Here is a 142,692-nt window from a genome sequence, read left to right as displayed (position 1 = left end):
ATGGGAATGATTTTTCTCTGCCCAGCAGCAAAGGCCAGCAGGAACACGCTCTGGGAAGCTGCAAATGCCTTTTGGGGTTTTGGAGGAACCAAGGGCACACATCTCTGCAGGAGATGGGAGGGCTGCAGCTTTTCCTCAAAGTGGGACCACACAGAGCTGCTGAGACACCCAGTGGAGCCCCTTCCTGCCACCATCACTGCATGGAGACCCCTCATATTCCTGTCCCACCTAGGTCAGGTTAGGACTGCAATTAGTGTTAATTATAGAAAGGTAGAATCACAGAGTATCCTGAGCTGGAAGAGACCCACAAGGAGCATCCAGTGCACCCCTTGGACCTGCACAGACACCCCAACAATCCCACCCTCTGCCTGTCCCATTGTCCAAACCCTCCTGGAGCTCTGGCAGCCTTGGGGCTGTGCCCACTGCCCTGGGGAGCCTCGTCAGTGCCCACCACCCTCTGGGGGAAGGACCTTGCCCTGAGATCCAACCTGACCCTGCCCTGACACAGCTCCAGCTGTTCCCTCAGCTCCTGTCACTGTCACCAGAGGGACAAGAGCTTGCCCCCTGCTCCTCTGCTTCCCCTCAGGAGGAATGTGGGAATAGAGGAAAGAGAAGACCTGGGCTGATAAAAAGGTTAAGAAGGGGATTAAGAGAAGCTTATGGGAGGTGATTGTGATGATCTTTGTGCTGTCCATGCACTTTGCCAGGCTCAGGCTCACTTTAACAACCCACATTGTGCTGAAGAAGCACAAAAATCCCTCTAAATGACCCAAAGGAGACCTGTGGCACAGGGTTGGTGGCCCCTGGTGTTCTGTGCCTTGCCCCTGTCTCAGCCACACAACTCACAAGAATAACAACTGTGACAGCAATTTGTGTCCTTCCATGTGTTTCCCTCTGCAGAGGATACAGCACCTGGGAAAAAAGCATTATTTTAATGTCCTTTAAATTATTATGAGGTAATTTTCTGGAATTCAGCAGTCTGGTATGTTTTAATAAATCACAAACTGTATTCTCATAGCAATGGCTGATTTTTAGCCATCTTATGTTTGGGACAGCAATATCACACTTAAAATAGGAAAATATTAGGTGTTTTTACCCTAAAAAAGCCATTTATTATATTTACAAATATTTACATTTCATGCCATGTAGTGACAAGTGCTGAGTGGTCAAAGGGAGACTCTACAGGTGATGTAGGTCCATTCCAGCAGCTGAAATCAGCTTTTTCCACATTTGAGGCACCTGAATGTATCAAAACTGCACCTCCTCCAACCTACAGAACCACCTGGAAATATCCCCTGCTCCTCAAAGGCTGATATCCCACAGAACTTCCATGGGGAGGCATCTCAGGAGTGCTCCCAGATGGGGGAAGGTGGACTGGTGGAGAGGGGATGCTTCACTGGTTAGTCCCTGAACTGTGGCCTGATCTGTGTGACAGCTGACAATGATTTACAGGCCAGGAGTGGTCTGAGTGCCCACACACTGAAATGCCCTTGGATGCTGGAGCTGCCACTGCCCTCCAGCCCCTGATGTGCCCAGGCAGGGCACAGGCTCTGCCTCTCTGCTCCAGTGCCATCAGCTGTGCAAGGTGAGAGGGAAGAGCAGATTGAGTCCCTCTTGCTCTGCATTGAGTTTTAGGAACAACCCAAACAGGGGAAAGGAGGGGAGGGCAGATGGGTGGTGGTGATTGGGCTTGGGGTTGAACTCTGCCCATCACATGTGAATTTTAGAACCAATTTTAGAATATCAGACTGAATTCTGAGCTCAGTTGTGCCAGGCTGGCCACACCACTGGCCATATTTGCCCAAAAACTCAATATCTGAGCCAGGACCTTGTGGCACTATCTGTGTCACTACATAAAACAAGGTGGGGTCTCTCTGTGCATGTGAGGGCACAGCATGGCACAAGGTACATCCAGATACCTGCTAGTGTCCTCCCTCCAAACTGGATCCTGGAAAAATTATATTTTATTTAGAAATAGTCTGGGAAATAAGAGAGCCCAGCCAAAAATTAGGTAGTCATACATACATACATATATATATACATATATATATATATTTATATATATATATATTTACAGACAGACTGATTGTTTTGCTCCAGGTAAAATAAAAAGCTTGGATAAAAGTTCTCAAGCAAAATGCCCAACCTGTGACTCGTGCTCATGGTCCAGTGTTGTGGTGGGACTGTTTTGAAGTGCCACAAGCAGGTCTGAGCACCCAGCACCTCCAGTACACTCAGCAGAACATTTTCCTGCTACCTCATCCTGAGAAATTCATCCAGAAAAACCAGAAGATGAAAGGCAGCAAAAGTAACGTGGAGATAAACTGGAAATTAGTGCTCAGGGCTCCCAAAACCTTCCTGGTGGGTGGGGAAGGAAGGGAGCAAATGCAGAACCACAGTTGGTCTGGTTTGTGGCTCTTTCCAAGGTCAAATTCTGCTTCTTGTTCCAGGTCAAAGCTGAGGGCATCAGGAAATGATGTGCAAGTTATCCATGGACCTCTGGGCCCCAGAAACCTCCCAGAAAAAGGCTTTGCTGAATCCAGAAAATGCAGACAGCATTTCCTTATATTTAAATCATTCCATGTGGCTCGAGGGGGTCCAAACACAGGGGTAGGAGAAAAGCCAAGATCAGCCCATGTGTTTGGTGGTGGGGACTCGCCATGGCAGCTGAGCCCCCTCAGTGACACAATCCTGTTCTCTCCCATGCTGGGATGAGCAAGAGACTCAGAGAAACCAGAGTGTGGCTGCCTGAACCTCTCCACAGTCCCCACTGAGCAGATCTCCAGAGATTATAACACAACCTCAGATATCCACTCACTTGGAGACCCCAAAGTAGGTGTGTAATATTATTTGAGATACCATGGGGCATCTCAGGCTTCCACATGAGCCTGCCCTGCAGAGAATAGAACTTTGGGGTGGCTGCATCCAGGTGGGATGGCAGCTGGAGGCTGGTGGGGCATCCCATGGGACATTTCAGGTGGCAGAAGTTCCTGTGCTTAAAGCCACGTTGTGTCTCTGGGTACAGACACCAAGTTTGGGTGTTTCAATGGGCACCCAAATCCCAAATTTGGCCCAGTGGCTCCCCTTGACACTGACAAGCTCTGACTCCTCATCTGGATGAGTCCAGGAGATCTTTGCCATGGGGACATAGATGTGGTGCTTGGGGACATGGTTTAGTGGTGGCTTTGGCTGTGCTTGTGAGGTCATTGAGTCCAACCATTAACCCAGCACGGCTGATATTTCCTCCTCTAGATTCACAGACACCTGTTGGAGGGACCTCGAGGTGGAGGTTAATCCAAAGGCTTCTTATGGTCAGCAGAGTTTAAAGGCAGAGGGAAATGAGAGGAAAACAGCCATACTGGGGAATATCTGGCAACTGGAGGTGGTTTTCCACCCTCTGTGTCATTGTCTTGGCCAGCAGTGTCCTGGTTAACCCTGAGGGAGCTGCTTTGGGCTGCTGCCAGTTTTGCCCTTGGCCACAGACCCAAGAGCCCCAGAGCTCGTGTAGAGCACTTAGGGAGGGATAAAAAAAGCCCATTTGCTGCAGGAACATTCAGAAGGGGAAGCCCCGAGACTCAAAGGCAGCAGCTTTATGTCGAGGTGTTTCTGCAGCAGTCACGTTGTCAAGAGCAATGGCATCGTAAAGGAAGGGAAGTTTAAATCCTGCAGCTTTTCATTTAGCTGAAAATTAGAGTGACAAACCCCCTAGATCTGCTGGAGAGAGAAACTTGGGTGGGGAGAGACCTATTGACACCTTGAACTGCATTCCAGTGACCAGCACTGGGCATTTCTGGGGGATTATCAGCCTTTCTTTTCCCTGGCATAACCATGAATTTCAGTTTCCACTTTTTAGGACTGTGCAAAGGAGAGGAAATGCTCTACAACAGTGAGATGGGGAAACTGGAGAGTGGCCACATGAAGCAGCAGAGTGTTCTGCAGGGTGGAAGGATGGTGGAAATGACTGAGGAGTGGCTTGGTCATATGTATTTTCTGTACCTTGCTGATGTAAAGAGCAGAAAATGAGTTGGGATTTGAACTGAAATTGCATTTTCTGGGTGAGGGCTCTTGGAAAGCAAAGGGTGGCTCTCCCAAAGATGTAACTGCTCAGACTGGAAAGAGTTCCTGGGCATTTCTTCTACTGCCACATCCCTGGAAGTGTCCAAGGCCAGGTTGGATGGGGCTTGGAGCAACCTGGGCTAATGGAAGGTGTCCCTGCCCATGGCAGGGGTGGGAATTAGAGGATCTCCCAAGTCCCTTCCAACCCAAACCATTGTGGGATTCTGTGCTCTGCCACCCTGCCCCAGGACAGCACAGCATCTGCCCAGACCACCATGGGCAGGATTGTGCCCTCAAGGACCTCCACAGGCAGGCTGCTGCCAGGCTTTTATTGGATTCCCAGAGGAAAAGCATCAGCCTGGAAACCAAGGCTTGAAATCAGAGCAATCCAAGCACAGGTGTCCTCCAGGGGGACAAAATCCCAAAGGCTGGGGAGTGTGGCATTCATAGAATCACAGAATCATAGAATCGATTGGGTTGGAAAAGACCTCTGAGATCATCAAGTCCAACCCTTGGTCCAAGGGTGGAGAGAACTGGGGTAAAACAGAGGGTACAAACAGGCAGGTGTGAACAGTGTTTAATGTATTTTCTGTGCTTTGGTGTTTCTTTGCATTCCTCTCTTGCCAGCTTTGCCTTTTTTCCTTTCAGTAAAACTCTCTTTGTTGTGCTAAACTCTTTTAGCCACGGGTGAGTTTTCTGGGTGTCCTCAGGTCCTGGGGCTGGGCCAGGCTGGTGATTTCAGAGTGACCCCTTCCCCCTGGAGCCTGGTCCCTGCTGCTGCCAGCCAGGCCTGAGACAGGTCACACTAATGTTTAACTCCAGCCTGTGGCACTGCATTCAGAGCCTGTTGTTCCCTTCCCTCTGGAAAAGGAGTTTATTCCCTCTGCTCCCAGCAGGGTGAGTGGACACTCTGACCCCATCACCTCTTGGTCCCCCCCACACCAAACAAGGCTGTTCCCTCGTTGTCCTTCCCAGGTCACCTTCTGAGAGCTCTTGGCATTTTGGTTCCTGTGTTGTGACCTCCCTGGAGGGGACACAACTTTCCTTGGAGGAGCAGAAAGCCTGGGACAGGTCAAGGCTTGTTTTTTTCTGGGAAGGATGAGGATTCCTGTGCTGGGATGAGGATGGGGTCCTGGAATAGGCCAAATTCAGGACTACAGAGTGACAGGGCTCTGTTTTAGTGTCCCCTGAGCAAAGGAAAGGCCATCCCTTTGTTACCCTTTGATATTGGGCTTGGTTTGTTACCCTTTGCTTGTAGGGTTGGATATTTTGGCCAAGGCAGGGGGATTATCTTTATGATTGATGAGTATGACATGATTTTGATGATTATATCTTATATATTATAATAATTATCATTGTGATTATAATTGATGATTATTGATGATGACAATACCAGATGATTGTTGGGATCTGGAGTACCTGGGCTGTGGCCACTGTCCCACAGGTTACTCCAGGAGTGCAGAAACCTCTGGCCCAAGGGCAACTGGAGCAGCTCATGCCTGGAACCAGGGCAGAAAGATCCATGTTGTGTTCATCTCAGCCTGCTTCCTTGAGGAGAAATGCCAGACTGAGCCCTTCTCCCTGTTTTTAGGCTGAGTTAAACCCATTTTCTCCTGCTGATTCCCTTCTCCAGCCTGGTGGCCGTGACCTCTCCCCTTCATCCAGTGCCACATCCTCTGCTGAGCGACAAAAAATCCGGAGAGTCTGAGGTGTTTTGTGCCTCTCCAGGTGGGAAGGGGTCCTGTACTTCAAAGGTTCCTCATCCATGCCCTGGAAGGCTGGAAGTACTTCCTAAGTGTCAAATATCCTCTGGGGAGGAACAAACACTCCAAGTGTTTGTAGACCCTTCTCCTTCTGCCTCTTTCCACCCTGGATGATGACACCAAGTCAAGGTCACGTTTCCTGGAGTGGACTTGAAGTGTATTGACCATGTTGAGTCACAAGCATTTCGAGGCTGCTGTGGGGAGTTCTGTGTCTGATCTGTCAGCTCTGAGTGTCTGAGATGTGTCTTTTCTTCCTCTAGTGGCTTTCCTGGTGTTGGGTTGCCAGGCTGTGTGTTTGAGAGGATAGGAGAGTCCTTGCATCCTGCTCAGGGTGATGAGAATGCACCAAGGATAGTTATAAAGGTCATCTCTGCAGCATACTGGGGGCTGATATTTCCTCCTATTGATTCACAGACAGATGTTCTGGAAGTGACCATCTCAAGAGTGGAGTTGGATGCTTAGACTTTATGTAGAATTAAACTACTTGCAAGTTAGGGTGAATCACAGAATATCCCAAGTTGGAAGGGGCCCATAAGGAGCATAAAGTCCAACACTTGGATCAGCACAGACACCCCAACAATCCCACCCTGTCCCTGTCCCATTGTCCAAACCCTCCTGGAGCTCTGGCAGCCTTGGGGCTATGCCCACTGCCCTGGGGAGCCTCGTCAGTGCCCACCACCCTCTGGGGGAAGGACCTTCTCCTGAGATCCAACCTGACCCTGCCCTGGCACAGCTCCAGCCATTCCCTTGGTGCTGTCATGGTCACCAGAGGGAAAAGATCAGTGCCTGCCACCCCACTTGGAGTGAGGTGACCATTCCCCTCAGCCAGCTGAAGTGCCTGTTTGTCACTGTCAGACAGAGACACAGATTTTTGGGTCAGGGTGTAATGATGCAGTTTCATACAGAATTGAGCAAATTTGGCCCAGTGGCTCCTGCCTTGACACTGACAAGCTCTGACTCCTCATCTGGATGAGTCCAGGGGATCTTTGCCATGGGGACATAGATGTGGTGCTTGGGGACATGGTTTAGTGGTGGCTTTGGCCGTGCTGGGTTAATGGTTGGACTCAATGACCTCACAAGTCTTTTCCAACCTTAACCATTTGATGACTCTCAATTCTTTCAAGAATTACAGTAGTGGTGCATTCCCTGTATTAGACATGTCCAAGCAAGAGACACCTCCAAAATCACAGCAGGAGGTAGAATTGGGCCACCTGACTCCTCCACAACCTCTCTGATGGATCTATTCTGACAACACAGGGCCCAGGGTGGGATGAGGAGTTTGGGATCCAGAAGGCAAGAGCTGTATTATGCTCAAGCAATCAGGGCAAAAGGAGACACTGCTGAGACTCTGAAATCCTGAATGGTGGTGGCCCTCAATCTGCCTTGCTGCTTAAAAGGCTTTGGAGTGAGTTTTCCTTGTCAGTTTGCATTTGTGTGCAATCATTCCACCTGCTCGAGGGGAGGGTGTCCCTCCCTGTGACAGGGGGATTGGAACAAGATGATTTTTAGGGTTCCTTCCCACCCAAACCATTCTATGCTACTATGATAGCTGATAATTAGCTAATTTAACTGTTCATCTGGGGTTGAAATAATAATTTTATGAGGTTCTCTGTCTGTTTGTGTGCTCATACACACACCTGTGCATGTGCCTGCACCCACAGTTGTGTGCAGACACATCTCTGCATGTTGGTGTGTTCTTGCTCATGTTGTAAGCACCAATTTGAATCACAGAATCATAGAATCAGTTGGGTTGGAAGAGACCTCTGAGATCATCATCCAACCTTTAATCCAAGCCCACTTTGATTACCAGATCATGGCACTCAGTGCCACATCCAGTTTCACCTTACAAACCTCCAGGGATGGGGAATCCACCCCCTCTCTGGGCAGCCCATTCCAATTCCTGAGCACTCTCTCTGTAAAGAATTTCTTCCTGATCTCCAATTTAAATCTCCCCTGGCAGAGCTTGAGCCCTTGCCCTCTTGTCCTACTGTTGGTTGTCTGAGAGAAGAGACCAATCCCCACCTGGGTACAACATCCTTTCAGAGCCTCCCAGCCTGGCATTTTCCCTCTTTCCCTCCTTCTCCCAGCATTTCCTACTTTTTTCCCTGCTCCCAGCTGGGACTCAGCCCGTCACATGAACCGCCTGCAAGGAGCATTATCTGCCTGGCTTTGCTCCTCGAACAATGCAAGTAGATGATTAACCATTAAAGCAACAGAGTTTGCTGAGCCATTAACCGAGGAGGAAGGCCCTGTGGGTTGCTGAACAATGAGGCCCATAGAGAACCCCCCCTGCCTTGGCCATCCCAGCGGTGCTGCCCTGACAGCCCCGGGCGGATATTGCGATATAATGACTCGCTCTGGGCTCTCACGCAGCCAACCCCGTGCCCGGGGCTGCTGCTGCTCCCTGCGCCTCCAGCTGCACTCTGGTGACCTTGGAAACTAATCTTGCCCAAATCCAGGCTTTGTGACAAACCCCAAGAGGCTTGAAGAGCTGCCACTCATTTCTCACCCTCTTTTTTGCAGAAATGCTGTGTCTGAATTCAGGAGCTCCTAAACGACCCAAAGTTTTGGCATTGGCCAAACATCCATCAGGCCTTGCATGAGGAGAATGAATCATTCCTTTCTCTCTGATTGTTACTAATTAAACCCCTTTTTGGGATACCCATACCATCCTTGTTTTGTCAGATGCCTTCTCAACCAAACCATCACAGAACTGTAGAAAGGTTTGGGTTGGAAGGGACTTTAAAGATCATCCTGTTCCATAATTCTTGTGTTCTAAAGACCATCTAGTTCCACCTCTCTTGTGGTTTTGGTCTGTGCTTGCTCAGCTCTCTGGTTCTTATTACCTGTAATTCTCCTTGGTGGGAGCCACTGGAAACTCAGGGAGCTGAAATTCCCAACTCTGATTTCAAAAGAGAAGGAAAACTGGTGATGTGATGGTAGGAAATAAGAAACTCTTCCATCTGGATGTCACTGTCATGATGTGACACAAAGGCTTGACAATGTGATGGAAAGATTCCCTTATTTTTGCTCTTCCCAGTCTAGTACATGGATGTAGAATGGGGAGATGTTCTGCAAGATGTACCTTTGGTATATGGAATATTCTTGGTGAACCTCAGGCTTCCCAGGAATAATGAAATAGGAAGTTTCCCAAAGGCAGAGTCAAGTCTGGGATCCTTGAAGTTACCTGTGGGTCAGATTTCCAAAGCTCTTTAGAAGATGAAGACAGAGCTCAAAACATTTGTTTTGGGAAAAAAAAGATGGAAGTTCAGCATTTGATTTTGGCACTTGGAGTTGTGGTTTAGGGGTGGTTATGTTGGTGGTGGGTTGATGGTTGGAGTGGATGGTCTTGAAGGTCCAGCCTTGATGATTCTGTGATTCTATGAACTGAAACAAAACATCAAATTGAAATAAGGACAAACTTTTCTACCTATTAAGCTTCATCTCCACTTCCCTCCACAAATTCTTTGAAAATTCCTTGGTGGATTAACCAAATACATGATAGCTGTTGGACTTTGGGCCAGATCTGGAGCTGGTAGGATGAGTATTTTGCCTGTACATCACAGTTGAACAGTGTGGCTGGACCCTGCTCTCCAGGGCTCAGCTTCCCAACCACCCACACAGTGATGTCACATCCCAAACATCAACCAGACAACACAACCTTGGGCTCTGGGCACGTTCAGCCCATCTGTGGAAGCCTTGTGGGCTCATAAACCTGGATTGGTCTCTTCTCCCAGGCACTCAGCAATAGGACAAGGGGGCACGATGGGCTCAAGCTCTACCAGGGGAAATTGAAGGGCTTTGCCAAAACTCCTTTTGGCTCGTGGGTGGTTTGGGGCCCGTAGGCAGCAGTTCTCCATCACACATCGCCTCGAGGAGCTGCATCGTGACTGACAGCAGCAGGGGAGGCTGCCTGGCCAGGACTTTGCCTTGGATTTTCACCCTTGCTGCCTCGTAACATTCTTGAGTCATTCCCGGCCCTTGGAGGAGGAGGTTTATGGGGCGCTTGGGCACTCGGCGGTGGCCACATGAAAACCCACACGCTGCAGTTCACGAGCTGGTGTGTTCACAAGGATGAGGACAATGGAAACCTTTTATGCTTTGGTCCATCAGGGCATGATACCCAAGCTATCCCAGCCACTGGCTTAAAAGGAGCTAGAAATGAGTCAGGAAAAAACCAGACGGATTTGTCAGGGGCTTTGCCCAAGCCCGCATGAGGAATGGGTTCATCTACCCAAATACCCACATTGCTCCCCTCTCAGAGACCTCTGTGCTCTTGGAGGGGCAGCTGGTGGTGAAGGACAATGTTTTTCAGCATCCATCATTATTTGAGGTACCATTGTTTAGATACCTGAATATTGAAGGGCTGGAGCAGGTCCAGAGAAGAGCAACGAGGCTGGAGAAGGGACTGGAGCACAAGTGCTGTGGGGAGAGGCTGAGGGAGCTGGGGGTGTTCAGCCTGGAGAAGAGGAGGCTCAGAGGTGACCTCAGCACTGTCTGGAACTGCCTGAAGGGAAGTTGTGGCCAGGTGGGGGTTGGTCTCTTCTCCCAGGCACTCAGCAATAGGACAAGGGGGCACGATGGGCTCAAGCTCTGCCAGGGGAAATTGAAGTTGGAGAGCAGAAAAGAATTCTTTGCAGAGAGAGTGCTCAGGCATTGGAATGGGCTGCCCAGAGAGGGGGTGGATTCCCCATCCCTGGAGGTTTTTCAGCTGAGCTTGGCCGTGGCACTGAGTGCCATGATCTGGTAAAGGGACTGGAGTTGGACCAAGGGTTGGACTTGCTGATCTCAGAGGTCTTTTCCAACCCAATCCATTCTATGATTCTGTAATTCTCCGAGGGTACAGGACTCTTGGTTACCTCCCAAACTGTGTTTGGGGTTGAGCTTGTGATCCAAGGCAGAAGGCAATGGGCTCCAGGGAGGGGAGAAAGCAGAAGTCACAGTGATCTCCACATTTCCCCCAGCTGGGAGTTACCTGCCCAGATTTGGCATTTTTGCTCCATTACTTGGATGGAAAGAAGAGGTAAAGGATTTCAGAGGTGTTGCAGGCTGGGAGAAGGTTTGCAAGAGCCTGAGCAGCAACTGGCACTTTGTTAAATGATTATTTCATTGCTCTGGCTGTGCAGAGAGACATGAAACATTGAGCAAGCAGAGGGCAGGACTGGCAGAGGGCAGATGGCACAGCAAGAATGATTCTCTGTGCTCAGATACTCCAGAATCATAGAATCATAGAACAGTTTGGGATGGAAGGGACTTAATGATCATCTCATTCCACCCCCTGCCATGGGCAAGGACACCTTTTCCACTAGTCCAGGTTGTGCCAACCTGGCCCTGGACACTCCCAGGGATGGGGAAGCCACAGCTGCTCTGGGCAACCTGTGCCAGTGCCTGCCCACCCTCAGAGGGAAGAATTTCTTCCCAATATCCAGTTTAATCCAACCTAAACCTGCCCTCTGTCACTCTGGAGCCATTCCCCCTTCTCCCATCACTCCATGCCTTTGTAAAAGGACTTTTGAACTTGAGTTTTCTTTCAAAAGGCTCATTTTACTCCCAGGACTCCCTCCCAGGACCCTTCTTTCAGCTCAGGACTCAGGAGCCAACTCTGGCAGTGTGTTCATGCTCCAACAGGTGGAAACACCCAGCTCCCAGACACTCTGGCTGGAGCCCAGACAGATGACAACCCTCAAGACAATGACATTTCAGTTAGAGCAGTAAATCATAAGCCCAATTTTAAAAGCAAGCAAAACACTGCGAAATAAAACCCTTTTATTAGCACGAAACGGCCTAAAAAAAGTGAAATAACACGACCAAGATCGCCCTTCATCTAAAAATAAAAGCAAAGGGAGAGTTTTCAGCGGGGCTGGAAAATCCCTGATGGGTGGGCTTGATGTTGTGACTACAAAAATATTTTTGCTCCGTTTGTTTCTGGCTGTTTCACAGCTGAAGGGTTGCCAGATCTCCCGCTGGATCCCTTCTCCACTGGAATTCCATGGGATGGGTTTGCTCCTCCCCCCCCGCAGCTCAAAGGGATGGTGGAGCCACTGGATTTGGGGAATAACCCCCCTGGTGAATCCTTTGGAAAGCTCTCACTGGTTTGAGGCTCAACAGCTTTGGAGAAAGCGCCCAGAGTTGCTTCAAAAACAACTTTGTGAGTCCCTCCCAAGTCGGAATATTCCGGGATTCTGCGAAGCAACTTTGTCTTGCCGTGAATTTTGGATGGGATGGAAGTCCAGGACTTTTTCCTTTTGTTTGATTAAGTGTGGCTGCTCTCAGGGTGGAGGAGCAAAGCAGGACAGGTCCCTGGGGAGATTCCTGCCATCCAAGAGCTGTTGGTGAGTGGGTTTGGACAACATTTTTGGCTCCTCTCTGTCAACACTCATGGCCCCAGCGTGGAGGAAAGAGAGGTGGATCTCCCAAGGGATAAGCTGATCCCTAAAAAGAGGGGCTGGAAAGGTGTGACAGAGTTAACTTCAGGTAGATTGGAAATACCAGCTGAGTTTGGTCTTTTTTTCCAAAGCTTTTCAGCAAAAAATGAAACTGGAGAGCAGCAAATGTCCTTTTGGCTCAGATTGTAACAGTCCATTTGAGCTCCATTGCTGGTTTTGTTCCTTTCTGAGGGCATTTCACTCCACCCTTTGCTGCCTTTCCTTTGCACACGGGGATTTTTTGAAAAGCCAGCACGTAATTTTCAAACAAAAAGGTCATATTTTGAAATAGCCAAGGAAATCTGTTGACATTTTGGTCCTGCCTTTGAGAATGAGGCGAGGAAGTGTTTCATTTTTTCCCCCCTAGAAATTTTCTCCCACCTTTTTTCTCCAGCCCACAGAATTCCAGCCTGAGTTTTTGAATGTCTTTTCTTCCTTCCCAACCTCCATTTGCAGAAAATTCACTATTCAAAAACAAACAAAAGATCCCAAACTAAAACAAACAAAAGATCCCAAACTAAAACAAACGCCCCACAAAACCCAAAACAAAACCCTCACAAAATCCCAAACAAAAACCAAAAACAAACAAATCCAAAAATAAAAAAAGAGAAAAGACACTGCCCAGACCTGCTTTTCATCCACTATTATTATGATTTTTTTTGCTCTTTGCAATGTTACAAACTGGTCAAACATCCTCTTCCCCTCCCAGTGGAGTCAACAGAGGGAAATGGATCCAGGAGGATCATCCCCAGTCCCATCCACCAACTCCAGACCCTTCTCTTTCTCTCACTTCCCATGACCACACATTGACATTCAACTCATACCAGCCCATTTCAGCCACGTCTGGCCCTTTGTTGTTGCACCCCATGGGCATAAATTCAGTCCAGGAAAAGCAGGTGCTGTGCCCTGGCATTTCCCACCAAGGAGAGACCCAAAATGAAACGGTGGCAAAAGACTAAGAATAAATAAAAGAATTTTTAAAAATTATAATAATTTCATCAGAGCAGTAATCAATTAGAGAAACTTAAAAAAAACCCCCATGGTGGAATGCAGAATCCCCAGGGATGGTTAGAATCTGTTGCAAAACCCCAACCCCCTGCAGCGCTCCAGGCTGGGCACAGAGTGGCTGGAGAGCAGCCAGGCAGAGGGACCTGGGGGGACTGAGGGACAGGAAGCTCAACAGGAGCCACCAGTGTGCCCAGGTGGCCAAGAAGGCCAAGGGGATCCTGGCCTGGATCCAAACTAGCGTGGCCAGCAGGCCCAGGGCAGTGACCCTTCCCCTGGACTCTGCCTTGGGGAGGCCACACCTTGAGTGTTGTGTTCAGTTCTGGGCCCCTCAGTTGAGGAAAGATCTTGAGGGGCTGGAGCGGGGCCAGAGACAGAGAATCCACCTCCAGGGACAGAGAATCCATCATGTCTTGATCCAACCCCACTGTGATCACCAGCCCAGGGCACAGAGACCTTGGATCAAGGGTTGGATTTGATGATCTCAGAGGTCTCTTCCAACCCAACTGAGAAGAGCAACGAGGCTGGAGAAGGGACTGGAGCACAAGTGCTGTGGGGAGAGGCTGAGGGAGCTGGGGGTGTTTAGCCTGGAGAAGAGGAGGCTCAGAGGTGACCTCAGCACTGTCTGGAACTCCCTGAAGGGAAGTTCTGGCCAGGTGGGGGTTGGTCTCTTCTCCCAGGCACTCAGCAATAGGACAAGGGGGCACGATGGGCTCAAGCTCTGCCAGGGGAAATTGAAGTTGGAGATCAGAAAGAAATTCTTTTCAGAGAGAGTGCTCAGGCATTGGAATGGGCTGCCCAGAGAGGGGGTGGATTCCCCATCCCTGGAGGTTTTTAAGGTGAGCTTGGCCGTGGCACTGAGTGCCATGATCTGGTAAAGGGACTGGAGTTGGACCAAGGGTTGGACTTGATGATCTCAGAGGTCTTTTCCAACCCAATCCATTCTATGATTCTGTGATTCACTTGCAGGATCTAAAGGGATTTCTGTGTCCCCCTCTCCAAGGCAGCAGCAGTGACTGCAGGCAGGGACAGCTGAAGTAAAACAGCCTCAACACCCCCCACTTGCTACTATTTTTCACCTTTCCCTTTTTTCCCACATTATCATATCTCTCCTTCCCCCCTCTCAGGGACTGTGTGTGTCCTTCAGTGAATGGGTTTAATGTATGTTCAAGGTCAAAGACCCTTGACTTGGGCATGTCCCTGGTCATTGCCACCAGTCCCTGAGATACAGAGGTGGGTGACCTTAAAGATAGAGGGACAGATCACCCCAGGGCACCTGTCACCCTCAGGGTGAGGTAAACAAGAGGTCCTGGAGAAGCAGAGCTAATGAGTCTCCTGTAGAGCTGCAGACATCTCCAGTAACCCTCGTCTCACCCTCTGCTCCCCACCAACCTCCATTTCCTAATTTCTCTCCTCCTGTCACTCTCCTCCCACTCCAGTGTGTCCACAAGAAATCCCAGGAGCAGCCCAGGCAGAGAATACTTCAGGGCTGGCACCACATCAGCAGAATTGCTCAGCTCAGAGAAGGTGCTGAGCTCACACAGGGGCTTCTGCCTCCACCGTGCACAAATTCAGGCCTCTCTCTACCATCTGATTTTCATAAGGAACCCAATTGTCATCAGAATCTGTCAAATAAGCTGATTAATTGATATGTTTGACAGTGTGAACTGAGGCAGAGGGTGAAATGAGACCCTGGCACTGTTCCTTCAGACCTAAAACATCCCTCCTGCAGCTCTGCCTGACTAAAACGCCTTCATTCCTGACGTGCCTGGTGGTCATAAAGACACTAAGGACAGGATTTTACCCTGGGATTAAATTGAACCAAAAATCTTTCTAGTCCAAACTATGAAGTCCCAGATTCTCCATGAAATTATCAGGAGTAATGTGGTTTCCATGTGAAGAACTTGTCCTGATTTACTCAGAGGGGATGTTTTGATAGTATTTGTGTATTGAAGAGCAACTCAGGAAAGATTGAATGGAAGCAGGAGGAAAAAAATCCAGTTTTAGGTACTTCAGAAAAAAATTGGAAACAACAGTGAAAAGAGATGTCCTTTTTGGCTAGAGAGAAATTATTGGACCTTAAGAGAAGCAAGAAGAGAGAAAAAGAGGGCTGTGGAGATGCTCCAAGGGGATGGAGCCCCTGTCCTATGGAGACAGGCTGGGACAGCTGGAGATGTTCACCTGGAGAAGAGAAGGCTCCAGAGAGACCTGAGAGCCCCTTCCAGTGCCTAAAAGGGCTCCAGGAGAGTTGGAGAGGGACCTGGGATAAGGTTTATGGAACAAAAGGACAAGGGGAATGGCTTCCCACTGCCAGAGGGCAGGGCTGGATGGGATATTGGGAGGGAATTCTTGGCTGTCAGGTGGGCAGGCCCTGGCCCAGGTTGCCCAGAGAAGCTGTGGCTGCCCCATCCCTGGAAGTGTCCAAGGCCAGGTTGAACAGGGCTTGGAGCAACCTGGGCTAGTGGAACATGTCCCTGTCCATGGCATGGAGGTGGCACTGGATGATCTTTGAGATCACTGGATGATCTTTAAGATCCCTTGCAACCCAAAGCTTTCTATGATTCCATGATCCTAAGAAGGTCTGTGCAGCCACCTCGAGCTCACTTTATACAAGAAGGTGATGAATTGGTTCTTTCTTCAGCTTCCCTTGCAAGCAACAGCCACTTAAATCAGGGGGAAAGGTCTGAGTGCTCCTGAAGATCTCCCTTTCCTCTTTTTTGAATGAGATACTTCCAAAATATTTTACTATGTGTCCTGCAATGAGTTAAGAGAGAGCATCTCTGAGGAGAGTGAGGTTTAGGAGGTGTATTGCTCATTGAAATGTGGTGTGTGAGGCCCTGCTTGGGGTCACTTTGATGACCTTTGTGCCCTGGATGATTCTGTTTCCATCAGATGCAGTTTCCATTTGCCCCATTTCAGGGTAGACTTACCAAGGAACCAGCTAAAATTGAACATGTGCAGCCCAGCGAGCCGGGGTTTGAGTCCAGGATGGTCCCCACATGGATCTCAGTTGGATTTCTGAGGGCAAAGCTGGTGGCCCCCAACCTCCTGCAGCTGGGGACACACACAGCCTTACAGTATCCCCATATCCCTGCATCCAGCCCTGCATGGCAAGAGGGGGATTCCATGATGGAAAACTGCTCTCATTTGCTTTTTGCTTTCCATAACACTCAGAATATTCTCTGTGACCAAGATGCCTCTGGAAGTAGCAACTGCAACTGGCTCCAGTGCCTTTTCTTCATTTGGAAAAGTGGGAAGGGGCAGGAGTGGGGGTCAGGGCCACTCTGCTGCTTATTCCAGTGATCTGCAGGATCCAGAGCCCTGGGGAAGAGCAGGAATGTTTTGACCACATCTCTGCCCCTCGGAATCGTTGGCACAGAGCAGAGGATGGAGGGAAGGGATGGAGGCACAACACACCACGGAGCTGTCCCCAGGGTGGCTTTAACTGCATCCAAGACTGATGGAAGAGAAGCAGAAATCTGGCTCCCAGCCCACGTGTGGTCACTGGAAGGGAGGAAACACCCTGGAATTCCACGTGACGGCGAGAAAGGCGTCACTGGAAATGAAGTGGTGGTGGCAGGAGAGACTGGCACGGTGTGACCCCTGGCACAGCAGAATGACCCGTGCCCCGTGGGCAGGCAGTGTTCCTGGGCATTGTCTGTTATTTCAGGCTGTGTCCAGAGGGCAGAGAATGCCAGGCCCACTTCTAATTAAGGCAACTGAGGAAGGGAAATGCGAGAGGCTCATCTGGGAGGCAACGTGAGGGGAGGAAACGCTGCTGAAGGATTCCCAGCTCTCCCAGGCACAGCCTCGGATACCCAGCCTGGTGAGATGCCCCCCTCCTGCTGCCTTGCTTGAGTTACTCCAGCGTGGGAGTCAGTGCCAGATATCTGATGGGGAACCCATGCAGGACTGGCAAGGAGGGATGAAGGAGATGAGCTCATGGGTATTTTCCTTCCCTCTCGCACTCCTGTGAGTCAATCGCCCCGTTGAGCTGGAGCTGCTGCCCTGGAGAGGTTTGGGTCATGCAGGGAGACCTCGATGAGCTGGTCACAACCCTCCTCTCTCTGATGGAAGCTGCTTGGAAGGAGAGAAGCACCCTCAGAAGAGCCACAGGGATGGAAGGGCAACCCCAAGCAAAAGAGGTGCTGGGTTTCCTGCAAAAACCCCATGTGGATGGCAGTGAGGGCTGCTCGGGGTGGGGAAGCCTTTGGAGTGAGACAGGCAGGCTGAGCCCCACTCCAGAGCTGAGTCATGGAGAAGGAAAACTTGAAGTCACCCTCCAGATCTCCCTGTGGTCCAACGTGCCCAGGAAGAGCCTGATGGAGCAGCCACAGCAGCCTGTGCTGGCTGAGGATCCCGCTGGCTGTGCCCGCCAGGTGTCACAGGACGGGGTCACCCACGGGGCTGGGAGGCAGAGCTCACCCTGGCATTGGGAGAAGGATCTCAGGACTCCTTGCAGGATGCCAGACCCTCTGCTGGGTTCCTCAGAGGTCACTCCCACAACTGCTTTGGTGTATATTACATATTATGTATTACATATTACAGAAGCACAACAGTAGAGTTGGGATTAGGAGGAGGACACATGATTTCTGCTGATGCCAAACCAGAGGTGACAACCACTCTGGGGCTCTTTTCCCAGCATTATCCTTGTATCCTGGCATCTTCTTTTGGTCCTAGAGAAGATAAAGAGGACAATATGATGCTGGCAGTGGCACTATTCCCTGGTGTGGTTATGACCCTTTGAAATTGCCACTTAAAACATGGAACTCCTCAGGTGCTTGGCTGCTTCTCTCTGGCTCTGATGTGTCCCCTCCATCCTGAACAGAAAACACCCCACTGAAAAATTCCCACTTCAAAAGCCAAGACATTCCAATGTGTCCACGCTCCCTGTGCCTATGTGGCACTGCCCTCTGCTGTCAGTGGCTGTGGGGACACTGGGCTGAGTAGAAACACCGAGATTTATGTCACCTGAGACACTTGAGAAGAACCTGGGAGCCACGGAGCCATCCCAGGAGGATGGTGTGCCCAGGACTGGGGGCTGATCCCCAGGCATGACAGGCAGCAAAGCCCTGGAGGGGTCAGTGCCTGCTCAGGCTTCCCTTTTCCCTGGGCTGAAAGCAGAAGTGGTGGCTATTTTTGGTGCTGCCTCACCTCGGAAAGAGTCACACACGCCCCAGAGCATCACCCAGGACATGGCACCTTCTGTGGGCAGAGGAAATGAGTAACAGGGTCGCTGCCTTTCCATGACCCTCTGCCCTGGGGCTGCCTGCAGGAGTTTCCTTCCACGTGCTGGGATCACCAGCTTCTTGGGGACATGCATGAAAAATGACTCTTAAACTGTCTTTTCCAGCAGAGAAACACTCAGGCAAAGCCTCCCAATGAAAATACATAACACTGTTTGTCCTCCCTTCCATCAACAACCTTTTATTGCCTTTTCCTAAACTGGAAGAACTCGAGTGGGAGGAGAAGGACACCCAACACGACCCCAGCTGGTCCTATCTCCCAAATTCTCCTCAATGAAAGGCCTCTAGATGGGGCTTTAATGCCATTTTGCTGCTGGTCTTTGCCAGGCTGTGTCGGCCCATGGAGTCACTCACCATCCAGCACCCATGGCGGCACACGGGGTGAGGGCACAGTGCCACCTGCCCCCAATCACTGGGATAAAGAAGCAGAGATATTCCTAGATCCTGGTGAATCCCATGGATTTGAGGAAGCTGGTTTGGATTTGACATCCCCCCATCATATTCCAGCCCCCACCCCAAGGTGTGGTGGTGCAGAGACACAGAGGGAACCCCAAATCCAATGCACAGGTGGATGAGTGAAGTTTGAACAGTGCTTTTCCACAAGTTTTTTTGGCTTTGTTTTTTTTTCAAGGTTTAGTCAGGAACTGCACTGAGATGTTTTACACAGTAAAAGATAAAATGTCTTCCCCCTCCTTCAAAAAATAAGCAGAATCCATGAAGTTTGCACAGTGCTGGGAAAACTGCAAATGTCTGAGTGCACGGCCAGTGGTGTGAATAAATTCACTGAGCTCCGTGTAGATCCAGGAGCTATTCCAGGACAAAAGGTTCATCCCCATTATCCCACCCCCTACGTGGCTCCTGAATTGGTTTGTCCCCAGACTCAGGGGCTCAGAAACACAGTCAGCACTACCAAGGTCACCCAAGTCTTGCTGGCTTGTCATGCACCCTATTGTCACCTGCTGGGCACAGCTTAAAGCTGAGCTTAAACCCCTGGGGACGGTGGCTTTTGAGATGAGAGTGCAGTGCCAAGGATCTCTGTGTCCTCCTGTCCCTGTGGAAACACGGGGTGGCTCAGCTGTGTGACACACACACACTCAGGAGGGAAACCTTTTTGTTCTTGGGTGGCAGCAGAGCTGAAATTACCTCCAGCATGACGATGCCAGTGACGTCACCCACCTGGAAAAAAGCTGCCATAAAGGGTGACATTTAGGGCATTAATTGCTTCCCAGCCTTTGCACCACTGCTCTTGCACGCTGGATCAGCCCTTGCCCATCTCCTTTCCATGCCCCTCGAGTCCCTGAAATACTGAGTGCACATTTAACCCTTGGACAACTGTCCAGCCCTTCACAACTGTCCAGTTATAGCCCGATGGATCAGCACTTGGAGCTGCAGCCCTTGTGTGACTACACAAACATGGAACATTCGGTGTTCCCGTGACTGACTGACCCTTGCACAGCTGCCCATTCCTGGCACAGCCAGTCCTTTTATGATTGCTCTGCCCTGGCACACCAAGCCCTTGCACACCAAACCCTTAGTTGCCAAGGCCTGGTACATTCAGTCCTTGTACATGGAACCCTTGCCCACCTGACCCTTGCACAACTGCCTTGCTCTGGCACATCCACCTCTTGCACACCTGGAGTCCTTGCATGGCTCCCCATCCCTTGCCCAGCTGCCAATCCCTGGCACATCCAGTCCTTGCACACCCAACCCTTGGACAACCACCTGATCCTTACACAGCTCCCAATCCTGGCACACCCACCCCTTGCACACCCATCTCTTGCACTACTGACCATCCCTTGCCCAGCTGCCAATCCCTGGCACATCCACTCCTTGAACACCCAGTCCTTGCACACCCAGTCCTTACAGAACTGCCTGATCCTTGCACAGCTACCCATCCCTGGCATGTCCAGGCCTTGCACAACTGCCCTGTACTTTCATGACTGACCAGCCCTTGCTCAGCTGCCCAGATGTGGCATATCCATCCCTTTCATATCTGGCCCTTGCACAACCACCCATCCCTGGCACATCCACCCCTTGCATGACTGCCCATCCCTGGCACATCCACCCTTTGCACGACTGCCCATCCCTGGCACATCCACCCCTTGTACAACTGCCCTGTCCTTGCACGACTGCCCATCCCTGGCACATCCACCCCTTGTACAACTGTCCTGTTCTTGCATGACTGCCCATACCTGGCACATCCACCCCTTATACAACTGTCCTGATCCTTGCCCGACCTCCCATCCCTTGCCCAGCTGCAAACCCCTGGCACACCCATCCCTTGCACCACTGCCCTGATCCTTGCACAGCTACTCATCCTTGGCACATCCACCCCTTGTACAACTGTCCTGATCCTTGCCCGACCTCCCATCCCTTGCCCAGCTGCAAACCCCTGGCACACCCCTCCCTTGCACACCTGGCTCTTCCTTGCACTGCTGCCCACCCCTCGTCCCGTGGCACATCCACCCCTGTCCCGCTCATCCCTTTCTCCCCGAACCCCTTCCCTCCCAGCCGCCTCCCACCCACCCCGGGGCGCCCCTTTTCCCGGCTCCCCCTCCCGCTCTCGCTCGCTCTCCCCGCCCCGCCACTCCGTCCCTCCCCCGGGGGGGTGTCCCCGCATCCCGGCCCTCCCCTCTGCCGCGTCCCGCCCCCGGCCCGCCCCGCCGCCGGCCGGGCGCTCTCGGCCGGCCGCGCTATAAGAAGCGGGGCGGGCGGCGGGGCCGCAGCGGGCGCGGCGGGGGAACGAGATGAGCAGCGCCGGCGCCGCTGCAAGATGCTGGATGGACACGTCCTGCTGGGATGGCTCTCCTCCTGCGCGCTCCTAGGGCTGCTCGCCTGCGCCCCGCGGCCCTCCGCCGCCTACTTCGGGTAGGTGCCCCGTGCTCTCAGCTCCTGCTTTGCTAACTTTTACTTTAGTTTTTTTCTTTTTCTTTTTTTTTTCTTTTTTTTAATGCGAAAGGGGGTTTTCCGCCTTGCCCGTCCCGCCCGAGGTGGGGATGCTGCGTTGCCGCTTCCCTCGCTGGGTGCGGGCATCCCGTGCCGCCGGCGCTGGCAGCACCCCTGGCAAAGGGGCACCGGCGGCGACAGCACCGTCCCCGCGGCTGTCCCGCGTCCCAGCGCTGCGAACCGAGCGACCCGAATCCCTTTAGAGCTGCCTGTCCCGGCCGTGGCCCGGACAGGAGCTGCAGAGGTCGGGAGAACGCTCCGTCTGCCCCTTCCCCGCCGGAGTGACCCACATGGAGGGCACCTGTAGCGCGCCAGGTGCGGGCTGCAACCCTCACCCGCATGGCACAGTCTCGAAAAAACTCTTTTTTTCCTCTCAGTTGAAGCGCGTGTCTCCACACCGGGTACTGGCATCACAGCGGCGTCGATGCTGGTTTTTTGGAGGGGTGCGTGCCGCTGCCACCGCCCCGGTGCGGTGCCATCCCGGGGTATCCGGGGGGTGCCCCCGGTGCGGAGCCGCATCCCGGCGCTCACCTGTGCGCGGGGCAGGGGTGTGGCCGGCAGGGGGCGCTCCCGGCCCGGCCGCGCAGGTGGATCCCGACCCCTCATCCCACTTATCCCGCTTATCCCGCTTTTCCCCGCTCCGGGAGCGCGGGGTTGAGCTGGAGGAGCCAAATACAACCCGCTCCCCGCCCACCACTCTCAAGTGTGCCGCAGCCACATCGCGGGGCTTCACCTCGCAGAGTCCTCCTCGCTGCTTTTTGGGGTGTCGCTGCCTTTTATCCTTTATCTGAAAACTATTTATCCCAGAATGTTGTGGGTTTGTGAGGAGACTGGGATGTGAGCAGCGAAATAAGAGGTTTCGGTGCAAGTTTACTCAAGAGTGATGATTCTTGCCTTGGTTTTTTTGTTTTTGGGATGTTGAGTTGTGACCGCTGGTAGGAGCCACTGGACCAGCCCTGGAGAATGTTTCAGCAGAGTTGAGGTTTTCCCCCTTCTTTCCAGTAAAACAAATCCTGGTGTTGAGGCTTGTCCATTGCTTGTGGTCTGGCAAAGTTTTCCAAACAGTGCTACTTACATCTTGTGTTTCCAGCTCGAGAACCGTTTAACTTCCTGCTGCTGGGGCTGGTTTGCTGAGGAAACAGCCTGTCCTGTGTGTGCAGGTTTTTAGGAAAAGCCCTCTCTTCTCCCTCAGCAGCACACAGAGGGCTGTACTCAGCCTGTTAGCTCATGTGTCTGCTGAAGACCACCGGCACTGAGCAGCTGAATTGTGCCTTGGGGACTGACAGGGTTTGGAAGGAGCTTGGCTGTAACTCTCCTATTAATCTGTGCAGTGCTGGTATCTGCTCCAGTGCAGCAGGTAACTCATTCCAGTTCCTGCTGGGATTTCTCTCCTGGCTGCTGGAGATTTTAACTTAAGAGGGAACATGTTGAGGCACTGCTGGGTCTGTCCTGACCACTTTGGATTATTCTGTCTCGGTAGAGCTGCTGTTTCTGATTTGAGACTCCCTGTCTGGCAATAAGGAGGGGAATAGGAGATTCCAGATGTGCACCCAGCCAGATGTGCACTCCAAGTGCTCTGTGGCGTGCAGTGGAGTTTGCTTATGCAAAGCATCCTGAGCTCTGCTTAAAGCCACAGCGAAGGAGCAGCATCTGCTGCTAATCTGCTCTTTGTTCTTCGCAGAGGCTGCACTTGCTGAGCTGCTGGGGACGCTGGGAGCAGTCAGAGCTCAGATCCCAGGTCCTGATAATCCCTGTAGGGATATGACAAGTGTGTGTGGAAGAGCTGAGCTCTCCTCACTGTGAGTTCTGTGTATTGATAAGGAAGGAAATCTTACACGGTGAAAAGCCGGTTGTTCCTGCAGAACTGTCTCTGCAAGTGCCCTCTGAAGGCTGATATTGATGCTTCTTCCTATGGAGAAGCTGCTCCAGGAGAGGAAGCACATCTGTTTATTCTAATGAATCTTTCCTAAACACCTGAATGCATCATTTGAGCTAAAATATTGAATTGTGCTCAGTTAATGCATCAACCCTTCTGGGCAGGGGAAGGGATGCACCTTCCCAGTTTGAGGCATCACCAAAGTCTCCATGACACCTTTTGGTGGCCTGCTGGACCCTCTGCTGTGGGTTTTGACATCCCTGTGAGGAGAGATGGTGGGGCACAGACTGTGCTAAACAGATGTCATGGTGTAGCTGCAGCTTGGCTGCTTCACTCCACAGTCTGGAGTGGGACAGGGACAGCTGTGGATGATCCCTTCCCTCCCATCCCCAATGTCTAATTTCAGGGAAAGAATTCAGTGTCTCCAAATGTGTGGCCTGGTGGGGAATTAGTGGGGACAGAAATGGGGCATGGTTACACGATAACAAGATTGTGTCAGCATGTAGTTATGTCTGGGGCTGTCCCGAGGGGCAGCCAGAGAGCGGGAGGGGATGCTGGGCTGGGAATACCACGGCTGGAGGCTGCTGCTGCTGCCCTGGAAGTCTGGCTGAGGCGTTTTTGGAGGGATGCACAAGCAGCCAAGAGTGATAAATGCCCTCTGGAAGCAGAGCTTGGTGTGTGTGAGGTAATGTTGGTGCAGATGGGGCTCTGGCTGCTGCCTTGCTCCATCCCCAGGCTGCCTGGTGAGGAGATCTGCTGAAGGAAATGGTTCACTGGCCAGGGTAAAGGGAGGGGCAGGTTTTTCCCTTGCCTTAGAATGATCTGGCAGTCTGGGTGTTGCTGATCTCCTCCCTGGAGCAGGAGGAAGCAGGTGCCAGGTTGATGTGGAGCTGATGCGCGGCAACGGCAGGACCAGAGGTGATGCTGGTGCGTGAGAACCTGCTGGCACCTGCTCAGGAGGGGGTTTGGGAGGTTATAGTCAGCCCTAACTACTGGAAAACAGCTGGAAGAGACTGGCTGCAGGGATGTGGTGATGCTACAGCTCCCACGGTTTGTCTGACGAGAGACTTATTGATGCTAAACAGGAGAAACCATGTCTGCAAAACTGAGCACAGCCCTCATGGCTGGCTGTGTGTCCAGAGCTGCACATCAGGGTGCCTGATGGGTGCACTTTGGGGTAGGAGAACATGTAGGAAACTGTTCCAGGCTGAGTCTGCACCAGAGGGGGAAGCATTGCCTTGAGAGAAGTGTCAGCTGAGAGCGGCGTGTTGAGATGCACTGGCTGTTCCACAAGTTCCCAAAGCTTTTCTGCTCAGCCACGGCCTCTGCAGCTGGGCTGTCTGAAAACTAATTTGCACCATATTCCAACTGGCTGGTGAGGGTAGTTTGGAGCAGCCCCAGCCCACTGGGATCCCTGAGAAAGCATTGCATTTCACTTTTCCTCCCCGCTCTGCTTTCCCTGCGCTTTACACGCTCAGGGTGTGGGTACCTTCCCTCCTCCCTTTCCTCTCTCCAGTGTGGCTGGGGGTGGTGGAAATGCCAGAATGGCATTTGGGAATTGTGTTGGGTCTTGCTCTGCCGGGTTCTGGAAGTGGCAGATGACAAGATTAGCCGTGCTGGGGTGACAGGCAGGCTGAGGAACTTCAATCCTGCCGTGCCCTGGTGCTGGTGGGAAGGGCGACCAGCCTTTAGGACCTGCTGCTTTCCTGAGCTGCCTGATCTGTGGATCTGTCCAGGCCATAAATCAACCCCCCTCTCTTTCTTTCTGGGTGTTCTGATTTAGAGTCTGACTCAGTTTTGCTGCACCCCTTCCTTGTTTTTTTTTCTTGCTGAAGGAGCCTTTTCAGCGTGCTGGGATTTGCTCTGCTGTCCCCTGAGCAGCAGAAGGAGCCTGAGCAGCTCTGCCCCCTCTGCAAACACTTGTCAAGACAGTAGTAATGTTACAAGTGGCTCCTGCTCGCATAGTGTTTATATTGACAGATTGCAATGTTCTTCATAAATGTAACTGATCTGAGCACTGCACGCAGGCAACAGGAACCCTCAAATGCTCGCGGGGGGGGACGGGGAGGGAGGGAGGGGAAGCATAACTTGCCCTAATTTACCAACACACCCCTGGTAAGAGCAGGTCCTTTGCTGCACAGTGGGAGTTTTTAGTGTGGGAAGTGCAATGTGGTTTTATTCCCTTTGGCAGGTGCAGAAGAGGTGCCCGCAGACCTAAGGATATGCTGTAGGTGCTGCTGGGTAGAAATCTTGTAGTTCAGGGTGTAGTTTTGCTAAAAGTACTTGGAAAAGAGCTGGGTATTGGATTTGAAGGGGTATTCAGGAGTTGTGATCGCTCTGAGTGTGGGTGGTTGGGCAGTGAACAGGCTCCCCAGGGTGGTGGGCACAGTCCCAAGGCTGCCACAGCTCCAGGAGCGTTTGGATGATCCTCTGGGGCACAGGGTGTGACTCTTGGGGGATGATCCTGTGCAGGACCAAGAGTTGGACTCTTCTCCTTGTGGATCCCTTCCAACTGGGCATCTTCTGTGATTCTGCCTTCCTGACAAGGGCGATCTTCCAGACTGCCCCTACGAGTGCCAGCTTGAATGTCACTTCCAATAAAATCGAGCCCACAAATAAATGTCACTTCCAATAAAATCGAGCCCACAAATAAATGTCACCTCCAACAAAAGTGAGCTGCAAAAAGCTGCCTGTGGCACTTGGTGGGTGCTGCCATGACTGGTGCCACCTCCAGGCTGGCTGTCCCTGTCACTGGATGGTGGTGTGGGGCCACCCCAAGGCGTGCGGAGCTGCCGCTCCGGAGCCCGGGGGGCGTTTGGCTTTTCCCGGGGGGCGTCGCTCTCTCCTCCCTGGCGTGTGTGAGATGGAGCAACTGGGTCTCAGAGCAACCCAAAAAAACAAAACCTGGGCTCGGCTGGCGAGGCAGGAATGCGGAGCTCGGGCAAACACAGCTGGAGGCAGCTCCTGGCATTGCTGGCAGTGCCACTTGGCCATCCTGCCCCGTCGTGTTCTGTCTCTTCTCTCCATGGGTTTTTGGGGTGCTGCGTTTTCAGGGTTTCCAGGAGGGCTGTGCCTGTGGGTTTGGTTTGTGTGTGTTATTTTCACCCCCCTCTCCCTGCCTTTTTTTTTTTTTGAGCTGGGTGAGTTGATGCAAAGGGACTGCACCGAGTCCTGCCTGGCATCTCTCCCAAAAGTGGCCTCTCTGGGTCAATTCAAAGCAGTGTTTAACCTCCATTCCTGTGCCCTGTGGAACCCCGTGCCCAGAAGTAGCATTTGCTTTGGAGATGCTTGGAAGTGGCACTGGATTTGATGATGTGCCATAAGGGTGGTGGCAAACCCAGGAACACTTGGAAAAATAACTGTGTGCAGGGAAGGTCTGCCAGACCTGCATCTCCATCCCTGGGGACCAGGATCTGTCCCAGACCAGGCTGGGAAGTACCTGGAAGCTCCTCTTCCCTGCTGTGTGCTTAGAGGATGAAGTAACATTTAATCTAGATAGAAATTAGTAGTTTTTGGTTTATATGCACTGGATTTACCTTGTTGCTTGAGATTTGGGAACCACTACCTTGTGCTTCAGTTTCCCTCCCTTGAGAAGACACTTGAGGGTCAACTTAATGCTGAGAATTGTCATGGCCTGTGTGTCCAAATACTGCAAAGTTTTATGTTTATGCTGTAAATGACACCCTGGGGTAGAAGATGTCTTGTTAGGAGAATATTGAATGTGTAATTGGCAAAGCAGGAGTCCAGTTCTTCAGCCTGGTGATGCAGGACTAGAGAGCAGGAACCCCCAGGACTCTGGTCTCCTGGTGAAAGGCCTGGTCAATGATTAACTTGCTTTCTGGAAACTGCTCACAGCAATTAAAAGGGAGTCCAGCCCCACAACCCCAACACAAAAAGCCCAAGAGTGTTTAATAATTAAAGACCTTGTGCTTTATGTGGAGTAATGAGAAGCGCCTCGAGGCTTATTCTGTGCCAGGTAATTGAATTAGGTTTGGGGTTGGGAAGGGGAAGGAAGTTAAATGGAAGGTCTGGGGACTTGATGGAGAAGCCACTGTGATGCTTCTTAGTTTGAATCTTTCTGACCATTGAGTTTTGTCAGGTTTTGCTGCTCTCTTGGTTTTTCTGTTTAACCCACTGTGCTGGCAGACTGGGTGTAATTGTCACCTGGAGAAACATGGGATGGTGTGGGTTGGAAAGGATCTTAAAGACCCTCTAGTTCCATCCCCCTGCCATGGGCAGGGACACCTTTCACCAGCCCAAGTTGTTCCAGCCTGGCCTTGGACACTCCCAGGGATGGGGCAGCCACAGCTTCTCTGGGCAAACTGTGCCAGGGCCTGCCCACCCTTACAGGGAAGAATTTCTTCCTAATAACTCACCTAAACCTGCTCTCTCTCAGTTCAAAGCTGTTCCCCCTTGTCCTGTCACTCTCTGCTTGTGTAAAAAGTCCTCTCCAGCCCTCTTAGATGTTCCTGGCTGAGAGATGCTCCATTCCATTCCTTTCATTTAAGGATGTGCTGACAGTGCCTTTAATCCTAATAAATGTTACTTAATGACTCCTTAAGATTTTTCCCTTTTTTTTATGCTGAACTAAGATACCACAACGGTGACTGAGCATCACTGGTGTTCCCACTGCAGGAGGAAATTCCTGGTGCAGAGCTGGTCAGAGCTGCACAGGGGTGGTGGGACCACCAAATCTTGGCTCAGGGGAGCTGAAGGCTGGACTTGACCTGCCCTGTCTCTCTTGCTTCCCTGTGCATTGATACTTTCTAGGAGGGACTTGGGTTGGAAGGAGGATTTTGGAGGTCTTACACTAGGATATAAGCACAAGTGCTGTGGGGAGAGGCTGAGGGAGCTGGGGGTGTTCAGCCTGGAGAAGAGGAGGCTCAGAGGTGACCTCAGCACTGTCTGGAACTGCCTGAAGGGAAGTTCTGGCCAGGTGGGGTTTGGTCTCTTCTCCCAGGCACTCAGCAATAGGACAAGGGGGCACGATGGGCTCAAGCTCTGCCAGGGGAAATGGAAGTTGGAGATCAGAAAGAAACTCTTTGCAGAGAGAGTGCTCAGGCATTGGAATGGGCTGCCCAGAGAGGGGGTGGATTCCCCATCCCTGGAGGTTTTCAAGGTGAGCTTGGCCATGGCACTGAGTGCCATGATCTGGTAAAGGGACTGGAGTTGGACCAAGGGTTGAACTTGATGATCTGAGAGGTCTTTTCAACTCAATCAATTCTATGATATCCCCACTCAGGAGACAGTCTTGAACAGGGACTTGGGTCACCAGAGGTGGAAGGACTTGTGCTGCCAGAAGCTCCATATCTCTGCTCCAGTTACCCAGTGTGATGTGGCACCTTCAGGGCTTGGAATGGATCAACTCTCAGCATAATTGTTGCTGTCTGAGGTGTTTGAGGAGAGGACTCAATGCATTAGAACTGCCTTGACCTGCCCTCTCCCACAGGGGTGGGGTGGCCCTTGCTTTAGTTCATGCTAAAACCTTTTGTTTGACACAAACTTCTTTACCCCAAGTTCTCGAACTGTCCAGGTAGCAACCTGCCAGCTTCCCTCAGGGTGTGTTGTAGCAATCCAAGAGGTCTCCCACACCTGGCTTTGCAGCCTGCAAACATGCTGAGCCTCTGGCTGCCCTCCACGCTGAAGCAGCCCTTGCTCTTTGCAGCCAAAAAACCTCTCTGGTGGCTTGTAGTGTGTTAATACAATTGGTTTCTCCATCTGAGGAGAAGTCCTCGAGCAGAGGGCCTGTTGTTTGTGCTCTTAAATGGTCATGGGGGGGCCACTGCTCTGGCTTCAGGTCCTGGTCCAAGATGTGATCCAGCTGCAGGCTGGACTGGTGGGATAGATTTTCCTGACTCTTGGCCCCAGAGCTCAGGAGGCAGCTCAGGTGAAGTTGAGTAGGAGCCAGACATTGCTGTGGTGCTGGGTGGAAAGGGTTAACCCTTTCAAAGCCCGATTTTTTTTTACCATCCAATTCCAAATTCTCCCCTCTTCTGTTTTTAAACTGTGCCTTTTAGGGTTCTCTCAGATCGTGGCTGTGAGTGCTAATGAGCCTTATCTCTGGAGATACTGTCATAAAATACACTTATGAAGTTTATCAGCTCAGTAAGCTTTACGTTTCATTGTAATGCATGTTTGCACTGCCCAGAGTGGAACAGGGAGTATTTTGACTGCGTGGATAAACACAGCAGTTACAGGATTTGCTGGAGCTGATAGAAAAAAAAAAAATCTATCCTTTCTTCCCTCTCAGCTGTTGCAGAGAACTCTTGTTTCAAATGGATCCAGCAGCTCCTGCATGTGCTCTGTAGTCCTTCCAGGCTGTTTGTGACCTTAAATCATTCTTCTCTGACGTGTGGGGAGTGTTTTGTTAATTCAGTTGCTGAGGGGGTTTCTTTTGGGGGGAAGGGGAAATGACAGGTTAAAACAACTTGAACTCTTTCTTTGGAAAGAACACAGAGGAAAACTGCTCTTCTTAGACATCCAGTGCAGAACATGCAAACTCAACAGTCTGTGACATTAATGCTGAGTCTGTGCTGGCTTGGAGGGTGCAGTTCCTCCTGGTGGGATTTTGGGCTCTGTGGGAGCTGACATGAATTTTGTGAGTGGATTTGATTAAAATAGGATTAATTAGACTGCCAGATGCTCGTGGAGTTTGGGGCAAAGCTTGCTCTGAGTTCTGCATCTGCTGTGCACTGGGTGGATGAGTTTCAGAACTGGAGCAGAAGTTTCTGTCTTGTAAAAACTGCTCTGAGTCTTCCAGAGGTTCAAACAGCAGGACTGGCCATTGACTGTGTGTGGCAGGAGGTGGTTCCTTGTGCTGTGGAGCAACATGTGATTTCCCCTGGGTGTGAATGGAACACCGAGAGGCCCATACAATATCTGAGCTGAGCTTAAAAACCTGTCTAATGGTCCTGTCTGGCTGAGGCAATCCTGGGAGGAATGGGCAGAAGTTCAGCCAGAACCTTGGTCTGCTTTAAACTTCTCTAAAGGCACATCTTAGCAGCCTCCCAGCAGGGTCAGGCAAATGTTTTCAAACCCAAGTGCTGTTGGAAGAGGTCAGATGATGAACAAAAGAATTAGAAATCCATCTACTTTTGGTCTACTTATTTTTTTCTTCTGTTGTTAGTAATGGAAAGTGAACAGTGCCATGATCTGGTAAAGGGACTGGAGTTGGACCAAGGGTTGGACTTGATGATCTCGGAGATCTTTTCCAACCCAATCCATTCTATGATTTGGAAGTACACAAGGGTGAGTCTTGAGTGTGACCTCTGGGTCTTGTGTGATGTGCAGGTGGGTGAGACAGGTGACAAAGATAAATACCTTTGGTGCACAGAGCCCACAGCTTGACCCTACTGCTGCTGGATCTTAAGCATCTCTTAACTCTGGCCCTGGAGAGACCTTGGAACTCTTTCCAGTGCCTAAAGGGGCTCCAGGAGAGCTGGAGAGGGACTTGGGACAAGGGCATGGAGTGATAGGACAAGAGGGAATGACTTGAAACTCAAAGAGTAAGTTTAGATGGGATGTTGGGAAGGAGTTCTTGGCTGGGAGGGTGGACAGGCCCTGGCACAGGTGCCCAGAGAAGCTGTGGCTGCCCCATCCCTGGGAGTGTCCAGGACCAGGCTGGATGGGACTAGGAGCAACCTGGGCTAGTGGGAGGTGTCCCTGCCCATGGCAGGGGGTGGAATGGGATGATCTTTATGGTCCCATCTGTCCCAAACCATTCAGTGATTCTTCTCCAAAAAGCTGGTCATGACTCTGCTTCAAAAACACCAGTGGGGCCAGATGAACATCTCTGGGGGGGCTCACCCATATCTTCAAGAATACCTGTTCTAACTTCCAGTCAGAGCAAGTTACTACCCTTGAATTCCACCTCCACTGAGTGCCTCCTGCTCCCTGCTGTCATCCATCAGCTGGATGTGACAGCTTGCCCAGCCCTGCCCGTGGGAGCGAGCTCTGAGCTCCTCCAGTGTGTGGGAGTGCCCTGCTGCTCACTGACCCCCTGGGCTTGGCTGGAGGGGCTGCAGGATCACCCCAGGGCTGTCCATCTGCTGAGCCCTGGCATGCACAGCCTGGCAGGTTCCTCTCAAGACCTGTGGGGATGCTTGTAGACCTCCCCCACCTGATTCCTTAAGAGGAACAGCACAAAGGCATTGCTGTCTCCTCATGGTTTGCTTTCAGCAAATTCCCAGTGTAAACCTCAGCCCCTGCTGAGTTGGGTGCATTGTTTTCAACTGTTACAGTGAGCTCAGACCTCTAAATATCCTCATTTTAATGTCATCTCTGAAGATTGATTATTTTTTTTTTATTATTTAAGATTGGTGCTCTGATGTTTGGCATTGCAACAAAACAAAGCCAGGCAGCCCTGGGGGGTGTAACTGCACTTTTGGTAGAGATTGCAGCTGGAGATTGTAGGGGAAGGTGCTCCAGAGGACCTTGTGGGGCTTCCCAGCTCCATTTTAGGATTAGTGGCAGCAAACACTTTGCTCTCTGAAGTGGATTCAGGGGGCAGCGTGGCTGAGGGCACAGCAAAGGCAAGCAAAGAAAATGTGCTTCTACTTGAGCTTAACAGAGAAAGGCTGCTGTGTTTTGGTGTTTCTCAGCCTCAGGTTCAAGTATCCCAATCCTCCCAGGTCTGAGGAGACCAGGATAACTCTTTCAGTGGTCTCAAAGAAGATTTCTGGTGTCCTCCCTCGTGTTTGGGGGCATCCACCCACCTGGGGCACATCATGGCACTCCTGCAGAGGGGCTGCCTGTAGAGCTGAGCTTCCCCCTCGTAGAGACCCAGCTTTGGGCCAGCTCAGGGGTGAGAGATCATGTGATTCAATGAGCTGTGACATGTGCTGTGACATCAGAGTGCCTGGGAGCCAAGTTCAGCCCAGGGCTGAGGAGTTCACCTGGAGTCAGGGCAGCTGGTGGGGTTGGGTACCTGGGAAACAGCTGAGTGGTTGCACTTGGGAGGAGGGTCCACTTTGAACTGGACCCACTGGTGTTGGCTACAGGGACCTCCCCCAGTGCAGTCAGAGCCTTCAGGGAACCTTTCCCAGCTCAGGGATGCAGAGTTCAGCTTACAGCTCTCCAGTGCTGCCCATCTCCTGTGATGAGAAACCCAATCCTGGAGCCCAAAGCCCTCTGGGGACAGTTCAGCAGAACTGAGACTTGATTTAAAAGAACTGACTTGTTTGGCTTAATCTTGACAAAATTCTTTTCTAGCCCTAATCCTCTTCCAGTGTAAGGTGAGATCTTGAAATACCTGACAAACTTAGAGCACAACTCTTTCTGCATCTCTGGGCCTCCCTGTAATCAAAGGTGAGGGGGGGTAGGGATGTTTTCAGCCCCTGCCAGACATAAATCTCCTGATGGGAGCAGGCAGGGAGCTGTTTCTCAGTCTGTGGTTAACAAGCTGATCTGACAGGCCAGAGGTGAAACAGCCACTTGAGCTGAATTACAGGGGCTGACCAAAGATCCAGCACTCCCTTTGGCTCATTAGCACAGCTGTGTTGCATCCCTGGGGACTGTTTCTATCTTCTGGCTTGTCCTGTGTTGACTCTGGAAATCCAGAGGCTTAGCTTGAGTTTTAAGAGAGGACTGAAGCTGAAGAGCTGCTCCTGGGAGGGTGTGAGCTGGACCAGAGAAGGCTTTGAGCAGTGCCTGTGGTCAGTGTTAAGGCTGCCATGTCCCTTTTGATTTCTGTAGCTGATGGAAATGTATCTGTAGGAAGAGTCCTGTGTCTCTGCAAGGTGCAGGACAGATAGTGTTTGAAAGGGAGTAGGACCAGGGATGGTCCTGCATTTGTCTTCTGAGCTTGCAGAGGGATCAACAACCATCCAGCAACAAACCTCACTTGATGCAGTGGAGATGCCTTAAAAGTAACTGCAGTCTGTCTGTGGGGATTTGGTGTTCCCAGTTTTCCCCAGTGCACGGACTGGGTTCACCAGAGCTGTCCCAGACAGTGCCTTGTGGGAGGTACCAGGGGAAGGGAAGGGCATCCTCCCTCATCCCTGCATCCTTTGAGGCCCTGGTGCTGCTGCAGAGCTCATGGAAAATGTGAGGGCGGGAGCTGGCGCTGGGAGGGGCGAGGTGAGCTCCACAGCTTGGCCTCCTCTGACTCACTGGGACAAAAATGCCTCAGTTTGGGACTGCACCAGGCTGGGTGCCCCTGGGACGTGGTGCCACTGGGTGTGTTTCTCAACTGGCTGGGGTTGGGTGCTCTCCCTGTCACCAGGGGGGCACCTCGGGGTGTGGAGGTGGGGGGTGATGCCATCTGCCCCCAGAGGCTGATGGCTCCAGCACGGAGTGAGGGATGGGGCTGGGAGCTGCTCCAGGGGATGCTGATGGACACATCAGCAGGGCAGTTGGATGGCCTTGTCCAAACAGATGGTCCTGCCTGCGTGTGTGGGTGTTTACTCTGTTACCAGAGCTCTTGGGAGGGCTCCTTTCAAGTGCTTCTGGTTGAAGTGGCTCTAAAGCTGGGTCTGGTCTGTCTGGGTGTGTTCAGGGGCCTGGGGGAAGTTGTAACCAATTGCACCAGGGGGCTGAAGGGAGTGCAGAGGTTGGATCTGCATGGCTTTGGGCACATCATAGAATCATGGAATTGATTGGGTTGAAAAGACCTCAGAGATCATCAAGTCCAACCCTTGGACCAACTCCAGTCCCTTTACCAGATCATGGCACTCAGTGCCACGGCCAAGCTCACTTGAAAACCCTCCAGGGATGGGGAATCCACCCCCTCTCTGGGCAGCCCATTCCAATGCCTGAGCACTCTCTCTGCAAAGAATTTTTTTCTCATCTCCAACTTCAATTTGCCCTGGCAGAGCTTGAGCCCATTGTGCCCCCTTGTCCTATTGCTGAGTGCCTGGGAGAAGAGACCAAGCCCCACCTGGCCAGAACTTCCCTTCAGGCAGTTCCAGACAGTGCTGAGGTCACCTCTGAGCCTCCTCTTCTCCAGGCTAAACACCCCCAGCTCCCTCAGCCTCTCCCCACAGCACTTGTGCTCCAGTCCCTTCTCCAGCCTCATTGCTCTTCTCTGGACCTGCTCCAGCCCCTCAGTATCTTTTCATCAAGGCACTTCAGCTGTGAACCAGGACTGTTCTCCCAGTGAGCAGGCTGTGTGCTGAGTCAGGGGCTTGGGGCACATCCCTTGGTTCTTCTCAGGGCCCCAGAGGGCTGTTGGACTATGGACCATATCTGAAAGTGCCTTCAGTGTGACACTGATGAAGCAGAGCCCTTTGTGCTGGTCACTGGTCCTGTTGCAGCAATAAAAGAGGTTCAGAGACACATATGGGGGTCCTACTGATGGCTTAGTGAGCTCTGAAGGTTTTATAAGCAGAAGACATCAAGCTTCAGCCCAAAAGGTCTGACTGCAAAACAAGATGAGTAGTGGAGGCTTCTGCCAAACAAGAGTTGTGGAGCCTTCACTTCAGGCTCCACTACTCAGGCAGTGTTGCACCTGCTCTCCTTTCCAGGGAGATGCGTGGCTGCATTTCCAGGGCAGCTGCTGCCCTTGCTTTAAAGCACCAGCCACACATTTCTCTTGCTGCTGTCACCTGCCCCAGAGCCTCTGTTTGTGTATCTAAAACCTGAAGGCTGGAGAAGGAAGAAACCTGACCAGTGCAATGGAAACCTTCAATTCCCTGCGGTCCCAGGAGGAGGAGAAGAGGAGCTTCAGGCTGGAGCTCGGAATGAACTTCATTTGTACGCTGCCTCGCCTCTCCAGGAGGAGCAGCAGCCAGGAAAAATATCAACAGTTCCATTAAAAAGTCTGCTGGTTTGCTAAAGTAGTGGAACAAACATACCTGTAGGTAAAAGGGCCCGAACCGCACAGGAAACATTAAGTGGAGCGAACACACGCAGCCTCTCTCTGCCTCTGCCCTGGGTGTCTCCCAGCCCAAAAACGCTGCCTCCATGGCAATGTGGACATCAAACAGCAGCTGGGGGGATTATTCTTAGCTGGGGAAGAACTGGCTGGGATGGAGTAGGGGCTCGGTGCTTTCCTAGAAAGGCAAAACCTGTGCTCAGCCTGCTCGGTGCTGCTGCCCGGTCTGGGGGTGGCTGGAGTGAAAACAGGGGCAGGGAGTGCTTTGGGGTGGGTTTTAACCCTCTCTTTGATTTCTCTCGCCCCTCTTAACTTCCCATTCCCTGTTTCTGTTGGAACTGTGAACTGTTTTTGCTCTAACTCAACCCAGTTGAAAAGCTGGGGTGGAAACCAGTGGGAAGTGGGCAACAAATTGGGGAAAGGGGGTGGGTGGGATGGCACTAAATGAGGAAACCAACCACCCTCAGCATTTTAGTGGGTGTTGAGTTTGATCCCTTCAGTCCTTCACTGAGCCCAAATGCATCCTCTGACCACTTCAGGACAGAGGGAACAGAGACCTGCATTTCATATTTTAGTGAGGGATGTGAGCCTCAAGTGGTGGCTTGGGTGAGAGATGCTGCCAGCACTTCTTGGACCAGTACCCTGGTCCCTGAGCTGCCCAGAAAAACCACCCTCCCCTTGGCCATGCCCGGGGAACTCGGTATGTACAGAAAATACACGTGGAAAATGCCTTTGGTTGCAACCAGATGGCACCTGTCAAGCACAAGTAGACGTTTCTATTAGTGCTCTGATTTGAGTGTTTTGGATCCCTCCCAGCCTCTCTCCCTGTCCTCCCAGAGCAGCCCCAGAGGCAGATTGATGGGATTATTGCAGCCTAGAGACAGTCCCTGTGCTCCCAGGCCTCATCTGCACAGCCACTTAGCACAACTAATCTGAACTGACTTTTAAAGTGGATTAGTTCAATTACTCTTAACTAGCCCTGGTGGAAACACTCTCCTTGGGGATTAAAGGCCCTTAATTCACTTTAACAGACTTGATTTCAATGCAAATCAGGCTAAACTGAATTAAGGGCACTTTAGAGCCTTGTTTGGAGGAGGCACTCCAAAAGTGATGTGGTTTAACCACCCCACTTTGCATTCCTGGGCTCGATTCATTCCACTTAGCGTTGCTGCAGTGTCCCCTTACAGATGACTAATATAGGCAGCCTCTCACTTAGGGAGCTGCAAACATTTTACCTCTGCTAATGTGTGAACCAGCTCCTCTGAAAAGCTGCTGCATCTGCTGACCCGGTGCTTTCAATTGCCCAACCAGGGTGTTGGAGAGGTGTTTGCACTCCCTTATTTTTTTTAAGTCTTATTTTCTTTGCCTAATCTTGCCTTTTTTTTTTTCTGTGATTCTTCCAACCAAGTTCTTTTTCACTTAAAAATGCAGGGCAGTGAGTCACCCACCAGTTTTTCTCTGCTGTCCTGTAGGCACTGGCTGAACTGGGAATACTTGACCAACAGCACACTCATCCTCTTAGCTCAGTAATTTAACCCCCCACTTGAGGACGAGCTGTGGTTGTGAAAGGCTTTGGTCTCTATTTTCCTTGAAGTTTGAGTGAAAAACAGTCATTACATGTGGTGCCCTGGGCAAATGTGCAGGATAATTCCTGCTTTGGAGACACTTTGGTGGGATAGGGTTTTCTGGTTTTCTTCTGTGTTTTGCAGTCAGCTGATGAGTGTGTTGGGGTGAAGAGGGAAATCCTGCCAGTGCCAGGGAAGATTCCTGAGCACGTTTTTTTCCTTCATATTGACCCTAAATACCAACTCTGCTTTGTGAAGGGGAGAGGGGGGTAACCCTGACCCTCTGCACATGGGGCTCTCCATCCCCTTGCCCCTATCCCTGCAGCCCATTATCTGATGTAATCCCATCCTGAGCCCCCTGTTTTGCTGCTCTGAGCCCAAATTCAGTCCTTGCTGAGTGGCCACCAGTAGACTGGGGAGGGAATGGTTATTTGGCTCAGCTTTGCCACCTTTCCTGGGGGTGGTGGCCGAGGAGGGGAAGGGTTAAACCTGATGACTGAAATGATGCCAACATTGCTCTTGGTGCTGCTTCTCCAGCCTGCCAGAGCCAAGGTTTATTTTACTAATGGCCCTGTGTAACTTCACCCTCCTCTCCTGCTTAGGATATTTCAGCTCCTCTACTTAGTTTAGCATCACTTGAGAAATGGGTGAGCAGTTTGGGTGGTCACAGCAGCAACTGGCAGCTATATAAGGATTTTTTGGGGTTGGGGGAGAGGACAAACCTTTAGTTTCTTTAGGTTGGGTTTTAATGGTGTTTAGGAAGAGTCCCCACAGGCTGTGGGGAGGGGACAGACACTGGCAACAAGCAGGACGTGGATGCTGCTGCCCTGGTGTGTGGGGGCTGTGAGACCCCTCAAAGGGCCCACTGTGCAAAGTCTGCATCTCACTTATGGCTCTGGCTGAACCATAAACTGATTTAATCTCATTTTCTTACCACCAAGAAGCTCCTCCTTCCCTCTCTGCAGCAGCTTGTGTGTGGCTGAAGGACATCACCATGCTGCTCTCAGGCTTGGCCATGAGGTGGGGACAAATAATGACCATGTGGGTGTTTGCTGATGTGGTTGGACACTGAAATGTGGTTTCTCTGGTTAAGTTTCCTGGAGCAATGATGTAAATCAATGCTCAGATCTTGGGAGGTTTCTTCTTATTCTTGCCACAGAATCACAGGAAGGCTTGGATTGCAAGGGACCTTAAAGCCCATCCAGTGCCACCCCCTGCCATGGACAGGGGCATCTCCCACTGTCCCAGGTTGCTCCAAGCTCTGTCCAGGCATGTCTTCTGGGGATGGGGCAGCCACAGTTCTGCCAGGGCTTCAACACCCTCTGAGTAAAAACACTTCTTCCTAATATTTAACCTAAATCTCTAGTCCTGCTCAAAGAGTACCCTGAAAAAAATACCCAGAGGATTCTCCACCACTGGGTGGGAAAGTCCTATCACTGCTTTGTATCTTTAGGGTTTTAGTTACCTGACCCAAGACCTCTGTCTCCCTAAGTGTTGGTGGCAATGCCCTGATAAGTTTAACACACTGAGGTGCTGGTGTTTCCCTCTTTAAAACATGAGGCCATTAACCTCCTCTCTAGTACTTCTTAAAGACTTTCTGGGGCTACTGCTGTGGGAAGTATGAAAATAATGACTGCTGAGAACACGTCACTTGTGTGAGGAGCTGAGTTGTAACTTCACTCCTGAGAAAACACCAAAGTCTTGCTGAGAGATGTTTCACCCAAAGCACACATTTTCACTTAGGGATGATGTCTTTGAGCCTCAGGATTGATGAAGAGGAGCATTAATACATCCCATGAAATCTTCTTTCTTAGGGGTGCCTGGGGAACTACCATCCCTGGAAGTGCTCCAAACCCCATCCAACCTGGCCTTGGACAATCTGATCTAGTGGGAGGTGTCTCTGGCCATGGTAGAGGGTTGGAATGGGATGATTTTTAAGGTCACTTCCAGCCCAAGCCATTCTGTGATTCTGTGACCATTCCAGGATAAGCTTTTTGAAGTATATGAAGTTCAGGTTGATTTCCATAATCCAAAGGAGGAGTCTAACAAGCTGCCTTCCAAGTGGGAATTGTTCACACCAAAGAGCAGCCCATAGTGTGGCTTCCTGGAGGGGTGTCAGGGAGCTCCAAGGCTGCCCTTTAAGTGATCAGAAGTGCTGAAAACCTTAAATGTAAGACCTGCATAGTCCTGTGAGCTGCATTTTAGACCCAAATGAAATGATTCCACTTGAGGTACAATTTCTTCCTTTGTGCATTGCAATGATCTTTTGGCAGGAGGGTAAAGGACCTCCTGGAGTGGCCCTTGAAATGAGGTTTCAGTAGGTAGATGATACCTGGCAACATCTAAATTGAATTGTCCCTTCTGTGAATCTTAAACTTCTTGGCCTGTGGAATTGGGGAGGTTTCCTTGCTTTGTTTTCAGGCTCTGTAAATTTTGAGCCCTTCTTTCTACTCCTGCAGTTTGTCCACAGGTTTGGAAATATCTGCTGTAAGAGAGAACTTCCATCTACAAAAAGTGAACAAAATCAGTGTCAAAATTAGGAGTAATGGATCAAGTGAGATGTTGGTGGAAGGGGTTTTTATGGCTTTTTGTGATTTTAGGTTGATGAGAACAACCCTAAGAGTTGAGTGAAGTGGTGGCTCAGTGGAGGAGCTGAACAGAATTAAGTCAGGAATAATGTCAAAGCTTCTGCCAAGTCTGGTCTCTGTGACTTTGGGGACTGATTTGTGAGATACCCAAATGAGACATTTCTCTCCTGTCCTGTTCCATAAAGCCAACATCTTCTCCAGTAGTTTAAAATGTACCTTTAACAGAAAGATGCTGTTCTCAAACTCTTCAAACCACCCAAAATCTCTGTAGTGGGATTTGTATACATCCTGCTTAATGGGTTCAAACTGGAACACTCCTTGATCTCTTGCTGCCCTGTTTTCAGCAGCCTCTGGACAACTTGTGGCCCGTTGTGTTGAGGTGCCAATACAATTTGGGAAGGATTTGTCCCTTTTAATGGTTTCTTTGCCACCTCACTTTTTAAAGCTGCTCTAATTCCACATTGCCCTAATTGTGATATGCAAACCTGAAAAGGGGCAATTGCAGCCAATGTATTTTAAGATCCTTAAGGGCAAGCAGCCCCCCTGCTTAACGTGATAAATTTGGACAGCTTTTCTCACTGAGGAAAAGCAAAAGCCTTCCAAAGCAAGAAAATTATGTAAGCAAATCCCATGAGTGTGCTCTAAAATTAAACCTGCCTCTGGGGCCTTCAGTGTGGAACCAGTGGGGGAGTTTTGGGAAGGCTATAAAACCTTTCCTTGGGGTTGTCCAATGGTGTCCTGACATTCTCACCCTCTGATCCACTCATGACCTAATGTGTAGGAACATGAAGTTATCAGTGACCATCCCTGCTCAGGACAGCTGCCCATCATCCTCAAGGAGCCACACGAGGTATTGGCACAAACTTCATGGATAACTTGGCCTGTGCCCTCCTGCAGCTCCTTCCATTCACCATCCGACTCAAAGGCGTGGCTGTAGAATTCTGGAATGGTTTGGGTTGAAGGAAATCTTAAAGATCTTGTTCCATCCCCTGCCACGGGGCACCTTCCACTTTCCCAGGTTGCTCCAAGTCCAGTCCAGTCTGACCTTGGACACTTCCAGGGAAGGCGAGTTCACAACCTCTCTGGGCAACTGCAGTGCAGTAGCTCAGTGTGGGTTTGCTGTGCTGGAATGAAGTTGTGGTGTCTCATCTGTGACCAGAGATGTCTGGTGTGACTGTCCTAACTCTGGAGTCTGTGGGCTGTGCTTGGTGAGCTCTGCAAATCCTAATTATTTTAGGATGTAGATGAGTTAGGCTTTGACTGGTCACCTTGTCATAAACCCCTGTCTGCTCTCTCCATGGTCATTGAGGATTGCACCTGCTGCTCTGTCCCCATCCTCCCTCCTGTTGTACTAACTAAATTCTTCTGTACTTGGTGTAAAGTGTATTTCTTCTCCACATCAGGTGTGTTTTCCTGTGGTATGTGGCCAGAGTTGCTTCAGAGACCTTCATTCCCTTTCTGCAAACTGTGCTTGGAAGAGCTCAGCATCATCCTCCTGGGGTGTAGCAGCCAACAGCTTCCTCATGAGGTGCTGACCCCTTCTCTCTGGTGACCAGTGACAGGATCCAAAAGAGCAGCATGAAGTTGTTGGGGGGGTTTAGATTGGATCTCAGGACAAGGTTCTCCTCCCAGAGGGTGGTGGGCACTGCCCAGGCTCCCCAGGGCAGTGGGCACAGCCCCGAGGCTGCCAGAGCTCCAGGAGAGTTTGGATGATCCTCTCAGGGACAGGGTGGGATTACTGGGGTGTTTGTGCAGGGCCAGGAGTTGGACTTGATGATCATTGTGTGTCCCTTCCAGCTCAGGGTATTCCACGATTTGAGTGTTTCCATGAGGTTTCCCCGTGGGGAATCTGGTGCCAAACACCCTTCCAGGTTGAAATGGGAGAAGGGAAAAGACCCTCATCTCTGCATGAGTTTGCTGGAACAGTCAGAGCAGGAGTTAATTGACCTCCTTTTTAGCATTTGTGCTGAGACAGCTTTGGGCTGTTGATAGGCTGGGGTGACCTTAAGGAGTTCATGGCACTTCTGGCTGAAGCCAAATATAAACACCTGGAAAGTCTTAACATTTCACTCTCCATAGTCTCACGTTTTGCTCTTAGTTCTTGTTGCTCCCAACAGATCTATCAACTCAGCCACCTGAGGTATTTCCATCTGGGGGAAAATCTCCCCTAACTTAATTTCACTTTTATCTGCAGGCTGGTGACAGGTTTCCAGCAAATACATGAAACATTTGTTAGCGTTGCTATCCTTTCTCTGGGTCGCTCTCCTTCGTTCTTGGCCCTTGGTCCTCCCGAGCTCTCGCAGCCAGGAGACACTGAAAGCCCAACTGTGCAGATTACAGGAGGGATAAACATCTTAATCTCGTGGATACTTCAATCTAAACGTTTTCTGAGGCCCTGCTTTGGGAAGGATTAGCCGGTGCCGGCGCCTCAAAGGTCGTAGCCTTGCTTTGCCTTGCGCCGCCGCTCAGGATGCTCAACGTGTGTGAAAGCTTCAGCAAAAGGCCTGAGATGCCATCCCTGGTCTCCTAAGGCTCCAGGGAGCATCTGTGTGTCCTCTTGGGCTTTGGACATTCGTCTTGGAGCTCTGCCTGCCTGTATTAGCCATTGTGATAGCGTTGCCTGGAGCGCCCAAATGTGACATGTATCAACTGGCATTTTGGCTGCTCCAAGTGTAAGATTTTTCCAGTGTAGGTTTATATCTGTTGTTTTTTTTTTCTCTCAAGTGTGTGCATATTACTGTTATGATTTATTTTCAGGCTGTAACTTTGGTTTTATCGCTTGAAATACTTTGGAAACTTGGAGGGCTTTTTTTAATTAGTTGCAAGCCCTCTTTACCTCGGAGGAAAATTCCAGTGTGAAGAATGTTTTTGATTCACAAAGAAATCAGAGCTCCGATAGAAAGTTGTCTTTTTATCTTTGTGTGATTTGGGTCTTTCCTTCTTGAAACTGCCATTTGATTTGCTGAACTTCACTTTGCTTCTTGACAGCTCCAGAATAGATCAGTTTGTTATTGAAATGACAAGACTCTTATCATGGACATCCTTCAGCAAGAAGTTGGGTGGGAAGTCATGAATTCAGGAGACCAATCTCGAGTACTGGCTTAAACTCTTTGACACAGGGTGGAAGAAGTGAATACAAATAGTGGTTTTGATGATAAATGGCAATAATTGTGTGCTGTGATGGGTTATTCTTGCTCCCTTCATCCTGAGACCTGCCAGTCAGGCTGTAACAACAAAGTGAATGTCCCCCAGTTGTTCCCAGGCTTTAAAATGCCTTTCCCTGCTATTTAGATTATTATTTTTTTTAATTGCTCCAGCTGCATGTGAGAGTTGTGTTGTTGGGACACTTTCAACCACTGCTATTTTGGGGCTGGAGGAGGGGTAAACTGGAGGGATTCCTTTCCCCACCACCGAGAAAACAAATGTCACTGCAGGGATTGTGGTGGAGCGAGAGCTGGCAAAGCAAGGGAGCTCCTGCCACTCTTGTTCCTGTGGTTGAGCCTTCAGAGCTGGAAGCCACACTCGTGGAGTTCCAAGGAAGTGAGGTGTGAGCCTTGTGGGATGGTGTCCCATGGGGATGCAGGTCAGGGAATGCTGGATGCCTCCATAACCTCAGGGCTGGTCAGTGGAGGGCTTGGCAGGAGGTTCTTGCAGGGGGGACAGACCAAGGCTGGGGGTGGCACAGTTTTCTTGACGTGGTGCCAAGTGGAATGTCTCAAGCTCAGACGAAGAAAAGGGGCTGAGGAATGTGATACCATCCAGCAGGGAAGGACGTAAAAGCCTGGAGAAGGACGTGGCCAAGTTTCGTTGTCGCAGCGCTCTTGGGTTTCAGCTGCTGCCTCAGCAACGTGTGGCTGTGCAGGGATTTGCTTCCAGGACTGGGAATTCTGCTTCAGTTTGCACCAGAAACCAAGGGGAGAGCTCATCTTGGGCTGTGGATCTGTTAAAACTCAAACTTCCCTCAATCTCCTGATCATTTCCCTTCAACTTGCATTTGTACCTTTCCTTTCAAATGTGCTTTGCCACAGGATTCAAGAGAAAACTTAATTCTTGCTAAATTAAAGTGAATTTTTCAAAGGGTACAGATGGTGGTTCAGTCAAGTGTTTACCTTTTTGGCCCTGAATTATCTTTGTGTTATCTTGTGTTGAATGGGCAGCTCTGCTCCTCCTTATCCCCATGGTGAGGAGACCTGTGGAGGTTTATTCATGGGCAAGTTATTTTTTTTCTTGGAAATAGCAATTTACTCTTGCTCAACTATCATTATTCCTTTTTAAAAATTTTATTCTATAGGTGAACACGTTTGTGACACTTGGAAATAAATCAAAATGCTCCTGATGATGTTTTTTAATTTTTTTTTTACCCCGTTGGTTCTAACTGTGATGAATTCCATGTCATGGTGCCCTGTACCATCCTGGGAATGACGACTCTGTCTCCAGCCCCACTGGAATAGGTGGGATGTGGGAATTGTGCAGCAAGCCCACGTGCATTTTGGAGACAGCTGGAAACTCCATTTCAGGCTGGAGCAGCTCTGCTTGTGATTAGCTCTAATGAGCATCTGTTGATGGAGTAGTTCGAGAGGGGTTCTGGGTGTCCTTTGTTGCTGGTCATGTTGGGATACGAAGGGCTGAGTTGGAAAGGGAGACTCAGGTTGGTTGTGAAGCTTTGCAGCAAAGCCTTCTTGCTTGGGGGATATGCCCAATGTGGGGCTTCTTATTTTTATTTTTTATTTTTATTTTTTATTTTTATTTTTTATTTTTATTTTTTATTTTTATTTTTTATTTTTATTTTTTATTTTTATTTTTTATTTTTATTTTTTATTTTTATTTTTTATTTTTATTTTTTATTTTTATTTTTTATTTTTATTTTTTATTTTTATTTTTTATTTTTTTACTACTTTATTTCTATTTTAAACTTTATTTCTTTTTTAACTTTTTTTAACTTTTTATTTCTTTTTTACCTTTTTAACTTTATTTCTTTTTCACCTTTTTTTAACTTTATTTCTTTTTCACCTTTTTTTAACTTTATTTCTTTTTCACCTTTTTTTAACTTTATTTCTTTTTCACCTTTTTTAAACTATTTCTTTTTCACCTTTTTTAAACTATTTCTTTTTCACCTTTTTTAAACTATTTCTTTTTCACCTTTTTTAAACTTTATTTCTTTTTCACCTTTTTTAAACTTTATTTCTTTTTCACCTTTTTTAAACTTTATTTCTTTTTCACCTTTTTTAAACTTTATTTCCCTTTCACCTTTTTTTCACTTTATTTCTTTTTCACCCTTTTTCACTTTATTTCTTTTTCACCATTTTTTCACTTTATTTCTCTTTTTACCCATTTTTTCACTTTATTTCTCTTTTTACCCATTTTTTCACTTTATTTCTCTTTTTACCCATTTTTTCACTTTATTTCTCTTTTTACCCATTTTTTCACTTTATTTCTCTTTTTACCCATTTTTTCACTTTATTTCTCTTTTTACCCATTTTTTCACTTTATTTCTCTTTTTACCCATTTTTTCACTTTATTTCTCTTTTTACCCATTTTTTCACTTTATTTCTCTTTTTACCCATTTTTTCACTTTATTTCTTTTTCAATTTTTCTTTTTCATACTGTAGCCTTTGCATATTGGATCCATTCCACCTGCATTGTCACAAATAATAACTTTTTGCTTATACACATCACAGGGTTTCTCTGGTGTTCCAAATACAGGCTGGAGAGCCTGGAATTTACTTATTCCTTGTAGGGCTGAACATAATTTAGGACAAATATATGTAAAAATTGACTATAATTATTGAAAGGCATCAGCAAGTGAATGCAGACAGAGCGTGGTTTGATGCCAGCACCTGAAGTACCTGGAGATACCTTTTAACACACAATTATTGCCAATAGGAGAGTTCACAGTTTAATTTGGGAAACTTCAGAGGTGAACTGTAGGAGTGAGCTCAGTCATCTCCTGGGTGCCTGCACTGCCCTGGAATTCTGTCCCGTGGTTGCCTGCAAGGTTTGTTCTGCAAGTTCCTCACCTCTCGTGGGGAATGGGCAATTACTAATTATTTCTTGGCTGTTCTCATTAACTGCCTGCCCCCAGGGCTGGCTTAGAACACATTTATCCACCTTCTGTGCTCAATGGAAAACACATTTGGTTCCTCGGGGGAGTGTTTGAGATGCTGTTTGAGACACAGAACTCACAGAAACCTGTCAGAGTCCACTTACCCACAGTGTCCCTTCCTTTTCATTCCTTTGGAGTTCTTAGAATTGTCACAGGTCATCCCACGTGTGGGTGTCACACCAGGGAAACCCAAAGACTGGAAAATGAGGTTTGTAAAAGCTCTTTCACTGAATTTGCCTTCTATTGTGGCCCTGTGAGAAGGGATTTGGAGTCTCAGAAATGGTGCTCATAAGATCAGTTTGCTCCTGCCGTGGTCCACTGGCTCCTTTCCCTTGTTGTCCTTAGGGAATGAAGGCAAGGTGGGAATCGGGAAAAGAATCTCTCGGGCAGAATGTGGCCACATAACCTTTTAAATAAAATTGATTTCCTACTGTATACACATAATTACTCTGATGTTTCTGGGCCCTTCAGGGGCTGAAATGCAGCTCATTTGTATGTAAGAATTTATTTCTTTTTGCTTCTTCCACTTCTAGTTCTCAAAGGAATTCACAAGGAGCAATTTAGACACAAAACTTTCAAATCTCTTCATCTGTTTCACAGATGGACTCTGTAACATTCTGAATTCAGAGGAGCTTGGGAATATTGATAATTATTTCAAAAGAGATGTCAATAAAATGCCTTTAAATTGGGGGAAAACTGATCATCCAACCCTGGACTGGGAGATAAATCTTGGATTTTCAGACCACACCAACAATTGATGTAGTAAGGCAGAACATCCTGGGTCAACACCCCTACAGCTTGAGTACAAAAGGGCACCAGTTGGCTTTGGTTATTCCCAGTTGGTTCTTCCCAGATGTAGATTAATGGGATATCTTTAAGTTGGATCTTCTGGCCTTGCTTTGGTTTCTCACAGTTGGCTGAAACCTCACGCCCTCCATTCAGCTGTAATTTGGGAATCTTTCTAGAGGAAAAGACTCATACTCTGTACTGTAGATTTGTTGAAGAGGGTGCATCTAATGATGTTTCTGGGATCCAAGGAGTAAAACTATGGAGACAAAAGGAAATCACAGAGTCCCAGGATGGTTTGGGTTTGAAGGAGCCTTAAAGATGTAGTTCCAACCCCCTGCCATGGGCAGGGACACCTTCCACTAGCCCAGGTTGCTCCAAAGCCCCATCCAACACTTCCAGGACATCCCTGGACACTTTCAGGGAGGGGGCAGCCAGAGCCTCTCTGACCAACCTGTGCCAGGGCCTGCCCACCCTCACAGGGAGGAATTTCTTCCTAATATCCAATCTAACCCTGTTCTCTGTCAGTTCAAAGCCATCCCCCCTTGTCCTGTCACTCCATGCCCTTGTCCAAAGTCCCTCTCCAGCTCTCTTGCAGGGCTCCCATGAGGTACTGGAAGTATTTTCCTTGTTCCTCAAGTTCTTTGAGACTCTTCACTGCACGAGGCCACCACTTTCCCCTTCAGTCCTTGGCAATGGCCATTATGTGGCACATTGAAAGGACAAGCCCAGAATTGCCCATGGCAGTTTATTGATCTCCCAATAATCTCTCAGTATTTGAGAATGGGACATCATTTTGTTTGGATAACCCAATTTAAAGAGTGTCTTTCTGCTCCTCTTGTTTTCTGAGCTGTTGGTGGATGGTTTAGAAAGTGGGAATTTGCACAAATTGGTTGAAAGTGTCTTGGGTGATATTTGCATGCTGGGATAACTCTAAGCCAGTGAATCCTCTTCCCATAAGAGTTTTTCCTCAAGATCTTCCCAGTATGTTTTCTTGCACTTCTTTATTTAGAATTGAAAGTGTTTCTCCCTTTATCTGTCTGCAGTCACTGGGAAAGTATTGCAGGGATTGGAATAAGAATAGAATCATAGAATTGTTTGGGTTGAAAAGACCTCTGAGATCATCAAGTCCAACCCTTGGTCCAACTCCAGTCCCTTTACCAGATCATGGCACTCAGTGCCACGGCCAAGCTCAGCTGAAAAACCTCCAGGGATGGGGAATCCACCCCCTCTCTGGGCAGCCCATTCCAATCCCTGAGCACTCTCTCTGCAAAGATCTTCTTCCTGATATCCAACCTAAACCTCCCCTGGCAGAGCTTGAGCCCATCGTGCCCCCTTGTCCTATTGCTGAGTGCCTGGGAGAAGAGACCAACCCCCACCTGGCCAGAACTTGCCTTCAGGTTAGCAATGGAGCTCTGCTTTTGTTGGGACTTCCTTCTCAGACATGAACAGCTTGCAAATCAAATGATTTTCTTTGCTTGGTTTGCTGCTTCTGAGGTCACCTTTTTTTGGCAGTGGTTGTGACTCAAGGCTTGCTCTGAGCTGCTTCTTGGAATTGAGGTGCAGCAGCCCCAGTGTGATGAAGGATGTGTCTCATGGAGCTGGGAAGCAGCTAAATGGATCCTCTCTGCTCGGTGAATATGGAGCAGCTGTGGCATCCCACAGTGCTGCATCTCCACATCCAGCCTTAAAGCAAGGCTCTGTCCCCCCCCTAAAAGCAACTTGAAGTCCCTCAAAGTGCTGTGAGGAACAGCTTTCACATGCAGGGAGGATTGGGCTGGCGAGGTCCAGAGTGATATAATATGTCTTTGCCCTCTGTAATCTTTGACCCCTTCCAACATCGAGGCACACAAGAGCCAATTCAATCCTTAATCTCGGTGTAACGAAACCACCTCGTGGTTTCTGTGGTTGAGTCGATCTAAATTGGGATGGCAGGAGCTCCTGAATCCAGCAGCTTTAGGCTATTTTAGGTGGTGAAAATCTGCCCTTTGGCACTGTGGAAGGCATTTATAAGGAACCAGCTAATTATGTAAAATGCACACTGTCCACTTGTTAAGATCTTCTTAAAGTTTCATAATCTAATCAGAATTTGCTATGTATAACACTTGGCTTGTTGTCCTGCCCCTGCCTTTTTAATGCCACTTTGTTGGGTGGATGGATGATCAATACAGGAAGGAAATGCTTTCCTTAAGACTGGTTGGTGGAGTTGTGCCCCACGTGCTGCTTTAATACAATGCAGGAAGGATTTTCATGTTAATTACTGAGCACAAATGCATTGACTTGAAGGTGGATCACAGAATGGTTTGGGTTGGAAGGGACCTTAAAGCCCATTGTGTTTCAACTCCCTTCCATGGGCAGGGACTCCTTTCACTAGCCCAGGTTGCTCCAGCCTGGCCTTGGACATCTCCAGGGATGGGGAAGCCACAGCATCTTTGCCCAACCTGTGCCAGGGCCTGCCCACCCTCACAGGGAGGAATTTCTTTCTGATACCAAGTCAAAGTCTCTCCTCTTTTAGTGTAAAACTTCTCCCCCTTGTCCTGTCACTATCTGTTTGTGTAAAATGTCACTCCCCTGATGATCCTTCCCCTGGACTCTGCCTTGGGGAGGCCACACCTTGAGTGTTGTGTTCAATTCTGGCCCCCTCAGTTGAGGAAAGATCTTGAGGGGCTGAAGTGGGGCCAGAGAAGAGCAACGAGGCTGGAGAAGGGACTGGAGCACAAGTGCTGTGGGGAGAGGCTGAGGGAGCTGGGGGTGTTCAGCCTGGAGAAGAGGAGGCTCAGAGGTGACCTCAGCACTGTCTGGAACTGCCTGAAGGGAAGTTCTGGCCAGGTGGGGGTTGGTCTCTTCTCCCAGGCACTCAGCAATAGGACAAGGGGGCACGATGGGCTCAAGCTCTGCCAGGGCAAATTGAAGTTGGAGAGCAGAAAAAACTTCTTTGCAGAGAGAGTGCTCAGGGATTGGAATGGGCTGCCCAGAGAGGGGGTGGATTCCCCATCCCTGGAGGTTTTTCAACTGAGCTTGGCTGTGGCACTGAGTGCCATGATCTGGTAAAGGGACTGGAGTTGGACCAAGGGTTGGACTTGATGGTCTGGGAGGTCTTTTCCAACCCAATCCATTCTATGATTCTCCCTCTCTTTATGGAGGATTATGGAATCCCATCTCCTTAGCAGCATTCACAATAAAACTATGGCTCTCCGTGGGCTGTAGTATTTTGGCTAATATGACTTTGTTCATATAGGTCTTACCTCTTTTTAATGATACTACATATGTGCTGAACACAGCAAGTATTCTGAGGGCCTTCACCTGAAGTCTTGGCAAAGGTGGGTCTGGCTGAAGTCCTTGCCAATACTCTGTAGTCAGGTCACCTTCAAAAGACAAGTGAGGGTCCTGCCAGCAGCACAGGTGTGTTAGAAACAGCTTGGTTCTCAGTGTTGCTCCATCCATCACCTCTCATAAACCACTGTGAAAGCATCTGCTTCTCTTCCACAAAACTGGGCATGGATTTAGTCCTTTGAGGAAGGGTGACACCACTCCTGTGGTGTGGCATCTGGGCCTGTCTTGGTGAATGAACGTCAGGAGATTGATGACAGATGTTCATGTTGTTTGTTTTTTCTCTTTTCCTCTTTGTGGTGTGGCCAAGGAGTGTTTTGGGGTGCTGGGGGAGGTCCAGGGGAAGAGCAATGTTCAAAGGATGGCAGGGAAGGAAGGATCACACAGTGCCCTGGCCTCTGCAGCAGAAGACAGTAGTTTGTGATGGTGGTTGGCTTCATGGGTGCCTGTTCTAGGATACATCAGCAAGGTCATCATCTCCTGCACTGGTGGCTTATCCTTATCTGAGAAATCACAGAATCATAGAATGGACTGGGTTGGAAAAGACCTCTGAGATCATCAAGTCCAACCCTTGGTCCAACTCCAGTCCCTTTACCAGATCATGGCACTCAGTGCCACGGCCAAGCTCAGCTGAAAAACCTCCAGGGATGGGGAATCCACCCCCTCTCTGGGCAGCCCATTCCAATCCCTGAGCACTCTCTCTGCAAAGAAGTTTTTTCTCATCTCCAACTTCAATTTCCCCTGGCAGAGCTTGAGCCCATCGTGCCCCCTTGTCCTACTGCTGAGTGCCTGGGAGAAGTTTGAAACCTTGGCCAGAGCTGGTTTTTTAGCTGAAGCTCTGACCATTGAAGTCTCCTTTGGGGCTTGTGGAACCTCAGGACTGCAGAGCTCCTTCACAAAATGCTTGAGAGACACCTTTAGTCTTGGGATAACCTCCATGCAAGAGCCTTTATGTATCTTCCTGTTGAGTTGTGTAAAGGATCCACCTCTGTGTTCCCAGTTTATTCCCAGAACAAGGATAAACTTCTCCCATCCCATCACCAGTGGTGTCTCTCGTGCATCCTGCTCTCCCCAGTGCCCCGAAAGTTTGTTTTTTCACCTGTTTAGTTTTGAAACCTGCCACGAGGATAATGTGACATTAGAGTGGAAAAGCTATCGCTGCTGTGCAGGGGAGGAATTGCAGCACCGTCAACTGCTCCCAAAATAGAGCAGATGATGTGTCAACCCGCCCAACCATCTGAATGCTCCACGCGCTGACCTCCCTGCGATATCTAATAGGGGCTGGGTGGCGTGTTTGGAGGGGAGGGGGAGGTGAAATCCCCCCCCCTCCACGCTCCTGCCTGAACCCACAGGCTTGTTTCTGCAAGTTGTCATTTATCCAGGAGTAGACTGGGAGCCAGTCTGTGCTTCCAGCTGGGACCTCCAGGTCCTGAGTGTAAAATTAGGGGAAGGAGGAAGGAGCTCGTTCTCCGGTTGTTTTTCTGTCCCGATGAACTCGAGGAGCTCTTTGCACTCGCTGTGCTTCCCCTGTTGTCTGGACAGTCAGCTTTATTTTCCCTTTAGCTGCTGTGCTGTGTGCACAGGGCTATCTCCAGGCAGCCAGGAGGCTGCTGTGTTGGCTCCAAGGAGTTTTCCCTCTGGCTGCCAGTGCCTGTGGTCTGGGAGTGCAGCATCTGCCGAGAACAGAGCGGGCAGTGTTCAGAGGGATTTATCCCATGGGCAGGGAGAGGAGCAGGCCAAAATCCTGCTGGATGCTGCCTGCTGTGGGGCTGCTCCCAGGGCTTTATCTCCCCAACTGAACAAAAGGGCTGGCTGAGGTGTTAGGGAGACAGATGGGGGATTGATTGTGGAGTGGCAGCGCTCCCTGGCAGGGGCGGTGGCAGAGACTGACACCGACACATGGCAGCCCCTGCCAGGCATTCCCACGTCCCGAGGGCTGCCGTGGGTGGGAGCCTTGCTGGGCACGTGGAAGCATTGCTGGGAGGTTGCTCCAAACCCCATCCAATGTGGCCTTGAACGCTTCCAGGGATGGGGCATCCACAGCTTCTCTGGGCAACCTGTGCCAGGACTCACCACCCTCCCACCCAAGGATTTTTTCATAACAGCTAATCTAAATTTCTCCTTATTTTAAAGCTGTCCCCCCTTGTCCTGTCACTGCCCCATTTAAAAAGTCCCTCTCCCTCTTCCCTTTTAAGCACTGGAAGGCCACAGTTGCTATAAAATATCAGTGTGAAGTGCTTGACACCTCTGGGTTGGTTCTTGCTGCCATCCAAAGAATTGGGGAGCAGGTGGGTTAAATGCTGTAGCCAAAGCCAGGTGCATCTTACAGGTGCCTGTTTAGGTGTTGGCAACACAAAAACTGCCATATAGGGCCAAAGCAAAGGTTTTTCCAGCCAGGCATGGACATCTGGGGTATCCAAGGAGAAGTGGGACAAGTGATGTGGCTCCTGACGTGTCCTGTTCACTCCTGGCAGTCGCTGCTTTAAAGGCTTCCTGAGCCTTCGTGTTTCATCACCCATCTGGATGACCCCTCCCTTTCCTGAGTTTGTCTAATCCCTTCTGGAATCTGTTCATCATTTTGGGCTTCACAACATCCGGTGGCAATGAGCCTTGAAGTTTAATGAGGTGCTGGTTGGAAAAAAGGCTCCGCTCTCAGTGTCTTAATATTTAGAATTATTTTTTTAATGCTGTGCCTGGTCTGAATTGAAAGGTCTGATCCCTGCATTGCCCCTGAGTGAAGTGCTCCCTGTGGAGCTTTCAGCCTTGGGCAGATCTGCAGGACTTGGTTAGGCTTGATGGCAGTACCTTGATCTGCAGAGAGCCAGAGGGATGGACAGGACATGTTTTGGGATCTGGAAGTTACCCCATGTGTGATGCTTCCAGATTCCTTCTCATTAAACCTACTGGAATAAATATAAAGCAGCAGCAGAGCAAAAAAGCACAGGGAACAAACATTTATGGGTTTTTCAGGTCCTCTGTTTGGATTTCAAATGCCAAATATCCTTTGCTCTGTGCAACCCTTCCTGGACAAGGGAAGCTGCTGAGAAAGACCATGAATTCAGATTTTCTTTGCTTGCAACAGGAAAACAAGGCTATTGCTGCAGGTTTATGGCACAGATGACTTCATGGCTTTTAGGAATTTGGGCTTCCTGGTAGGAGCAGATGAAACAGAGTTTGCATTTGGCTCAAGTTTGTTGCAAGAAAGTCAGGCCATTGAACATCTGGCCTGTTTCCTTTGGTCTCCTGTCTTTAAAATCTGGTATAAATTCTTGTGTTTTACCTGCCATGTGATCCAGAGCACTTGTGGTCCTCTCCTGGTCCTCAATCCCACCATAAACTGGTCAAAAGGAAGGCAGGGGAAGGGATGATCAAGTATATTTTCTTTAAGGGTCAGGTAGAAATGGCCCTTTTGTTCCACATCGTGGAAAACTGACAGAGCCAATTCTAGATGAAAATCACAGAATATCCTGAGCTGGAAGGGACTCACAAAGATCATGGAATCCAACTCCAAGAATCCCAACCAAGAATCCCTGAGAGCAGAAACTCCTCTAACCCCATTGGAGCTGTTTTTCACTGGAGAGGGAGCTGAGGTGGCAGATTCTCAGCAGTGTAAAAAAAAAAAAAAACCCAACAAAACCCAACAACTTCCACCAAAACAAACAAAATCCCCTGTGTTTTTTTTTTCCCTCAGAGCTAAATGGGTTCAAACAAGCTTTTTATTTTCTCCTCTGGGTTTTATTTGTGATTTTCCCTCCCATTGCTCCCTCTTCACTGTTTCCCTGCCCCAACACTCCCAGCTCCACCTTGCCCACGTTCCAGTGGGACTCAGGCCAAAAGAAATCATGTCAGGCTTAAAAAGCAAAATAAATTGAATTAAAATAAGCAGTTGCTGGATAAGGAGCAGGGCTGGGGGTACAGGAGCTGTCCAGCTGGGCAGGGGGACACTGGCAGGGGGGTCATTCCTGGCACAGGCTGCCAAGGGCAAAGCTAATTCCATCTTAAATCAGGAGTGAAAGCCCCTGTTGCTACCTGGCCCGTGCATTCCACTGGCACAGGCTGGTTTTGAGTTGGATTGAAAATCCTTCTTAAATCTCCCTGATTGCTGTTTCATTCTTGAGAGGATGAAGGGGAGAGGAAACAGCCTTTCCCTCCCCACCTCCTTCCTCTCACCCAAGGACAGAATGGGCTGTTCCAGGGGAATTGTTCCAGTGGAATTAGGGCTTGGGGCCAAGCTACCTGTGGCCTCCCTGTGTAAAAAACTCCTCTCCCAAAAACCCTGCAGTGTTTTCTGAGGGTGATTTGGTGCTGGGAATTGCAAGGGAATGTTGCAAATGCCTGGAGAGCTGGTCCTGATGGTTTTGCCCTTGTGTCCTTTCTGTTTTGGTGCCTCTTCTTGCTTATTTAAAATAAAAATATCTTTTGCTCTGATGGACCAGAAACTCCCTGAGTAAAGTATGTTAAAAGGAGAGGGGGGGAAGAAGGAGGAATAGTCCAGCCTTGTGGTTCAGATACACCAACAAGGGCTGAAAGACCTAAATTTGATTCCTTTCTCTGCTCTGAGGTTTCTCTGATGGTTCTCACTGGGGGAAGGCAATTCCTTCCTCCAAGAAATTCTTTCCTTCAGTGAAGTGCCATTACACCAGTTCATAACCTGTGCAGGTCTCCTGCTTTGTATGAGTGGGAAATGCAGCTTGAAATGTTTTCTTGTGGTGCTTCTGATGGTGCAAAACCAGCTTTTCCTCATGGCACATTCATCCCAAAAATCTTCTGCAGGAAGGTCCCACCACAGGAACCATCTCCAGCCTTCTCCATGTGAACAGAGTAATATTCCTCTGTCATTCACTGAGAGATTTTTCCTTCAGCTGAAGGAAATTATTTGCCCTCATATATTATGAGGCAAAACTTTTGGTAATTTGTAGGGGAGAAAGTGAGGGTAAGTTTTGGCAGGAAATTGGATGGAGGATTATTTATACTTAAAACAACCATCCTGTATCTGGGAGAAAACCATCCTTGTCTTGCCCCACCCACAGAAAAATCCCTTTTGAAGTGATGTGACAACTCCTTTTTTGGGATGTTGGGATCTCACACTCCCTTCATTCCAGGAGAACTGGCCTGGGTAAGTTTCTCTTGGACCTCTGTGTTCAGCTGCCTGGGAGAATCTTCCACCTTCTGTGTGAACTTCATCTAAGGCTAAAATGGGCAACTCCCACATGTCTGTGGTAACACCTGGGCCTGAGAAGAACTTTGAGATCAGAGTGGCTGCTGTGAGTGCTGGAAGCATCCAGGAAAGCTGTGCTGGAAAGGGAAGAGCTGGAGATTTGCACCAGCAAATTCTTTTCTCCAGAAGCAGCTGGTTATTTGTCCTTTTGCTGGATGTTGGAAACGACTCTTGACAGGACCCAAGAGGCTGGTAGGTGTGTGTAGCAGAGTCCTTACATGTCCCTTTGACCATCCTAAGATGCTTTTGTACTGATCTATCCAGGCATGATTGAAGGCAGACTTGAAGGACTGAAGCCTACAAGAATCTGCCCTTTTTTGTCCTAAAAAATACACCCCAAAAAGTCTGTTTGAGCATTTTTCATTAGGAGCTTGATGGAGACTGATGCTTCCTTCCCTGGTGAGTGGGATCTTCTGGCTTAGAAGTTCCCCATGCTGTAGCTTTTCTGCTCTACATCCTTCCAATTCCCACCACTCAGAAGCTGGTCCAAAGATTTATAGGCATTTCTGGGCTCCTCAGGTCAGGAAAGATCTTGAGGGGCTGGAGGGGGGCCAGAGAAGAGCAACGAGGCTGGAGAAGGGACTGGAGCACAAGTGCTGTGGGGAGAGGCTGAGGGAGCTGGGGGTGTTCAGCCTGGAGAAGAGGAGGCTCAGAGGTGACCTCAGCACTGTCTGGAACTGCCTGAAGGGAAGTTCTGGCCAGGTGGGGGTTGGTCTCTTCTCCCAGGCACTCAGCAATAGGACAAGGGGGCATGATGGGCTCAAGCTCTGCCAGGGGAAATTGAAGTTGGAGAGCAGAAAGAAATTCTTTGCAGAGAGAGTGCTCAGGGATTGGAATGGGCTGCCCAGAGAGGGGGTGGATTCCCCATCCCTGGAGGTTTTTCAGGTGAGCTTGGCCGTGGCACTGAGTGCCATGATCTGGTAAAGAGACTGGAGTTGGACCAAGGGTTGGACTGGATGATCTTGGAGGTCTTTTCCAACCCAATCCATTCTATGATTCTGTGATTCCCTCTATCATAGAATTGTTTGGGTTGGAAAGGAACTTAAAGATCAACTCATTCCAATCCCCTGCCATGGGCAGGGACACCTTCCAGTAGAAAAGCACATGAAACACTTGCTCTTAGTTGGAGCTGGAGATGGGAAGGTTGTAGGGCCCTGGTGCCCCTGCTGTGTGAAGCTGTTGTGGCCTCTGTGGTGGGAGCTGTTCCTTGTCTTTGCAAGCAGAAGCTGCAAGTGAGTTTTGGGTTAGGGTTAAGCTGCACATGAGTTTTGGGCACTGTTGACTCCTCGAGGAGACCCATGTTTGAGGGGCTGCCACCTAAGCAAGGCTCTGTGTGGCCTTGCCATGATGCTGAGATGTCTCAAAATAGCAGCTGGGACAAGATGGTCATGGGAGAAGCTAAATTTGTTACTGGAGTTTCCAATTATTTGTTTAATGGTCTTCAGCAATACTCCATGGAGAATGAAATGGAGATCCAAAAGGAGAGGTGAGCCCAGGGCAGAGTTGGTTGGGAGTGACCTTGAAGGAAGAGAATTAACACATGTAAAGATGAGTGGATGATGATAAAAGGAGGAGGAAGCCAGGGAAGTGCTGGGATAGATGAGCTTTAGCAAAGCTGGGTTTGATCTCCAGGTGGGGTGTTGACTGTTTAGCTCTGCCCTGCAAAGCCCTGAGTGCTCCAGATTTCCTCAGATTGGGAGAAGAACTTTCCCTTCTGCTGCTTCCTTTGACCCCCACAATGTCCCAGCATCCTGCCAGAGGAGATGGGTGGAAAACTTCCACTGAGGAAAGGCTGAGCTTGAAGAAGTGGAGAACTCCAACAGAACAATCTTTGTGAAGGGGCTGAACCCTTGCTGAGATATCCTTGTGGAAGCCAAGAAGTCCCTGCTGAGGTTTGGAGAATCCAAGGTCTTATTTTCATGTAAGGATTTAAGGAGATACGTATTTTTTTAGAAATTAGCCAGAGTAGGAAACCTTTGGCTTTGTAGCTCAGAGAATGGCAGAGAATTTTGAAAATAGCCTGAGTGGCTCCAGGTTTTGTGGTCTAAGCAGGGCAGGAATAGACACAAATACCTGAATGTTGGGGTGACCAAAGCAAAAACAACTTAGTTCTGACTTTCAGAGGTGGGAAAAAAATAAAGAATTTATTTAATAGAAAAGAGGAGAAAATCTTCTGTGATACTAAATGATCTGGGGGTCTGCCAGTGCTTCTGACAGGTCTGGGAAGAGCAGAAATGAAGCTGGTGAATGTTCTTGAGATGGTTTTCTCCAGAGCATGTTGTACCTATAAACACTTAAACCCCCAAACAACTCAGTGCAGACTGAAGTGGTTGATTCTTCACTGGGCAACTCTTGCTCCAAATATCAAGTCTTCATGAAATTGAGAAATTTTTTGTTGGACTTTTGGCTTTTTATACTTCCAGTTCTCACTTGGCTTTTGTGGGATGGGGGGACCATGTTAAGTCATTTCAGGAAATCTTCCTGACGGTGTGGGAGTGTGATGGTGGGACAGAAAGAGGGCAACTGAAGGCTGTTGGATGGGAAAAATAATAATAATAATAATAATATAGTCCTGGTGTCCAGCTTAACTCAGTGAGACTCCTGGAACTGTGGAATCATTAATTTAGGTATTGTAGTGAAGGTTGATGTTGAAGTTATCAATTTTCCAGAAGCTTTTTTTTTTAATTATTAGAAGAAAGAAAAAGTGGTGGAAAGAGAATAAAAAAGGCTGGTAGAGCAGCAGGAAAACCAGTCAAAGAGAGAGTGAAAACAGGGTCAGTTCAGTCATTGTCCAGCTGTACCAAAGATAAATCTCCCAAGAGAAGGCAGGGCTGGGACAGGGATGAATTATGAATTATTTCAGCAGGGCTGTCACTGCAGGTGGGTGGAGCAGAGACCTTTCCTTGCAGGAAAGCAGCTCACCTTGGCTGGTGTGGCACTTCCAGAGGAAACTCCAGAATGAGGGGGCACTCCCAGGGGGATGGAGGTGCCTCAGTTCTGTCCCATCCCCCTTAAATTCTCACCAGGAAAGTCCCCACTTGAACAAGGGAAAATCCAGGGACGCTGATGGAAGTGTGAGCTGATGAGGCAGGAAAAACTCTTGACTTGTGAGATGAGCTGAAAGCAGGATCTGTCTGGAGGGAATAATTCCATGGTGCCACAGATAAAACTTGGCTACACAGCTATCAGTGTGAGCTGCACAGTGCCAAGGGCTGTGGTTGGGAATCTTTCCCAATCCTGGTGATTGGAGACTGAACTCCAGAAAAAACTGAAATCAATTAGTGCTGTTTGGGGTGAAGTTCCCAACCAAAGAAGCCAAATGTCACCAGTAGCTTGTGTGACTCTTGTAACTCCATCAGGTGATCATAAACCTTTTGGTGCCAGGTGGAACTGGAAGGGGAGTCGGTCAGATGATGTTGCAAAGGTTCTCTCAGCGTGGTGGGTATGGCACGGGGCAACCAGGTCCTTCCTTGGGTGTGGGTGGTGCAAAGTGTCACTTGGAGAAGTCAGGCAAGGTGAGGTCAAAGCCTGACTTAGAGTCAGCCTCTTGACTTTGTAGATTCATGGTGCTCTCAGAGAGGTCAGAGTGAACTTCCAGAGAGTTCAGGCTTGCTGAGTTGTGAACAATGAGTTGTTTGGCTCCTAGAGGACAAGCACATCATCTTGTGGAATCTTAGAATCCAGTTTGGAATGGTTTGGGTGGAAGGGACCTTAAAGATCACCCAGTTCCAAACCTCCTACCATGGGCAGGGACACCTTCCACTAGAAAGCTGACCTCACTCAGCCCCCTCTTGATGCAAAATAACACAATCCCAGAGTTCTGGCTGGCAGTTTGATCCCTTGGGTGTGTAAAAAAACAAAAACCTCCCACCCTCCCCTGAAGAATTCCCTTGGCCAGAACAGCTTGGGCTTTGTGAGGAGCTGAGAAAGCGTCCGACTGACACGGTTGCCTCACAGGACCTCACTCAGCCTGGGTTGCATAAAAGGGCTTTATAGGATTAGGAAGGTTCCCTGCAGCGTGTCAGGTGGAGCTCCCTGGCTCTGCCTGCCCTTGGTATTTGATGCCATGCTCTGCAAAGTGCCACCTCACCCCTTTGCCCAGAGTTCTGGGTTGTGTGTGCAGAGCTGGGGCTGCTGTGTCAGTCCCTGGGCACCATCCAGTGCTGGGAAAGCAAAACTTGTGTAGCTTCTGCTCCTGAAAGAGTTTTGTTGCTTGTTGGCTGAGAAAAGCCCTTTTTCCCCCCAAAATTTCCTCCTTGTCTTGTTCTAGAATCATAGAATTACAGAATTGATTGGGTTGGAAAAGACCTCCAAGATCATCAAGTCCAACCCTTGGTCCAACTCCAGTCCCTTTACCAGATCATGGCACTCAGTGCCACGGCCAAGCTCAGCTGAAAAACCTCCAGGGATGGGGAATCCACCCCCTCTCTGGGCAGCCCATTCCAATCCCTGAGCACTCTCTCTGCAAAGAATTTCTTTCTGATCTCCAACTTCAATTTCCCCTGGCAGAGCTTGAGCCCATCGTGCCCCCTTGTCCTATTGCTGAGTGCCTGGGAGAAGAGACCAACCCCCACCTGGCCAGAACTTCCCTTCAGGCAGTTCCAGACAGTGCTGAGGTCACCTCTGAGCCTCCTCTTCTCCAGGCTGAACACCCCCAGCTCCCTCAGCCTCTCCCCACAGCACTTGTGCTCCAGTCCCTTCTCCAGCCTCGTTGCTCTTCTCTTCTCATTTGGGTTGGAAGAGACCTCTGAGATCATCAAATCCAACCCTTGATCCAACCCCACTGTGATCACTCTGGCACTCTGTGCCCTGGGCTGGTGATCACAGTAGGGTTGGATCAAGACATGGTGGATTCTCTGTCCCTGGAAGTGTTTAAGAGGACACTCAGTGCCACATCCAGTCCCTTCTCCAGCCTCGTTGCTCTTCTCTGGCCCCGCTCCAGCCCCTCAAGATCTTTCCTGACCTGAGGGGCCCAGAACTGAACACAACACTCAAGGTGTGGCCTCACCTTCTGGGGATGCTTCTGAGCACTAATCCAGGCAGTGGTGGAGCGATCTCTGCTCATCATCCTGTGTGTTCCATGGCTTGTTCTTGCACCAGCTCTGGAGGTGTTGTGGCACTGGGCAGCACCAGGAATCCTGTTTTCTACCTTCTCCCTGTCCCTGGATCTTTGTTCATTTAGGTGGCTTTTATTGTGCAAGTTCTGGGTGACTGATCTGTGGGAATTCGTAGTTTGGAGTATCTCAAAGCCAACCATCAGAGGGGAAAGGTGGGGAAGGGGTTTCAAATCACCGGTTGTTGTGCAGAAATCTTGGCTGTAGGATCAGTTCCTGTATCCCTCCTCACTTCAATAGCTGTGATACCTGCAGCATTTGTTTTCCAGGCCATTCAGCTCAACAGCACCTGCTCAGGTGGTAAAATGGAAAGGGAGAGCTGTCAAAAATGCTTTGCCTCCCTCCTCTCTCCTTTGCCAGCTGAGGATCTCTTGTGCCAACCATGAAAGCTGAAAGGAATGAACCTTCAGACTGTCATGAAGGCCAGGAATGAATGTCCTGGAGATTTTGTTACAAGTCTTTTACTCCTGTGAAGCTCAGACTAGGGCACCTTTCTCATGAATGAGCCTTCTGAGAGCACCAGGACTGGGTGATGTCCCTTGTCCTTAGAGAGCAGTTGAGACCAAGTCCACACTCTGTCCCACTTAAGACAGACCAAAAAGGAAAGGTTTAACATTTATGCTTCAAATGCTGTTTGGTCTTTTAGATTTTCTTTCTCCTCATTTTGGGGGAGCAAAATCTGGGAGAAAATAATTTTTTGGCAAATTTGCCCTGGCTTGAACTTTTCCATGTTTCCAATGAATTTTTATCACTGCAGTTTTTTTCTGGAGATCTTCATACTTTTGAAGGTAACTGAAGGAGAACATTTCCCTGCCCATCTTTGCTCCATAAATCCCAACTCAGCCGTTTTTCCTTAGATGTCTGATCTGAAATCACCTCATCAATTCATCACTAATGATTGGATGTGTCCTGGCTGGGACTCACCTTGGCATTCCATGCCCATTGTGTGCCAAGGTCTGGGATTTAAAGCATCCAATCTGCCTGCCCTCAGGAGCTGTGCATCCCACTGATTAGGGAGGAATACTCATTAAAAGCAACCAATTGCTGCTCTTGTGGGACAGGTGGGGCTTCAGAGGGTTTCCAGGAAAGGGAGTGAGTGTGTGCTCCCCCTCCCCATTTTCCCTGGTGGACCTGCAGCAGTGGAGGTGTCCAAGCCTGTGACCCACCCCATGCTCCCCTGGGCAGGATTGCAGTGGTCCAGCATGTCTCCAGTTCTGGATGGAACCCATTCTTCCTTTTTTTTTGGCTGGGGAATGTGTGTCCAGGTCCTCTCAAACCCTTTCTAGTGATTCCCAGTGACTGCCTGGGCTGGCACGTGGCTGGGACAGGGCAGAGCCAGGGGAGTGGGGCACAGCCAGCCTGGCCAACACGCCACTGCTGAGCCCAGCAGATGTTCCTGCAGCCTCTCTGCTCCCTGGGGCCCAGGCCAGGCTGGTCCTTGTCCAGCAGCTCGTCACTTGACACCAGGAACAGTTTGCTGGTCTTTTGTTGCACACTGTAGAGTCAAGGACCTTGTGCTGGCAGAAGGGAGGGAAGAAAATGAGACATGAACTTCTTCAGGTCATATTTTAGGTTTTGAGCTTGTTCTGTCTTGGAAAAGCTTTTGGCAGTGTCTCCTGGAAAGTGTATCCTGCTCTCAAACCTCAGGCTGTGGCTCACTGGGTTTTATGTCAGGCTCTCCTCTGCTGAGGGCAGGGTGGCTTTATGTGCTTCCTCAGTGTGTCTCTTGGGGTTTGGTGGGGCAAATCATCACCTTCCCCTTCCCAGGCTGGTTTCTGGCTCTGCTTGATGTGCCAAAATGATTTTTTTTTTGTATATGCACAGGATGGTGACAGTGGTGCTCCTGTATTTTTGCTCTTTTCCCAAGTCCATGCAGTTAGGAACCTTAAATTATTTCTTTCCAGTTTCAGTTTTAAACACAGTCCTGTGGTGGAGATGGCCAAGGGTTTATGTCCAAACAAGCTCTGTGAGAGCTGGTAGGGAACACAGATCCAAATCCTGCTCCACACTGTGGGGAGCCTCCCTCTAACATCACTCTGTGCCCAAAATATCAAGTCCACATGGTTGCTCAGCCAGGAGATGCTGATCCCACCCCTGACCCCATTTGTACCATGTATTTCACAAATCACAGAGTGGTTTGGGTTGGAATAACCTCAAAGACCATCTGGATCCAAACCCCTGCCATGGGCAGAGATGCCACTCACTGTCCCAGGTTGTTCCAAGCCCTGTCCAACCTGGCCTTGGACACTTCCAGGGATGGGCAGCCACAGCTTCTCTGGCCTTGGACACTTCCAGGGATGGGCAGCCACAGCCTCTCTGGCCAACCAGGGCTTCACCACCTTCTGCATAAAGAATCCCTTCCTAAAATTTCCTCTAAATTAAGAATTTCATCCTAAAAGGAGACACCTTATCACTCTCTACAACTACCTGAAAGGATGTTGTAGCCAGGTGGGGATTGGTCTCTTCTCTCAGGCAACCAGCAGTAGGACAAGAGGGCACGGGCTCAAGCTCGGCCAGGGGAGGTTTAGGTTGGACATCAGGAAGAAGTTCTTTATAGAAAGGGTGGTCAGGCATTGGAATGGGCTGCCCAGAGAGGTGGTGGATTCTCCTCCCCTGAAGGTTTTTAAGGTGAGACTGGACGTGGCACTGAGTGCCATGATCTGGTAATCAAAGTGGGGTTGGATTAAGGGTTGGACTTGATGATCTCAGAGGTCTCTTCCAACCCAACTGATTCAATGAAAACTTCTTCCCACCTCCCTCACCGCTGTGCCCCCTTCGTGTTTTTCCGCAGGCTGACGGGGAACGAACCCCTGACCATCCTCCCTCTGACCTCAGAACTGGAGGAAGCCGCAGTCAAAGCTCACTACAAGGTGTGTGACCGCCTGAAGCTGGAGAAGAAGCAGCGCAGGATGTGCCGGCGCGACCCGGGCGTGGCCGAGACGCTGATGGAGGCGATCAGCATGAGCGCCCTCGAGTGCCAGTACCAGTTCCGCTTCGAGCGCTGGAACTGCACCCTCGAGGGGCGATACCGTGCCAGTCTGCTCAAGAGAGGTCAGTGCGCTGGGCATCGCTGGGTGTTGGCACCCCCCCGTCTTGGTTTTGTTTTGGCTTCCCAGCCCCCCTGAGCTGCCCCTTCTTCTCCCTCCGCTCCTCAAAGAGGGAAAAAAAACTTGAAAGAAACTGAATTGAGTCAAAGTGTGTATGTATTTTCTAAATGCTTATAATTATATAGAGACAATCTGCACCCAACTTTCAGGGGGAAAGGGAAGAGGAGAACAGGGACAACAAAGAGACAAAACAGAACAAGTAGGTACTACCAGACACCCCCACCCACCCCTCAAGCAAACCAGTCCAATACAATCTTACCAAAAACTCTCAGAAGAAAACCAGCTCTTTCTCACACTTTCCTCATGTCCTCTCTCTGATCTCCTGTGTGACTCCAACAAGGGACAGAGAGCAGCAAACTCCCTGCTCCCAACCCTCACCAGAAACAGAAGACCAGGCCACTTCCTATCTGCCTCTCTCTTATCCTCCCTTGTCACGTGGGAGGGAAAAAAACCCACACAGGTGAGGAATACCTAGAGAAGAGCCTTTCCCTAGTTACACCTGGTTACCAGGGAAGGCCTGGATCAAACCATCACACCCCTGACCCACCCCTGGCACAGAGGGCATCCCAGTGCATCCTGTACTGCCTCCCCAGAGGTCCCAAACCAGCTTGTGGGAGGTTCGAGCTCACCCATGGAAGTGCCCAGAGCAGGCAAAGGATGTGCTCGTGGGGGTCATTCGTGGGCTTCTCCCTCTGGCTCCTCTCCTTGGAGACTGCAGGTGTTTGTGTGTGTGTCTCCAGCCAGTACCTGCCTTTGCTCCTTGTTTCTGCTGGAAGTTGAGCTGTTACTGGAGGAGAAGGTTTTGGAGCTTCCAGAGTTGTTCCCTCTCTTTTTTGCCCCCCTCCCTCCCTCCCTCTCTCTTTTTTGCCCCCCTCCCTCCCTCCCTCCCTCCCTCTTTTTTGCCCCCCTCCCTCCCTCCCTCCCTCCCTCCCTCCCTCCCTCCCTCCCTCCCTCCCTCCCTCCCTCCCTCCCTCTTTTTTGCCCCCCTCCCTCCCTCCCTCTTTTTTGCCCCCCTCCCTCCCTCCCTCTTTTTTGCCCCCCTCCCTCCCTCCCTCCCTCCCTCTTTTTTGCCCCCCTCCCTCCCTCCCTCCCTCCCTCTTTTTTGCCCCCCTCCCTCCCTCCCTCCCTCCCTCCCTCCCTCCCTCCCTCTTTTTTGCCCCCCTCCCTCCCTCCCTCCCTCTTTTTTGCCCCCCTCCCTCCCTCCCTCCCTCCCTCCCTCTTTTTTGCCCCCCTCCCTCCCTCCCTTCCTCTTTTTTGCCCCCCTCCCTCCCTCCCTCCCTCTTTTTTGCCCCCCCTCCCTCCTCCCTCCCTCCCTCCCTCCCTCCCTCCCTCCCTCCCTCCCTCCCTCCCTCCCTCTTTTTTGCCCCCTCTCTCTTTTTTGCCCCCTCTCTCTTTTTTGCCCCCTCTCTCTTTTTTGCCCCCCTCTCTCTTTTTTGCCCCCTCTCTCTTTTTTGCCCCCCTCTCTCTTTTTTGCCCCCCTCTCTCTTTTTTGCCCCCTCTCTCTTTTTTGCCCCCTCTCTCTTTTTTGCCCCCTCTCTCTTTTTTGCCCCCCTCCCTCCCTCTTTTTTGCCCCCCTCCCTCCCTCTTTTTTGCCCCCCTCCCTCTCTCTCTTTTTTGCCCCCCTCCCTCTCTCTCTTTTTTGCCCCCCTCCCTCTCTCTCTTTTTTGCCCCCCTCCCTCTCTCTCTTTTTTGCCCCCCTCCCTCTCTCTCTTTTTTGCCCCCCTCTCTCTCTTTTTTGCCCCCCTCCCTCTCTCTCTTTTTTGCCCCCCTCCCTCTCTCTCTTTTTTGCCCCCCTCCCTCTCTCTCTTTTTTGCCCCCCTCCCTCTCTCTCTTTTTTGCCCCCCTCCCTCTCTCTCTTTTTTGCCCCCCTCCCTCTCTCTCTTTTTTGCCCCCCTCCCTCTCTCTCTTTTTTGCCCCCCTCCCTCTCTCTCTTTTTTGCCCCCCTCCCTCTCTCTCTTTTTTGCCCCCCTCCCTCTCTCTCTTTTTTGCCCCCCTCCCTCTCTCTCTTTTTTGCCCCCCTCCCTCTCTCTCTTTTTTGCCCCCCTCCCTCTCTCTCTTTTTTGCCCCCCTCCCTCCCCCTAATTTATGTGTCTTTCCTGTTTGTCTTTCCTGTTTGTCTTTCCTGTTTGTCTTTCCTGTTTGTCTTTCCTGTTTGTCTTTCCTGTGTGTCTTTCCTGTGTGTCTTTCCTGTTTGTCTTTCCTGTGTGTCTTTCCTGTTCATTATGACAGTCTGTCAGGAAAGGAGTTGAGAAAATGCCTTAAGGGCAACAAGGCAAACCAGACTGTTCTGTGCTGTCCTGTTGGAGAGGGCAAGGTGAGCCATGTCCCAGCTCAGGGCAAAACCTTCCAATGTTTGTGTCCTCTTACTGATTTACCCAAGGAAAAGCTCCTGGATGTGGGTGGAGGATAATTCCCACACCTCTTCCCAGCAGTTCAGATGGAGATGATCATCTGAATATTGGAGGATCAGGTGGTGCTGTTACCTCTTCCTCTGTGTTACCTCATCCAGTCCAGTTTCCCCCATCCTCCCAGTAAACCCAGTTATTTCCAGCTAATGGTGCAGCAGGATCTTTTTACAGATACCCTGCGCTTGTCTCCAGAGTTTTAGTGACTTCCAGGTAGTCCCATGCTCAGAGATGGACTTGAGCTACAAACCCAGGCTCTGATGTCTTTAAAGATAAGAGCAGAGGTTTGCAGAGCTCCCTCCCTCTCTAATTAGTGAGGAGGAGTAATTCAGAAGCTCCAGGGCTTAACTAATGCACTGTCACTGCCTGGTGGAAACAAGGAAAGTCCTTATGAAACCCAAGAGGTCCAGCCAGAGCTGCAAGACGTTTAAAAATATCCCTGCATGCCAGAGGAGTCCCTGGATTAGTGGTGCCTTGGGGAAGCCAAGCACTTTCTCATGCTGACACCTGGAGGCCACAGCTTGTTCCTTCAGATGGCCTGTCCCCTGGGCAGCCCTGGACATGGATTTTGGAGCAGCCTGAAGTTGAGCTGCCTCAAAACACCATCAGGACCTCCCCCTCCATCCCACCCCTTGTCAGGGACCCCTGTGATAGATGACAGCCCTGAGGGCTGCAGGGCTCTGCCTGCTGTCTCATTCTCCCATGTTTTATATCCCTGCAGCATCTCTGCCCTCCTCCAGCCCTGTAAATCCTTCAGATGCTGTTCCCCTGGAGTAACACAGTGCCCTGTAAATCTTCCTCCTCCTCTCCAGGAGCTGCTGGTTCCTGGTTCAGCATTGTAGCAAGTGATACCCCAGGGCAAAGAGGCACATGCATCACCCTTTTAGACACAGCTATTTGGTGTGGGCTTGTTTCTTCTCCTCCAGGATTGTTGCAGCTTCTTAAGGAGAGAGACAGAAAGAAAAAAAACGGGGGAAAACCCCCCACCAAACCACTTCTTTTCACTTAAAACTCTCTCTCCCTGCTTTTAAACTCGGTCACCACTGGTTTGCAGCTTGGGCTGATGCAGCCTGTTTCTTAAAATAACAGGGGATTGTTTCAGGGACTCGTTATCCTCTTTGGATCCTCGGGAACAATTTGGGAGATGGCTGAAAGGGGATAGCTGCGGCGGCAGACTGGCAGTGCCCCAGGGGTTAGAATGCCTGCATTGATTTAGAGCTCATTATCTTGTTACCAAATATCTTGGGGCAATCAAATAGTGCGTGGCAGGGATGGCTCAGGGGCTGGCAGGAGCCAGATGGCACGTGGAGTTCGGCTGGAAGCCGCTGGAGCTGCCTGTGGGTGAGATGATACCCGGTGGTGATGGGCACTGGGGGTTGGTGGAGCTTTCAGGGATGGAGGATGGGAAGGGTAGAGGCAAAGCTTGATGGGTGGAGGTCGATGGAAAGGGAGGATCTCACAAATGAGCTGTTTCTTCTGGGTGTCTGTGGTGGTTCTACAGGGCTGACTTTCTGCTGAGTGCCTTGGATCAGGAGCTCTTGGATCAGGTTCTAGGTCTGGGCTGTGTGATAAATCCAACCAAATCCAGGCAGTTTGCTGGGACTCAGGTGCTCAAGGCAAGGCTGGATGGGCTATGGAGCAACCTGGTCTAGAGAAAGGTGTCCCTGCCCATGGCACAGGGGTTGGAACAAGATGGACTTAAAGGTCTCTTCCAACCCAAAGTAGTCCATGATTTCAGTGTCTCAGACCTTCAGAGGAGACTTTACACTCTCTCTTCCATCGAGGGCTCTCTGGTACCTCTTCATTTTGTAGCACAAGTAGGAGCAGTGGCAAGAAGCCAATTTACAATCCAGGCTTGGGAACATCTGTCTTTAGTAGTGGCATCTTCTGACAGGCATGTGGGCACTCAGATTTAGGGTGTAACCTAGAAAATACACCCTACAAAGGCTGCTTGGAAGGTGTTTTCTGCTCAGAGGAGTTCAGTATCCATGAATTTTTGTTGTGTGAATTAAATAAGAAATCCTCCCACCACTTCCAATGGGAGTGTTTGCAGTGCTGAAGGTGTTTCTGGGGTGTCAGAGGACATGGTTGTAACTTCAGGGGGGAAAAAAACACATGGAAAAACTCTGAATTTGGTTTCTCAAACCTGACTGTTCCTTAAAAGTGTCCTGAGTGAGTGTAGAGTTGAGCATTTTTATCTTTACCTTCCTTCCAGTGAGGAAGAGATCCCTGCTCTTCTCTTCCAGGTGAGCAGTAAAATGGTTGGATAATTTCTACCACAGTCTGGTTTGAGGCAGAACCCTTGGGAGGAGCAAACCTCAGTCTCCTGAGCTGGATTTTCCTCAGTCCTTATGCACCTGGCAGTGTTTTGGGAATGCAGGCTTTGGGAATGGGCCAGGTAGTGCCCCATGGGCTTGCTTGGACTATCATGAACCTCCCAAGGAACAGTTCCAAAAATGACCTGGCAGTGTCTCTGCATGTCCTTGGTTGACACACCAGCTTACAGATATATCCACTCCTGTCACCATCCACTTGTGTTATTTTTGAGTGGGGGATTTCTTGAGCCCCATCCAAAGCCGTTCTGGAATTGCATCTCAAATATTCGGTCGTTTGCAGCTTCCATGGCTGGAGAATGGGGAGCTATAAATACTGCCATGTTTGCTTTGCATTTCTGGCTTTTCTAATGTGCATTGAAATCAGGGACCTCTCTGAGTGTCCCTTCAGCTGTGGTGGGGGCAGTGGATGCTGTCCCACCCCTGCGGGTGAGTGGGGAGGTGTAAAGGAGGGGGTTGTGCATGGAAGGTTTGAGGTGTAAACTGCTTTTTGGGGCATTCAAGTGAGGTGCTGTGTTGGGGTCCCAGCCCTCAGGGGCCTCCTGTTGGACTGGAGTAGGACCCAATGACTGTATTTCAGGGGTTAGAGGGAGGAACAAGGAGCAGTCATGGTTCCTACCCAACCACCAGACTGGAAGTCTGTTGGGTTCTTGCTGTTGAGTGTCCCCTTGGTAGCAGTACTGCTCTACCCTGGTATCCTTCATAGAATCACAGAATGGTTTGGCTTTGAGGGGACCTTAAATAACATCTAGTCCCACCTTCTCTTCCATGGGCAGGGATGTCTTCCACTAGACCAAGTTGCTCAAAGCCCCATCCAGCCTGGCCTGGGACAGTTCCAGGGATGGGACAAGTCTTGCTCAGCATCTTTTTCAGGCACAAACTGTTTTCAGGCACAAACTGTCTGCAGAGTGACAGCCACAGAGCTGGCCAGCTTTTATTTGCATTCCTTAATCCTGCCTTGTGCCACCTCTATCTATCATCTTTTGCCCTCCACTCTGTCCTCTTCACCTGAGTGATGTGCCAAGAGCTTGAAATGCTTTGAGGGTGTCAGAGGATGGGCCACATTCTGCTTGGTGGTGCCCAACAATGGGACAAGAGGAACAGGCAGGAACTGATGCTCAGGAAGCACCACCTGGACATGAGGAAGGACGTTTTCCTACGCAGTGACCGAGCACTGAAGAGGCTGCCCAGAGAGGGTGTGGAGTCTCTTCACTGGGGATATTCCAGACCCATGTGGGCAAAATCCATGTGCTCTGGGATGGCTCTGCTGGAGCAGGGAGGTGGTACCAGATAGAATCATAGAATCGATTGGGTTGGAGAAGTCCAATGCTTGGTCCAACTCCAGTCCCTTTACCAGATCATGGCACTCAGTGCCACGGCCAAGCTCAGTTGAAAAACCTCCAGGGATGGGGAATCCACCCCCTCTCTGGGAAGCCCATTCCAATGCCTGAGCACTCCCTCTGAAAAGAATTTTTTTCTGCTCTCCAACTTCAATTTCCCCTGGCAGAGCTTGAGCCCATCGTGCCCCCTTGTCCTATTGCTGAGTGCCTGGGAGAAGAGACCAACCCCCAGCTGGCCACAACTTCCCTTCAGGCAGTTCCAGACAGTGCTGAGGTCACCTCTGAGCCTCCTCTTCTCCAGGCTAAACACCCCCAGCTCCCTCAGCCTCTCCCCACAGCACTTGTGCTCCAGTCCCTTTACCAGCCTCGTTGCTCTTCTCTGGACCTGCTCCAGAGATGCCCCATTCCGTGACACAACTCCAGCTCTTCTCTCAGCTTGTTTTACCTCAACTTCCCACTGTTTTTTTCTTTCTTTAAACCTTTCTCCAGCTGCAGTTAAAGCCTCTTCCTCCTCCCTCCTTCAGGTTTCAAGGAGACAGCCTTCCTGTATGCCATCTCCTCTGCTGGGCTCACCCACGCCATGGCCAAGGCGTGCAGCGCGGGCCGCATGGAGCGCTGCACCTGCGACGAGGCGCCCGACCTGGAGAACCGCGAGGCCTGGCAGTGGGGCGGCTGCGGGGACAACCTCAAGTACAGCAACAAGTTCGTCAAGGAGTTCCTGGGGAGGAAGCCCAACAAGGACCTGCGAGCCAGGGTGGACTTCCACAACAACCTTGTGGGCATGAAGGTGCGTTGCAGATCACTCGGGGTTGGGGTTCGCCATTAAGGGGCTGGATTGGGGTGTGGGATGCAAAATGCATGGGCTGATCCTTCTGGAAGGGTGAAGCCTCACTCATGGGACTGTGCCATGAGAGAGAGTGGTCAGGCATTGGAATGTCTGCCCAGAGAGGTGGTGGATTCTACGCCCCTGGAGATGTTTAAGATGAGACTGGACATGGCACTCAGTGCCATGATCTGGTAATCAAAGTGGGGTTGGATTAAAGGCTTGGACTTGATGATCTCAGAGGTCTCTTCCAACCCAGCTGATTCTATGATTCTATGCCCTCGTTTTGTCACTGTGCTTCAAGAGTTGTGCAGAACTGTTGGAGAAGAGACCAGAGGGAAAGAAATGGGACTGTGCAGGACCAGGAAATAGGAGATGGGGATAAAAATTGCTGGCTTTCCACAAGGAAAACAGGGATTGCATTACAAAGGGATGGAGAGACAGGTTCTTTAGGCTTAGATGAGGTAGGACACTAAAGAAGGGATTTACACAGCCACAGGACAGGTTGGGGGATGCTCTTCTTGCAGTAGATCAGGAGGGTATGGACAATACAGCATCTCCATAGCCAGGTTTCTTTAGAACTGACTGGAGAGCCTGTCAGGGAACCAGGGTGAGATTAATTTCTGACTGACCTCAGACCTGCAAGTCTCTTCAGCTTTGTTTTCTGGCAGAAACCTTCCATGTCTCCCAGAGCTGATGGGTTTGCCAATGGCAGTGCTTGGATGTGGAGTTCCCTTTCTCCATTCTTATCCTCTCTGCTGGAGAACTTCCTGCTCTTTATGATTTGCTCTTCCCATGAGGCTTTACCCTCCTGCTCAGGGCCCTCCCTTGCAGGACTGTCAGAGTTCAGGAAGCATTTGGACAATGCTCTTGGGTTCATGGTGTGATTTTTTGGGGTTTGGATTCAGTGACCCTTGTGGGTCCCTTCTAACTCAGAGATATTCTATGACTGATGTAAAGGACAAAGTGTCTGCAATTGCTGGGTTATCCCAGCAAGGTGGGGAGAGGAAAGGGGCTTTCCACCTTCTCCCATCATCTGCTTGGCTGTACCTAGAGTTGCCCAAACACGACAGTCCCTCAGACTGGCCAGCACAGGTGCTTAGGATCAGTGTTTCATTGCACCAACCTCGAAGGGGGACATACTGTAAGGCCAGAAATAGCCTTCGAGCCTTGTTATTGTCTGTGTGATTGGACGCAGGCTTGGGGCTGGGATGGGGGACCTGGGTCTCCAGTTTCCCAGGCAAATGCAGCCCAGCCAGTTGTGCATTCTAGGAATGGCCACCCCAGCTCAGTTGTTCCTGTGTGTATGTATAAAATGTCACTCCTCGCGACAGAGTTGGGCCACCGGGGAATGCCACCAGTGAGGGCTGGCCAGCAGAAAGTCTGCCCCTCTCCCCACCACCAGATGCTCCTAGACAGTGCTGAGATCAGGATTAGAAACATCCTGGATTTAGCTGGTGTCTGGTTTTGGCTGACAGCTTTTCTGCTCTGGATTAAAGGGCTCAGTGTCTCTGGACTCCTGTTGCAGCCCTTTGACGTGGGAAACAGGCTTTGCAGGATGATGCAGTTGGTTTTAGTCCTTGTGGTTGGTTGTTCCCGAGGGCCTGTCCCATCTCTTTGGAGCTGGCTGTGTAGCAGGTGGGATTGACAATGGAGAAGGTGACCCGTGGAGGCCGTAATTTCATGCTGGATGTTGCTGTGAGATGTCCTGGCCCTACTCCCATTCCAGAGTCATGTAATAGTCTCATCAAAAGCTGCAGGGCTGTGGTTTTTGGTGCCATTGGCATGTTCTTGTAACTCCATGAATATCTACCAGCAGTGGCAGGGCTAAAAAACTTTCCCAATGGATTTGACCCAACTCCCAGTGTTCCCAATCCCAGTAGTTGCGGTCAGGATGCCCATATGGCTCAGTCCACTCACAGATTTTGGGTTAGGTGTCCTTAACTATCATCTGTGCTCTACACTATGTGACTTTGAGCTAAACAAACTCCAAGGATGAGCTGGAAGGGTTCAATCTTCGCGTTCTTCCTTCCCTTTCTTGATCCCACTGTGAGTTCTTTCCCAGGAGAAGATGCAGGACTCTCCAGCATCCTCTGCCTCCCCCTTTTTTGGCACAGTCAGGCTCTGGTCATTGGCAGTGGTTTCGAAGCACGAGTGTAATATCTGCAGCTAAACAGCTGAGTAACAGTTGTGACGGTTGTCCAGACACTGAGAGCCCTCATGGCAATCCAAGTCAAAGACCTTTGCTGCAGGTCAGTGATCCAGTGTTCCTATTTTTGTCCACTCACAACATGTCTGTCGAGTTGGTGTTGCTGTCTCACAGCTTCCCTTGCCCATTTGCAGCTGCAGTTGAAAGGATTTCTCTGTTTGGACTCCTGGAATAATTGTGCCATGGTGTGGTTGAAAGATCAGCCAAGCACCAGATTCACCCACCACCATGAAAGCAGGCACAGAACAAGTGAGTTTCATATTGAGAAAGAAGCTTTGAGGAGGTTGGTGGTTCAAGATCAGGAGAACGTGCATCTATGAGTTGATACATGTGGACCAAACCAGTGGGTTTAATAATGCCACAATGTGGTGTCGTTATGATGACCAGAGATAAGGACCAGGCTGGCTTTGGAATTGCAAGGCCAAAACTTGCAGTGTTTGCTTCAGATCCCAAAATTGAAACCCCTTTGAAGGTTAACCATTGACCTTCTTGGTGTGGTTGGTGGATTGTCTTTGACATTGCTTGCACTTAGGTGTGGATTAATACCAGGTTCCATCTGTGTCCTCCTCCTGGTCCCACTGCGAGTGCAGCATTGGAGGAAGTTTCTCAGCAGGCTCTACCACGTTCCTTGCTGGATTTATGGATGTTTTCCCTGAGGAAGGTAGTGGGTTAAATATGATTCTCAGCATGTTTTCTCTGCTTGTCTGTCTTCAAAAGAAGCTGCCCATCAGCTTCTGCCATGCAGACATTCCAGCCATTGAGCAGGATTTGCTAACCCAGTGACTACAACAGACTGGAAGCGCTTTGAACTAACCTAGTTTGGCTATTTGAGCAATAACTCATATGGATTTGATCAAAGGCTATCTAGGAGTGCACATAGCCTTGATTTGTGCCATTTTGGAGCTGAACCATTTTGAACTGGAGTATTTGGGAGTGTGTGGATGGGTGTGCTTGTGTGTGTTCACTGAGGGAGTGGAGGAATATCTGTGAAAGATACAGCACAAGCTTGGTGGTCTCTCACTGACTCTTAACATGTCATTTTTCCCATCTAATTACTCCCAACTGTGGCAAAACATACAACCAGTCCCTTGAGACCCAGCAAAAAAAAGGCCCTGTGCTTAACTGAGTAATTTGGCAACCAACCCTGTACCCTTCTGGTGAGCACAGCAGTTTCTCCATGGTGTCACAGCAGCGAACAATCCATGTGTTTCTGTGAGGGTGACATGATCCCATCCCGCCTCGTTTTAGTGTCTCTTGGTAGACGGTCTCGTTTCGTTATGAGTTGACTTCTGCTCTTTTACAACCTTGATGGGCTGACTGTAATTCTGCTGCCACCAATGAACTAATCACTGAACATGTTGTGCCCGTGGTGGCTCACCAAGTTATATGATATGACCTCAGTGGTTAATGAAAGGGCGAGCTTGTCTAGTGTGAGGATGAGGTAATTAGACCAGGACTTCTCCAGCCTTCTCTTTATTGAAAAGCAGGAGCTCTGAATAGACCACTTATTAAAAAAGCAATTTCCCTTCCTTTGCCAAATCTGCTCTTTCTCATTCAGCCATTCTTTGCGAGGGGGTCTTGGGTGGAGAGGAGGGTGTGTGTTGGGGGGAGATGTTTGTGTGTGTCCAGGGGCTGGGGGTGAGAGAAGTCAACTGTATTAAAGCTCCATTGCCAGCAATGGAGCTTTAGTGATATTAAAAGAAGAACAAGCAGCCTTCCTAAGGCTCTCGTCTTCTCCATATCCTCCCCCCCTCTCCCCCTTGTGCACACAAGTGCAGCTCTCTTTTGTAACCCATTAATGAAAAGTCGGAATATTAGAGCACTCAATTAGTTCCACTGGGCTTGAGTAAGTGATGTTTTAATTAAATTTGCCCAGTTTCTCAGCAAAGTATCATTAAACATGACTTTCCAACTCCCTCTCTGGAGCGTTGCTAAGTTCCTTAATCCCAGGAGTGCTGACCTCTTCCAGAGGTATGTCTGGTCAAGCATGTCTTACAGATCCAAGGGGCACTATTAAAGGGGGCTGCTGTTGCCCAAGGAAAAGAAATTATCCTGTTCTCATTCTCTTTTCCCTTTATCCTTCCAGAAGGAGGGACACAACCCTTTGCCTTCAGGACCCTTGAGAGCCAAAAGTGTGTGGTGCAAAACTATGGGAGGGCAGAAATGGAGAACAAAAAAAAAGTCTTTTCCCAAAAAAAGGTGTCTCTCTCAGCAATATCCTGCTTTGAAACTGGTTTCCTTCAGGAGGCTTGATTGTTGTATGACATGTTGTGGTCTGTGCAGACTATGGGCATGTTCCTGAAGGATCATAAGATCTTAGAGTGGTTTAGGTTGGAAGAGTCTCCAAAGATCATCTCATTCCAACCCCCCTGCCATGATCCTTGTCAACCTTGTTGCTGTAGGATGCAAGTCCAGACCCACCCTGAGACATGTTACACCTGGAACATGTTACACTCTGAACCACATGGGATGCTCTGGAGAGGATAGTGGGTGGTGCACTCACTTTTCCTTGCTGTTGGCTTGCTTATTTTGGAATTCCATGCAAGGAATGGCTTTTCCCCCCAGGCAGTGCTGGCAGGGCTCTCTCTGGAGGGCTGAGCGTGCCTCCTTGTGCTGGAGATGGACTCTCCATATCAGGTAGATGTTTGCCCAGCTATCATCTGTCTGAGGAACTTCATGAGCTATCACATAACATGTTATCAGAGCACAGCACCCTCTTCATTTCTGGATCTCCATTTTACAGGGTGGGGAAATTGAGACCCAGAAAAGATTAAGTGACTCACTAAAGGTCACACACAGGCGTAGCAAGGCAGAGACTTGCACCCTGGGCTCCTGTTGCAGAGACAGTGTTTACAACCACTGACCATCCAGTGCCATACAGTTCCTCGCAGTAAACATGATTCCAGTGGAATTCCAGAGTTTATCTAACAGGCAAATTTAAATGTTAATACCTATGGGGTTTTTTCTGCACTTCAAGATGTGTAATAATTGCTATTTTTGAGACAAATACATGGGCTTAATACAGCTGGTGCATGGAAAAGAAAAAAATACATATAGTGCATCCTTTAGGCAGCTTCTTTAGGGATGTGTTTGCTGTGAGAAATGTGGCATCACATGTTTGCCAAGGTACAAACCAAACCCTGCAAATAACGTCCTGAGCCGAGCCCTAGACTTGATGTCCAGCTCAGTTTTCAGGGCCACCACTGATATTAATTGCTGCAGGTTATGACAGGTAGGAATGCATATGGAATGCTTTCTGGATTTTTCTCTCTGCTCAGGCTGAGATTGGCTCCAGCCAAAAGCTTTCTAAGGCCTGGAAATCAAAACTCTGGAAAATATTGCTTGCTGTGTCCTGTAAGTGGTTGCAGTTAGTTGTTTATGTGGAGCTTTCTTAGCATGTGAACCACAGTAGAAATACTGAAGTGGGGGGCAAATGCTTCTCAAATTCTCAATTTTAAGTAAGGTTATGTTGTTCTGTGCTTAAGTGTTGGCATTTTAATACATATGTCACTAAAATATGTGTGTTCATAATTGTAAAGAAGGAAGGGTAATGGAAAGAGAAAGTTGTTCTGAAAAAAACAAGCTGAGAACAGGCTCAGAAGGAGAGTGTTTTTTTTAACAAGATAGAAGGAAAAAGAAAGGAAAACTGCCACTCCAACCAATGGCACAGTGTTAAAGGACAAGTCTCGTCTTCCAGTTGTGTGGGGACCGTGGCCGCTGTCCAAACAAACATTAATACTCGAGCTGAGAGAATGACTAAGCCTATTTAAATTGAGGAGGGATCTGTGTACAGAGGATGGGAGGGATTTGAAGCATCCCAAAGCCCTTTCTGAAGCAAGACAAGACGGGGGGCAGGCTTTTCCCTGGCCGAGCTGCCTGCCAGGAGGGTTCCCTCTCCCTCCTCTGCCCCAAACCATCGCAACCGGGTGGGAGCCGCAGCCGAGCCAGAAGTGAGGAATTCCCGCTGCTGCTGCTGCCCAGACAAGAGGTGTCTGCAAAGCCCCGTGACCCAGCTGGGAATGAATGGCGATCTGTCCTCGCCCTTGCGGCTCAAACACTGAGAAAATTGTGTGTAGCGGCGCGTCTGAGCCCGACGGGGCCGGGGGCGCTGCCGGAGCTTCGCGGGCGCACCATTGTTGGGAGCGGGGATTACACGGTGCATAGCAATGCTCTGCTGTGATCCCTTCTCCCCGGGGCCCTTGGAAAGCCAGCAGCCCTATCGGATCCTGCAGCCCTATCGCATTTCTTTGGAGAGGCAAACACCAGTAAAGATGGTTCTGTCTCGCTTGGTGTTTTCCTCACTCTGCCTTTGGCGGCGTTTGGTGTTCTCACAGCAGCATCAGTGGGAATTTGGGTTCTTAAGTCAAGCTGTTAAGTCAAGATCTTGAGGGGCTGGAGCGGGGCCAGAGAAGAGCAACGAGGCTGGAGAAGGGACTGGAGCACAAGTGCTGTGGGGAGAGGCTGAGGGAGCTGGGGGTGTTCAGCCTGGAGAAGAGGAGGCTCAGAGGTGACCTCAGCACTGTCTGGAACTGCCTGAAGGGAAGTTCTGGCCAGGTGGGGGTTGGTCTCTTCTCCCAGGCACTCAGCAATAGGACAAGGGGGCACGATGGGCTCAAGCTCTGCCAGGGGAAATTGAAGTTGGAGATGAGAAGAAAATGCTTTGCAGAGAGAGTGCTCAGGCATTGGAATGGGCTGCCCAGAGAGGGGGTGGATTCCCCATCCCTGGAGGTTTTTCAGCTGAGCTTGGCCGTGGCGCTGAGTGCCATGATCTGGTAAAGGGACTGGAGTTGGACCAAGGGTTGGACTTGATGATCTTGGAGGTCTTTTCCAACCCAATCCATTCTATGATTCTAATTACCTTGAAAAGCTTTATTTCCCTCCCAGACTACTCGGTTTGAGGCTACCAGTGGTTGTTCAGAGGAAAGTGGGAGGCCGTAATTTCCATGTGTGATGATGTCCCTGCCCCACTGATTCACAGACCCACAGACTGTTCTGGGTTGGAAGGGACCCACAAGGATCATCGAGTCCAGCTCTTAAGTCAGTGGCCCACAGAGGGGATTTAACCCATGACCTTGGCATTGTTGTAACCAAGTTTTAACCAACTGAGCTAATCTGAGGTTGTCTCTGGCTTTGTTTTCATGGTAGAAGGTCTCTACAGCATAAAACACAAAGGATACTCCTTATTGCTCCTACTCCTGAGTTACAACTGTGCTTCTGTGTGGTAGCTGTGGAGTCTGGACCAGAGAGAGCATGAAATACTTTGTGCTTTGGGTTTAATTGAATTCATTGTGCCTCACATCTGTGACAAGATAGAGGCATTCCATGTGACACTAGAGGCATTGCATGTGACATTAAAGGCATTGCATGTGACCACTTACCTTGGTGGAGGTGGAATAGTTACTAAGTGGTGATGCCTCAGGTGTTCAGGGGAGGTTCAGGTCTGTGTAGGATGGAGGTGAATCAGGCTCTGAACTCTGGTGTGCCTTGAAAGGAAAGCAGAAGCTACTCCAGCTCTTGAAAATGATAAGTTTATATTAAAATCTTATTCTGCCTCATCTACCCTAGAGTTTTTGGGTAATAAATGCTACATTATTCTATTCTGGTTTGAAAGCATGATCTAGGCATTTACCCATTTGTCCCAGGGCCCAGCCAGGAAAGCTTTCTCCAACACTGCTCCAAGCAACCTGCTGACTTGGATCAGTCTTGCTCTGCTTCCTGAAGAAACGAGGTGGATTTAAATGTCTCTGACAGGAGCTTGCAACAAGAGGAGGAAAGGTCGTTGTGGGAAGCCGGGGAGCGAGACGAGAAACAGAAGGGCTTTGCCAAAACTCCTTTTGGCTCGTGGGTGGTTTGGGGCCCGTAGGCAGCAGTTCTCCATCACACATCGCCTCGAGGAGCTGCATCGTGACTGACAGCAGCAGGGGAGGCTGCCTGGCCAGGAGGTTTGCCTTGGATTTTCACCCTTGCTGCCTCGTAACATTCTTGAGTCATTCCCGGCCCTTGGAGGAGGAGGTTTATGGGGCGCTTGGGCACTCGGCGGTGGCCACATGAAAACCCACACGCTGCAGTTCACGAGCTGGTGTGTTCACAAGGATGAGGACAATGGAAACCTTTTATGCTTTGGTCCATCAGGGCATGATACCCAAGCTATCCCAGCCACTGGCTTAAAAGGAGCTAGAAAAGAGTCAGGAAAAAACCAGACTGGGATTTGTCAGGGGCTTTGCCCAAGCCCGCATGAGGAATGGGTTCATCTACCCAAATACCCACATTGCTCCCCTCTCAGAGACCTCTGTGCTCTTGGAGGGGCAGCTGGTGGTGAAGGGCAATGTTTTTCAGCATCCATCATTATTTGAGGTACCATTGTTTAGATACCTGAATATTGAAGGGCTGGAGCAGGTCCAGAGAAGAGCAACGAGGCTGGAGAAGGGACTGGAGCACAAGTGCTGTGGGGAGAGGCTGAGGGAGCTGGGGGTGTTTAGCCTGGAGAAGAGGAGGCTCAGAGGTGACCTCAGCACTGTCTGGAACTGCCTGAAGGGAAGTTGTGGCCAGGTGGGGGTTGGTCTCTTCTCCCAGGCACTCAGCAATAGGACAAGGGGGCACGATGGGCTCAAGCTCTGCCAGGGGAAATTGAAGTTGGAGATCAGAAAAGAATTCTTTGCAGAGAGAGTGCTCAGGGATTGGAATGGGCTGCCCAGAGAGGGGGTGGATTCCCTATTCCTGGAGGTTTTTCAACTGAGCTTGGCCGTGGCACTGAGTGCCATGATCTGGTAAAGGGACTGGAGTTGGACCAAGGGTTGGACTTGATCTCAGAGGTCTTTTCCAACCCAGTGGATTCTATGATTCTGTTCTATGAACCCAGAGAGTGGCATTCTGTTCACAGGTTAAAATAGCTAAACTGAGGTGCCTCTGTGTGAGTTCAGTCCCCAGGCTCCTGTTATTGAGTGGAGATGTGGTCAGCACCTCTCCTGTGGAGCCTGGAGAGCTGTTCAGTGGAGCAGGTGCTGCCTCACTGCAGGATCCTCTCCCCGCTTTGGCTCTGCTGAGTCAGATGGGAGTTTAGAGGTGTTTCTCAACTGTAGGTGTTTAAACCCAGTGAGGTCAGCCCTGGCTGGCTGGTGTGGTTCCAGTGCCTAAACCTACATGCTTGTTCCTGACTCCATCCACCAGCTCCCAATCCATCAGGATCTGTTTTTACAACTCATGATGTGCCATACCTGGGGGCTTCATGTGGATGCCTTGGCAATACTGCACCCACAGCACCAGCTCTCTCATGGAGCTCTGCAGAGGTGAATCCTGACCAAAACAGCCCCATCTCCAGGTTCCATTCCTCAATATCATGACCCTGTCTTGTTCAATGAGCTCTAAATCCAGGAGCTTGTCTCCTAGCTGAGCCAACTCCTGTTGGTTTCTTGCTTTCCCATCTCCAGTGCAATGGTGGTCGCCTCCTTTTCCAGCTGGAGCAAATGGGTTGGGAGTTTGGAGGGGTTGAGGAAAGCCTGAGCTGCTGAATGACTGCAGTGTGCAGCCCCTCTCCAAGGACCTCAGCAATTTTTGCCCGGGTTGCTGATGGTCTGGGCGTGAAATCCGGTGGAGGAGCTTTGTTTCACATGAACTCAGCTCTCACTTCTGGACAAGCAGTGAAATGTGACTTTACATGAGGGACTGTGAGGGCTGTGGGGCTTTTTGCCCCCCCCCCCCCGTGTTGAAACGTGTTCTGTACACTCTTGTCTAACATTGTGGGATTTCTTGTGGAGTTGGCCAGACACTTTGGCACACAAAGCGTGACAGCCCTTACCCAAGCCGGCCCAGCTGAGCTCTGCAAGCAGCAAAACATCTCCCTCTGTAACCCGTCCCTTGTTCGAATGCTACTGTGTATTATTGCATTGCATTTGAAAAGGTCTTGGCTGTCACAGGAATGAAGTGTGACCATTGGCCAGGCTTTGCTGAGGGCCGTCTTGTGAGTATTGTCTTTCTAAAAACGTTGCTGGAATATCAGGATTGGGCCGGGCCCCAAGTCCGAGTCCATGACCTCGTGCACATTCGCACGTGGTGCTCCGCGGGATCCGCGCGGCCAAAGAATTTGGAACCGGATGGGCAGGAAGTGGATTGGAGCCAGTGCTCTGCTGTCAGGAGGCCACAACATGGGCAGGTGCCACAGTGGGCAGAGGGGGAGGTTGTTTTCTTCTCTGTCAGATGCCACAGATGCCCAAAGGAAGGGCACTTTCAGTCGGACCTTGCCAGGAACCAGATCTGTAAAACAAACTCCTATTATGTGCTGGTTTAGGGGGTGGTTTTACCTTTACCCATTTAATGTCAAAGTATAACCTTGTCTCGGGAAAAGGGAGAATTAGAGCTGATAAAATCAGTTTATGATTGTGGACAAAATGCAGATTATCTGACTGTCCAAATAACAGGTCTGCTCCTGTTGCCCATGGAGGAATCCCAGCTGTCAGTCTCTCTCTGTGGAAGGTGCACTGGAACATTCCAATGCCATGTCTAAGGAGATGGATGTTCTTTTGTGCCATGAAGCATCTTCATTGCAGCCTCATTTGGAAAGGATGGGATCCTTTGTTTAGCATCAGACAGATGATGGATTTGGGGTCCTTCAGGGGATGTTGCCACTTTTGTCTCTCTCCAAGATGAATAACCATTGACTCTCTCCTTGTTTTCACTTCCCTTCCTGATATTCCTTCTCCCTATGCTGGTTTTTCTGTGGAAAATAACCTTGTCTTTCTATTCCCTCCATCTCATATGTGAACTTTGTGGTTCCACTGGCTCTGATCTTCCTTCTCTATTTCCACTTCGTGGTGATTTGAGGAGAATCCTTCCCATACAATCTCTCCTCAGGCAGGATCTGGCCTGGCCATTTTTCTCCATGAAGAATCACTTTCTTTTACTTGGGGCATAAATTAGACATACACATTTATTTTCTGATACCTTGAACAAGTTATTTCTCTTTTAAAGGGCTTTGAGAGATGAAACTTATTCCTCATTACAACACCTATTGCAAGAGTCTGAATTTTTAAAAAAAGTAAAAATAATCAGTGACTTAAGAAAGGATTTGAACCTAAGCCTTGCCCTCAATAGTCCTTTTGAACATGCTGCCACATTCTGGAGTTATATCCTGACCACAGGTTGGAGAGGTGGAAGCAACCTGGATGTTTCTGGAGTTCTGCTTTTGGTGATGATGATTCAGGCTGTTGCTGTCAAGAGTTTATAGGGGGTTTTATATATATATATATATATATATTTTAGCTCCATGAATGTTTTTCTTCAGTCACGAAGTGAGCTGGGTGTGATGTTACACCCAGTCACTGCTGGTGGGAACAGCACAGCCTAACCATGTTGTCACTGAGCCTGTGCTGCAAATGGCTTGTGTTTCAGGTGGTTCTGCTGTGCTGTGTTGTTAAGAAGGTTCCTACTGTCCATACTCGTGTTCTGGACTGTGTGCCACCCACCTTTTGCCACTAAACTGACTCCTTCCACTTGTGTTACAACTTACCTACTTGGTATTATTGACATAGATAAATAAGTGTCCAAATATGTATTAAGCTCTTAGTTGTGTCACAGTTTCAGATCTTTGTCTACATAATGAATGGCAGGACTGGACAACCTTTGTGCACTTTTTTAGTATCATTACTTAGCCAATTAAGCAAAGTTCTGGCAGGTAAGTGCCATATTCTGGAAACTGGGACCCTTCTAAAACAAGTATTTCATACAATCAGTTGGGTTGGAAGAGATCTCTGAGATCATCAAGTCCAACGCTTAATCCAACCCCACTTTGATTACCAGATCATGGCACTCAGTGCCACATCCAGTCTCATTTCCTGCACTGTGTGTTTTCTCTCCTCTTCCAACAGGTAGATTTTGAATTGTCATCCAAAATGTCTTCCAGAAAATGTCATTTGTGCTCAGTGTGTTGATTCTTCCCCCGTAACTGATCTTGTTCTGGGGCTGTGTGTGTGTCTCCAGGTCATCAAGGCTGGAGTGGAGACAACCTGCAAATGCCACGGCGTGTCCGGATCCTGCACCGTCCGCACGTGCTGGAGGCAGCTCTCTCCATTCCACGAGATCGGGAAGCAGCTGAAGCAGAAGTACGAGACGTCCCTCAAGGTGGGCAGCACCACCAACGAGGCCACGGGCGAAGGGGACATCTCCCCACCCAAAAAATCCACGCCCGGGCACAGCGACCAGCTCCCAAGGACTACGGATCTGGTCTACATTGACGACTCTCCGAGCTTCTGCATGCTGAGCCGCTACTCCCCGGGCACCTCGGGGCGCAAGTGCTACAAGGACAAGAACTGCGACAGCATCTGCTGCGGGCGCGGGCACAACACGCAGAGCCGGGTGGTGACGCGGCCGTGCCAGTGCCAGGTGCGCTGGTGCTGCTACGTGGAGTGCAAGCAGTGCACCCAGAGGGAGGAGGTTTACACCTGCAAGGACTGACCGTGGGCTCGGCGGCGACCCTCGGAGACAAACAGGGTTTGACTGACCTTCTGCGATCTGAAGGCTTTGTTGAGACATGAGCACTTTGTAGGGTACAGGTGACCCAGCTGTGTGTTGCTGTTTTGTTGGTTTATTATTATTTTTTTTTTTTTGGTGTTGTTTTCCTGTAGACTGAATTTCAATGAGGTCCAACCATGTGGAAATAAGTGCCTGTCACACTGGGGTTAGACACACCAGGTGACCTTCACCTTAGTCATCCACGCAGTTTGATGGATCATTTATGCTTGGACCATCTTGATGGTTTCACCAGTCCTCCATGAACTCCCAGGCTGACAGATTCTCTTTGGCATAAGTTATCTGTACTACTTTATTCCTGGAGCTTTTCCAAGTGCTTACAGAGCTGAGCAGATCAGATCTTTCTGCCTTGAATGTGATGGTACAGGGAAGTGGTTGGTTGTTTCTCCTAACCCTGGAGAGAGGTGTGTTGGGTAATGATGGTTCCTGATGGTTCTTCCAGTGGAGTTTCTGCACATGGAGCAAACAAGGCTCTGACAAAGAGACCCACTGGGAGGGTCAGCTCTTTAATGACAGCCCCACGTGCATTGTCACCAAGTACAGCTCAGAAAAACGGTGGGTCCACCACGTTGCAGACAGAAATATATCCAAGAAAGAGGTTGGGAAGACAGTAGAACACCAGATGTGCCTGTCCCTTCCAGTCCAATCCCATGTTCTTTATTTAAAACAATTTCTCCAAAGGCAGGTTCTTTAGCACTATGGCTATCTTAAATTTAAATTTTTTTTCTAAGAACCACTAGATACTTTGGTCTCATTTTTGTACATGATTTCTTTTTCCTCTCCTCTTCCCACCTCTTGCTGATGGAATTCACCCTGTGGTAACTGCTTCAGAAATCTGGAACTGGACCTTTTTAGCCTTATGCCAGCTGAGTTTGGATTTGTGTTCCTGAGGAGGACGAGAGAAATCCAAGTGCCTCTTGGAACCTGGCGCTGCCTTGCCTTGTCCAGCAGCTGTTTTGGCCTGGAGGAGACCTCTGGAGGAGTTGATTTTTCTTTTACTGGGTCATCATTCCATTTTCTCTAAACCATGGCAGTGGTACATGACACAAGCTGTATGTAAACCTTATGACCTTAAGAGTTTATTTTTTTTTTCCTAACCACTAGCTCGAGAACTGTATTTTAAAAACACGACTGCTAAATCCTAACAAACTCTTGGATTTGGAATAACCAATGGACACAGAGACAAACCAGCCAGAAAAGGCAGGAATTTGACTGCAGTGGTAGATCACTCAGTGCTGTGAAACAAATGACAACCTTCAGCATTTCCTTTTTTTTTTTTTTTCCTTGGAAGAAGAGACTTACAATCCAGGATTTGATGCACCAATATGTAAAAGTGGATTGGAAGCAGCCAGTAAATGCCTCAGCAAAGCTTCCTGAGGAGACAATGGAGAGTGGAGGGCATTTCATTTGATTTTTGGTAGCAATTTTTGGTTGTCTAAATAGTAGCAATTTCCACCAATTTTGTACAAGCCACTCTGGTTCTCAAAAGAGGCATTTTTCAACCAGTAAGTAGATATTAGCAAAGAAAATGAGAGCAATTTTCCAAGATGGACTATTATTTTTCAAAGCCTTTTTTTTCCTCATTTTTCTTTAATTTTTTTTCCCCCCCCACCCAAATAGTAGCCACTAATATTTAAGCTGTTCCTGTGCATCTACTGGGAGGAGAAAAGATCTATTTTGGTTTTTTCTTGGTAACAAACACCTTCAGTCCAGCCTGGCTTGTTGGCATCAACCCTTGGGGTGGCATCAACCCTTGGGGTGGCATCAACCCTTGAGGTGGGGCATGAGGAGGGACAGGGTGTTGCTGTTAATGGCACCAGGTCCTGCCAAGTGAAGGGAACTGGCTCTTTTTTTTGGTGTTTGCTTATTTGCTGTACAATTCTGGAGGTTGGGGCAGTGCTGGAGGAGGAAGAGGAATCCACCCAGGGTGGAATTCCCACCTTCCCCCACGCAGGAAGGTGTCACAGTTTTTGGGGGATGAAGTGCTTTGAAAGTCACCTATGAGCAGTTTATCTAATGGTTTAAAAAATAAACTGACTAGAAACTTATTATTCAGTGTGTGCATGTGTATATATATATATATATTTATATACACTCACACCTGCTGACACATAAATATATATATATAAATATTGAATGAACATTTATTTATTGTAAAGCCCTTCAGAAGGACCTTCTTATGGTTTCAATGTGGTATTATGTTAAATTCTCTTTCTCCCTCTGTCTCTCTCTCTCTCACACATTTGTGCAAACTCACTGTTACATTTTAATGTGTGTCTTAGAACAGCTTTTCCCCTCCAAAGTAAAACTGGACCCAAACCTGCTCAAAACATGAGGATTTTTTGGGGTCTGGATTACTATTATTTCTGGCTCCATTCTTTTTATTAAAAAAAAAATAATTCTTAACTAAAGGATGGGCCGCAACTTATGTGCATTATTATTATTATTAATTATTATTATTGTTATATTTAAACCATGGGCCTCATTTTCCTTCTCCTCACTGGTGTCTCTGTCTCCATTGACCTCACTGGAGTGACCCCACATTGCACTGGTGGGAGAGGAGAATGAGTCCCTGGGACAGAAGAGAAGGTGGTGGGGCCATGAATATCCACACAAGAAATGCTGGAGCAGGCTGGGATAGGGAAGGTTTGGTGTGGAGGAGAGAGAGAGAGGGCTGGGAAATCAGGCAGGTTGGCAAAGCTTGACTCAAAGAAAGCAGCAAAGAGTGAATGAACTACTGAGTGAAAGAGCTCTTCTGTGTATTAGAACTCAAGCACTGAAGCCTGGATGCTTTCTGTGAGTATTTAAAGAAAAAAAAAAAAGGAGGAAAAAAAAAAAGGACAAAAAAAAGGAGGAAAAAAAAAGGAGGAAAAAAAAAGGAGGAAAAAAAAAGGAGGAAAAAAAAAGGAGGAAAAAAAAAAGGAGGAAAAAAAAAAAGGAGGAAAAAAAAAGGAGGAAAAAAAAAGGAGGAAAAAAAAAAAGGAGGAAAAAAAAAAGGAGGAAAAAAAAAGGAGGAAAAAAAAAAGGAGGAAAAAAAAAAAGGAGGAAAAAAAAAGGAGGAAAAAAAAAGGAGGAAAAAAAAAAAGGAGGAAAAAAAAGGAGGAAAAAAAAAAAGGACAGAAAAAAAAAAGAGGAAAAAATAACACAAAAGCACCACAAAAAAAAAAAACAAAATTGTATTTATGTTCATGTGGATATATTACTTGGCTGTTATATATTGTAAATAGCAAGGTTTATTCTCCTGTGGTTAAAAAAAATAATTATAAATAACTAAATAGTAGCGAGGCACATGTGTTAAATGTATAGGCAGTGTAGAAAATATACTAACACTCTGAAATCAGGAGAACTTGTCTTCTTGGCCTTTTGACCTAGGGTGGTATAACAGATGTGGGTTATTTTTTCTTGTCCCCCTCCTGCAGCACGTTGTGTGTGTTTGGGGCGGGGGGGGTTTAATTCCGGCGTTTTCCAATGTTTGCCTTATCCTTGAAAAAAGAATGGGAGGGGGGAGAGCCTTGTTTTGGAAAAATCCAGCAGGATGAAACAAGCAGAGAAGATGTCAAACCACCTCCAGACCTTCTTGAGTGCTTGGCTTGGGTTTTGTGGTGCTGATAAGTTTGTGTTGGAGTGGAATTAACTCGTGGAGTAGAAACTTCTGCTTGTGCTGCTCCATGGACAAGTCCTGTAAAAGAGACACTGAATCCTCCTAAAACCTTGGGGAGTGTCCTGTAAAACCTTTTTGTTCATGCCAGCTGGATTAAACTGGATTTTTCCAGAAGGGTAATTCCACCACCACACCATTGGATCTCCAGTGCAATTCCATGAAATTGCTCATTTTTATTTTTTTTTTTAAAACTGCTACAAAGTAGAGTGGATTTGGGTCCTTGGTGTCATTTCATAGATATAATATAAATATATATATATATTAAAAAAAAGTGCAAAGCAACTTTTCCCCTTTTTCTTACCCCCAGAGGAACAGGTTTTTGCTCAGATGTAACTGGAGAAGGACAGATGGGTGTAGGGGAGGTCTCTGTCCCCCCAAAAGTGTCAAAGTGTTGGTTCTCCTCAGCTGATCCAGCAAGACTTGGCCAGATCAGTTTTGGGGTGGGGTTGGGGGGGGGTGGTGGGGTGGGGTGCAACCATTATTTATATAACTTTTTTATTAATTTTTTAAAAAGAGAAGTTAGCTGATGGAAGAATATTTTTATTGAATAGTGCATTTAGTTATGTCAGAAATATAAAAAAAAAATTATATATATATAATATTTTTGTAAACAAGGCAAACTGCAAACGTTTGCTGTTTTATATTAGAATTTTCTATTAAAAGAAATAAAAACCCACAGAAATAATTGTTGCACCCGTCATCTGTTTTTTTTTAACAAGCTTCTGTTCTGTGTGACTGACTCATTTATGCCAGATGTGGAGACCTGCAAAACAAGTCCTAAACATTATATTCTTATTGTCTTCCAGTTACCAAAACCTCCCCTTGGTGAAACAGGCAGTGCTTTATCAAAGGAGCTCTTTTAAAATTATTATTATTATTATTATTATTATTACAGTAATATGAAGAATGAGCAGCTTGTAATTGAAATATATATATCAAAAAAAAAATCCACCCCAAAATTTCAAGTCTACCCTTTTTGAATTGAGCATCCTGAGATGGGTCTGGATGGAGGGAAGCCCAAACCTGTTTGCAATAACCAAATATTTGCCATTGATCTCAGTTGGCCTGGGAAGAATGATTCTTAAAGAGATTATTTTTGGGGAAAAAAATAATCATCTGAGTACGTGGGGAAGGTTAAATGAAGAGGACCAAATTACAGGCTTGATCCAACACAAATAATTTGAATTTTAATCTGTTTGGATGGGGCAGTAAAGTTGGGGAGTTTAGGATTTATTTCCCCTGTGGTTCAGGAAGCCTTTGGAGTCAGGGAATGAGTTATGGACCCTCTGTTTCCAAAAGAACTTTGGGAATTGCTGCTTTGGAGACTTGAGCAGGGACAAAATAATGTCTGAGGATTTTTTTTTTTTTGGTTGTTCTCAACCAGCTTGTTGCCATCTGCCCTCCTTCAGCCCAGGTCTGGAATTCCTTCGGGAATCATTTCTCAGCTGCCCCTTCCAGCCAACACACAGTGGGGCTCTTTGGCTGTGCTGGGCTTGGATGAGCCCTTGGATGAGGAGACAGATTTCTCAAGGGTACTTTCATGGAGTAGATGCTGCTTAAGGTGATTTTCTGGTGGATTATGGTGCCTGTGAAAAATTCCTCAGTTGATGCTGCAGGAAAATTCGGTCTGTTCTGTACCCGCTAAAACAGGTGCAGTAAAGCTCTTCATTCCCGGTTTATCCGGCTCTGTGGGCACATCTGGGGCGGGTCTGCCTTCCATGCCCAGCTCATCCCACTTTTCAGGGTGCTAATGAGGTGATGACTTTTGGAGAGCTGTGTTTTCCTGCAGGAGATGCAGTGACTTTCTGGGTCATACTGTTGGTGTAACTCGAAAGGGGCTCAGTGTGGCACAGGATCCTGTCCATAGAAATCATGGAATGGTTTGGGTTGGCATCTTAAAGATCATCCAGTTCCAGCTTCCTGATTGAATCAGGTCGATCAACCCCCTGAAATCTGGTTGTTACTGAAGCAATCAAGTTTAGGGCCATGGGTGTTACCATTTAATTCTATTTTTACTGGTTAACGTTGGCTTTGACCAAATTATTTACCAGTTCCAGGCAACAAAATATTTTTGAACATTTCCAAACAGAATATTTCTAAATATTTCCTAACATAATATTCCTTTATGGGTGGGGAGGAAAAGCAAATGGATGGGCTTCAGAATGGGCTTCCTGTAACTCCCATTTCTTCAGGTGCAGGGAGTGAGTGGGGTGTGAATTCAGACCATAAATGATTCAGACACATAAACTTCAGCTGTCAGGGGGAAACAGCTGAATTTAAGTCTTTTCCTCCGTTGTTGCTGAATGTTTTCAGACATGGGAAAAATCCTGCTTGGCAGCATTGGGGAAGGTGATCCAAAAGGACAGGAGATTCCTGCCTTTCATCCCAGGGTTACTCAGGAATGTTGGGAAAGATGCTGATGTGGCTTTTGGGACCTGGAATCTTCCCCCCCTTAAATAAGGAGCCCTTGGTTTGCAGTCACTGTAGGCACCTCTAGAAGGTGTTTTGACCCACAAGGAGCTGCCAGTTTCTCCCTGGTGACAACAGAAGGCTCAGTAGAGGTTGGGATGAATTCAGGATTAATCAAACTGTTTGTGGATAATCCCTCCAGCTCCCTTGGGCACGGACCCATTTGAAACAGCGACACCAAACTGGCACAGGAATTTCCCCTTTTTCCACCCCAGTCTCCCAAGATGTCCTTTGAGGCATGAATATAAAGTCTAGGATTTGTTTTGCACACCTGGGATGGCATTTCCTTTCAAAGGGAGGTGGGAATTCGAACATGAAGGATTAGTATTTTTCTTGTTTTTCTCTGTTTTGTTTGTTTTTGTTTTTTTTTTTTTCCAGTGTCTTATGGGAGCCTAAGTTATTTTTCTCTACCTCATATGTACAGCTTGTAGGTATAAATCTGATTCTGAGTGACTGTTGAGAATGTATTTAAGTTATTTAACATCTTTGTATAACAAAAAAAAGAAAAAAAAAAGCCAGAACAAATGAAACAATAAATGTATTTTAAATTATACTCCAAGTGTGCTCCTCTTTCTTCACATCTCTTGGAAAAGGTCTGTGTTCAGTGGCTGTGGGAGACCCTTTGCCTCCTTGACCTTGAGATGAGCTCAGTTGGTTAAAACTTGGTTGTAATGATGCCAAGGTCATGGGTTCAATCCCCTGTATGGACCATTGACTTAAGAGTTGGACTTGATGATCCTTGTGGGTCCCTTCCAACTCAGAACAGTCTGTGATTCTGTCTTTTTCTTGACCTCTGAACTTGTCCTTGTGGCTAATTTAAGCCTCTAAAGGCCACAAAGCTTTGTAGGATGGCAAGAGTGTTGTAGCAGTGCCACAAGCTGGAGAAATGTCTCCACACCCATTTCACATGATGATGGAGTGACTTCTCTACATCAAAGCCAAACCCCCCAGATTTCTGCTTTTTCTTTTTAGCCTCCAGTTCTTCCACTTTCCCAGTGAAACAGCTCAGAAAGTGGGATCTGATTCAGGATTGTTCCAGTGCTCTGATTTGGGGGCAGCATTTTGAGCAAAGGAACGTTCAACAAGCTCAGGAGGCTTGATGGGCTCCATCAGCTTCCCATGGAATTGCATCATCATCATACTTGTGTGGGGAAGTCATGACACCTTGGCAGAGTGTCACTGTCATGATGTGACTGCAAAGTTACTCTGCTCAAGTAACTGGCCAAAGCTCAGAATAGGTTGGATGTGGCCAAATTTAGTCTGGCTGAATGACAATTACAAAAATGGTCATTCCCCCAGGCTACACATTATTGTCTTTCTTGATCAAATGACTTTTTCATCACAAAGGACCCCTGGAGTTATTTAGTACCTCAAAGTCACTGCAGCTGAGCTTTAAATAACCACAGCCTGTTGTTGTGGTTCATCTTGCAACCTGCTAAGGACTCAAAGGGGTGATTTGGGTTTGCAAAAGCCCCTGAGAAACAACGTGGTGGCCCCGTCTGTGGGTGCTTGAAATGAGGTGCTGCTGCTTCTCTGGGCCACAGCTGTGGGATAGTCATGGAATATCCTGAGTTGGAAGGGACCTACAAGGAGGATCCAGTCCAACTCCTGGCCCTGTCCAACCCCAACAATCCTACCCTGTCCCTCAGAGTGTTGTCCAAATGCTCCTAAAGCTCTGACAGCCTCAGGGCTGTGCCCACTGCCCTGGGGAGCCTGGTCAGTGCCCACCACCCTCTGGGGGAAGGACCTTCTCCTGAGATCCATCCCAATCCTCCCCTGGCACACTTCACAATTGCTGCCTTTTCATGTGGTTGAGGAGAAAGTTTAGAAATCAAGCTGAGGTCCAAATGCTGAAGATCCTTCTCCAGGCATTGCTCTCATCTCCACTGAGGGTCAAATAGTGCTGTTAATGTAAAGAACCTTCGTGGGATGGGGTAACAAACATCACATCACCAACAGTGGCCCCTCAGCTGGCAGAGGCAACTTCCCACCCTGCAGTCCTGGCATGGGTTTCACCCACGTGTCCAGATACTCCTCACCAATGGTTTGACACCCTGTAAAGGCAACTAAGGGTGGTCCAGATGATCCAAACGAGCAGAGAGACAACCCAAACTGTGGGTCAGGCTGACCTGGGGGTGGGATAGAAACGCTGAGCTTGGAAAGAGCCCCAGCTGCCCTTTCAGTGTGGCCCTGATGAACTGCTGAACATCCCAGGTTAAACTATTAAAAGGCCTGCTGGGTTCTTGATGGTGTGCTGGAGGACTTTGAAGTGGAAGGTCCCTAGTGGGTGTCCCCACCCACCTCTGGTGAGTGTCCCTTCCCATGGCAGGGGGGATGGAATTAGATGATCTTTCAGGTCACAGAATCGTAGAATGGACTGGGTTGGAAAAGACCTCTGAGATCATCAAGTCCAACCCTTGGTCCAACTCCAGTCCCTTTACCAGATCATGGCACTCAGTGCCACGGCCAAGATCAGTTGAAAAACCTCCAGGGATGGGGAATCCACCCCCTCTCTGGGCAGCCCATTCCAATGCCTGAGCACTCTCTCTGCAAAGAATTTCTTTCTGATCTCCAACTTCAATTTCCCCTGGCAGAGCTTGAGCCCATCGTGCCCCCTTGTCCTATTGCTGAGTGCCTGGGAGAAGAGACCAACCCCCACCTGGCCAGAACTTCCCTTCAGGCAGTTCCAGACAGTGCTGAGGTCACCTCTGAGCCTCCTCTTCTCCAGGCTGAACACCCCCAGCTCCCTCAGCCTCTCCCCACAGCACTTGTGCTCCAGTCCCTTCTCCAGCCTCGTTGCTCTTCTCTGGCCCCGCTCCAGCCCCTCAAGATCTTTCCTGACCTGAGGGGCCCAGAACTGAACACAATGAACCAGACAAATGCTTTGTTACAGGAATCATGGAATGGTTGGGGTTGGGAGGGACCTTAAAGATCATCTACTTCCACCAGAGCAGGTTGCTCAACTTTTAAGCAGGAAGAGTGGAGATGATGGGATGGGAGATGGATCTACCCCTGATTTCCTCCCACCAAACCCTGCCCTGAACCTCCCTGGCTTCTTCAGCTTCCCAACTGACCTCTCATTACACTTCCTGGCATTGGGTAATGAGAAAGCTGGGGCTGGAAACCTCACAGCCAAGCCTTAAGGAGCTGCTAATGGGACTCGTAAAGCCGCAGTAGCCGAGGATGTGGCAGCGTTTTGACAGCTGTTCCCGCAGAGGAAGTGGGTGAAACGAGAATGCATTGTAAGAATCTGGGATTAAAAACAGCGTCAACTGCGAGATTTCACCTCCAAAAAACTAAAGGAGGTTCTCCCCCCTCTCCCCCTCCTTTTTATCACTGCCGTGTCGTTTCATGCTGCATCTGTGGATGTGATGAGGAGAAAGGCAGCGTGAGAACTAAGAAAAATCCAATTTAAACAAAAGTGTCTTTAGTGCAGAAATAAATAATGATATGCCTGAACCTCTTACAAGGTTCTAGAGACACCGAGGAATGTGTTTGGTGTGGAGCTGTTACGTGATCCACGCAGGAAACCGAGGACTGGACACAGATGAGTATGAAAGAACATGTGAATTTGTGAGCAAAACAGAATGAGGGGAAATGCAGAGTAAATAAGGCATGGACTCGTTTTAGACAGGCAGGAAAGATGAGAATCTGACTGCTAATTGGACAGAAATCAAATTAAACACCAAGAGAGGAGGTGGGAGAGTCAGATCCCAGAATCACAGAATGGTTGGGATTGGAAGTGACCTTAAAAGTCACTCAATGGGCAGGGACACCCTCCACTAGTCCAGGTTGCCCAGAGCCCAGTCCAGCCTGGCCTTGAACACCTGATATTGATTCATCATCATCATTAACATGTGCTGGTGCTTTGGAAATCTCCTTGTAGAGGTTCTAATTGATTTATTTAACACATAGATGTGGCTTCCTTTTTTTTTTTTTTTTTTTTTTTTAAATTCTAAATAGAACCAGAGACACAGGGCCAGAGAGATGAAACAGAGAGATGAAAATTGAGATGTGTCTTGGCCAGACTCAAACCTTCCTCACTGGGAACTGATCCTGGGACCAGCAAGTGCCCTCAACACTCTTTGGGATGTGGGGCTGCTCCAGGTGGACAAGACAGAGACACAGACGGTGCTACATTTCGGAATTCACATCCCTCCTCTCTGCCATGGGATGCAGATATGGGACAGCAGCAGGATTTTTGTTGTTCCCAATGGATTTGCTTCCAGCTGGCTCTGCAGGCTGATGCCAGGATCTGTCTCCACTTGTGCCAGCCACCAGTCCTGCAGTGGGAATCCAGGCTGGCTGGAGATGACATGAAACATTGGAGTCCCTCGAGTGCTGTTGGCTCCACACTGGGGGGCTGTGCCCAGGCTAATAAAGGGTGTAACTGCTCTCAAACCCAACTGGAGCATTTCCCTGGGCACCTGGGATGTAGAATCAGTGAGGGGAGTTGCTCCCAGCTGCTTGGAAAAGAGGAGGGGCCATTGCACTGTCTCCATCCTCTCCCTGGTCATCTCTGCTCCAACTTCCAAGAGTCACATTGTGGGTATAAGGAGTGGATTAGACTTTCTGGCTACGGCTCTGCTACTTAATTAAACATCGTTCTCACGCTGATGCCACCTGGCATGAAACAACCCACATCCACCCTATTAAATACCCTTGGCCTTGCAGAACAAGGTGGCTCTATGCAAAATGTCCCCTGGGAATGGCCCTTGGCTCGTGTTAACCTGCCAAGGAATTCCTTGGGATTGTGCCTTTACCTGAGCCAAAAGCACGCCAGGGATTTTCTAATATTTTAACAATATATTTGACCACGTTCCAGTGCCCAGGAATGTTCCTTGCCACTCTTTAAATGTGCTCAAAGGGAGGCAGAAATTCAAGTGCTCTGCAAATAATCCTCACAAGCCAAGCCTGAAGTATTTGTTGGTTGGTTCTTTGATTCTGCTGGTGGAGAAACCACATCTCCGGAAGGTTGACCTTCCTGGCTGGCCAGGATTAAAGCAAGAACCAAGCCCAGAGAGCTGCTCCAGCACATCAGCCTCCCTTTACCCCTGAAGTGATGAGTAAATAGAATTAAACCTTAAAAAAACTCAGCACTTTTTGGTTAAAAAGTGGCCAGACCTTGAAAAAAAGCCTCGTGTCAAACGACAGTCAAAGTGGAGGGGCAATTAATTTGTGGCTTTATCAGTTTGCAGGTCCCTAAAATCCTCCCACTGCTTCATTCCACGTGCTCAAGGACGGACCTGCTGTTAATTAATTACTTAACTGAGGTGCCTACAGAAGGAATGCAGGTGGTGTGACCTCCCCCTGTGGTGAATGGAGAGATAATTAGTGATCATCAGAGGTAGGTGGTGCCTTTTCTTCTCCTCTTTATCCATTCACTGCTTGGGTTGTCAATATGTGGCTGTGCTTGCACTCAGGTATTTCTTTCTTGTCTGTGCTTTCCCTGGAATTGCTCAAAAAAAAGTGTGGGTGTGGCACTTGGGATGTGATTTAGTGGTGAAAGTGGGTCTGGGTTAACGGTTGGGCTTGATGATCTTCAAGGTCTTTTGCAACCTTAATAATTCTCTGATTCACACTCACATACCCCATAAATTTAAAAGCTGGCAGCGTTTACTGTGAGAATTCCAAACCCAAGGAATGGTACAAAACCTTCAGGAATCAAGAGACAGACCCTGATGGGCTCTGCTCAGGGTGTGAAATCCCATTTTTACAACTAATTTTAGACTATGAACCATAAATACTGGAATTCAAGCCCAGAGCCTGTTTTTCCCTCTGTTTCCCACCTCTCCTTCGAGGATGAGCTACCCAGAATGGCATTTGTGTCCTGGCTGCTCTTGCATCTCTGGCCTTCTCAGCTTCCCTGGGCAGTGTTCATTTTCAAGGTGCTAATTACAAGGGCACTCATCATAAATTATCACTCATTTCTCCCTCTCACTTGCACAGAAGAATCCCTTGAGGGATTAGGTTGGGTTGGACGAGGCTTGGAGCAACCTGGGACAGTGGGAGGTGTCCCTGCCCACGGCAGGGGGTGGGATTGGATGATCTTTAAGGTCCCTTCCAACCCAAACCAATCTGAGATTCTCGGGTTCTGTTTGTTAAAGGCTCTCTGGGAGTGAAATTCCAGGAGAACTGGGGAGGACTGAGGGAATAAAATGAAAAGGAAGGTGGTTGAGCACTGAGGTTTAAACCGGATGGCCCTTCAGGAATCCCCGGAATTCTGCTGGGAGCTTCTTCCAGGTAACCCTTCTTGGTGATTGGAGCAGGAGGCTCTGCCATGTAAAAATTTCTCTGCTTTTTTAAGAATTAAAGATTAAAAGATGAATTAAAGATGAAACAATGGGGTCAGTTGCTACTACCAAGGCAGCACTTGAAGTATTTGAACCAGCTTAGGGAAAAAAAGGGCAGAAAAAAAGACATTTGAGGCACTGTGGGGTGCCCTTTGATTTGGTGTCTTGATAAAACATCCCAGGCATCAAGGCATGTTTTCCATGAGCTACCTCTGTTGCTTTTCTGTTCTTTATCTCCTGAGGAAAGGAAAATCCACCAAAACCTGAGGTTTCCCTTCCCTAGGTGTGCAGGACCTCACTTGTGGCTTTTTGTCTTTCTCTATCCCTTGGGACAAGTCCCTGAGATATGAACCCACCTGAGAAGCTCTACAAGGACACAGTGAGGAGGGGGATTATTTATAATTGAGTTTTATTTCTGGATTGCATTGCCCATTACCTTTGAATTTGCCTTCTTTTTCTACCAGCTGAAAAAACCCACCATTTTTGGGTGCTCTGAGAAGCTCATCTCAAAGCCCTGGGTGGTCTTGATGGTGCTCAACCCTCGCTTGGGTCTTCCATGTTTCCATGTCCCTGCTGGGCTGGCTCATCTCAGTTCTGATGGCACATTTTGAATCAAGTTCATCAAGAGAAATTAGTTTACAGCCAGTCAAATCCTTTGTTTCCTAATTTCCAGAGGAAGGAATTCCAGGTCACATTTACAGGTGGTGGAAATCACAGAATCATAGAACATAGAATGGATTGGGTTGGAAAAGACCTCCCAGACCATCAAGTCCAACCCTTGGGCCAACTCCAGTCCCTTTACCAGATCATGGCACTCAGTGCCACGGCCAAGCTCAGCTGAAAAACCTCCAGGGATGGGGAATCCACCCCCTCTCTGGGCAGCCCATTCCAATGCCTGAGCACTCTCTCTGCAAAGAATTTCTTTCTCATCTCCAACTTCAATTTCCCCTGGCAGAGCTTGAGCCCATCGTGCCCCCTTGTCCTATTGCTGAGTGCCTGGGAGAAGAGACCAACCCCCAGCTGGCCAGAACTTCCCTTCAGGCAGTTCCAGACAGTGCTGAGGTCACCTCTGAGCCTCCTCTTCTCCAGGCTGAACACCCCCAGCTCCCTCAGCCTCTCCCCACAGCACTTGTGCTCCAGTCCCTTCTCCAGCCTCGTTGCTCTTCTCAGTTGGGTTGGAAGAGACCTCTGAGATCATCAACCCTTGATCCAACCCCACTGTGATCACCAGCCCAGGGCACAGAGTGCCCTGGGCTGGTGATCACAGTAGGGTTGGATCAAGACATGGTGGATTCTCTGTCCCTGGAGGTGGATTCTCTGTCTCTGGCCCCGCTCCAGCCCCTCAAGATCTTTCCTCAACTGAGGGGCCCAGAACTGAACACAACACTCAAGGTGTGGCCTCCCCAAGGCAGAGTCCAGGGGAAGGGTCACTGCCCTGGGCCTGCTGGCCACGCTACTTTGGATCCAGGCCAGGATCCCCTTGGCCTTCTTGGCCCCCTGGGCACACTGGTGGCTCCTGTTGAGCTTCCTGTCCCTCAGTCCCCCCAGGTCCCTCTGCCTGGCTGCTCTCCAGCCACTCTGTGCCCAGCCTGGAGCGCTGCAGGGGGTTGGGGTGGCCAAAGGGCAGGACCTGCACTTGGCCTTGTTCAACTCCATCCCATTGCAATCAGCCCATCTCTCCAGTCCATCCAGATCCCTCTGCAGAGCCCTCCTGCCTTCCAGCAGCTCGACACTCCCTCCCAACTTGGTGTCATCAGCAAATTTGCTGCTGATGGACTCAATCCCCTCATTTAAATCATCAAATCTTCAGTCCCTCAATTCTGTGTATCCAATGGGTGTCTCCTGCTCTCTGTTCCTCAAGGTTCGTTTGTGGAGCCTTTGGGGGAAATGGAAATGACTTGAAATGCTGGATAAGTTAAAAAAAAAAAAGCTCATCTGGTTGGTTCCACACAGGGGACTTGTTTTGGTGTGTCAGTAAATGGAATTGTGGTTTGAAAGTGCTGCAATTGTGAAGGTTTTGTTGGTGGTACCAAGCAAATGTTGTGTTACCTGAGGGAGGGAAGGTTTCCACTCTCAGCTGTGGCTTGAAAGCTTAAAAAGAGAGGAGAAAAAGGCACCCAGGAGTTTTCCTGAAGCTTCAGCAAGGTTTGGGGACAGAAAATCAGCTGGAATGGGTTATTCCAACAGCATAAACAGGTGGGAAGTGCCTACAGGAGGCTGGAGAATGTTTGGGTTATTTCTTTTTCGTCTGTGTATTAAGCAGGTTTTTTGTAGGAAACAGAAGGGAAAAATATTAGAAAATGCAGCTGTGATGCCTCATGAAAATTGAAGTTTAATTCTTTCTATTCCCACTTTTCCCTGTGGATTGGGCTCCTGGTCCCAGCAGACTGTCCTGGTTCACCACAAGTCCTCTTCATAAACTGGGGGCAGCTTTGGCAGGAGGTGTTTGAGCTCTAACCCTCATAAAAATCCATAAAATAATATTTTCAATGCATGGAAGTCCAAAGGAAAGGATGGCAGGGAGGAAATTTGCTGCAAATAACAACATTTTTTCCTGAAAAATCAGAGTTTATTTTACAAAAAAAAAAAAGCAACTGGGTTGAAATCCAAGTTCTCCAGTGCTGAGGATTTATGGGAGTTTTTAATTCCTGGTTATCTGCAAACAGGAGGGGCCTCAGAGCAGATCATTATCCTGAAGTTTCCTGATTCCATTTCTTTCCTGTTTCCAAGATTATCCCAAGGCCAAGCTCACCCAAAGCACCTCAGAGGTGCTGCAGCACTCTGGGAAGGTCAGGGTTGTTTACATGTGAATCCACATTCCAGTTTTCTTTGGGAATTCTGGATCCGGACAGAAATCCAGAGCCAGTTCTATCTGGTTGTACTTCCCATTCAAAACAAACAGCTGTGGGAGGTCTGAGAATTTAAATATTCAGGAGTCACAGAATTGAGATATTCAGCAGTTACAGAATTGAAAGTGTGGTCTGTGTTTTAAGAAATATTTATTTTAAATTAGAGATCTTTTCTTGTCCTCCCTGTTCTTTTCTATGATATTTCTGGAACATTTTTGCTCTACACAAGGCTTTTAATTGCTAATTAAAGTATCTATCAGGTACATTTAATGTAGGAATCACTAATGGCAGGAAGCAGATGTTGTGATAACAATTAATTCTAAAAATTTGGAGGAATAACAAGCATAAAATATGAGTAGGTGTCAAAATGCAAATTTTTTTTGCTGAATTTCCTCCCCAGAGCTCTGTCCTGGCTCCCACCTGAGCTGCAGCTCAATTAGTGCTTATGGAAATCATTATGACAATTAATTCCAATATCCAAAATTCCTGGCTTCACCCTGGTTATTCCCAACCATCCTGGTTTCTTCTGGAGTCAAGGGACACAGTGTGGCTCTTGGACTTAATTTTTTGGGGTGGGAATTTTCCCTGGACAGAGCCAAGTGCCCATTCCCTGTTCCCTCCTCCTGCTGGCACCTCTCCCTTCCCAGGGGGATGTGCCCAGGGGGTGGAGACCACAGAGCTCCTGTTGGCACCTCTGCCTTCCCAGGGGGATGGAGGCCATGGAGCTCCTGTTGGCACCTCTGCCTTCCCAGGGGGATGTGCCCCCAGTGGGTGGAAGCCATGGAGCTCCTCTTGGCACCTGTCCCTTCCCAAGGGGATGTGACCCCAGTGGGTGGAGGCCATGGAGCTCCTGTTGGCACCTCTCTCTTCCCAGGGGGATGTGCCCCCAGTGGGTGGAGGCCATGGAGCTCCTGTTGGCACCTCTCCCTTCCCAGGGGGATGTGCCCAGTGGGTGGAGGCCATGGAGCTCCTGTTGGCAGCTCTGCCTTCCCAGGGGGATGTGACCCCAGGGGGATGGAGGCCATGGAGCTCCTGTTGGCACCTCTCCCTTCCCAGGGGGATGTGACCCAGTGGGTGGAGGACATGGAGCTCCTGTTGGCACCTCTCCCTTCCCAGGGGGATGTGTCCCCAGAAGGTGGAGGCCATGGAAGTCCTGTTGGCACCTCTGCCTTCCCAGGGGGATGTGCCCCAGTGGGTGGAGGCCATGGAGCTCCTGTTGGCACCTCTCCCTTCCCAAGGGGATGTGCCCCCAGTGGGTGGAGGCCATGGAGCTCCTGTTGGCACCTCTCCCTTCCCAGGGGGATGTGTTCCCAGAAGGTGGAGGCCATGGAGCTCCTGTTGGCACCTCTCCCTTCCCAGGGGGATGTGCCACCAGTGGGTGGAGGCCATGGAGCTCCTGTTGGCACCTCTCCCTTCCCAGGGGGATGTGTCCCCAGAAGGTGGAGGCCATGGAAGTCCTGTTGGCACCTCTCCCTTCCCAGGGGGATGTGACCCCAGTGGGTGGAGGCCATGGAGGTCCTGTTGGCACCTCTCCCTTCCCAGGGGGATGTGCCCCAGTGGGTGGAGGCCACAGTGCTCCTGTTGGCACCTCTCCCTTCCCAGAGGGATGTGCCCCAGTGGGTGGAGCACATGAAGATCCTGTTGGCACCTCTGCCTTCTCAGGGGGATGTGCCCCGGTCGGTGGAGGATATGGAGCTCCTGTTGGCACCTCTCCCTTCCCAAGGGAATGTGCCCAGGGGGTGGAGGCCATGGAGGTTCTGTTGGCACCTCTTCCCTCTCTCCCTTCCCTCTCTCCCCTCCCTCTCTCCCTTTCCTTCTCTCAGGTAAAAGCAAACACCACAGACCGTGACGTTGCTGTTGCTGCTCTGATTGTTGGATCTGGACCAATCTGTGTCAAGGCGTTGCCTGAGCTGTATTTTGGATCAGGACTGACCCAATCCTGGAGATCTTTTAGTCAGGATTTCTTATCTGGCTCATTCCAGGCTTTGAAGGGTCTTATCTTATCTTATCTTTTCACAACTCCTTATCACTCCAGTCATGTCAAACATCCTGGTGGACCTGAAGATGCCTTCACCAGTCAACTTTCACTTCTTCATATGAGAAGCAAATCAGAGCAGAGGAGACACTCCAGGTCATCCCAAAGGACATGAAGTGTCCATGTCTGGGCAAGTGGGTTCAGCCTTGGACCTCCTAAATGCAGTCTGGGAGGTGTCACTGCTCCAGCTGTACTCAGAGAAGATCCTTGATGGTCTTTGGGGATCTTTGGTGGTCAGGAGGGATTCAGACCCAAGGAAAATTCTGGAAACAGCTGCCAGCTCTGCCTGGCTGCCTGCCCAAGGCTCCTTTTGCTTCTTCCTAAGCTGTGATTTCCTCACCCCATTCCCTCATGGGACTGAGTTTGCTTCCCAGTGAATCCAAGGGCTGTTCCCACCTCAGGAATGGAGCCAATCCAGAGCCACACAGAGCGAGGGCGCTGGTGCAGAGTGGCAGCAGCAGGACCTGAATCCCTGTCCCCTTGGAGCCCCAACCCCATGACCACACCAACAGCCCAAATGTCCTTTTTGCCACCAGGTGGAGCTGGGAGAGAACTCCTTGGAATGGGCCAGCCCAGAGCACCCTGGGGATGCTCAACCCCCTGTGGATAACCCAAAAAAGAGGAATTTTTGTTGGGTCCTTTGGTTGTTTTCCCCTCCTCCTCCTCCCAGCCCGGGAAATTCTTGTCTTGCTGAGAAATTTCTTCCCAAAAATCAAAGAAGGGGAAATTGCAAATCATTCAGTCTGCAATGAAGGAACTCCTGCTGCGTGGCTGGGTGGAATGAGATGACCTTTAAGGTCCCTTCCAACCCAAACCATCCCTGGATTTGATGATTCTGGTGGCTGGGAGGAACAGCTGATGCAACACAGTCGTTGTGTATCCCAGACATGACTCTTGCAGGTGACAAGTGATGGGACAAGAGGAAACCTCCCCACCACCAGTTCAAACAGCCCTCCCTGGTGAGCTGAGACTGGACACAGCAGAGAAACGTTGTCTCAGAGAATCCCAGAAAGATTTGGATTGGAAGGGACCTTCAAACTCATCTCATTCCATGGGCAGGAACACCTTCCACCAACCCAGGTTGCTGCAACCCCTTGGCCTTGGACACTTCCAGGGATGGAGCACCCACAACTTCTCTGGGCAACCCACCCTCCCAGAATCTCCCTCTCTCCATTTGATTTCCACCCAACCAGTGTGTTTCCAACCTCTCTCTTTTTTTTTTTTTTTTTTTTTGCTTCACCAGCTGTGCCATTCCTTCCTCGAGCTGCTTTATGTCTTTTCCATACCCTCGAAATCCTTCCCAGGGCTGCTGGAAAGGCTTTGCAAGCTCTCATGGAGGTACCATAGGCAATAAAACACACGTTACTGAACGCTGTGCAAACAAGTGAGGTCACTCTGTTTGGTAAATCTGTTTTTCCCTCGACTGAGGATAAAACCTTGTTCTCTCAGAATGCTGGAAAGTCTTAACACCTTTCCTTTTTTTTTTTTTTCCTCCCTCTTCTTTTTCTTCTTTTGCTCATTTTTACTTCTCTCTGTTGGTCTCCCCTGTGAGTATCCCACCTATTTATCCCATGCAATTATTGTTTTTAGGGAGCTGGCAAAGCTCAGCTTTTGGTGAGCAGATTCCCAGCCCACAATGCTGCCTTTTTCTCAGCAAAGAAGCTGAGGATCACTAAGAGCAGCTTTATTTTCCTTGGCACTTTGCAGAGCTGGAGCCACCCAGCCTTTCCTTGCCCAGTGCTCCTTAATCAATACTAAAAGCCTGACAGTGCAAGCAGCTTCCTTCTGCAAATAATTATTCCTCAGTGCTTGGGGGGCTTTGGTGGTGAGGGGAGTTCAGCAAGGCCTTAGGGAGGGAGGGGGAATCCTGATTTGGGTGTTGGTGTCAAGGTTAGAAATAAGAATTTACTCCAATTTTATAATAAGTGTGTCAAACTCTGGCACAGGATTCCCAGAGAAGCTGTGGATGTCCCATCCCTGGAAACATCCAAGGTCATGAATGGGGCTCTGAGCCACCTGATCCTGTTGATGGACTGGAGTTGGACCAAGGGTTGGACTTGATGATCTCCAAGGTCATGAATGGGGCTCTGGGCCACCTGATCCTGTTGATGGACTGGAGTTGGACCAAGGGTTGGACTTGATGATCTCCAAGGTCATGAATGGGGCTCTGGGCCACCTGATCCTGTTGATGGACTGGAGTTGGACCAAGGGTTGGACTTGATGATCTCCAAGGTCATGAATGGGGCTCTGGGCCACCTGATCCTGTTGATGGACTGGAGTTGGACCAAGGGTTGGACTTGATGGTCTCAGAGATCTTTTCCAACCCAATCCACTCTATGATTCTGTGTCCCTGCTCATTGCAGGAAGGTTGGACCACATGACCTTTAAAAGATCTCTTTCCAACCCAAACCATTCCATGATTTAAGAATTCACACCAAGCCCAGACTTAAAATTAAGTTCTGGAGTAGCTCAAGTTGTGTATTGACACTTAATTTAATTTAAAGAATATTTAGGTTCTCAACTGAATAAACATATTTAGAAAACAAAGAGGCCAAGAATTAAACCCCTGAGAAAATAAAGAATTGGGTCCATGTAAACAGTGAATTCAGTTATAGGTCATAAAATACTTAATTTTTAAATATTTAATATTTTTTATTTAAATATATTTACATATTTATATATTTATATTTATATATTTATATATTTATATATTTAGGTTCTCAACTGAATAAACATATTTAGAAAACAAAGAGGCCAAGAATTAAACCCCTGAGAAAATAAAGAATTGGGTCCATGTAAACAGTGAATTCAGTTATAGGTCATAAAATACTTAATTTTTAAATATTTAATATTTTTAATTTAAATATATGTATATATTTATTTATTTATATTTATATATTTATAGTTATATATTTATATTTTTATATTTTTATATTTTAATATATTTATAAAATATTTAATTTTTACATATTTAATATTTGAATATTTAAATTATTTCCATTTAAAATGAACCCTTCAATTTAAAAAGAACAATTTTGGGGGAAATGCATCTTCTGGGATAGAAATAGTTGGGCAGTTTAAATTCTTGGAGAGCAGAAACAACCCTCACTCTTTGTGACCTTCATATTGCAAAGCCAATGGGAAATTTCCTGAAGGAACAATTTCCTGTTGGAAAAAACCAATTTGATAAAGTTGATGTGGTTTGCAAATGGTCATTCTGAGAATTTTCCTTAAAATGTTTTGAGTTTCAATTTCAGGGAGTGTTGTTATTTCTGGTTTTTTTTTTTCCTTTTATGATGCAGCATCTTGGTTATAGATACCATAAATATAGAATTAATATTTCCTCGAAAAAATAAATATTTTATCTAAAAAATATAGAATTGACAAACCTCAAATCCAGCCCAGAACTTTGTCTCTTTATTGCCCCAAACATTTTACTCAACTGCAAAATGTCCTTTCCCCTCAAGACTCGTGTTTAGTAGGGAAAATTTTGAAAATATTTTTGCTTTCCTTTGGATCCAGACTGGAAAGAGCTTTGAAAACCTGGGATTTACCACAGAATGGAAAGTTTGATTCCTCTCCAGTTCTGGGCCCTGCAGGTAACGGGCACTTGATGGTGCTTTTCCAAAGATCTGCAGGACCAGAGTGTGGATTGGACTTTCCAGGAACGTGGTGGAACCCCCCCTGTGGCTGAGGAATGTTAGAGCTGATGTGACAAAGCCCTGGGGAGTTTGTTCTCCAGGGCAATTTGGGATTGGCAGGCGAGGGGGACGGGTTGACTTCAGACATTCTTTCTGCTTCCATGAAGGGAGGACAAAATGTTTATTTTGGTTGCAGGGTTTAATAGGCTTGGAGGGATTTCAAGCTACTGGAGGCTTCAAAATTATTCAGCCCAGAGACTTCTCCTTATTATTTTATTTTTCAGGGCTACAACACTACATATTATCTGCACAAACCCTTCCTCATGTCACACTTTGGGTCACAAACCCTTCCTCATGTCACACTTTGGGCCACAAACCCCTTCTCATGTCACACTTTGGGTCACAAACCCTTCCTCATGTCACACTTTGGGTCACAAACCCCTTCTCATGTCACACTTTGGGCCACAAACCCTTCCTCATGTCACACTTTGGGTCACAAACCCCTTCTCATGTCACACTTTGGGTCACAAACCACTTCTCATGTCACACTTTGGGTCACAAACCCCTTCTCATGTCACACTTTGGGTCACAAACCCCTTCCTCATGTCACACTTTGGGCCACAAACCCTTCCTCATGTCACACTTTGGGCCACAAACCCCTTCTCATGTCACACTTTGGGTCACAAACCACTTCTCATGTCACACTTTGGGCCACAAACCCCTTCTCATGTCACACTTTGGGCCACAAACCCCTTCTCATGTCACACTTTGGGCCACAAACCCTTTTACAGCACTACATTATCTGCACAAACCCTTCCTCATGTCACACTTTGGGTCACAAACCCTTCCTCATGTCACACTTTGGGCCACAAACCCTTCCTCATGTCACACTTTGGGCCACAAACCCTTCCTCATGTCACACTTTGGGCCACAAACCCCTTCTCATGTCACCCTTTGGGTTACAAACCCCTTCTCATGTCACACTTTGGGCCACAAACCCCTTCTCATGTCACCCTTTGGGTCACAAACCCCTTCTCATGTCACACTTTGGGCCACAAACCCTTTTACAGCACTACATTATCTGCACAAACCCTTCCTCATGTCACACTTTGGGTCACAAACCCCTTCTCATGTCACACTTTGGGTCACAAACCCCTTCTCATGTCACACTTTGGGTCACAAACCCCTTCTCATGTCACACTTTGGGCCACAAACCCTTTTACAGCACTACATTATCTGCACAAACCCTTCCTCATGTCACACTTTGGGTCACAAACCCCTTCTCATGTCACACTTTGGGTCACAAACCCCTTCTCATGTCACACTTTGGGCCACAAACCCTTCCTCATGTCACACTTTGGGCCACAAACCCTTTTCCACCTGAAGAGTGAGATCTTAGAGGGGAACGTTTTCTCCTTTCTGTTGCTGAACCCCCTTCAATCTTCATTCAATTTGACAGGGGAAGATTTAAATCAGGGGGAAACAGAATTCCTCAAGCAAGTATTAATTCTTCAGCAGAACATTAATACCAATAAAATGGTTGTTTGCTGCAGAGGGGACGGTTGTCTCATGGCTTCCTCCTCCTCCTCCTCCTCCTCCTCCTTTCCTTTGCCTGTTGACATTTCCGTGGGGCTTTGCAAGGAACTGTTTTCTCCAGAGTGTGGAGACTTTCTTGCCTTTCAGTTTTCCAAGGGCACGTCAGGGGAAGCCAAAGCCCTTGGAAACGTCGACTCAGAGGGGAAACAGGTGATGTGAACTGGCCATGAGTAAGGCTGGAGGGTGGCTGCAGAAATAGGAGTTTTATAGAGAAATGTCGACCTGCTGGAGCACAAAATTACCCTGCTGGGTTTTTTTTTTTTCCCCTTTCCCTTCCTTTCCTGCCTCTTTTAATTGTGTGTGTCCTTTTCACTGCACGGTAGGTTGTGTGTTTTGGATGAAGAGGAACCCTCCTGCTCTCTCATTCAAGGACAGGCCCACCAAGAGCATGAGGAGAGAGGAGATAAAACCTCGGGAAAGCTCCCAATCCGAGGGTGAGTCACCAGAAGGGTTGATTTGAAAGGACAGCTGTACTAACATTGACTAAGATGCCTATTAAAAATATTGGCAGTCGAGGAAGGATCACTCAGTATTTGATCATCCATTTTGGAAAGGAGCAAAAACAATCCACAGAGATTCTGAATAATATTTTCATGTCGAGATAAGGGCTCCTCGTTCGTGGGGGTTTTTTAGCATTTTACCATTTCCTCCCAGTTTCACTCAGGAAATTGTAGAAACACAAAATACTCCCACTCTGGTGGGGCTGATATTTGAAACAAAAACAGAAGCCTGGGGGACTCTTTGTGAGCCTAATTATGATTATCCCCCATGATCTATTATTATTCCCTTTATTAGCCTGTGACAAACTGCCTGAGGTTTCTGGAAAATGAGTAATTGACTCTGTGTCCTCTGGGGCTTCCTTTGTGTGTGGGTTTGTGCCTGGGGGTGCACGAGGCTTTGGGGGAAGTCTCAGCCTTTCAGAGAAGAAAACCTCTTTCCCATGGCACCGAATGGGCATTGTGAGATCTGCAAAAAGCCCCACCCTCAGGTGTGGATTTGGGAGATGCTCCATCTCCAAACAGCCCTGTGTTCAGGTGTGGATTTTGGAGATGTTCCATCTCAAAATATCCCCATGTTCAGGTGTGGATTTGGGAGATGCTCCACCTCCAAACAGCTCTGTGTTCAGGTGTGGTTTTGGGAGATGCTCCATCCCATGTTCAGGTCTAGTTTTAGGAGATGCCCCACCTTCAGTTGTGGATTTGGGAGATGCTCAATCTCCAAAAATCCTCGTGATCAGGTGTGGATTTGGGAGATGCTCCACTTCCAAAAATCCCCACGTTCAGGTGTGGATTTGGGAGATGCTCCATCTCCAAAAAGTCCAATGTTCAGGTCTGGGTTTGGGAGATGCTCCATCTCCAAAAAATCCTCATGATCAGGTGTGGATTTGGGAGATGCTCCACCTCTAAAAATCCCCATGTTCAGGTGTGGATTTGGGAGATGCTCCATCTCCAAAAATCCTCATGATCAGGTGAGGATTTGGGAGATGCTCTATCTCTAAAAATCCCCATGTTCAGGTGTGGATTTGGGAGATGCTCTATCTCTAAAAACCCCCATGTTCAGGTGAGGATTTGGGAGATGCTCCACCTTCAAAAATCCCCACCTTCAGGTGAGGATTTGGGAGATGCTCCACCTCCAAAAATCCCCATGTTCAGGTGAGGATTTGGGAGATGCTCCACCTCCAAAAATCCCCATGTTCAGGTGAGGATTTGGGAGATGCTCCACCTCCAAAAATCCCCATGTTCAGGTGAGGATTTGGGAGATGCTCCACCTCCAAAAATCCCCATGTTCAGGTGTGGGTTTGGGAGATGCTCCATCTCCAAAATGCTTCACCTTCAGGTGAGGATTTGGGAGATGCTCCACCTCTAAAAATCCCCATGTTCAGGTGTGGATTTGGGACCACCTCACAAGTTTTGTGCCTGTGCATGGCAATCCTATCCCTCCATGGCTTTTCCCCATCAGGAATGGCTTGCTAAGCCCAGGCAGGTGCCCATTCCTTCAGAGCATCATTGCAGCTGAGTTGAGGGGCAATGTTGAACCCCAAACCTCTTGGTTTTCTGTGTTTATTCCAAGGTGGGATGAACTTGGTTTCTCTCATGACCCAAGACAGCTAAAAACACAGGGCAAAGGATTGAGATGACTTTGGTGAGGAAGAACCCACAGCCAGATTCCCGAGACCAGGATGAGCTTCAGGAGAGGATTTTCCTTGGGTTTCCTTGCAAGCAATGCCAGGCTCCAACCTCTGCAAGTCAATCCTTTCTACTTTCCCCCTTAGCCCCTTTTCCTTTGCCAGAGGGAGATGTGGCAGTTCAGGGGCTTTGCTGTTTCTCTGCTCCCTCCAGAGATGAGGGAATATCAGGGCTGGATTCAGTGTAGAGACCTCTCAGGACCTGTGGAATCACAGGATATCCTGAGCTGGGAGGGACCCACAAGGATCATCCAAGTCCAACCCCTGTAGATGCAGCAATTCCAAAATCACCCACATTTCCTCACCCATTTGGGGCTTTTGTGATATCAGGGTCACTTTTGCTGTTTGTGGCAACACAAACGATCATTTTGATGAGAACAAAATAATTTTTCATCTGGAAATCTTCTTTAACTGAAGAGATAAAAAGTGTATTTCTTGTTTTTTTACAAAGGGGGAAAGCACCTTTGCTTGTGTGAAGACCCAGTGAAAACATTTCTGGGTTAACAGCTGGACTTGTTGATCTCAAAATTCTTTTCCAACCTCAGTGATTCTGTGATTCTCTGATCAAGACTTGGTCTTGATCAGAGAACCCTCTCTCCAAAACCAAGAAACATTGTGAGTAAAAAACCATATTTTTTCCCAAGTCCCATAAATATGAGCTTTTTTTTTTTTCAAGAGCTTTCACTTATTTTTCTTACATCAAGCCAAGACTGGGCTCTCTGAGCACTTGTCACCAAATAACAGAGACAGGGAGGTCCATGGCAGAACAGCCAAAGGGCTGGAACCAAAAAGAGTGACCAAAGGACATGCAGAAATTTTAATTTAGACATCCCATGTCCAAGACAAGGTGCAGCCCCACCCAGGGCAGGTGCTGCAGGGAGGGTGATGGGCTGATGGTGCTCATGCCATGGCAGATGAGCCTTTGCTTCAGGATTTGTGTGGAAATCCTGTAATGGTGCTGGTGATGTCCTCCCTGTTCCAGAGGAAAGGATCAAGGGACAGGAGAGATCAGACCTGCATCCACTCATTGTCCTTGTCTAATACTTCATAGAATCAATCACAGAATCATAGAATGGATTGGGTTGGAAAAGACCTCCCAGATCATCAAGTCCAACCCTTGGTCCAACTCCAGTCCCTTTACCAGATCATGGCACTCAGTGCCACGGCCAAGCTCAGCTGAAAAACCTCCAGGGATGGGGAATCCACCCCCTCTCTGGGCAGCCCATTCCAATCCCTGAGCACTCTCTCTGCAAAGAATTTCCTTCTGATCTCCAACTTCAATTTCCCCTGGCAGAGCTTGAGCCCATCGTGCCCCCTTGTCCTATTGCTGAGTGCCTGGGAGAAGAGACCAACCCCCACCTGGCCAGAACTTCCCTTCAGGCAGTTCCAGACAGTGCTGAGGTCACCTCTGAGCCTCCTCTTCTCCAGGCTGAACACCCCCAGCTCCCTCAGCCTCTCCCCACAGCACTTGTGCTCCAGTCCCTTCTCCAGCCTCGTTGCTCTTCTCTGGCCCCGCTCCAGCCCCTCAATCTCTTGCCTCAACTGAGGGGCCCAGAACTGAACACAACACTCAAGGTGTGGCCTCCCCAAGGCAGAGTCCAGGGGAAGGGTCACTGCCCTGGGCCTGCTGGCCACGCTAGTTTGGATCCAGGCCAGGATCCCCTTGGCCTTCTTGGCCACCTGGGCACACTGGTGGCTCCTGTTGAGCTTCCTGTCCCTCAGTCCCCCCAGGTCCCTCTGCCTGGCTGCTCTCCAGCCACTCTGTGCCCAGCCTGGAGCGCTGCAGGGGGTTGGGGTGGCCAAAGGGCAGGACCTGCACTTGGCCTTGTTGAACTCCATCCCATTGCAATCAACCCATCTCTCAAGTCTATCCAGGTCCCTCTGCCACCTGGGCACACTGTTGGCTCATGTGACTTCAGGAAAGTCACTCTTCCACCAGAGATGATTTCCAGTGCCAGGCTTTCAAACTTCTCTCCATTCATCCATGCCTTGCAAAAACTGCTGGATCTTCTGCTTTCTGACCCTTGAGGAAAATGGGAAGAATGGTGAAGGGAACCATCAGAAGGGAAGCAGAATGCCACTCTTCCCCGAGGCACGTGCTGCCACCAAAGTCCTCCTGCCCCCTGCCACTGTGGTACCAGATGATGTTGAGCTTTGTGCTCCTCTCTGATCAAAATCCCTTTTCCCAGAGTGGAAAACCTGCCAGCCAAGGTTCTTCCATCCCATCCACAAAGTCTGTGGCACACTGACCTGTTCTGAGGGAATCCACTGAAAGCCTGTTCCCTCCCCAGCCAGAGCCCACCCAGTGAGAAGCGAACTGGTGGCTTGACAAAACTCGGATTATTCTGTCCAGAAAACTCCACTTTTAATGGATTAAACATCTCTGTCTTTTGTGGTCTCCTTCTTCGGGAAGAAAATCCTTGCGAGAAGCAAATGTTGAACTGGGGTGTATTTTCCTCTTTGGATTCAGAGTCATTTTTCTTCCCTCCCTGCCTTCCTCCTCTTCTGCTTCTCTGCAAATAGAGAAGTAAATTTTGTCTCCGTGATGTTTCTTTGGCTGAACATGATTCAGCTCTGCTGGTGCTCTAAATCAAGGTAATCAAAATAATCGTGTTCTTTTAATCCATCCACTGGACCCAACCCTGTGTACTCCACTTATATATTTTTTTCCCTAAGCTTTGGCTCTGACATCACTGAAAAACTGCAGCAAAAGCTCAGGAATAAACCAGCATTGTTAGTTCCTCCTTTCATCCCCAGCCAAACACCCGCAGCTCTCCACAGGCCTCAAAGAAGACCTCGAAATGCCCAAGCAGGATTCCTTCTCCAGTGCAAGGAGGGGATTCATTAAGGGGAAAAACTTGAGTCACACATTCCAGGAGAAACGTAGAGGGGGGAAAAAATCCCCACCTAAATCCAGAGGAGGGCTCAAAAGATACCACAATTTACTCCAGCTGAAGATTTGTCCCGGAATCTTCTACCAGAGCCTCCCAGTTGCAGGGCAAGGATGTGGAGTCAGTGCTGCTTTTCCTCAGGAAGCCCTAAAAACGAGCTCCTGAGTTCTCCTGATCCACCCCAAGGTCTCCTCAGCAGAAAGTTCTGTGCTCCCTCTCCCCTCTTCCAGCCCACCCAGGCTTCTGGATGCCATTCCACAGGTGGGAATGGTGGTGGTGGTGGAATGGATTTACTTCTTGAGGGGCTGAGATGCTGATAAGGACTGTGGGGACTCCCCCAGCAAGGTGGGCAATATCAGATAGCTGAAACTTTGGCCTTTGCTCTAAAGCTCCTGTTTGCTGTCTGAGTGGCTTCCTCCTCTTGTTTCCACGGCTCTGCACGAGCCAAACCTGCTGCAAAGCAGAACTTTCCAGCTCAGAGATGGTTTTTAATACCAACTTTGTTGTTTAAAGGACTCAGCTGGTATCTCTACATGATTCCACAGCAGCTTGTAAGAGGAGACTGACTGGGATCTCTACGTGGTTCCACACCAGCTTGTAAGGGGAGACTGACTGGTATCTCTACATAGTTCCACACCAGCTTGTAAGAAGAGACTGACTGGAATCTCTACATAGTTCCACACCAGCTTGTAAGAAGAGACTGACTGGAATCTCCACATGGTTCCACACCAGCTTGTAAGAAGAGACTGACTGGGATCTCTACGTGGTTCCACAACAGCTTGTAAGAGACTGACTGGAATCTCTACGTGGCTCCACACCAGCTTGTAAGGGGAGACTGACTGGTATCTCTACATAGTTCCACACCAGCTTGTAAGAGGAGACTGACTGGAATCTCTACATGGTTCCACACCAGCTTGTAAGAAGAGACTGACTGGGATCTCTACATGGTTCCACACCAGCTTGTAAGAAGAGACTGACTGGGATCTCTACGTGGTTCCACACCAGCTTGTAAGAGGAGACTGACTGGAATCTCTACATGGTTCCACACCAGCTTGTAAGAGGAGACTGACTGGGATCTCTACATGGTTCTATGTCAGCTTGTAAGAGGAGACTGACTGGAATCTCTACGTGGTTCCACACCAGCTTGTAAGAGGAGACTGACTGGGATCTCTACATGGTTCCACACCAGCTTGTAAGAGGAGACTGACTGGAGTGCAGGAGGATTCTGCTCCATATTCCACTCTCACTCGAGATGTTTTCCAGTTTTGGAGCTCCTTTTGTAGAAAATAAAAGACCTGCTGCCCTCCATACCACCACTTCAGGTGATCCCCACTGTTAAAACCAGAGGTTTGAGTGCCTACATCTGGATATGCAGAGGATTAAAGATGCATCTAAACCCACTCCCATCTTCTGAAAACATTGTGCCTGTTCTTCCTGACTCCTTTGAGAAGGTGAGGTCTGGAAATCAGCAGCAGCACTTGGATTCTCCCCCAGTCTCTGTGCACTGATATCAGGAGGCTGCAACAATCCCTCAGCTGAAATCTTGGCTCTGGGAAATTATTCCAAGTTCTTGGGAAGTGACCAGCTCAAAGTTTCAAGGAATCTCACCGAGAGGTTATGAGTAACAGGAACCAAACAAAGGCCAAAGCTGCCTTTCCAGCTCACCATTTATTTTCCCAGAGAAGGCCCTTATTAATTTTTACGGTGCATAAACACCAGAAAACCAGACACCGTTAATTAGTGACTGGTTTTGGTCTTCATGCTCAACTCAGTTCAATCCAAGCCAAACTAGAATTATTTTTTTTTTAATTTTTTTTTTAAGGTTTAGAGCAAAGTATGTCTGTGGATAGATGGATTTTGGTGTTTCTGAGCAAGTGTGAACTTAAATGAAATTAGTGAAACTTTCTTTTTATCCCATTCACTGGGACTGTCTCTCACAGGTCATTTTTCTTCACATCTACCCCAAATATTCTGAGTTAATGGATAGATAGAGGATTTCTTTTTTTCCCATTCACTGGGACTGTCTCTCACAGGTCATTTTTCTTCACATCTACCCCAAATATTCTGAGTTTATGGATAGATACAGGATTTCTTTTTATCCCATTCACTGGGACTGTCTCTTGCAGGTAAATTTTCTTCATATCTACCCCAAATATTCTGAGTTTATGGATAGATAGAGGATTTCTTTTTATCCCATTCACTGGGACCCTCTCTTGCAGGTAAATTTTCTTCATATCTACCCCAAATATTCTGAGTTTATGGACAGATACAGGATTTCTTTTTATCCCATTCACTGGGGCCCTCCCTCCCAGGTCATTTTTTGTTCACATCTACCCCAAGTTTTCTGGGTTTATGGGCAGATACAGGATCTGAAGGGTTTAGATCTTGACCCAACATCTCTTGGATCTTACACAGATATCCCTGGGCATCTTTAAGGTGGCAAAGAGCCCTTTTGGGAAGTGCCCTGCTGAGATAGACCCAGTGCTAGAGATGGATTCCCTCTCCAAAAGTAGGAGAAGAAAGGCAGGAGAAGAAAGACCCACAGCAGATCCCTGCCCTTGTCTGCTCAAAGCTCCAACATCAAGAAGCATTTTGGTTCCCAGAGTGGCATCAACATGTTCCTCCTTCCACATAGAGCTCCTTGGACTTGACCTTCACCCCTCATGTCTCACAGGGGCTGATGCCCAGAGGAGGATTTGGGTGGACCCCTCTGTTGAAATCCAGGCTGATTCTCTCGACCTTCATCACCTGGTGTTTGGAGAAGACATCCCAGACATCCCAGACTGTCAGGGGCCAATCTGCAGTTTCTCTCTTTGCTGACAGGTTTGCTCCTCATGTGGAGTTTGTTTTAAGGCTTATATGGTGGGGCCCTAATTAAAAAAAAAACCAAAAACCAGATAATGACACTGAGAATCTGACCTATGAAATTCTCAAACCTGAGAGGATTTGAGTGTAGTGAGTTATTGGCCACTGGGACTGGTGAAGGATGATCTTTGTCTGAGTCTGCCTGTGCCAGTAAATCACACAGAAGTCTAACCCTTCCTCTGTTTGCATTTTGGAAGCATTCCTTAGGGATTGTGTTAACCCTTTGGCTGGATTTCAGCACTAGTTCCAACAGGACTTCCAGAGGTCCACAAGAGCAGTCACTGAATCCTCAGCACTGAACTAACTCAGGTCCCGAGAAAATCAATGAAATCTAAATATCTAAGCCCTGTTTGGTTGGAAAACTTTGGAGATTGGACCTGCTGGCAGGATCACAGAGTGGTGGGGTGTCTGTGCAACTCACCCTCACCCCAGTGCAATGATCTGTTCCTGTGGAGACCAAACCTTGGGTTTGTGTCAAGGTCTTACTGCAGATCCAACATTTCTGTTCCAACTGTCACAAAGTCAGGAAAAGAAATCCACCTCCCAAGGTGCTTCTCTGTATCCTCTTCTGTCCCACTGGATGAAAGATTGGATTGGTTACCCCTCATGCTGGTTTTGGGTGTAAAATTCTTTAAAGTCTCTCCATCTGGAAGAGATTTGGCTCATTGATGAGGAGGGCACTGATGGCACGTGGCCAGTTCCAGCTGGGAGAAGAGCCTGTTGCATTTGTCACTGCACAAGTGGTGATTTATGACTGAAAACAGCCAGTTTACAAATTTATCTCCCAAATAATGAATTCCTCCCTTGTTTTGGATGACACAACTGACCTCCTTGGGACTGGTAGAACCTCTGTACCTCCGTTAGCTGGAGGAGTGTGTGTGTTTGTTTGAAGAGCTGGGTAAGGCTGGGGCTGAAAGTTGCAAAGATTTCTTCACCCACAAAAGGAGGAGGTGGAATGGCACATTTTCTGCTTTTATTTTTGTGGTTTCTTTCAACTCCAGTTCTCAGTGTCCCACCTCAAAGCCATCAAACAACACTGATCAACCCATCCAGGTAGGTTTGGTTGGTTCTTTTTCACCAATCTCTGCTTGAAGAAACAATTACCAAACAGAGCAACTAATTCCAGAGGCCAACAGGAGCCAGAGCAACACAGCAGACTGAAAGCATTTTTGCCCACAGGCACTGCCAACCCCTTCTGAATGAGAAGACAAAGTGAAAATTGGAGAGATGTGTGTTTTTGGACCGCAGAGCTGGGAAAAGGGACTTGTCTGAATGTATGTTGGGGAGGAATGGTGTGAAAATTACATGTCTCCCAGGCTCCAGCACAGCTGTAGAGCCCCCAAGGGGATGCACTGCTCGGGGTTTCTGCTATTCTTGGCTCCCTCAGTCTCTCTGAAGTGGCAGATGACATCTTGAGAGTCTCCATACGTGACATGGTCCGTGTGCTCTGTGAAAACTCCGTGCAGGATTAACCTTTCCTCAGGAGAAAACCTTGGAGGGGCTGGAACTTGGTGTCAGTCCGGGGAATTCACTCCCAGGAGCTGCCCATGTGGAGCACACAGGAATTCCAGAGCCTTGGGAATGGCTTGTGCTCAGCTTGACCTCGTGTCTACAGCACGTGTGACATTGGGGACAGCGGAGGGGACTGTGCAGGGAATTCTGGAGACACTTTGGGGGGTGGGATCAGAAAGGGTCTTTCTGGGACCCTCTGCCTTGCTCTTCTGTGGCACCCCAGTGATGAACAGTTGTGTTCAGTTCTGGGCCCCTCAGGTCAGGAAATATCTTGAGGGGCTGGAGCGGGGCCAGAGAAGAGCAACGAAGCTGGAGAAGGGACTGGCTGTGGCTCTGAGTGTCCTCTTAAACACCTCCAGGGACAGAGAATCCACCATGTCTTGATCCAACCTCACTGTGATCACCAGCCCAGAGCACTCTGTGCCCTGGGCTGGTGATCACAGTGGGGTTGGATCAAGGGTTGGATTTGATGATCTCAGAGGTCTCTTCCAACCCAACTGAGAAGAGCAACGAGGCTGGAGAAGGGACTGGAGCACAAGTGCTGTGGGGAGAGGCTGAGGGAGCTGGGGGTGTTCAGCCTGGAGAAGAGGAGGCTCAGAGGTGACCTCAGCACTGTCTGGAACTGCCTGAAGGGAAGTTGTGGCCAGGTGGGGGTTGGTCTCTTCTCCCAGGCACTCAGCAATAGGACAAGGGGGCACGATGGGCTCAAGCTCTGCCAGGGGAAATTGAAGTTGGAGAGCAGAAAGAAATTCTTTGCAGAGAGAGTGCTCAGGGACTGGAATGGGCTGCCCAGAGAGGGGGTGGATTCCCCATCCCTGGAGGTTTTTCAGCTGAGCTTGGCCGTGGCACTGAGTGCCATGATCTGGTAAAGGGACTGGAGTTGGACCAAGGGTTGGACTTGATGATCTCAGAGGTCTTTTCCAATCCAATCCATTCTATGATTCTAACAGTGCATCTGTGGGCATGGAGATCCCTCCAAGAGGCTGCTTTGGAACCTGGTGGCTTTACCAGCAATGCTGAGCTCATTTTTTTGATGTTTGCCTGAAATCCCTGTTGACTTTGCAGTTTAACTGGAGACAAAGTGGTTTGTGGCTTAGGAGATCGAGGTGCAAGTCCCCGGTGATTTTCTGGACAAGCCACTTTACCCTCCCCATGTCTCAGCTTTTCTTCCCTAAGAATTGAAATATTTTGTTTTCAGATAAAACTCCTCCCCCCAAAAAAAATGTTTTTTCCCTCCAGATTTTATATTTTAGATGGAAATTTTCTAAAATTCACGGCTTGTTTTTTTTTTGTTTGTTTTCCCAGTTCCAGTTCCTGTTGGAAAACTTTTTTTTTTTTTTTTTTTTTTGTGGAAAACACAACTTCTTTTTCCCATAAAGTGTTCTGAACTCTACCAAATGAAAGTGCAAAATGAGACCTATTATTCTTGTGGTGCCTCAGGGGTCAGGACACATTCATTGGTCACGTAGCCTTACCCAGTGTGCTCTCCTGGAAGGGGAATGCTGATGGGAGACAAACCCTCAAGGACATGGTTTGGGGTTTTTGGGATCTATTTGCTCTTTAAACATTTCTAACCTCTTCTTAAATGCAGCTTTCTGCTCCCTCCTTTTTTTTTTTTCCCCCAACTGTTTCCAAAGGGTGGAATCCCAAATCCATTCCTCCAGACTTTCTTTTTTCTATGTGGAAGTACCACACACAGCTCTTGTTACCCTCCTTCACCTCTCCCCCTCCTCACTCTCCATCCTCTGCCCCGGATCCCTCCCAAACACTTGGGTTTGGCTCATTCCTGAAGCCAGTTTGGTTTCCCTTCAAGAAGCTTTTCCGCAGCTCTTGTTGCAAACCACACATTAGCAAAGCAATGAGCTCCTCCAACCCTCTTTTGCTCCTTACTGGCTGTTGTGGATCCAGGAAAAAAATAATAAAATCTCTCCTCAAGAACAACAAACATCCTTTCCCCGGTCTGCAGACCTGAGTGAAAAATCAGGATGTTCCAATCCTGACGCAGAAAACTCGTCAGGTCATCGTTGCTGAAGTCCACGGTGGGAACTTGTAACGAGTTGTGCCACAACCTTGAACTCTTTTACCGACCCTTTGGTGGATTCTCTGTCTGGTTTGGAGCAGAACCCACGACCTGGATGGGAATGTTTGATTTGAAAGGGAACCTGGAGTTTAATCGTCCTTTGGTTTTGGCTCTGCTGGAAGCAAAGCCCCAGTGAGTGCCTTGCAGAGAGGAAGCAAATCCAAACCCAGTCAGGGCTGACTTGCTTTGGTTTATTTGGTTTAGTTCACCAAGAGAAAATGGTTTAAAAGTGGGGTGTCTGAGCAGAGAAGGTGGAATGGGATGGAGGGAAGGAAATCAGGAGTCATTTTCCAGCAGCTGGCGGTGATGGGTCGGTGCAGGTTTGGACCCAACAGATCCCAAACCACAACCTCTGGTTTCTCACTTGCCACCAGACTGGATGTGGAGTCAGGACTCTGAGAAAGACACGAGGAACCTTCCTGAGGCTGCAGTAATGAAATGTAATTATTGGGTAGATGTTCTGGGTTTGTGGATGGGGATGTAGCGGTGCCTTCATCGTCACAAACACAGACTGGAAGGCACACAAAATGTGTGGGATCCCACTCTGGCTTTGAAGGGAATTCTGTAATTTAAAAATCACTGGAAACTCTACCAAGAAGTTAATCCCCTTCCTTGCCCTCCCTCTCTCCCCCAGATTGCTTGAATAACATGAATCATCCACCCTGGACATGTCAGACAGGGAAATTTTCAACTTAAAGCATGAATTTTCTTTGTTTCAATTTTTTTTTTTCATCCCTGGAACAAAATGTCATTAAAATCAGTATGTTCCCATGTGGCATTTCCATCTTTTTACATTCCAGATTAAAAGCTCCCAGAGGCTCAGCAGCAACCTCAGTCCTGACAACTTCTGGCACTGTCCCTTGCTTTGCCAAGGGTTAAACCAACCCAACCATGGTCAGAAAGTGTTCATAGAATCATAGAATGGATTGGGTTGGAAAAGACCTCCCAGAACATCAAGTCCATGGATCAAGACATGGTGGATTCTCACTCAGTGCCACATCCATAGAATGGATTGGGTTGGAAAAGACATCTGAGGTCATCAAGTCCAACCCTTGATCCAACCCCACTGTCATCACCCCGACTTGATCCAACCACAACTTGATCCAACCCCACAGTGGGGTTGGATCAAGATATGGTGGATTCTCACTCAGTGCCACATCCATAGAATGGATTGGGTTGGAAAAGACCTCCCAGATCATCAACTCCAACCCTTGGTCCAACTCCAGTCCCTTTACCAGATCATGGCACTCAGTGCCACGGCCAAGCTCAGCTGAAAACCCTCCAGGGATGGGGAATCCACCCCCTCTCTGGGCAGCCCATTCCAATGCCTGAGCACTCTCTCTGCAAAGAACTTTTTTCTGATCTCCAACTTCAATTTCCCCCTCTGCACCACTGCAAAAGGAAAGACTGTGCTGAAAACAACACTGGCTGAAGTTCAGAGGCTTTTTTGGGGACACACCAAAACCTTGAGATGTTCTTCAGGTCACAGGTATCAAGAGTTGACTTCCAAATGTGGGTATTTTAAAGTCCATCTTTCTTCTTTCTTTTCCTTTTGTGGCTGATCTTTTTTTGCTTGCTCAAGGTTGCCTTTTTCTCCTTTCTCTACTCAAATCCCTCTTCTTCCCACTTCACTGGGTGTGTTTATGGAAGTATCTTGAAGTAAAACTTGTCTTGTCTCATGACATTATGTCTCAGACACGTGTGGCCTCATTAAATCCAAAACATCCATACAACATACAAAGTGTGGAATATTTTGGGGATATTATGGGGCCAGAGGTGGCTTGTCCTAAATACTGTCACCCTTCAAGATGGGCTGGTGGGATGAGCCTGCTGGCAAAGTAACGTGGGCAGACCTGGCTTAGAGCATTGTTGGTCTTCCTACAGGGAAAAATAAGTTTGGTTTTCCCCACTCCTCATCCAGAGGGGAGAACTATTCATGGAATCACAGAATCCCAGAATGGTTTGGGTTGGAAGGGACCATAAAAAAACATCTAATTCCACCCCCTACCCACCTTCCCCTATCCAAGGTTGCTCCAAGGCCTGTCCAACCTGGCCTTGGACACTTCCAGGGATGGGGCAGCCATAGCTTCTCTGGGCACCTGTGCCAGGGCCTGCCCACCCTCCCAGCCAAGAATTCCTTCCCAATATCCCATCTAACCCTGCCCTCTGGCAGTAGGAAGCCATTCCCTCTGTCCTGTCACTCATGCCCTTGTAAATAGTCTCTCTCCATCTTTCCTGTAGGCTCCGTGACCTGGATCAAGAGGCACCACAGAGCAGCTGGAGAAACTGGAAGGATGGGATAGGAAGAGGATGAAACCCAAAAAAATGGAGTGTTAAGGTACAGACCTGCCATGGTGAGATGTGGTTTGGGTGGCAGAACACAACAGCCTGGCATGGCACAGCCCAGCTGCCCGTGGGCTGCACGGTGCCAGCTGGATCCGGGTCTGGTCTGGGGGGAAAACAGCTGGAAGCCACCAGCTGTGGGCTGGAGCTCTGATGGACTGGCCACCTCATAGAATGGAACCATGGAGTGGTCTGGGGTCGAAGGGAGCTTAAAACTCATCTCATTCCACCTCCTGCCATGGGCAGAGACACCTCCCACCATCCCAGGGTGCTCCAAGCCCTGTCCAACCTGGCCTTGGGCACTTCCAGGGATGGGACAGCCACAGCTTCCCTGGGAAACCTGTGGCAGGGCCTGCCCACCCTCCCAGCCAGGAATTCCATCCCACATCCAATCTAACCCTGCCTTCAGCAGTGGGAAGCCATTCCCTGTGTCCTGTCCCTCCCTCCCTTGTCCCCAGTCCCTCTCCAGCTCTCCTGGAGCCCCTTCAGGGCCCTGCCAGGGGCTCTCAGGTGTCCCTGGAGCCTTCTCTCCTCCAGATGACCCCCCCAGCTCTCCCAGTCTGGCTTACCTTGCTGCCCACCTCGTGTCCAGCTCCTCCCTGGCTCTGGTGGGGGCAGCTGTTTCCCTGACCCCACCACCTGAGGGACAAATGCTTGATAAGAGTCATGAGCAGATAAATTTTGGGAGGGACTGGGGAGTGGTGTGAAGCCTCGGAGAGGAGATTAAATCATCCTTATGATCAATCACTCCAGAGCTCCCCTATTTGTCGGAAATTTCTGCACAACCCTGGAAAAATCCTCCCAAACCAACCTATTTCAGTCCCAATTTTTGCCTCTGTCCCTCCCTTGCAATGCTGTTTCCTCTGATGGGAATGCATTTTGCACAATGAGTGGTGTTTTCTCTTCTTCCCATCCTCTCCCCGTTTTCCAGCCTGCCCTGGAATGCAGGATTAGAGGTTGTAATTCAGCATTAGGAGCCATAAAGGTTCATATCCTGCCTCCCAAAGTCACTCTTGGATAATGAAAGAACCCCATAACCCTCCCCTGCTCCTCCCCACAAAAAAAAGGGATTTAGGAAACAGGTCAGGCTGAGAAAGGGGGAGGGAAATAATAATGATAAATAAATGAAATAAAGACCAAGTCCTACACAGGAGTCAGGAGCCCTTTTGCATTTGAGACACTCAGCAATTACTGACTAATCCATTTGGCAAATGCAAGATGGTGCCTTGCTGGATTCTTCCCAGCCCAGTTTTTTTTTATGTGGGGAATGTTTGCTGACTGAATTAAGGAACAAGCAAAGCAAACACCCTCCTTGTTTCCCTCAAGGCAGCAGAAGAGCTGGACAAAGCCTGGGGCTCTTTGGGTTGCAGCTTTGGGAGGTGGAGGGTGCTGAGCCCCTGCATGTCTGGGAAGGCTGGAGGAGAAAAAAGGGAGCTTTGGGGAGGAATTCCTGACTGCACCTTGGCCCCCTCCCTGCTGGGGGCAACTAATCCTCTACAGCTCCATCTGCCTCTGGCCAGGGTTAAGCACAAGCCTGGGGGGAGGAGGGAGGTGGTGCCATGGAAGGGGAGGGTGGGAAAGGCAGAGATGCCACAGGGATGGAACCACCTGGCACTGCAAATTCCTTCTGGAGGGCCCTGGCTCAGGTTTTGCCATGGGGAGGTGAGAGGTGTTGGCATGGAGAGGTGAGGGGTGTTGGCATGGAGAGGTGAGAGGTGTTGGCATGGAGAGGTGAGAGGCATTGGCATGGAGAGGTGAGAGGTGTTGGCATGGAGAGGTGAGGGGTGTTGGCATGGAGAGGTGAGAGGTGTTGGCATGGAGAGGTGAGTCCAAGCTGCTGAGGTCCATTTTCCTTTTCCTTGGGGGTTTTGGGATAACTGAGGCTCTTGAGCTCCTGGAAGGGACCTGTGGTCTCATCCTTGCCTGCTGCTGGTTGCACCCAAGGGTGGGATTGCTCCTTATCTTTCCTTCCTATCTACAACTCCCTGAAGGGAAGTTCTGGCCAGGTGGGGGTTGGTCTCTTCTCCCAGGCACTCAGCAATAGGACAAGGGGGCACGATGGGCTCAAGCTCTGCCAGGGGAAATTGAAGTTGGAGAGCAGAAAGAAATTCTTTGCAGAGAGAGTGCTCAGGGATTGGAATGGGCTGCCCAGAGAGGGGGTGGATTCCCCATCCCTGGAGGTTTTTAAGGTGAGCTTGGCCGTGGCACTGAGTGCCATGATCTGGTAAAGGGACTGGAGTTGGACCAAGGGTTGGACTTGATGATCTCAGAGGTCTTTTCCAACCCCATCCATTCTATGATTCTGTGATTCCTCTGCATGTTCATCCTCATCTCTGGAAAGTCCTCTCCTGGGACTGAGGAGAGCAGTTACCCTTTGGAAAGTCCTTTCCTAGGACTGAGGACACCAGTTACCCTCTGGAAACCTGCCTGGCTCACACCTTTGAGCCACATAGAAAAATGAAACAGGTTGAACTTGGAATTAGCAGAAGAGTCTGAATCATAGGAAAGAAAATACCAGGGTCAAGTTCCCTTAAAATCCAGAGCTGGCAAATAGATGCTTTCAGTAATTTTTTGTTTGTTTTCTACTTGCAAAATTGAGAAAATTTGTATTTCTGTGTGTCAGGAGCTGCTCAGCTGAACTTTCCAGGAAGCCCAGGAGCTCCAGAGGGAGAGAGATAAGAAGGAGGGATTCCTATAAAATAAAACTCCTGCTCCATCATAAATCCCAGAAACTGGTCACTGACTCTGGTTTTCTCCTCCAATCTGTTTTCCCAAGCACCAACCTACTGTCTGGGGAAGCTTTTTCAGGCTCTGATGGGAGATTTTACCCTGGACCTGACAGACTCCAAGGCAATATCTGCCTGGAAAACAAAGAGGTTTTTCTCTGAGATGTACTGACATTTTCCCATTAAAAAGAAACAATCCAGGAGCCCTTTGGAACAAAGAATTGTCCCACCAGCAAATTCCCAACCTTCTCTCTGAGTGGCAGACAGGAGAAATTATTCACAGGAGCAGGATTGGCATGTTCTAATAAGAAGTTTTGATTCTGCTTTGTCAGAAATTTCTTGAAGGGGAAATCCTCAATATAATAATTTGGTCTGTTGTGATGATTTCATGGGTAATTTCACAAAATAAGAACAGAAAACAAAATAAGAATTAAAATACTCCTGCTCTGGACTTTTGTGCCTGCTGTTATTTGAATTCCTAGAGAATTCCCAATGATCCCCATCTATTCCAAGTGTGAGAAGGAGCAATTGGAGGTGCTCAGAGGAAACTTCGACTGGTATTTCAGGCTTTTTCCTTGTTCCTTTCCTTGCTTATGGCATTTGGACATGGAATATCCCCTGAGGAACCTCAGCACTGATTTCCAGAGCTGTGCAAGTCAGAGATAAATCAGTAGATCAATAAATCAATATAGAACTACAAAATGCTTGAGATATCAGAAACTTGTCCCACAGACTCCCATCTCTCACTGCCCTGAGTTTTTTGGGGAATGTGTACATAAATTTATCCATGAGAAATCAACAGTTACACAAGTCCTGTCCCAGCAGGCTCTGGGACAGTTGGATTTACACTAAACTTGGCTTGAGCTGCAACATTCGAAAGGTTTGGGGTTGGGTTTTTTTTTGTTTTTTTTTTCAGTCTCAGATTTCCAAAATCCTCATCAAGAATCCACCAGGAGCATTAAAAATAAGTTTAGGAGGCAGCTCAGCAACTTCAGTGAGCTGCAATGACCTGGTGGGAGTGACAGCATTTCTCCCACCCCTCCTTGGGAAGTGCCATAAAAAGCAGGGAGAGTTTGAAATGAAAAATCCCTGATTGATGGTGCTCACGAGGGCCGTAGACTCCGAATCGCTCCAGTCTTCATAAACTTGGGCCATTCCACTCAAGGTGTCCCTTTGACACCTTGGCTGTCCTCCAGCTTCAGCTCCAGAAAGACCTCACATCAAGAAGCCCAAGGAGTGTGGAATAACCTGAGGCTGAGGCCACGGCATGGCAGGACCCAAAGGAAGGAGGGAATGGTTGTTAGTCTGGGAGAACGGCTCCTTTCCACCAGTGGTGAGCACAGAGGACGTTTGTGGGCTTGGTGCTGTTGGTAATGGGAGATTAGAGTCCTGCAGAGATGGCTTGGAGACCTTAAAGCCTCTGATTAACCACGGGACTAACACAGCACAGCAACAGCAATCTCCTCCATCCTCCCCCGCTGGGGTGGATTCAGTCCTGAACTGCAGGGAAAATCAAACAAAAACATGTTGTTCTTAATTTATTCTGCTCTTGCTGCTTGCTTGGAGCCCCTGGCAAGGGCACAAGGCAAATCCTGGCAGGGTAATTAACTGGGGTATTAATAACTAAAAAGTTACTCCTTACCCACAGAGAGCAGACCTTCCCCTCAGATCTTCCCTCTAAGTCCTGGATTTGATGTGAGACCTGGTGTGGGGTATTGACTGATTTTCTCCTTGGGAATTTCCTAGGGACAAGTGAAGACACATACAGAGAATTTCAGCTCTGATGGACCACAGGAAGTCCTGAAAAGGAAGAAAAAAATACACCAGCAAACTTTTCAGGTTTTTTTTTTTTGTTTTGTTTTGTTTTTTTTTGTTTTTTTTTGTTTTGTTTTGTTTTTTTGTTTTTTTTTTTGTTTTGGGTTTTTTGTTTTTTTTTTTCATTTCTTTGTTTGTTTTGGTTTGTTTTTGTTTTGTTTTTTTTTTGTTTGGGGTTTTTGTGTTTTCGGGTTTTTTTTTCCTATGAAAATGTATTTTAATGGACATTTGTGAATCTGGAATTGATCCCACTAAACCTGCAGCATGTGGGAATTGTATAGGAATGTAAAGGAGATCAGAGGTACAGTGGCTGTGTTAGGGTGTTACCAACACCAGGATATCTTAGGAAGGGGTGACTTCACACAGCACATCCTGGGGATGGTGGATACACTTTGTCTGGGATGATTTTAGGAATGAATTCATAGAATCATAGAATGGTTTAGATTGGAAGGGACCTTAAAGATCACCTCGTGTTGTATTTGGATTTTTGAATGTCTGTATTTAAAGATAAAGGGGGAGAGAATGATCCCAAAAGGAGATGGAAAGGAGAGTCAAAATGGAATGTCCAAGAATATGAGCAGAAATGAACCTTTGCTTTCATTCCAAGTGATCCCATACTTCCCATAAAACATGGAATTTAAGAAATGACTCCTGAGGACCAGCCTTAAGTGTAGTCTCAGCCTTTCTTTAGGACTTCTTGTTTTGTTCCTTGGTTGTATTTATGCTCCTGAACACACACACAGAGTGTCATCCAGAGATCCAGCTGGGAATTGGAGGGTTGGATTCATCCCCAGGACAATTCCCTCTCACCTGCTGCATTTCCCTTGGAGAGATGGCCACAAAGACAATGGAGTTCCCCAGGAAAATACATTCTGGATTATCCCTGGCTAGAAAATAAAGGACAAATTTGTTATTATTCCATCTTCAGAGCTCCTGAGAAAGGACCCCAATATTGACAACCAACCTGTGCCACCTCAGAAGATGAATCCACTTATATTATGGAAAATTTCATGTAAAATATCCCTCTCCTGTTTTGGTTTTGGGTTTTTTTCCTTTTTTTTTTTTTTCCTGGAGGATTAGTTTGAGACCGGTTTATTTCAGTCTAAGGCTCTTGTGTGCTGTGGTGAGTGACGTGAGATGATTTTGTGGTCTCAGCCCATTTCCCAGTACACCCAGGGGCTGTGTCATCCTTAACAGCTGGCACTGGTTGTCCAGGGATTCAGCAGAGAAGCCAACCCTTGCCCTGGTGCAGGGGGTTAATGAATGGTCTCTGCAAGAGGAGACACAGCGGGTGGGAAGTGGGGAGAGACACGACGCTCTGACCCTGATTAAGTGAGGATTGGTGGGTGAAGCCACCTCCATTTCTGAGCCTCTGGGAAAACCAAAGCAAAAAAAAAAAACAAAGGAAAGGGAATCAGACAATCCCTTCAGCTGGAAAAGAGCTCCAAGATCATCAAGTCCAACCATTAACCCAGCACTGCTGAGGCCACAACTGAACCAAGTGTGGCATCTACACATACTTTAAATCCCTCCAGGCATGGTGACTCCACCATTGCCCTGGGCAGCTGTGCCAGGGCTGGACAGCCCTTTCAGGGAAAGTATTTTTCCTAATATTCATTGTAAACCTCTCCTGGCCCAGCCTGAGGTCATTCCCTCTGCTCCTGTCCCTGTTCCCTCTGCTCCTGTCCCTGTTCCCTGTCCCTGTTCCCTCTGCTCCTGTCCCTGTTCCCTGTCCCTGTTCCCTCTGCTCCTGTCCCTGTTCCCTCTGCTCCTGTCCCTGTTCCCTGGAGCAGAGCCTGACCCCCCTGGCTCCCCCATCCTGGCAGGGATTGCAGAGAGCCAGAAGGTCCCTCCTGAACCTCCTTTTCTCCAGGCTGAACCCCCCACCAGCTCCCTCAGCCATCCCTCAGAATACTTGTGCTCCATCCCTTTTCCTGGGCACTTTCCACAGCCTCAATGTCCTGAGTAACTTTCCTTTCTCCTTCTCCCATTCCCACTTCCAGATCGACCCAGACATGGGGCAGTTTTTTCACCACTTTGAGATTGACTGGAGAAAGAGGGGCCACCTTTTGCTTTTAAAAATAATACTCCAAAACTCTCATGTCCCTCAGGAGCTGAGGCTGACCTGGTACAAGTGGAAGAATCATGGACTGAATTAAACCCCAGTACTGAGAGGATGGAGAGGGGAGCGACTCACCTGAACCTTGTGTAGGGAGACGTCCAGCAGCTCCTGGTTCCTTCCTTGACTCTTTCACTGACTGTCCATCCTCTTGGTGGGCTGGGTTGGAGGTGGAACAGAGCAGTTCAACCCCTGTTTTAGTTCTCAACCCAGCCTTTTGTCATCATCAAGAATTGTCCTACATTTACCCCAAATCAGCTGAGGTTGGTTATGAGGGCACCCTCCAGATTTAGATCATAAAATCATGGAATGGTTTGGGTTGGAAGGGACCTGAAATACCATCCAGTTCCACCCCCTGTCATGGGTAGGGACACTTCCACCAGCCCAGGTTGCTCCAAGCCCTGTCCAACCTGGCCTTGGACACTTCCAGGGATGGAGAGTCACAACCTCACTGGGCAACCTGTGCCAGATGCAATGACCTGTTTGTTTTGAACTCATCCTGGAGGGCTTTGTAACCCTCAACCTACTGCCTTGTAAAATCAGAAGTTTGGAACATCTTTTCTTTGGCTCAGGTTTTCCCAGGGGCTTTTTCAACAGTTAAATTAGAAATAAATGTTAATAACATTCCTATTCATCCAGTTACCATTTGGTTTATACTGAAGATGAAGGATTTAGTGCATTGGAGCTTATCTTAAGCTTCTCAAAACGACACCACATCCTTCTGGTAAATCTGTTGTTGTCTTGCCTCAGTTTCCCCAATATAAAAAAATAAAAGAAGTCTGTCATGCTGGTTTTGTGATATTATCCATGACTTTAAAGGCCTTTTTTATCCTTAACAGCCTGCATGGTGTGGCAGAGGACACAAAAGAGGACTCTACACTTCATGGTGACAAACACCCCATGGGCAAGAGCACTCAAATTACAGCAATTTAGCTGGTTCCTGTCCCATTATTTCAGCTTTCAGGAATTACTGCTCTGCTGTTTATAATAAACCCATTCCACTGGGTGCCAAAGGCTTCCAGCCAGTGATTTCCAGGGGGAAGAGAAGGAGACAGTTTGACCAGGACAAAATCAAAGCCAGTGCTGAGCCCAAAATAGAATCCTATCTATTTTGAGAATTTGATTTTGGGTTGAATTAGGGAAATTTTGAGATGGTCAAACAGTCCTGTGGCTTTGTAGCTGGTACTGGGGGTTCTTGAATCGTGGGCTGGAGAGCTGACCCTTTCCCTGTGGTCACAGGGGTGGGATGGGGATCCTTGACTCGTGGGCTGGAGAGATGACCCTTCCCCTGTGGGCACAGTGATGGGATGGGGATTCTTGACTCATGGATTAGAGAGCTGACCCCTTTCCCTGTGGGCACAGTGGTGGGATGGGGATCCTTGACTCATGGGCTGGAGAGCTGACCCCTTTCCCTGTGGGCACAGTGGTGGGATGGGGGATCCTTGACTCATGGATTGGAGAGCTGACCCCTTTCCCTGTGGGCACAGTGGTGGGATGGGGGATCCTTGACTCATGGATTGGAGAGCTGACCCTTTCCCTGTGGGCACAGTGGTGGGATGGGGGTCCTTGACTCATGGATTGGAGAGCTGACCCCTTTCCCTGTGGGCACAGTGACGGGATGGGGGTTCTTGACTCATGGATTGGAGAGCTGACCCCTTTCCCTGTGGGCACAGTGGTGGGATGGGGATTCTTGACTCATGGGCTGGAGAGCTGACCCTTCCCCTGTGGTGGGATGGGGATTCTCCTGGAGAGGAGTCACCCCCACATCCCAAGGGAGCTGCTTTCCATGGGTTGGCTCTGACCACCTGCGGTTGGCTGGGGGTGGAAGGGTTTGTGGTGTGGTGGCCTGAGGAGAGGGTGACATGACAAGCCCTCTGTGACACGACTGAGGAGAGCAAAGTGATCTGGCAGAGCTTTAGCAGAGGGCAGAGCTGACAGGGATGCTTTGTGTGGTTAAACACCCTCGGGGTGGGAGGTTATTCCACTCCAGAGGGAACCCGATTGAGCTGGTGATGTCACACGGCAGAGCACACAAACCATCTGCTGCTCCCAGGGATGGTCCTGCAGCCCCTGAGAGCAAGCTGGGCTGGATTTGGAAAGGCTCTTACTCATCCCTGTGGGATGCAGATCATCCAATTCCTGGCTCTCCCCATCCCCTTACGCTGCAAAGGGACCGAGGCCAGGGCTGGGCTGTGCCACTGCAGTGTGGGGACAGTCAGAGTGACAAAGAGCACTTGGAGTGGCTGAGGATGTGACGAGAGAGCCACAGCACGTGGCAGCAGTGCTGGCAGGGGGATGTTGAAGCGCTGGGGAAGTGCAGCAGTGCCTCTGCCAGCTGGGGCTGGGATGGTTTCGTGGAGCATCCAGCTGAACCCTCCGTCCCTCCAGCTGTTCCTCCACCAGCAAGGACAAACCCAGCCCTTCCCTTCCACATGGATCAATATTCCCTGACTCCAAGCCTCATATCCCAGGGCCCCTTTACCAGGCTGGCAGCTGGGAAATCAGCTGGGTGGCTGTTTTGTTTAATAGTTAAGACATATTTGTCCAGCGACACGCTCAGCTCTCAACTAATGAGCTCAGATTTTTTATTCCCCCCTCCCTTATTCCTGCTTTCCAGGGAATGTTGGCAGGTTTGGCTCTGTGCATCATACCACAAAAATCTCCCTCCTCCAGAAGAGGGCTAAGACACAGAGGAGCTTTCTCCCAGGACTGATGTGTCCCACATGCTTTATGTATCAGCTCGGATTTCTTTAGTCCAGACCAAAGGATCAAAGCCATGGAGAGGGGCAGGACTTTGGGGGAGCTTTAATCCTTGCAGAGCAGGGCAGGGCAGCAGCGCTGGGAAGGCTCAGCCACAGCCAAAACTAAGAAAATTTCTGAGCTGGGCTTAGAAATTACCTCTGGAGATTGCAGAGCAGCTGGTGGCCCTTGGAGCTGGAATTTGTGCCCACAGCTCAGGCACGAGCAGGAAAGACAAATCATGGGCAGAGCTGATGGAGGAAATAAGTGCTGTGTGGTCCAGGTTGGCTTTTTATGGATTTATGTCACGTTATCTGCATGGAGCTAAGGCAGGTATTAATCCCAAGGCTGAAATGCTGCTGGAATGGGGGAAAATTTAAATATTTTATGTTCAACTGGTCTTCAAAAGGACATTATAGAGGCTGTAGGGAAATATCTGAATTCTCCTCTAGATTTGAGGGTGTCCTACAGTCACACTTCCCACTTGGAGAAGTTACCTGGGAAGGAACACCAGTGGTAAATATTTCACACACACACACGTATATAGTAAATATATAAATATGTATAAAAATAAAAAAATATAATATGTAGTGTATATATATAAATATATATAAAATAAAAATATATATCATATATAATATATATATAAAATAAAAAATAAATATATAGTGTGTATATATATAAATATATATAAATAAAAATACATATTATATATAGTATATATATAAAATAAAAAATAAATATATAGTGTGTGTATATAGATAAATATATATATAAATAAAAATATATATTATATATAGTATATATATAAAATAAAAAATAAATATATAATGTGTGTATATATATAAATATATATATAAAAATAAAAATATATATTATATATAGTATATATATAAAATAAAAAATAAATATATAGTGTGTGTATATATATAAATATATATAAATAAAAATACATATAATATATAGTATATATATAAAATAAAAAATAAATATATAGTGTGTGTATATATATAAATATATATAAAATATGTATTATATATAGTATATATATATAAAATAAAAAAAAATATAGTGTATGTATATATATAAATATATATAAATAAAAATATGTATTATATATAGTGTATATATATAAAAAATAAAAAATAAATATATAGTGTGTGCATATATATAAATATATAAAAATAAAAATATGTATTATATATAGTATATATATAAAATAAAAAAATAAATATATAGTGTATATATATAAATAAAAATATATATTATATATAGTTTATATATATAAAATAAAAAATAAATATACAGTGTGTGTATATATAAATATATATAACTAAAAATACATATTATATATAGTATATATATAAAATAAAAAATAAATATATACTGTGTGTATATATATAAATATATATATAAATAAAAATATATATTATACATAGTATATATATAAAAATAAAAAGTAAATATATAGTGTATGTATATATATAAATATATATAAATAAAAATATATATTATACATAGTATATATATATAAAATAAAAAATAAATATATAGTGTGTGTATATATATAAACAGATATAAATAAAATATATATTATATATAGTATATCTATAAAATAAAAAATAAATATATAGTGTGTGCATATATATAAACATATATAAATAAAAATATATATTATATAGTGTATATATATATAAAATAAAAAATAAATATATAGTGTGTGTATATATATAAATATATATAAATAAAAATATATATTATATATAGTACATATATAAAATAAAAAATAAGTATATAGTGTGTATATATATAAATATATATAAATATAAAATATATAATATATATAGTGTATATATATATAGTGTGTGTGTGTGTGTGTGTATATATATATAGATATATTTATATATATACACACCAGTGGTATGTATTTAACACACATATATTTAAATAGAAAGAGGGATTTCTGTAGGAGGAGTCACCCAATAGGAGTCATTGAAAATCTATTCCAAGGCCCAAATATTTGAGGGGTTTCTCCAGCCATGATTTACAAGGTTCCCTGTGCTCATTAATGCTCGTTAAGGAGCTGCACGGTGCCTTGTCTTTGAGTTTTGACTGGGAATCATTAACACCCACTCAGCAGAGTCTCACATACCAAGCTCTGGATTTGAGGGTGGTTTAATATATTCAGGAGACTCTTAAAAAAGAACAAACTTGCAGAGTTTTGTTGGTTAAGCTGTTGGCGAATGAACGTCATCCTGGTGACACACGTGCCCATCTCCTGTCACTGTCCCCCAGTGAAGAAAGTCTTGTGCCTGACCTCTCAGAAAACAAAACCAACCAGTTTGTGATGAGATATTTTGTGAGGGTGAGAGATTTCAGCATTGCACTGTTGTCCCCAAGCTGGAAATGATGTGACATCGTCAGCAGGGTTTGGTAAAAGATGATTTTTCCTTTAAATGTGGTGGCTTTGCAGCACCCCTGTTACCCACAAATGGCCAGGAGCTGTTAGACTGGAGTTTGTGTCTTTGAACAGGTTCTTTCAGTCTTTCTTGAATGAAACTTTTTGAATCTGTGTCTCTGAATACCTTTGAACCCTGAGCTGTATCACATGGATGCACTGGCTCATCTCCAGGCCTCTCTGGAATGTTTCTCCTGGGTTGGTACAGGTACCTCTCCAAAACTGCCACCAAACAATCACAATGGATGTTCCAAAGATGAAAATTCTGAGCCTTCAGTGGGGTCTTGTCCTGCTTGAGGTCACAGGGCTGCCTTGGGGTGTGTTGTGACCTTCAGTCTCCTGTTCTGTTCATTCCATGGCACAATAATCTCTTTCCATGCCAAATGGCCACATTCCCCCTTGCTGGGACACCCTTGGTCTAGACAGGAGAAGAATCACAGAATCATAGAATGGATTGGGTTGGAAAAGACCTCCGAGATCATCAAGTCCAACCCTTGGTCCAACTCCAGTCCCTTTACCAGATCATGGCACTCAGTGCCACGGCCAAGCTCAGCTGAAAAACCTCCAGGAATGGGGAATCCACCCCCTCTCTGGGCAGCCCATTCCAATCCCTGAGCACTCTCTCTGCAAAGAATTTCTTTCTGCTCTCCAACTTCAATTTCCCCTGGCAGAGCTTGAGCCCATCGTGCCCCCTTGTCCTATTGCTGAGTGCCTGGGAGAAGAGACCAACCCCCACCTGGCCACAACTTCCCTTCAGGCAGTTCCAGACAGTGCTGAGGTCACCTCTGAGCCTCCTCTTCTCCAGGCTAAACACCCCCAGCTCCCTCAGCCTCTCCCCACAGCACTTGTGCTCCAGTCCCTTCTCCAGCCTCGTTGCTCTTCTCAGTTGGGTTGGAAGAGACCTCTGAGATCATCAAATCCAACCCTTGATTCAACCCCACTGTGATCACCAGCCCAGTGATCACAGTGAGGTTGGATCAAGACACGGTGGATTCTCTGTCCCTGGAGGTGTTTAAAAGGACACTCAGTGCCACATCCAGACCCTTCTCCAGCCTCGTTGCTCTTCTCTGGCCCCGCTCCAGCCCCTCAATCTCTTTCCTCAACTGAGGGACCCAGAACTGAACACAACACTCAAGGTGTGGCCTCCCCAAGGCAGAGTCCACGGGAAGGGTCACTGCCCTGGCCACATTCCCTCTTGTTGGGACACCCTTGGTCTAGACAGGAGAAGAAATGGCATGTCTGGAAAAGTCCTGCAGATCTCTTGACCTTTGGGCTGCCTCCTGTTCCTCCAGCCCCTCACACGTCAGAGATGGACACACACACACACACATATATTTAAATCTTTATTTGTCTTTCACTTGTGCCACATTTCCTGAGGACACAAGGCTTGCTGGAGCCCAGATGAGACTTACCAAGTCCAAGAAGACAAAGTCAGCCTTATGACAGTGCTATGGAAACAGGGCTGGGAGGTCCTGCTCCACCAAATCCCCACCAACCCAGCACAGGTTTTACTCCTCCTTGACGCTGTGTTTTCATTACAGGAGCAGCTGGAGAGCTCCCACAGAGTTTGGTTCCCTCTGCCCCTGCCTGGGTTGGCAGGAGGTGTTGCTAAGCACTCATTGTGAGTGTTTGTACACACTCAGCACCAGGTTACTGTGAAAATTTGGGAAAGACTCAGCCTGGAGGTGACGTTCTCACCACCACGAGGTGACTCCCTGAGCAGCTTTCCAGGAGTGCCAGGAAATTCTCCGCTCTTTGATAGGATTTGTGTCAAATCATGCCAACATTTTTGTTGTTCTTGTAGCCTTCCATGTGGCTGAAAGTCGATATATCAGCAGGGATGGTGGAAATCCTGCTTGGAATAAAAATGGGAAGCTCTGCGGAGCGCTACACATCATTACAGAACTTCATTGGCATCACCCAGGGATTGGGAGGGTGCGTGGAGTGAGTTTATCCCCATGATTTGCTTGGAATTCGGGGGTGGATGCAAACCAAGCCCCTCTCTTGGGTGCTTTCAGGTTATCCAGCTCTGCCTCAGGTACTGCTTGGAAGGGGCAGGAAAACCCAGAATTCACAGCACATCAGGGAAAAAAAAAATCACAATTCCAGCATCTCAGAGGGCTGAACTGGGAGATGGGAAGGGATTCTCCTGAAGCCATGACACCATTTGAGGAGAAATCTTGAGCAGCAGGAGGGCAGAACAACAGTCCTGGTGCTGGATCCTGGTGCCTTTACAGCTGGGTCCTTTCCTGGAATGAGAAGATTAAGATCGCTGGAGCTGCGTGTGCGTCTTCCAGCGAGGAGAACGAGGTATGCAGCAGCTGTAAAAATAAAGAGCCCTCTCAGGCCATCGTAGTAAAAAGGTTTGGAAACTGTTGAAAGTGGGGTGGGGTGGGAAAATCCTCAAATTTCCTACCTTTTTTTTTTTTTTTTTAATTCTGTATTTAAACATGTGAGCTTTGAAAGAAAAATTTACATCAAGCTGGGGAGGGGGGGGGGAAGCCTTAAAATAAAAAAATAAAGGTTTCAAAGCTTCCTTGAATACTCCAAAAAGGAAAAAATCAATTTATTTTTGCCTCTCTTTTCTTGTTGCTGCCTTTCCCAAGGGCTCTGCTGAGACTGGAGAGTTTGACTGCAAGAAATCAGGGCTACAAAACCTGATGAGAGCAATTTCAGAGCAACTTGACAACATCAGACTCTGTGCTCCGTTCTGGGGTTGGTTCAGCTTCTCCTCATGGTTTGGGGCTTCAGCTGAAGACCATTAGGAGTCAAGAAGAGCCCGTGGAGGTTCATACAGGCAGGTGAGCAGAGATTCACCTGTGACACTGAACTTGTGGTTCCCACTGAGTTATCAATTGCTGAAGGAAACAGAGTGAAATCATGGTTGTTAAAGTCAGAAAAGACCTCCAAGATCTTCAAGTCCAACACTAACCCAGCACTGCCAAGGCCACCACTAAACCATGTCCCCAAGTGCCACATTCTCACGGCTTTTGAACACTTCCAGGGATGGTTTCCATCTCACAGTGATGGACACTGGGAGCAGGGAGAGCCCTTTTTTCTGGGTCTGGACAGCTGGAAAGCCACAGACACCACAGAGAGTCCTCCTTGCCAAGATCTAGAATCATAGAATCACAGAATCATGGAATCATCTCCTGAGATGGAAGGGACATGCAAGGATCAAAGTCCAACCCTCAGCCCTGCACAGGACCATCCCCAAGAGTAACACTCTGAGCCCCAGAGGATCGTCCAAAGCTCCTGGAGCTCTGGCAGCCTCAGGGCTGTGCCCACTGCCCTGGGGAGCCTGGTCAGTGCCCACCACACTCTGGGTGACCCAGCCCATGGTTCAGGCAGCATTAGCTCCAAGGAATGGGATGGTGCCTCAGTGACATCACCAAGCAATGCAGCTTCCCTCAGGACAACCACACCATGAAGATCTTTTGGTGATGTCCATCATTAGTTGGGTGATTTTTCTGGTGGAATTAGGCTTGATGGTTCTGAATGTGAGAATGGAAATGATTGATTCAAACTCCCTGAGTTCTCTCATTTGTCTCTGACTCCAAAACTAGGCAGGAACTACAGGGAAAATAGGATGGACCAGAAATGGATTCTTCCCAGAGACCACTTTATTATCATAGAATCATAGAATCAGTTGGGTTGGAAGAGACCTCTGAGATCATCAAGTCCAACCCTTAATCCAACCCCACTTTGATTACCAGATCATGGCACTCAGTGCCACATCCAGTCTCATCTTAAAACCTCCAGGGATGGAGAATTCACCACTTCTCTGGGCAGCCCATTCCAATGCCTGACCACTCTCTCTGTAAAGAATTTCTTCCTGATATCCAACCTAAACCTCCCCTGGCAGAGCTGAAGCCCCTCTTGTCCTACTGTTGGTTGGCTGAGAGAAGAGACCAACCCCCACCTGGCTACAACATCCTTTCAGGTGTTTGTAGAGAGTGCTGAGGTCACCTCTGAGCCTCCTCTTCTCCAGGCTGAACAACCCCCAGGTCCCTCAGCCCTATTGTGGACATGCCCCTCTTGCCAATCAGTAAGTGAAATCTGTTAATATCTTTACATGCTGAAGTGAAAGTGTTAATTGTGAACTTATCTCCTTTATTCTGCCTAATTTTGAGTCCCTTGGGCTTCCCCTGCCTCTTAGTTTACCTCCTGTCCTTCAGCTCAGGGGGCCTTGGTCTGGGATGGGGGCTGCTATCCTGGCTCAAGCTCCAGCTCCAGGATTCCTGGGCAGAGGAAAGTGTCCTCTTCTGCAGGAAAAGGCACTTCCTAATAACAGTTATGGAAAGCTGCCTTTGGAAAGTCTCCTCCTGCCTTGTGTTAGCAAGAAATCACTTTATGCTCAGAGTTTCCATGCCCTCCCTAAAGAACATGTTAAAATTCCTTATTAATCTTCTTACAAGGTCATTATTGATCAACATGTGGTTTAAGAACAAAAGGACAACACTGGAGTCTGCAGAATTATTTGTTGTGTAAAGAGGTTTTTTTTACCCCCCCTCCCCTTAATAACTTTTCACAGCCCCTCACAGAATTTGTTGAGCAACCTGAGATTAGAGGCTGGCTTGGATTGGGTCCTAGAAAACAAAGCAAGCAGGATAAATAAAATAAAACATCTGGATGTCCAGCCATCAGAATATCATCAGATATCCACTGATTCCGAGGGCATGTTGTGTATGAAAGGTAATAATCTGAAGAATTGGGCTGTTCATAACACATAACTCTCTGAAAGAATGTGGAACAGGACACAAAACAACGTTGATCTGTGTTGATTGCCTAGAAAATTTACTGTGGAAAATCAGGAGGTCTGTAATGAATAGTTGGATCGTTCCAGTCAGGGTCTGTGCCAGTAAAACCTAAACATATATTTAAAAAACAAAGATAACAGAAGTCAGGCTTGCTGAGCAGAGATGCAAGGAACAATGTGAAGGGTAAACACTGTCGAGAGGGGGGAAAAGGCAAATAAGGTTCTAATTAGTGGGAGGGACTGAATAGATTACACAGAGAAGATAAAAGCAAGGCGAGCTAATTGGAAACACAACAGTGTGGTGTCAAACAATCCCAAGTATGTTATCTGGGCCAAAGGGGCTTTCGGCTCTTTCCACGGAAAAGTGGTGAGTTAAAGAGGTTGATGCTCTGCAGGTCAGAAGGCAGGAAACAGAGAGATGCAGGACTGTTAGTCATGACTAAAATGCCCATTTCCCAAGCTGAGTAAGGGCCATGCAACCCTTCCCCATGGTTGGAAACTGCCATCCCAGCGTCAACCTTCATGGAAATATGTAAGCACGGACTGATGTTAAATGGCCAAGAAGTTCATCAAAGACCTGCTGTTCCTTCATGGCTTTCAGTGCTGGTGGAACACGAATCCCAAGTTCAACCTGAGCTCTGCTGCCACATCATCTCTCCATCTGGGCCAAAAGGGCTTTTACTTCTTTCCACGGAAAAGTGGTGAGTTAAAGAGGTTGATGCTCTGCAGGTCAGAAGGCAGGAAACAGAGACATGCAGGACTATTAGTCATGACTAAAATGCCCATTTCCCAAGCTGAGTAAGGGCCATGCAACCCTTCCCCATGGTGGAAACTGCAATCCCAGTCTCAGCCCTCATGGAAATACGTAAGCATGGACTGATGTTAAATGGCCAAGAAGTTCATTAAGGATCTGCTGTTCCTTCATGGCTCTCAGTGCTGGTGGAACAAGAATCCCAAGTTCAGCCTGAGCTCTGCTGCCACATCATCTCTCCATCTGGGCCAAAGGGGCTTTCGGCTCTTTCCACGGAAAAGTGGTGAGTTAAAGAGGTTGATGCTCTGCAGGTCAGAAGGCAGGAAGCAAGAGAAGCAGAACTGTTAGTCATGACTAAAATGCCCATTTCCCAAGCTGAGTAAGGGCCATGCAACCCTTCCCCATGGTTGGAAACTGCCATCCCAGCCTCAACCTTCATGGAAATACGTAAGCATGGACTGATGTTAAATGGCCAAGAAGTTCATTAAGGATCTGCTGTTCCTTCATGGCTCTCAGTGCTGGTGGAACAAGAATCCCAAGTTCAACCTGAGCTCTGCTGCCACATCATCTCTCCATCTGGGCCAAAGGGGCTTTCGGCTCTTTCCATGGAAAAGTGGTGAGTTAAAGAGGTTGATGCTCTGCAGGTCAGAAGGCAGGAAACAGAGAGAAGCAGGACTATTAGTCATGACTAAAATGCCCATTTCCCAAGCTGAGTAAGGGCCATGCAACCCTTCCCCATGGTGGAAACTGCAATCACAGCCTCAACCTTCATGGAAATACGTAAGCATGGACTGATGTTAAATGGCCAAGAAGTTCATCAAAGACCTGCTGTTCCTTCATGGCTTTCAGTGCTGGTGGAACAAGAATCCCAAGTTCAGCCTGAGCTCTGCTGCCACATCATCTCTCCATCTGGGACAAAGGAGCTTTCAGTTCTTTCCACAGGCAAGTGGTGAGTTAAAGAGGTTGATGCTCTGCAGGTCAGAAGGCAGGAAGCAAGAGAAGCAGAACTATTAGTCATGACTAAAATGCCCATTTCCCAAGCTGAGTAAGGGCCATGCAACCCTTCCCCATGGTTGGAAACTGCAATCCCAGTGTGTTATGGGTTCACCCAGGTGGGCCTAATTCTGGGCTCTGGAGTTCGGACTAGGCCGAAGCTGTCAGCTGACTTGAGCTGGGCTGAGCTAACAGCTGACCTCTTCTAGCCAGTAACTTTGTATTCCATACCACATTATGGCATCATCTCCAGGGAAGTAGGAACCAGTGTGGGAGTGGTTAAGGCAGTCGCTTCTCAGCCCTCCTCTTGAGAGGACACACGATGCTGTCCCAGGGGGGGTGGAGAGGACCAGGCCCACCACTGGCTCACAGGGTACCTCAGGAAAGTAAAATGTGTTGTTCTGGGTCTCTCCTTTCTGCTTGAGTTTGTCTCCCTGGGGAATAAGCTTCTTCTTAAGTAATGTGGAGTTAAGACAGTAGAATTTGTGTGTTCGTTATGAATTTGAGGTGGGGAACTTGTTGTTGCAGACTTGTGTGAGTGAATATTTGTACTCTCTTCTAATTGTCTCTTTCTTTCTGTAAAAAAAATGAAGTTTTAGTATAAACGCGGTTTGAAGTGAGTTTTTTTCCTTTCCCCTCTTTTCCTCCCTTTCCCTGGTGTTAGGAGGGAGGCTTTTCTCCCTGTGCTTGGGGGGGTTGGCAGTGGCTTATCTCAAACCAAGACACAGTCTCAGCCTTCATGGAAATACGTAAGCATGGACTGATGTTAAATGGCCAAGAAGTTCATTAAGGATCTGCTGTTCCTTCATGGCTTTCAGTGCTGGTGGAACACGAATCCCAAGTTCAGCCTGAGCTCTGCTGCCACATCATCTCTCCATCTGGGCCAAAGGGGCTTTCAGTTCTTTCCATGGGCAAGTGGTGAGTTAAAGAGGTTGATGCTCTGCAGGTCAGAAGGCAGGAAACAGAGAGAAGCAGAACTATTAGTCATGACTAAAATGCCCATTTCCCAAGCTGAGTAAGGGCCCATGCAACCCTTCCCCATGGTGGAAACTGCAATCCCAGTCTCAACCTTCATGGAAATACATAAGCATGGACTGATGTTAAATGGCCAAGAAGTTCATTAAAGATCTGCTGTTCCTTCAATGCTCTCAGTGCTGGTGGAACATGAATCCCAAGTTCAGCCTGAGCTCTGCTGCCACATCATCTCTCCATCTGGGCCAAAGGGGCTTTCGGCTCTTTCCACGGAAAAGTGGTGAGTTAAAGAGGTTGATGCTCTGCAGGTCAGAAGGCAGGAAACAGAGAGAAGCAGGACTGTTAGTCATGACTAAAATGCCCATTTCCCAAGCTGAGTAAGGGCCATGCAACCCTTCCCCATGGTGGAACTGCAATCCCAGTCTCAACCTTCATGGAAATACGTAAGGATGGACTGATGTTAAATGGCCAAGAAGTTCATTAAGGATCTGCTGTTCCTTCATGGCTCTCAGTGCTGGTGGAAGAAGAATCCCAAGTTCAGCCTGAGCTCTGCTGCCACATCATCTCTCCATCTGGGCCAAAGGGGCTTTCAGTTCTTTCCACGGGCAAGTGGTGAGTTAAAGAGGTTGATGCTCTGCAGGTCAGAAGGCAGGAAACAGAGAGATGCAGGACTATTAGTCATGACTAAAATGCCCATTTCCCAAGCTGAGTAAGGGCCATGCAACCCTTCCCCATGGTGGAAACTGCAATCCCAGTCTCAACCTTCATGGAAATACATAAGCATGGACTGATGTTAAATGGCCAAGAAGTTCATCAAAGACCTGCTGTTCCTTCATGGCTTTCAGTGCTGGTGGAACAAGAATCCCGAGTTCAACCTGAGCTCTGCTGCCACATCATCTCTCCGTGGTGGTCCTTGGACAAAGGGGATTTCTCAGAATTTGGCCAACCCACCCAAGATACAAACTGTAGACTCTGCTGTGTGCAAGCATCAGTGGGTCCTCTCCCTTCCCAGGCACAAAATGATGTGGTGGGTTGGAGAAAGGCTTTCTCTTCAGTTTGGCTCAGGGTGTGTGAACAGACACCTCATCAAGGGCTTTGATGCTCTGTTTGGGAGTCAACTCTAAATCCCGATCCTGAAGAGCTAAAGGAGCAGGAAATGGCTCTCCTGAGTTTGAGGTGCTTCTGTCTCTCTCATGTGCTGCAGTTGGAAGTGGGAAAAGGGACAAATGGAATATGAACTTTGGTTCTCCATGTGCAATCACCTTTGCTAAAAACCCCCAGCAAGCCCCAGTGCTGTGTGGAATTGCCCTCCTTGGTGTCCTCGTTGTCAACTTTGGAATTAAATACCCAAGAAAATTGCCTGGTTTTCCCCAATCTCTTCATGTTTAAAGGCAAGGGAAGAGATCAGATCTAGGAAAACACCCTGTGGTTAAAAACCCATCAGGTGCCTTTCATCACTTTCTGTCTCCGTGGGTTTTGATTTCCCTGAATTGATGCCCCAACTTTGAGTTCGTTGAGAGTGAGCAGGACTTCATCAGCCCCTGAGGAGGAGCTGCTTGGCTTGGGTATCCCAGTCCCACAGCAGAGGGTTCTGTGCTTTGAAGGCACAGGCACAGCTTCTAGAAGGTGTTTTGTAAAAACAAGGCCACTCTTGCAAACTGCTTTCATCAGGATTGCCTCGGACACCGAGCACTGCTCAGGAAACCCACCCCTTGTGGAGGATCCAAAGATGCCTCTCTGCTCAGCAAACCAACCCCTTGTGGAGGATGCAAAGATGCCTCTCTGCTCTGGAAACCCACCCCTTGTGGAGGATGCAAAGATGCCTCTCTGCTCAGGAAACCCACCCCTTGTGGAGGATGCAAAGATGCCTCTCTGCTCTGGAAACCAACCCCTTGTGGAGGATGCAAAGATGCCTCTCTGCTCTGGAAACCAACCCCTTGTGGGGGATCCAAAGATGCCTCTGCTCTGGAAACCCACCCCTTGTGGAGGATGCAAAGATGCCTCTCTGCTCAGCAAACCAATCCCTTGTGGAGGATGCAAAGATGCCTCTCTGCTCTGCAAACCAACCCCTTGTGGAGGATGCAAAGATGCCTCTCTGCTCTGGAAACCCACCCCTTGTGGAGGATCCAAAGATGCCTCTCTGCTCTGGAAACCCACCCCTTGTGGAGGATCCAAAGATGCCTCTCTGCTCCTTCCTGCTTTTGGCTGCTCCTTTCCCAACCAGCAGACTGCCAGGCAGTGCCAGCTCCTCTGAAATATAAAACACAGGCATATTTGTGGTCATTTCTCCTCATTTTGTAGAGCTTTGCTCAGCAGTACTTGGAACACTTTGGCCTCATGGATTTCTGGCAGAGGATTGTGGGGCTGTGATCTCTCTGTGAACAGTCTGTCTGTCTGTCAATCTGTTCTATCTCTAAACAAGCTGAGTTATTGCTGGGGTGGGAAATTCTGCCTTTCCTTCTCAGGGATCAGCACACAAAGACCCATCTCCTCTGTCAGAAGCAGCTGCCTGGATTCTTCCCAGATTTTCCTGGTTATTTTAGCAAACTAGACCGTGGACCATCTTTGCTGTGTGTCCTCCTCAACCTGCTGCCAGAGGCAACTCAGTTTGCTTCTGGAGAGAAGCTGCTCTGCTTTTGGGGTCTTTTAAACACAAAAATACATTAAAATGTTTGAAGTTGACCTTCTCTACTAGGCTGTTTTTAGCAAAAGTATCACAGATGCTTTTCACTCCTTCCCCTCTTTTCCCTTTTTCCCCCTCCCTAAATTTGGACAAATGAATGGATATAAAAAAGGGGCTGTTTTAATCTTCCCTAATGGACAAGTGTTTTTAAGGGTCAGTGAATAATTAAAATTTTCCAGCACTTTTGGTGCTGTTAAGAGATTGTGCCCCTCTGATTAATAACATACAAATTAATTTGCACAGCTTTGACCATTTGCCCCACGAGCCTGATGGCATTAAATGACCTGAACACTCAAGAACTGACCAAACCCCAACAAGCCAATGGTGAAATATCTCTCTAAATAAGGACAGGAAAGAGGGATTCTAAAAATGAACGTTGTCTCATCTCAGCATGTGGTAAAATGTTGAGGTTATTGCTGGTGGCCAAATATAAAAAGCAGCTCTGCCATATGTTCTCTTGATAGATTTTAAGCAGGGGACCAGGCTGTGGTTGAGGTTTGCAGCTCAGATATGGAGTGATAGAGTCAGAGAAAAATTTGGAACAGCAGCCAAAGGTCAGGAACGGCAGCACAGGCACATTTGGAAAGTTTTGGGGCAGGACAAAGGTTCTGAAGTAGCAATGGGGTCAAAGAGCAGCAGTAGCAAGACCCACAAGCAGTGATGGGAACGACTCATCCAGGCATGGTTGTTCCTTGCAGGAGCTGGGATGGAGGTTTATCTCTAGATGGGGTTTTAGGAGAAAAACATTCACTGAAAGGGTTGCCAAGGTTTGGAACAGGCTGCCCAGGGAAGTGGTGGAATCACCACCCCTGGAAGTGCTCAGAAAGTCTGTAGACAAGACATGGATTATTGGTGGATGTGGCAGTGCTGGTTTAGTGGCTGGACTTCATCTCAGAGGTCTTTTCCAACCTTAATGACTTTAGGCTTGTCCCCTCTTGGTTCAATCTCTCCAAGCTGAGCTGGATTTGCCAGGCTCCCACCAAACCCCTGCACTGTGATCCTCAGTGTCCTGTGCTGATCTCTCCCTTTCCTCCCCACTTCCAAGACAACCCCGCCCCTGGAATCCAGAGCACAACACAGGGAAATTCAGGGCAGAGGAGACTTCAGCTCACCTTGTCCAAGCTCTTTCTCAAAGCAGGGTCAGAGATGAGGACAACCCACTGCTAGTGAGAGGTTGGGTGAGATGAGCTGTCACCTTGAGCCCAGTGCTTGGGGAATGACAATGGGAAAGGACAATGGAGAAGAGAAAGGAAAAGATTCTTTAACATCTTGGCCACCCCAACCCCCTGCAGCGCTCCAGGCTGGGCACAGAGTGGCTGGAGAGCAGCCAGGCAGAGGGACCTGGGGGGACTGAGGGACAGGAAGCTCAACAGGAGCCACCAGTGTGCCCAGGTGGTCAAGAAGGCCAAGGGGATCCTGGCCTGGATCCAAACTAGCGTGGCCAGCAGGCCCAGGGCAGTGACCCTTCCCCTGGACTCTGCCTTGGGGAGGCCACACCTTGAGTGTTGTGTTCAGTTCTGGGCCCCTCAGTTGAGGCAAGAGATTGAGGGGCTGGAGCGGGGCCAGAGAAGAGCAACGAGGCTGGAGAAGGGACTGGATGTGGCACTGAGTGTCCTTTTAAACACCTCCAGGGACAGAGAATCCACCATGTCTTGATCCAACCCCACTGTGATCACCAGCCCAGGG

General features: G+C 48.3%; 1 protein-coding gene across 1 annotated transcript; it reads left to right on the top strand.

Moving 5' to 3' along the window:
• The first annotated feature begins 21,173 nt into the window (after window positions 1-21,173).
• WNT9A (Wnt family member 9A) lies at window positions 21,174-86,664 on the top strand. The gene is made up of 4 exons (XM_071560673.1): window positions 21,174-21,363; window positions 62,625-62,884; window positions 69,543-69,805; window positions 82,023-86,664. Exons 1-4 carry the CDS (start codon window positions 21,269-21,271, stop codon window positions 82,494-82,496), a joined length of 1,092 nt encoding a protein of 363 aa, XP_071416774.1. The 5' UTR covers window positions 21,174-21,268; the 3' UTR covers window positions 82,497-86,664.
• Window positions 86,665-142,692: the final 56,028 nt, after the last annotated feature.

Source organism: Pithys albifrons, chromosome 7 (assembly GCF_047495875.1).
Source record: "Pithys albifrons albifrons isolate INPA30051 chromosome 7, PitAlb_v1, whole genome shotgun sequence".
Lineage (NCBI taxonomy): Eukaryota > Metazoa > Chordata > Aves > Passeriformes > Thamnophilidae > Pithys > Pithys albifrons.
Note: the sequence above shows the minus strand (reverse complement) of the source record. Positions and strands in the feature narration are given on the sequence as shown.

What these genes read in the sequence shown, in the direction of transcription:
- WNT9A (XM_071560673.1), top strand. Translation starts at nt 21,269, where the DNA reads ATGCTGGATGGACACGTCCTGCTGGGATGGCTCTCCTCCTGCGCGCTC. An exon ending in TGCCAGTCTGCTCAAGAGAG is followed by an intron (nt 62,885 to 69,542) that starts GTCAGTGCGCTG and finishes TCCCTCCTTCAG; the next exon opens with GTTTCAAGGAGACAGCCTTC. An exon ending in ACAACCTTGTGGGCATGAAG is followed by an intron (nt 69,806 to 82,022) that starts GTGCGTTGCAGA and finishes GTGTGTCTCCAG; the next exon opens with GTCATCAAGGCTGGAGTGGA.